Source organism: Solanum verrucosum, unplaced genomic scaffold (genome assembly GCF_900185275.1).
Source record: "Solanum verrucosum unplaced genomic scaffold, falcon-dt-bn FXZP01000060.1, whole genome shotgun sequence".
Classification (NCBI taxonomy): Eukaryota; Viridiplantae; Streptophyta; class Magnoliopsida; order Solanales; family Solanaceae; genus Solanum; species Solanum verrucosum.
The window spans coordinates 770,098-913,388 of NW_026020129.1; the positions used below are offsets into that span (position 1 = coordinate 770,098).

At 33.4% G+C, this 143,291-nt stretch overlaps 13 protein-coding genes and 1 pseudogene across 17 annotated transcripts; 9 read left to right on the top strand and 5 right to left on the bottom strand.

Annotated features, from left to right (window-relative positions):
• Positions 1 to 25,062: 25,062 nt before the first annotated feature.
• On the top strand, positions 25,063 to 29,424 carry LOC125826094 (probable cyclic nucleotide-gated ion channel 14). Of its 4 annotated transcripts, none has more exons than XM_049505394.1 (8): positions 25,063 to 25,215; positions 25,372 to 25,406; positions 25,495 to 26,035; positions 26,606 to 26,818; positions 26,927 to 27,228; positions 27,512 to 27,623; positions 27,880 to 28,116; positions 28,282 to 29,424. In XM_049505394.1, exons 2-8 carry the CDS (start codon positions 25,375 to 25,377, stop codon positions 29,026 to 29,028), a joined length of 2,184 nt encoding a protein of 727 aa, XP_049361351.1. In that variant the 5' UTR covers positions 25,063 to 25,215; positions 25,372 to 25,374; the 3' UTR covers positions 29,029 to 29,424. The 4 variants fall into 4 exon arrangements, with proteins under 4 accessions (XP_049361351.1, XP_049361354.1, XP_049361353.1 ...); XM_049505395.1 differs by lacking the exon at positions 25,063 to 25,215 and adding an exon at positions 25,268 to 25,284; XM_049505397.1 differs by lacking the exon at positions 25,063 to 25,215 and having other exon boundaries at positions 25,248 to 25,406; positions 25,517 to 26,035.
• An 885-nt stretch (positions 29,425 to 30,309) lies between these two features.
• On the top strand, positions 30,310 to 36,857 carry LOC125826116 (trihelix transcription factor ASR3). The gene is made up of 2 exons (XM_049505419.1): positions 30,310 to 30,880; positions 36,177 to 36,857. Exons 1-2 carry the CDS (start codon positions 30,433 to 30,435, stop codon positions 36,677 to 36,679), a joined length of 951 nt encoding a protein of 316 aa, XP_049361376.1. The 5' UTR covers positions 30,310 to 30,432; the 3' UTR covers positions 36,680 to 36,857.
• A 15,825-nt stretch (positions 36,858 to 52,682) lies between these two features.
• LOC125826098 (pollen receptor-like kinase 4) lies at positions 52,683 to 58,038 on the top strand. Its single transcript, XM_049505401.1, has 4 exons — positions 52,683 to 53,352; positions 55,251 to 55,826; positions 56,845 to 57,172; positions 57,684 to 58,038. Exons 1-4 carry the CDS (start codon positions 52,683 to 52,685, stop codon positions 58,036 to 58,038), a joined length of 1,929 nt encoding a protein of 642 aa, XP_049361358.1.
• Positions 58,039 to 59,102: 1,064 nt separating this feature from the next.
• LOC125826091 (U-box domain-containing protein 35-like) lies at positions 59,103 to 64,002 on the bottom strand. Its single transcript, XM_049505391.1, has 9 exons — positions 63,754 to 64,002; positions 62,474 to 62,577; positions 62,203 to 62,324; positions 61,627 to 61,832; positions 61,473 to 61,548; positions 61,049 to 61,340; positions 60,811 to 60,912; positions 60,312 to 60,740; positions 59,103 to 59,934 (listed from the first exon to the last, which is right to left on the bottom strand). Exons 1-9 carry the CDS (start codon positions 63,950 to 63,952, stop codon positions 59,161 to 59,163), a joined length of 2,304 nt encoding a protein of 767 aa, XP_049361348.1. The 5' UTR covers positions 63,953 to 64,002; the 3' UTR covers positions 59,103 to 59,160.
• Positions 64,003 to 78,757: 14,755 nt separating this feature from the next.
• Positions 78,758 to 79,670, top strand: LOC125826132 (mitochondrial import inner membrane translocase subunit PAM16 like 2-like). Its single transcript, XM_049505440.1, has 3 exons — positions 78,758 to 78,860; positions 79,038 to 79,168; positions 79,255 to 79,670. Exons 1-3 carry the CDS (start codon positions 78,803 to 78,805, stop codon positions 79,375 to 79,377), a joined length of 312 nt encoding a protein of 103 aa, XP_049361397.1. The 5' UTR covers positions 78,758 to 78,802; the 3' UTR covers positions 79,378 to 79,670.
• A 1,444-nt stretch (positions 79,671 to 81,114) lies between these two features.
• On the bottom strand, positions 81,115 to 82,741 carry LOC125826114 (uncharacterized). The gene is made up of 2 exons (XM_049505417.1): positions 82,387 to 82,741; positions 81,115 to 82,012 (listed from the first exon to the last, which is right to left on the bottom strand). The coding sequence occupies exons 1-2, from the start codon at positions 82,739 to 82,741 to the stop codon at positions 81,318 to 81,320; spliced, it is 1,050 nt and encodes a 349-aa protein (XP_049361374.1). The 3' UTR covers positions 81,115 to 81,317.
• A 6,622-nt stretch (positions 82,742 to 89,363) lies between these two features.
• Positions 89,364 to 90,060, top strand: LOC125826293 (mitochondrial import inner membrane translocase subunit PAM16 like 2-like). The gene is made up of 3 exons (XM_049505614.1): positions 89,364 to 89,536; positions 89,712 to 89,842; positions 89,929 to 90,060. The coding sequence occupies exons 1-3, from the start codon at positions 89,386 to 89,388 to the stop codon at positions 90,058 to 90,060; spliced, it is 414 nt and encodes a 137-aa protein (XP_049361571.1). The 5' UTR covers positions 89,364 to 89,385.
• A 1,316-nt stretch (positions 90,061 to 91,376) lies between these two features.
• On the bottom strand, positions 91,377 to 94,428 carry LOC125826131 (uncharacterized). Its single transcript, XM_049505438.1, has 3 exons — positions 94,291 to 94,428; positions 91,646 to 91,777; positions 91,377 to 91,524 (listed from the first exon to the last, which is right to left on the bottom strand). Exons 1-3 carry the CDS (start codon positions 94,426 to 94,428, stop codon positions 91,438 to 91,440), a joined length of 357 nt encoding a protein of 118 aa, XP_049361395.1. The 3' UTR covers positions 91,377 to 91,437.
• Positions 94,429 to 96,456: 2,028 nt separating this feature from the next.
• Positions 96,457 to 111,393, top strand: LOC125826087 (L-arabinokinase-like). The gene is made up of 29 exons (XM_049505387.1): positions 96,457 to 96,576; positions 96,651 to 96,761; positions 97,530 to 97,637; positions 97,735 to 97,803; positions 97,933 to 98,016; positions 98,503 to 98,579; positions 98,951 to 99,017; positions 99,233 to 99,290; positions 99,380 to 99,447; positions 99,542 to 99,604; positions 100,558 to 100,611; positions 100,693 to 100,795; positions 100,880 to 100,989; positions 101,089 to 101,265; positions 101,399 to 101,571; positions 101,663 to 101,831; positions 103,105 to 103,188; positions 103,917 to 104,042; positions 104,410 to 104,540; positions 104,611 to 104,692; positions 105,491 to 105,578; positions 106,931 to 106,974; positions 107,075 to 107,170; positions 107,250 to 107,326; positions 108,303 to 108,500; positions 108,975 to 109,140; positions 110,116 to 110,187; positions 110,743 to 110,946; positions 111,257 to 111,393. The coding sequence occupies exons 2-29, from the start codon at positions 96,663 to 96,665 to the stop codon at positions 111,377 to 111,379; spliced, it is 2,970 nt and encodes a 989-aa protein (XP_049361344.1). The 5' UTR covers positions 96,457 to 96,576; positions 96,651 to 96,662; the 3' UTR covers positions 111,380 to 111,393.
• Positions 111,394 to 112,800: 1,407 nt separating this feature from the next.
• Positions 112,801 to 115,349, bottom strand: LOC125826130 (AIG2-like protein D). 2 transcript variants are annotated; one of them, XM_049505436.1, is made up of 5 exons: positions 115,174 to 115,349; positions 114,433 to 114,505; positions 113,805 to 113,897; positions 113,241 to 113,324; positions 112,801 to 113,149 (listed from the first exon to the last, which is right to left on the bottom strand). In XM_049505436.1, the coding sequence occupies exons 1-5, from the start codon at positions 115,299 to 115,301 to the stop codon at positions 113,057 to 113,059; spliced, it is 471 nt and encodes a 156-aa protein (XP_049361393.1). In that variant the 5' UTR covers positions 115,302 to 115,349; the 3' UTR covers positions 112,801 to 113,056. The 2 variants fall into 2 exon arrangements, with proteins under 2 accessions (XP_049361393.1, XP_049361394.1); XM_049505437.1 differs by lacking the exon at positions 113,805 to 113,897 and having other exon boundaries at positions 112,927 to 113,149.
• Positions 115,350 to 120,645: 5,296 nt separating this feature from the next.
• On the top strand, positions 120,646 to 130,946 carry LOC125826128 (probable protein phosphatase 2C 60). Its single transcript, XM_049505434.1, has 10 exons — positions 120,646 to 120,768; positions 121,762 to 121,825; positions 126,155 to 126,263; positions 127,222 to 127,375; positions 127,845 to 127,970; positions 128,218 to 128,341; positions 128,455 to 128,531; positions 129,011 to 129,063; positions 129,211 to 129,265; positions 130,449 to 130,946. Exons 1-10 carry the CDS (start codon positions 120,652 to 120,654, stop codon positions 130,680 to 130,682), a joined length of 1,113 nt encoding a protein of 370 aa, XP_049361391.1. The 5' UTR covers positions 120,646 to 120,651; the 3' UTR covers positions 130,683 to 130,946.
• Positions 130,947 to 132,106: 1,160 nt separating this feature from the next.
• On the top strand, positions 132,107 to 135,188 carry LOC125826119 (40S ribosomal protein S6-like). Its single transcript, XM_049505422.1, has 6 exons — positions 132,107 to 132,234; positions 132,346 to 132,410; positions 134,056 to 134,113; positions 134,200 to 134,308; positions 134,399 to 134,671; positions 134,780 to 135,188. Exons 1-6 carry the CDS (start codon positions 132,229 to 132,231, stop codon positions 135,016 to 135,018), a joined length of 750 nt encoding a protein of 249 aa, XP_049361379.1. The 5' UTR covers positions 132,107 to 132,228; the 3' UTR covers positions 135,019 to 135,188.
• A 1,173-nt stretch (positions 135,189 to 136,361) lies between these two features.
• LOC125826089 (putative late blight resistance protein homolog R1A-10) lies at positions 136,362 to 138,998 on the bottom strand. The gene has a single exon (XM_049505390.1). It carries the CDS (start codon positions 138,996 to 138,998, stop codon positions 136,362 to 136,364), a length of 2,637 nt encoding a protein of 878 aa, XP_049361347.1.
• Positions 138,999 to 139,633: 635 nt separating this feature from the next.
• Positions 139,634 to 142,267, top strand: LOC125826090 (putative late blight resistance protein homolog R1A-10; annotated as a pseudogene).
• Positions 142,268 to 143,291: the final 1,024 nt, after the last annotated feature.

The window sequence follows — 143,291 nt, forward strand, 5'->3', positions numbered from 1 at the left end:
TGCGGTTCTTATGGTTTGAATTTCACTTCACTCGTCGACTATCTTCCATGAAGGTTCTATAAAATGTAGCAATGAAGGTTGTTTAATAATGTATAATTAACTAGAGGTAACTACTGATAACTTAAAAGAAAGCTGAAAAATAATTTTGTGAATAGGACTAGATGTATGTTAGGAATAATATATTTATGTTGCTTGAGCTAGTTTGAGAACTATTTGGATCATAATTTTCATAACTGATTGAGTTGAAATAAACCTTTAAGCCAAGATTATCGTTAGACAATCTTAGATCATATTGTTAAAAATTGGTCTGATATTTATATAGTTTTACCATTTACACCCTTATTTAACGTGTGATCTCTTCTTGTAGGTTGGATAAAAAGATATAAAATAGTAGTATTTATCTTTTTGATTTTTTAAACTGTAGAAGACTTTTCTCGAATACTAATTTTAAGTGAGTTCTCTGCTTTGATATATGATATATGTATACAAAATGAAGATTTAGATTATTCAAGACCTAATGATGTTCGATTTGTTACATGGCCTAATTGTGCAATAATACTATGTTCCTCGAACAGCATCGACTTAGGTGATCAATAAAAGACACCATTAAATTGCATCCACTATCAGTGTACTATGGACCTAGTTGTCCGTAAGCTGCTTAATGTTTATTCATGTGCAACATTGATACCCATTTAAAAAGGAAAAATTATGTTAATTCTTGTTTGCACTTAAATAATAACTACTAGTAGTAGTAGTATTAAATAATGTCAACATGGATTAAAATAATGGATTCTCTTTTGATCTCCTCCCATTTCAAAGCTACTTAATATGTCCATTAGAATTGGTCTTTATATACCATTTCAATTATGCATTTTTTGAATAATTCTCCTACATACATAAGAATAATATCCAATTGTAAGCTTAGTGCATTTCGTACGTGAAAGCAACTCTGATATGGAGTAATTATAATTATTGTCTATTTTTTTTATATATAATTGTAAGAGTTTATGGTAAGATTCTTTACTATTTGCGTTTCTTGAATCATTCTCCATCAACTCTAAATGTGTCTATCTCATCCCTTCGACATCTTTACATGAAAAAGGAGGAGCAGAGGAGGAATATCTTATTCAGCATCATTAAATAAAGAGAAAATACATAAAGTCCCATTAAACTTAGATCTTATTTTAAAGTAGATACTTAAAGTTTGCGAAAGTCCTATTATCCCATTGAACTATTTTCTATCAAACTAAATATGCCATTTTGACCTGCTTCTACACCTGCTGTGTTTTCACATTTCCAAGGCGCGTGAGTATCTTACAAAACAACCCCAAATCAATATAAAGCGGCCATGTGGCATTGTAAATTGAATTCTTTATTTTAGAAGAAGACCCATCTTCCCCAAATTAATTCAAACACCATTGATAGCCATTGAAGCTTGCTACTGTGCCATGACGAGTCAACATTGCAATATCTCTCAAACTTCAATTCACTTTCACAAGATGAGTACTACATTAAGTCAACAACAATCCTCGAATTTCTGACTTTTTTTTATAAAAACCCATTTTCAGAAAGAGGATACCACAGGCCGATGCTAGCTTCTCCTTCGTCCACTGATAATATTATTCAAAAATTGAAGAAAAACTCAGACAAAACACACACAAAGCAAAAAGAAGAGATTGACCTCAAAAATATTTATTGTTCATACTCCACTAGATTCTCTCAGAACAGCCTCATTAACCGATACAAATAAATTAGAACTCATTAATATTAATTTTATGTAAGAATTGAAATAGCCCAAAGAGTGAAAATTGCATCAATCTTACTTCAGATCACTCAATATCACAATTTTGGGAAGAAAAGATAGAAAAAAAAGTTGATTAGGAGGAAAGGTTAAAATGTGAACGGGTCAAGTTAAGAACCCGGCCTTCATAAAAACGGGTAGAAAAATATAAATAATTATATTATTTTATTAGGGGGTGAGAGACATGCGTGGAGAATTGGAGTAGAAATTGCTAAAAAGGGCGTATTTAGTTTGGTTGAAAATGATTCAGTGGGGTAATATGATCCCTGCAAACTTTAAGTGTCTACTTCAAAATAAGGTCTAAATTTAATGAGGACTTTATGTATTTTCTCTTAAATAAATATATTTTTCTTATTTCAAGAGCGAAAAAAGCATGTCATATAATCAAATGATATATATTATTGACTCCTTAAACTAATATTATAATAAAGACACATTCGTAAAAAATATATTTGAAATTGTTGTTTTTGCATCAAATTACTTTTGACTTGTAAAGCATGAAAGCTTTTTAATGGATTTTGTGCAAGCCAAACCAACAACTATAACTCATATAGATGGCCTTTAATGAAAGTTTCTTTTTATCCCAACTTATCTCGAATTGAGGCGTAATTATTATGGTTAACCCAGTGGCGGACAAGCATATATTATGGGTGCTTAAGCACCCATTGACTTTTGTGATAAACACAATATTATTTAGGTACAAAATCTACTAACTCAATAAAATATATTAACTAAGCACCACTCTATGTGGCACTTTTCAAACTAAAAATAGTTGAGCATCCATGATACAATATTTTTGGATCTTAATTTCTTCAACCTTCAGTCTAATGACCTATGCTATTTTGTTGTTGATGTGAAGTTTTGGTAATTTGACAAACTTCGGGGATGATGAAAATAAGGGGACCAATTCAGTTACCTGAAGAGTCATGTCGATAAGAGGAACTAGTGAAAGGGGAAATAAGGTAAATAAGTTTGTTATCCTAAAAAAAGAAGGGGGAAATGTTTTTTTGTAGTTGATGTTAAGTTTTGATGATTTAACAAACTTAGAGATCTAACAAGGAACCAAATCCGTGTTATTGAGACTGACGACAGGGTAAATGAATGAATAAACTCAGTGTGAGGAATATTTGTGTGTCATCATCAAAAAGGGGGAAAATGTTATATTCTAGGTGTTTTGATGATCCACACAAAGACAGGGACCCAATCCCTGACAGAGTGCCTCGTCCAGAATCAAATGGGGTACAACTGTAAAACTTGTCATGTCAGGCGGTAGGTGAAAGTGTAGTGTACTGCACCAATAGGAAAAGCAGACGAGACTGTATGTTTCAGTGGCTCACAAATGCAAGGACCCAGTCCCTGACATAGTTCTCTCGTCCAGATTTATAATGGTGTACAACTGTAAAGTTGTCCTGTCAGTGGGTTGGTGAAGTCGTCAGCGTACTTCACCAATAGAAACGGACGAGGTTGTTTGTCCAATGGACAATAATTCTTTTAGGTCGATAGAATCAAAATGACAAACAACAAGAAGATTCATTCATTCAAAAGAGAAAGAGAGTTAGCAAGTCTTCTCAAGAACTCACAAAGAACATTGCAAGGGACCTGGTCCCTGCAAGACTGCAAATGTGAAAAGGACGATAAAACAACTGTCAGAAAAGCTGCCACCTCTGATGTGGTAGGTGCACGTCCTTTTAGGGAAGCAGGCTCTCAGCCAATGGGAGGTCCCAAGGAGTTTGTGTCCTTTTGATATAATTTCTTCTCCAAAACACAAACTCAAGATTTGGCAAACAAAAACTTGGATTTTCTTTGAAAATTCATAAGCTTGAAAAGAAGGTCATCTTCAAGGAAGAACACTGCTCAACTCAACAAAGGGACCTGATAGAGTGAAGAAGAGTCTTTGTCGTATTTTGAGCTTTGTGTCTTATGTGCTTACATTGTAAATCTACTCCTAAGTTATAAAGGATAGTAGATCGGTCGCTTGTCTAAATATTTAGTTTGAGTCATATTAACTAGAGTTAGTTAGTCGAATAATCTAAGTTTTGGTCAAGTCTTTTTCATCATTGTTTTGATGTTGTCTTGGGTAGAGTTACCTAAGAGTGTCAACTAGAGGTAGTTGATGTGTGGTGCAACAGAGTTGCTACTTGTTTAACTCTTGTCTTGGATATCGGAGTTGGTGGCTAGAGTTAGCCTTGGGGGTTCTTACAGTCTAGATCAACTAAGAGTTAGTTGGTTTAGTGGGCAATATAAGTAATATGAGTATTACTTAGAGTGAGATTAGGGTGTTAATCACACTGTTGTGGTTGTAATCTATGTTTCACTTTTGCTTGAGAAGATTAGTGAAAATATTTGGAAAATCTTGTGTGACAGGTCGTGGTTTTACTCCCTTGAGCAAGGAGGTTTCCACGTAAAACTCTTGTGCCTATTTTACATTGTGCTATTTATTTTCTGCACCTTAATTCTGTTAAGGGACCCGGTCCTGTGATCATTGGTAGACGCATACATTTCAACAATTGGTATTAGAGCTTGGGATCTCTATCTGGTTAACACCAAGAGAGAGATTTCTACAAGGAATGGCGACATCACTGAACCTGCAAAGAAATCAGTCCCCCATAAGACCACCTCTCTTTGATGATCAGTTCTATAAATGGTGGAATATTCGAATGAAAGACCATCTCATGGCTGAGGACATTGAGGTGTGGAACATTATTTGTGAATGTTCTTATGTGCCAACTATGAAGGTTAAAGATGAAGAGGTCACAAGAGTCATTCGCAAAACTCGACAACAATATAATGACTATGACAAAAGATTAGTCGGGAAAAACCACAAAGCTAGGAATCTACTGATGTGTGGCATCAGTATGAATGAATACGATCTGATCTCATCGTGTGAATCAACAAAGGAAATCTGGGATTGGTTGAGAACAACATATAAGGATACTGAGGAAACAAAGAAATCTAAGCTAAATATCTTTACTACTCAGTTTGAAAGTTTCACCATACAAGAAGGTGAATTTATTCATGAAATACGTACCAGATTTTCTACCATCACCAATGAGCTCATGTTCCTTGAAGAACTTGTCCCTGTGTGCAAGCAAGTCTCTAAGATACGGGAAATTCTTCCCAAATCTTGGACAAATTAATTTGTGTTTGTCGATGAGATAAGGGATCCTGAAGTAGCGACCTAAATGCACTATTTGACCATCTTCAAGTTCATGAGATGCATAGAAAAAAGGAGGATCTCATTCTCAAGGGCAAAGACAAAAGGACAAATCTGATTGATGAGGCCGATCAGAAGGAAGAAAATCATGACAAGGCTACCATCTCAAGTGAAGTGTGTTACAAGTGTGATGAACCAGGTCACTGCATTGGAAACTGTCTTATGCACAAAGCTGACCACAGGGAATATGTCAAGACTGAAGAAGGTAAAGAAAAAGAGGGGGACCAGGTCCGTCAAAAGACAAGCAAAAGAGAAGCTTTTTTCCAGGCGGTATAGAAGGATCTGACTGCAAGGGAAAATTCCTCAAGTGATTCAGATGATTCTGAACACTCACAAATAATGCTTCTAGGCCAAGGTAAGATGAGGAAGATGCTGATGGAAAAGTAACCTTATCATATTTCAAGCATAACTTGAATACATTTTGTACTAGTAAATTGAGAAAGCTAGTTGTTGTGCTACATGATTTGATAAGTGAGCTAACAACTAAGAATGATCTCGTGAACAATAGCCTAGACATCTCTCAAGATGGAAAAATTGTTTTAATTGTCCAAATATATGATATTGAAAATCAAGTGGTTGTTCTAGAAGATGAAAATCTAGAACTGAAGGAAAAGATAAAAGGTGCAACTACTATAGTTTTTAAAGGAAAGAACGAGGCCAGCAACTTGCAGCTGGAGCTTGAAAATAAGTTACACACTGCTGAAATGAAGATGAAATTGGCTCTAGAAAGAAATTTTGTGTTGGAGGGGACCTGGTCCGTGTAAAAGAGGAATTGGACAAGTCCCTCAAATGGATCAATTCCTCTAAAATTCATACAAATCTAATTGGTCAAGGCAACAACAATAGAAAAGGGTTGGGTTGTGAGAAGATAGATTCCTTATACAATCCTCATAGCAGAAATGTTTCTGATGCGAATAATCTGCTATGTGTGCATTGTGGTCGAGATGGATGTTTACATCCCTACATTATTCAAAATAGGGCAAAACGTCGTGGTAACTCAAAAAATGATAAATTAATTCAATTTTAAAAGAATTTTAAGAATAAACGAATTTGAAAGGAGTCACCACCTAATTTTAGGAAAACTAGGAAACCAATTAAAAAATGTCTACGAAATCATTAGATTCTAGGTAAGGAGTTCAAGTGATCCCGAAGGGAAGGTGTTAAGCATCCTTCGAAATCCACAAATGTGACTCTCGACGGAATTCATTTTTTCAAATTGAAGAAGAGATAAAATAATATACAAATATAATAAACATGCAATATACACAGGTAATAAAACAAAACAATAATATCTAAAAACGGCCTAAGATTTGTCTAACATCAATAATATACACAATTAAACATATTCGAACTCTATTGGAATAACATACACAATTAAACACTTCACACATATTTGAAGTGTTTGATTTGAGGACATTTTTTCAAAGTGCGCTCACACTCACAAGAATGTTCAATGCATGCAACTGTGATATCATATGTTTGACCCTTATATAAATCTCCACTAATGTGAGAACATTTGGAATGAGATCATGTAGGGCTTGTTATTGGCTTGTAACGTAGGCTTAAGGACGAATAGGATATATATTTGGGATAAGAGTGACTTAATTCCTTTGAGCGTCACATTAAATTTATGCTTTGACGATTGATACGTCTTTGGCGTCTGATCCTTTTCAATGTCCCCCATTTTTCGACTTCTTTTGAATTCTCATTTTTTGGAGCTATTTTTTTTACCCCTTTGTTTCGTCTTCTTTTGAGTCTTTATTTCTTAGAGCTTTTTCATATTTCTCCCCGTTCTTTTGTTTCAAATCTTTTGAGTCCTTATTTGTTGGGATTTTTCCTCATTTTTTCCTTTCTTTTGAAGTTTTCTACTTTTTTTTGAGTATTTTCCTTCTCCTCTTTCATTGACCTTGAGGGAGTGTGTTTGTTTTTCTTTATTTCTTTCAACCTTTTTTCTTTCTTTTTTGTTCTTTCATTTTGCTTCCTTGACTTTGGAGACTTAATATATTTTGTCTTTGATAACCTCAAGCATGGATCTTCTCTTATAATTTGCACATCTTTGGTGCGCTCAAGAAGGTTGGACCAAGAGAGGGATAGTGCATGTAAGCACTCAGAAGGGTAATGGTTAAGATGTGGTTGTCCAAAGAAAAGACTTCAGGCTCTAAGTTGAAAACAAGGGATTAATGTCATTTGGTAGGCTTTGAAAGTCACAATCTGGTCAAAAAAGGCCTACAATCCTTTCCCAAACCAAACATCACTCAGGATTTCACGTCGATAAACATTCAGGTCAAGTTCTAGATCAATAGTGCGATGCGATTGAATTTTAATCTAAAAGTTCACCACACAATGCACAGGAAACCATGGGTTTGTTTTATTCTTATCTTGAATGCATGCAAACGAATTTTCAAGCATCACAAAAGTATAAATGAGAGGTACCAAAAGAGTTTATAGTTTACCACAAAGTCAGTCCCCTCTATCATACCAAATATTTTTCATGCTCCTAACTGTATTGGTCTCAATTAAGCTAAAGACATAACTCTTACAATATATACACCAATGTTTTTTTTTTCATTTTATTCTTTTTTTTCTTAAAGAATGAATAAATACCAAAATCAAGAAAGGTTGTCTACATATCTCATCGAGATGAGAATCAAAATCATGTAGTTCGTGCAGATATGTCTTTGAAAATATACACAAACTATTTGACTTTTTTTTATTACCGAACCCAAGAAGGGCTGCCTATGTATCTCACTGAGATGAGAATCAAGTTCACGTAGTTCGTGCAGATATGTCTTTGAAAATATGTGCAAACTATTTGACTTTTTTTTTTAATTTAAAAGAATGAATACAGAACCCAAAAAGGGCTGCCTACGTATCTCACCGAGATGACAATCAGGTTCGCGTAATTGTTCAGATAAGGTATAAAATTATTCAAAAACTTCGACAAACTTAGAGTTATGACTTGTAAGTATAGTGCCGCTGACGTCTTTAGTCAGAGAGTGTATTCTGACTGTTTACACCAATATGTTTTGCATCCTCTTAACTACCCATCTTTGTACTGTCTGGTTAATATGATCTCTGAATTTCGACGATAACCACTTGTTGTATTTATTTTTTGGATGTCTCTTCAAACTGTGTATACTTCCAATCATTTACAACTATACATTGTTATCACCATCCTCAATTGTTGTCGGGGATGGTTTCCTTGCAAAAATGTGAGAAATGTGTGAAAACAGAGTCAACATACAAAATACATAACAAAAAATAGATGAGTGTGACTTAATTTATAGTCAAAGACTCCCCTGATTTGTCTTTTTGACGGGTTATTATTTTCTTGTGAAATTCAAAGACTCATTTTTCGTAAGTTCTCTTGTCCCTTGCCGTTTCGAACGAGAAATAACCTTCAAACTTTGAAAAAAATTAACTCGAAAGGTAAAAGTGACTTGATAGTGACTTGATATTAATGTCTATGAAACTCTTAAAAAAACCTTAAAATAATGGACTATCATACAATATATTCACGTAAAACAGGTATATCATATAATATACAAACAATAAATGCATATCTTATACAAATGTGTCTTGAGTGTTGACTCATCTCAAGCAAATGAGCTAAATTCAAAGTTTTGACTTTGCTCTACACTAGCTGACTAAGAGTGGTTTAGACAAGATCTGGTTACTCGAGTCGGACAAACTACGGGGTGAAGTATAATAAACGACGTTGGATGACCACAAGTCAACTATTCATTTATCACTTCAAAAGAATTCGAAGGTGTCTTTCTGAAGGACAACCGTTGAAAGCTACGTAACCGTCTTTATCCTAATGCATTCTATTTGCCATTTGTCGAAAAGTATGCCATGAAATGCAATGACAATATACATGCAGTTAAATAAATAATGAATAAACAATAAGTACAATATACCAATAATCAACAAAGTATAGAAGATACAAGATATAATACAATAAAAGAAAAATCTTCTCAATTTGAAAAAAATGAATTCATAATGATTAGAACCTCTATATCTCAAGCGTAATCGTCATTCTGATTACATTCCTACAATATTCAAATTAGGGCAATATGTCGTGGTGACTCAAAAAATGATAGATTAATTCAATTTAAAGAATTTTAAGAATAAACAAATTTGAAAGTAGTTGTCACCTAATTTTAGGAAAACTAGAAACCAATTAAAAAATCTCTACGAAACCAATGGTTACCGACTGAATTCAGTTTTTCAAATTGAAGAGGAGATAAAATAATATATAAGTATAATAAACATGTAATATACACATATAATAAAACAAAACAATAATAATAAAAATGACCTAAGATTTCTCTTAACATCGATAATATACACAATTAAACATATTCGATTTTCATTAGAATAACTTCAATGGAAAACGACTTCAGGATACCTATAAACACACCAAATAAAAATGTTAGTAATAAATAAATAACAATAAAAATGAATAACTCAAATAATGACTCTAAAATAAAAATTTGTCTTATGAACATGGGAGACCTTGGAAATCGACGGTAATTTCTTCACTGGCCAATTTTAACAAATAATGGATATAAATTTAGATTAAAATTTCCGTCTTTTAAAATGGGGAGGCCTCGAAAATCGACGGAGATATTTTTTCATTGGTCAATTTAACAAACAAAAATATATGAACTTAAACTAAATTTTTGTCTTTTAACATTGGGGAGGCCTTGGAAATTGACGGACAAATATTTTCATTGGCCAATTCAATTTCTAAAATAACAACTTAATAAAAACACAAAATAGCTAAAATCATTCCTAAACAAAACGGGCAACATAATCAATAATAATAACCACAAAAATAATAGTCATAAATCTAACAAGTAATATTGAAACATAATAATAAGAAAAGTAATATTAACAAAGAATCAAATAAAAAAAGAAACAAAGCCACAAATAAGCATAACATTAAAATAAATCAATTAAACAATAACGATATAAGAATAATAGTCCATTGTCATCATTACAACATTAACATTAAAATAAATCAATTAAACAATAACGATATAAGAATAATAGTCTATTGTCATCATTACAACATTCAAAACTTAGCAACAATTCAAAAATAGATAGGAAGTAATATTTCATTAACAACATTTATTAGAAGAAACCCAAAACGATAAGAAAATCAACAATAAGAAAAGGAGAGAATAATTGATAAATAATAAGACAAAATCCTCAATACTTAAAGCTAACAATAAAATAAACAAAGTTCAACTTTTAAATATTATGAATGATGACAGTAAGTAAAAACTACCAAAATAACGAGTAAAACAAATAAAAATAAGAAAAATCAACCCAACATAAATTATAAATTGTATTAACAAAACTCTTAAATAAACATGGCCTTAATAAATAAATGGATCAGGTTTACCGGAGAAGTTAGGAATCCGGCCAGATCCGGAGATTTATTGAAGTTGCCGGAGCTTGTGTTCGCCAGCGCTGGAGGTCGAAGCTGATATACCTGCAAAATAACAAAATCGTGAAGGGAAAGTGTCACACCCCGAGCCTACACCCTGGGCGGGACCGGCACCCGGAGACCATTTCTGGCCCCAAGCGAACCCTTGGCCTGACTTTCTTAACTCAGCGGAAACCTAAATCAACAAGATAACTCAATGCAAATGCAAGGTTACAAAACAACTTAACTTATAAAAGTTGGCCACAAAGGCAACTGGAATCTCAAAATAGGATATTTACATATACACTTAGATGAGAGACTCAAACTAACTGACTAACTGTCTATGAAGCCTCTAAAAATACTGAGATGGATGTTGGGACAGACCCCGCAACACCCTAATAAAACAAAACTAAGAACACAAAATGATTGAGTCCTCCGGAATACAAGGAGGCTCACCACTGACTCTGGAGTGCTCAGGTGGATCAACGACGTGCAGGATGCTAATCCGGGGTACCTGTATCTGCATCGTCATAAGATGCAGGCCAACTGCCATCAGTACATTGAATGTACGAGTATGCGAGATGGAAATTTAAACCGCAATTTAAGCTTGAAAAAAGTACAAGGGAACACTTACCTTGGTTCTATTCGACTTATGAATAACTGAACTCAATATATAAAGCAATAAGACACATGCAGTATATAAAGCTTGTAAAATAGTGTAAACAACTTAGCTCGTTAATGACAAAACAATAACAAACTCAACTTTACTTATATAAAAGTAATATAACTTTAGTGGGAGATTCTTTAACCGACAATCACCACTATGAGCCCTAGTGGTGGTACGACGTTTTACCTCACGTTGCCCAAAGACCATCCTATAGCTGGCCGTGGTATAGGAAGCTATCTTTACTAAGTGGATCCACTAGCTTAACTTTCGTGATCATCTAAAAAGTATGACCCGAGAAAATCCCATGTTGGCCGCATGGTTCTTATGGAGAATTGAGTTAATATGAACTCGTGTTCCCAACTTGGTGCTCAAGACTACTCCCAAAAATATACTTTAGCTCATAAGTGTTTTTAAACACATCTTTCTTTAGTTTGAGATAATTGCTCAAAAACTAGCCCAAAGGCTTTCTTGGAATTGATGTTCCTTTCTTACTCAAATGTAAAAACATTTAGAAACTTCTTTGGGAGATACATAGTTCCCTAATAACTTTCGAGAAATGGACTCGATTTTATGCTCTTGACTTAACTTGAAACTTGAGACTCTTCACTTTGCTTGAACTCTATACTCTTTACTCGACTTGAACTTGAACCTTAAACAAAGGTAAAACGTTTAATAACGACTCTTGAAAAGCTTTAGAGACTTGCTTAGACTTACTTCTTAACTTTGCTTGACTTGACTCTAACTTCCCTTAACTTCGATCCTAACTTGCCTTGAATTAAACTATGGATTCAAGGTATATGATCACATGTTTATGGATGAATTTGGGATGTCTAAATGTACATTAGAGTGTTGGAAACAACTATGAAACATAGGTATAATACCTAGGAACATGCATGAGAAAGAATGGGGGAACATGGCGTCCTTGGCGCTCTGCAAGGCGCGGAGCGCCAGCCCTTGAAGCTCAGAAGGGGCCTGTTGGCGCTCTGACAGACGTGCCACGCAAGGGGTAAAACCTCAGAAACCCTGTTGGGGCGCGCTGGCTGGCGCGACACCCCAGCTTTTTCCCCCAAAAATTTGACTCTTCTCCTTTATTTTTCCAACTCTAAACCTCCTTAACTTCAATGGATCCAACCCCAAACACTTAGAATCATAAACCCCTCAACATACAATAGATTTCAACTCATAAACACAACTGGAAACATGCCCAAATCAACAAGGGACTTCAACAACACAATCAACAACACCAACAACACTATCCAACAACATATCAAATCTTTTCTCAATAATAATAAAATGAGTTTGGTGTGTGGGGGAAAGGATCAACCCAATACTAAGAACTCACATACCTAGTGGGGATCACCCCCGACAATATCCACGACGGAAACTTGCTTGATCTCCTCTTCTTCTTTTCTTCACTCTCAAGCCCTAGCTCTCACTCTTTTAAAATGGGACCAAATGATCCAAAAATCATTCCAACAAAACAATATAACCCCAAAAGAAATGGCTAGGGAAAAGATCAAAATGCCCTTAAAATTTCCGGACGGACTCCCTGCCAACTGCCCAACTTTCAAAGGGCATAACTCACTCACACGAACTCGGAAATCGAGCAAACTCAGTGGCGTTAGAAAGATCATTCCACAAGCTTCACAATCATAACTGGAATTACTCCTAACAAATCCTGAGATAGGAGTTATGACTGCTCAAAGTTGGCCAAACCTCACTGATTTCCCACACTTAACCAAATTTCCAGATTTTGAATTTTATTCCAAAAATAACTATTTCCAATTTCAAGCTTCTTCATAGTTATTTCAACTTACCGGATGCTACAGAAAGGGGGGAAAAGACTGACTTGCGAGCTTTTATTTTATGCTCCGGCTCATCGGAGCTTTGAGCTCCTCGAACAGGATCATTCAACAGTAGTTTTTTTCGAACAGAAGCTCCTCGAATAGGATCATCAACATTAGTTTTTCAAACAGAATCTTCTCGAACACGATCATCTGGAGAAGCTGGAGGAGCTGGAACAGGTGAAGAAGCTCTAACAGCAAGAAAAATAGAAGGAGTTTTTTGAACAGGATCATCAACAATAATTTTTCGAACAGAAGCTCCTCGAACAGGATCATCTGGAGAAACTGGAGCTGGAGGAGTTGGAGGAATTAGAGAAGATGAAGCTCGAACAGATGAAGAAGCTTGAACATGAACATTAGAATGAGTTTTTAAAACATGATAATCAACATGAGCTTTTCAAATAGAAGCTTTTCCAACCTGAGATTTTCCAACAGAAGTTTCTCCAACCCGAGTTGTTCGAACAGGAGAAGAAGCTCTATCAACATCTTCTCGAACTGGATCATCTAGAAGTAATTTCGGATCCTGATCCGAATCAAAATCTGAACCCAAATCCAAAAGATTTGTATCTGGATCTGGATTCTCATATAGGGATTGTTATTGGCTTGTAACGTAGGCTTAGGGACGAGTAGGATATATATATGAGATAAGAATGACTTAATTCCTTTCTGAGCATCACACTAAATTTTTGCTTTGACGATTGATACGTCTTTAGCGTCTTATCCTTTTCAATGTCCCCCATTTTTCGACTTATTTTGAATTCTCATTTTTTGGAGCTATTTTTTTTTCACCCCATTGTTTCGTCTATAAAGCTCTTAAAAATATCTTTGAAATAATGAAGTATCATACAATATATTCACGTAAAACAGGTATATCACATAATATACAAACAATGAATGTATGTCTTATACAAATGTGTCTTGAGTGTTGACTCATCTCAAGCAAATGAGCTAAATTCAAAGTTTTGACTTCGCTCTATACTAGTTGACTAAGAATGGTTTAGACAAAATCTGGTTACTCGAGTAGAACAAATTATTGGGTGAAGTATAATAAACGACGTTGAATGACCACAAATCAACTATTCATTTATCACTTTAAAAGAATTTGAAGATGTTTTCTGAAGGACAACCGTGGAAAACCACGTAATCGCCTTTGTCCTAATGCATTTTATTTGTCATTTGTCGAAAAGTATGTCATGAAATGCAATGACAATATACATACAATTAAATAAATAATGAATAAACAATAAGTACAATACCAATAATCTACAAAATATAGAAGATACAAGATATAGTATAATAAAAAAAAATCTCCTCAATTTGAAAAAATGAACTCATAATGGTTAGAACTTCTATATCTCCAGCGGAATCGTCATTCTGCTTACATCCCTACAATATTCAAAATAGGGCAATACGTCGTGGTGACTTAAAAATAATAAATTAATTAAATTTTAAAAGAATTTTAAGAATAAACGAATTTGAAAGGAGTTGCCACCTAATTTTAGAAAAACTAGAAAATCACTTTAAAAATGTCTACGAAATCATTAGATTCTAGGTAAGGTGCTCAAGTGATTACGAAGGGAAGGTGTTAAGCATTCTTCGAAATCCACAAATATAGTTCCCGACTGAATTCATTTTTTTCAAATTGAAGAGTAGATCAAATATTATACAAGTATAATATACATGCAATATATACATATAATAAAGCAAAACAATAATATCAAATACGACCTAAGATTTGTCTAACATCTATAATAGACATAATTAAACATATTAGAACTCCACTGGAATAACTTTAATGGAAAGCGACTCCGGGATACCTGTAAACACACTTAGTAAAAATGTTAGTAATCAATAAAGGCGAAATGATCTAATAAACTCTTGTACTTGTATGTGTTTGTACTGTGAACTCTTCTACCTAACTCTTTATCAATTGAACCCTTAAACTTAATAAAACACAATTTATCAAAACCTCTTTGACCATTGACTTGGCTTATGTGGCATCAACATGGTTGAGTTGTCAAAAATTCGTGAATTTACTCTCGTTAAGGCGAGTGACTATCCTATTTAAGCTAAAAAAATATTTAAAAAATAGAAAAATGAAACATTAAAATAATGAAACTTTCAAATAACTAAAAAAAGTTTTCTTCCTCAGCCCATCGGCTCACCTCTATCTTTAGCCATCTCCATCTCATCACCATCCCTGTCCGATCCATTTTTCTTTCTTCTTCCCAATCTTGACATCTTCTTTAGCAGATCTTGACATTGGCACCTCCTTGAATCAACTGATTCGTCTGGCGGAGGGAGAGAGCAGCGGTGGCAGTGATCGCCTGAGACCACTATTCAAAGCAATGGAGTGTGAGAAAGACGACGCAAGTTAGTGGAAGAAGAACGAGGCGAGTGAGGGTGGGATCTGGCCACGATAACGAAGAGGTTTTTCGGTCAAATCTGTTGGCCACGATGCGACGGAAATGAAAACGGGTGAGGAAGAGAGTACATGTGGTCGCCGCAAGAGCTGCGATGATGACTAAGACGAAGATGGCGGCGAAGGCTTTAGATTTTGACGGTTTCAAGGTGGCAATGGGGAGATAAAGTATGGTGTTTCAAATTTTATTTTTTAAAAATAAATTAAAATTTTATTATTTCATATTTTATTATATAATTTTGATTAATAGTTTTAAAAAATATTTAATAAAGATAATTATGGCATGTCATTAATTTAGATGACGTTGATTTGATATATCATTTATTTAAAGGCAATTGAACTACACACATGATAAAATGGTTTAAAATTCTTCTCTCGACTAAGTATAAGGATTCAGTTGATAAAAGATTAAATAGAAGGGTTCATAATACAAACGTGTATAAGCATAAGGGTCCCGTCGACCATTTCGCCATAAATAAATAAGAATAAAAATGAATAACTCAAATAATGACTCTAAAATAAAAATCTGTCTTATGAACATGGGAGGCCTTGGCGGTAATTTCTTCACCGGCCAATTTTAACAAATAATGAATATAAACTTAAACTAAAATTTTCGTCCTTTAAAATGGGAGGCCTCGAAATTGACGGAGTTATTATTCATTGGCCAATTTAACAAACAAAAATATGTATATTGTTGATCCACACACTTCTCGTTGCAACATTCTCACTTTCCTTGGTGCTCAAAGTAAGAATACTTATCTATGATACTTGAGACTTGGTCACGTGAGTTCTTCTTTCTGAACAAACTTGTGTCAAGGGACCTGGTCCTCGGTCTGCTCAAAATAAAATTTGCAGATGACAAAATTTGTGATGCTTGTGTTAAAAAGAAGTAGATCATACCATCCTTTAAGTGGAATATGCAGGATGTTAATCTTTCAAAGAACTTTCAGGCTTTAATGGTGAATAGTACATGTTCTGTGACCACAATAATGATATTGAGAAGTCTAATCTCAATGGTGATGAAAGAATAGTTGTGGAATATTCTTCCTCTAGCAAGGCTTATCAAGTGCATAAAAACAAGAATTGTGTATTAAAGAAAGTGTTCATGTGACTTTTGATGAGTGTGGAAGAATTGAGAAGCTGCAAAACAAAGAAGTTTCAGATTCAGAGAGATGGTCTAAATAGTGAGCTTGCTAAATAACATCATCTTCATGAATCCAACAATCTCAAGAAAGCTGATGCATTTGATGAACTTGATGAGGGACCTGGTCCGGTAGACAATGTTGAACAAAGATGATGCAGTTTAAACTGATAATGTGAATTTTGAAGGTGAGAATAAAGAAGTTGATTAAGCTCAGTTTGAAAGAACCAAAGTATAACACTCGGTTCCCCAACAAGCTGATAGGGTGTCCAAATTCCTCTTCAACAATGGCTTCAAAAGAGGTAAAATTGAAAAAACCCTCTTTTTGAAATCACAAGGAAAGAAATTGTTGATTATTCAAGTACATATTAATGATGTCATCTTTGAAGCAACCTTTGATGTGTTGTGTGAAGAATTTGTTGCACTCATGAATAGTGAGTTTTTAAAGTGAGCATAATGGAAGAATTAAATTTCTTCTTGGAGCTATAGATCAAGCAAACCTCTAAAGGTACCCTTGGTTGTCAAGAAAATTACATCAATGAGCTGCTCAAAAGGCTTAACATACTTGAAGTCGAGACAATGGTAAAGAGGGTAATGTCATCATGAAGTTTTGTAAAATGGAAGATCAAGTGACTGACATCTTCACCAAAGCCATGAGCAAGGACCAGTTTGTCCAGAACATGGACCTGGTTCCAGCTCAGAGAAACTACTGAAGAAGTTTTCATATTATGGATGTCAAGACAATTGATACTCCCATGGAGACCAACTTGAAGTTGGATGATGATGGATCTGGTCCAGATGTAAATGATGCAAGTGTTAGGATTTATGCAAGATTCTAATATTGTCCAACAAAATCACATTTGAAGGCTGCTAAGAGAATCCTAAGACGTTTAAAGAAGACAAGGACCTGGTTCTATTTTGTCCATCAGCAGACTTTTTGATTTGGAGGAACTTGATAATTCTGATTATGCTGGGTATGAAGTTGATAGAAATAATATCTCAGAAATGGATCGTTTTCTAGGCTGATCTCTAATTCACTGGGAACTAAAATGCAAGATTTAGTTGTTTTTTTAACAACTGAGGTAGAGAATGTAGCAAGTGCAGCTTGGTGTGCTCAACTCTTGTGGACCAAGCAGCATCTTGAAGCTCTTAGAAGACCTGGCTGAGATAATCAAACTGATGGTGGAAATGTTGAAACCTTTTTGAATGGATCCTGCCTGAAGCAATCAACTCTCTCATAACTATGCAAAGGGAGCGGGTATCCTTGCTTTTCAATTATGTATGTTTTAGTAAATTCAGTCCCATACTTTTTGTAGGTATACACACATAGCAAAAGGGTGAAGGAAAAGAGAGGTCAGGACAGATCTAGGCAATCACATTCAAACTACAGAGAGGGACCCGATCCGTTCTCGAAAATTAGCACTCTTAACATTGCAGTTTGAATTATGCATAAGAACCATTGCAATTGCCATATTTTTGTCATTTAGGTATCTGACTGTTGTCCCATCATTTGAGTACCAAAATGACATTTTCTTTCACTTCCTTTATACTCCATATTTCTGTTCAAATCCCTTTCCAAAATAAGAAATTTTCAAAACCTTCTGTTCTCCTTTTTCAAAAACACTTCAAATGTGTAAACCCTTGGTTCCTACTGGAGAATTTCTCGATGATTTTTTTTGTGTGAAAAGGGACCAAGTCCAACAAGCAAAAATAAGAAGGTGGAAAAGATGATGTTCAAAAAGGAAAATATTGATATTTTGAGAGCTCAAAGTATTCTTAATAGGATGGTGTCTGGAAAAAAAAACACAAAAAAAAATGAAAATGAAAAAAACCGAAATGGTTCCTCAGTTATCGATCTATTCATCTCGGAGGCCGTGAGTAAGTTTGATAACACTAATCTTTCTGTCATGAAAAACTCAGGCTAGCGTTGGAAGTTATGACAGTTGCTCTTGCTAACAGGGATACCGAAATGGTTTGCCTAAAGGCTCAGCTTCTGAAACAGCACAATCGGATGGACCAAGTTAAAAAAATAAAATAAAATAAAAAATTGGCAGCCCTGAAGGTTCAACATGAAGCTTGGGCAACAAAAAATGTGAACTTCACGAGAGGCTAAGGCATATGCTCTACTAATTTTATTCTTTTAATCCGCTGCTCCTAAGTCATCCCATCTTTTCCTAAACTCTCGTGTCAGTCTTCCTCATTTTCTATCGAAACTCAGTGGGCATTGTCTGGTTCTCATTCATAATTATATGTGCAATGCTTCGATTGCTGATCTTTTATTTTTGAATGAAAAAATGATTTGTTTCTACTGACTTGTCTCATTACTTTATGCATTTTTACTCATGCTTAGTGTTTTCCAAGTGGCCATGAATTTGCATGACTGCATTTCTGTCAACATGGTTTACTGCTTTAACATTTTTTTATGATGTCAAAAAGGGGAAAATTATTAAGGTATGAGATTAATGATGTTAGCTACTTGAAGAAGACATGGTCATGCCGATAAGGGGAATCATTGCTAGCTACTTGAAGAGGACATGGTCATACAGATAGGGGGAAGAAGTTGAACAAGTTTGTCATCATCAAAAATGGGGGAAATGTTATTTTGTTGATGATGTGAAGTTTTGATAATTTGATAAACTTCGGGGATGATGAAAATAAGGGGACCAATCCAGTTACCTGAAGAGTCATGTCGATAGGGGGAACTTGTGAAAGGGGAAAGAAGGTAAATAAGTTTGTTTTCATCAAAAAAGGGAAAATGTTATTTTGTAGCTGATGTTAAGTTTTGATGATTTAACAAACTTAGAGGTCTAACAAGGAATCAGATCCTTGTTATCGAGACTGACGACAGGGGAAATGAATGAATAAACTCAGTGTGAGGAATATTTGTGTGTCATCATCAAAAAGGGGGAAAATGTTATATTCTAGGTGTTTTGATGATCTTCACAAAGGCAGGGACCCGATCCCTGGCAGAGTGCTCTCGTCCAAATTCAAATGTGGTACAACTGTAAAGATGTCATGTCAGGCGGTAGGTGAAAAGTGCAGTGTACTGCACCAATAGAAAGAGCGGACGAGACTATCTGTTTCAGTGGCTCACAAATGCAGGGGCCGGATCCCTAACAGAGTTCTCTCGTCCAGATTTATAATGGTGTACAAATGTAAAGATGTCCTATCAGTGGGTTGGTGAAGTCGTCAGCGTACTTCACCAATAGAAACGGACGAGGTTGTTTGTCCGATGGACAATAATTCTTTTTGGTCAATATAATTAGAAATGACAAATAACAAGAAAATTCATTCATTCAAAAGAGAAAGAGAGTTAGTAAGTCTTCTCAAGAACTCACAAAGAACATTGCAAGGGACCTGGTCCCTGCAAGACTACAAATATGAAAAGGACGACAAGACAACTGTCAGAAAAGTTGTCACCTCTGATGTGGTAGGTGCACGTCCCTTTAGGGAAGCAGGCTCTCAGCCAATGGGCGGTCCCAAAGAGTTTGTATCATTTTGATATAGTTTCTTCTCCAAAATACAAACTCAAGATTTGGCAAACAAAAACTTGAATTTTCTCTGAAAATTCATAAGCTTGAAAAGAAGGTCACCTTCAAGGAAGAACATTACTCAACTCAATAAAGGGACCTGATAGAGTTAAAAAGAGTCTTTGTTGAATTTTGAGCTTTGTGTCTTAGGTGTTTACATTGTAAATCTACTCCTAAGTTATAAAGGATAGTAGATCGGTTGCTTGTCTAAATATTTAGTTCGAGTCGTATTAACTAGAGTTAGTTAGTCGAATAATCTAAGTTTTGGTCAAGTCTTTTTCATCTTTGTTTTGATGTTGTCTTGAGTAGAGTTAACTAAGAGTGTCTACTAGAGGTAGTTGATGTGTGGTGCAACAGAGTTGCTGCTTGTTTAGCTCTTGTCTTGGAGATTGTAGGTGGTGGCTAGAGTGAGCCTTGAGGATTTTTAAAGTCTAGATCAACTAATAGTTAGTTGGTTTAGTGGGTAATAAGATTATTGCTTTGGCTCGTTTAAGTAATAGGAGTATTACTTAGTGTGGGATTAGGGTGTTAATCTCACTGTTGTGGGTGTAATCTGTGTTTCACTTTTGCTTGAGAAGATTAGTGAAAATATTTGGAAAATTTTGTGTGACAGGTAGTGGTTTTACTCCCTTGAGCAAGGAGGTTTCCACGTAAAACTCTTGTGCCTGTTTTACATTGTGCTATTTATTTTCTGCACCTTAATTCTGTCGAGGGACCTGGTCCTGTGATCATTGGTGGACGCATACATTCCAACAACCTCCCGCATTATATGTTGACAAATCAATTCATTAAGCAACCCAATACCCCTTTCTTCCTAAAATATTTGACAAGTTTCATTTTTCGAGTGTGATTTTTTATCAATATTTTAAGATATTTCTTTTAAAATCATATTCTTATAATACTTTTTCCATCGTATTAAATAGCTAACTCTTAATTTAAAATATTGAATTAATTTAATTCAGTTAGCTTCAATAATTAATCAAATTAATTCTCAAGAATCATATGGTAACAATATACCCTTATAGGCTTATACAAAAAACTCACAACTCCAACTATATTTAATAAGAGTACTTATTAAATTCTTGTGTCTAATATTGTGATATGAAACTATTTGAAGGAGCTGAGTTGCAAGAAAATAAAATATCGGAGATGCGTTTGAATATTAAAAATAAAATAAAAAATGACTATTTTTTCCCCCTTTTTTTGGTTATTTTTTATCTACTCAAATTATTTCCGTTCATTTTTTATGTTTTTCTGATATGTATTTTCTATTATTCCAATCTTTATGAGAGATTAGCGGATATTATGTTTTCCTCGCACGTGCCTACAACATTATCAGGCGGATTTTACGCCCCAATTTTTTATCATATTTCTATGTTTGTGGGACCATAACCTCAACTGGCATGTGTGTTTTAATTCGAACTTTATCGAGCTGTGAAAATCAATCTCCACAGTCCACACCAATGTTTTAAAAGATAGTTTTAGGACTTGTCTTGAGGTTGGGTATTGCAAAATATTTAGAGGTTCACGTGTGGGGTTTAATTATGTGATACTTATGTCGTTAAAGTGTTGATTGTACATCTTAAGTATGTCTAACGTTCAACAAGTTTATGTGTCAAATTCCTTAATTAATATTGTTGACACTCATAATTACTCATAAACGAATAATGCTTCATATTGTTTTTCATCTATAGATATAAAAATAATTGAGAGCGACTCAAATAATAAGTTATAGTATTGTATATTTGCTATTTGATAACATTGTAAAGGTAAAATCACTTAACATTTTAAAAATATATATATAGTCGAATTTTACATCTTTACTTATCATTGATCATCACGTTTTTGTTTAATGTCTCAAAATTATCATGTTTTATTATTTCTCTATTTGAAAATAATTTAACATTATCCCAAAAAAGATTGTTCTAATTATAATATTAACAAAGTTTATTGATTATTTTCTTTAGTGAGTTAAATTGTATTACATGATCGATTGTAATTTGTTAATGAAAAGTGGGATCATCTTAATTAGGACACATTTTCGTCACATCATCAAACACGTGAGAGGTTTTAATCAAAATATGTAAATGTTTTTTTATTATTATTAAAATACAAGTTTATGCAAATCATTTTGAATGTGGTGTTTGTAACAAATTTTAAAGTGACAAAAAATAAATTGCAATCACAAATAAAATATGAAAAAATACAACTTTATTGATAAATAGTAAATAGTGCGGGTACAATTCTGTTTTATCCGTGATTCAAGGGCCGTTTGTGACGTATTTTTCGAACTAAGATGATTTGAATTTGATCTCTTTATGAATATTCAATGAATTTATGAAATATTAGAGATTTTGATATCTTTATGGAATTTTCGAGCCCTTTAGCATGACCTAGGGTTTATGATTGAACCTAATTGAAATTGAACACATCTTGTACAGTCTCCACTCGAATTGTAGATTTCCACAAAATTGCAATGTTTACGTATGTAGCGAGCAATATTATGAGGACATTTGGCAATTCTTGTGCCATTAATATTTTATTATAACATTGTATTATTTTGTCACGCCTCACACAAGCTATTGTCTTTTTATGTTTACACAGAAAAAGGGACTCTACCGACATATGAATATACTCCTTTTGAGTTTTGACAGATGAAAACCACAAAAGTTGATTTTGGGCTTATTCTCAGTGGGACCTGTGATTACTTCATCTATTTTAATATATTTAAAAAAATACCTCAAATGAGCTATTCAAACTGAATTTAGGCAGAATAAAATGAGTTAAACCAACAAATGAATTATTATTTCATCCTATGGCAAAGTTACTTGAATAAAGATTAGTTAAATAATGAGTCACAATTACTGATTTTTTATTTTAACGAAAATGATAGGTTAGTTTGGCTATATAACTTAACTCAAATCAATTCAACTTTTAAATAAATTAAATTTAAACGGATCAAAACAGATTGAATAACTAAATAATCAGGTCATTATATCTGCTCAAACTTAAACAAATGAATTAATCATACTTTCCTGAGCTAATTTTATTATTGTTTATCCTCAAACACAACACATGAGTGAGTAATAACTAATAAAGCACCCACTGGTAGAGGCGGGTAGGGTGAGTGGTAGGTGTGGAGTGTTAGAGTTGAAAAAATTATCATTAATGAAATGTGATAACTATTTTGAAACAGAAAATATTATAGACTCAGAAGATGTATCTAGAATCTCTATCATATAAATAATATAAGTACTACTTCCTCCGTACAAACAATAGTTATTCACTATACTATTTTGAGATGTCTAACAATACTTGATCTTAGTTCCTAATTTAATCTTATCATTAATTATAGTCACTTTTGTATTACATTTTCAAGACATTTTATTTATTATATTCACTTTTACTTGTCACTTATTTTAAAATAGAAAAAATAATTTTTTTTTTATGTTTTACCCTCAACATTAAATACTTATTTTCCAAGATATCATTTAATAGAGGATAGTTTGATTAAAACTTGTATCATTAATTATTTTTTTAATGGGTGTATCAAGTAAATGTGAACAAAAAATAATAAAATAACTTTTTTATATATAATTTCTTAATAAATTTGTAAAGTCAATAATGAACAAATATTATTCGATTAACATTGAGTAGTACTGCATTTCTATTCATGCAGCCCTGTCTCTTCTTAACCTAGCTGATGCCCCATATTAAAAGTTACCAATAGTACTTTCAGAAAGTTGGTTATGCCACCTAGGTGGAGTAGTTGATGCATTTAGTAAATGCATCTCTTGATTTTGGTGTCCATTTCATCTGTCCCAAAAATTCTCTAATATAATAAATTTTATGCAACTCTTGATTTCCTAATTATTTTAATTTTAATTTTGCAGAAGATACTATTCCTTCCGTTTCATAGTAACTAATCATTTTTTATTTTACATGATATTTAAGAAATCATATACAAATAATCAATTTAATTAATTTACTCTTTATCTATATTGATAGAGATCAAAAGAAATTATGGAAACATTAAGCAAGATGATGATATTAATTATAGAGGTAAAGTGGAAAAAAATTTAATTAATTTTATCTTGATTTAGTAAGTGATCAAGTAATTTGGGACAAGATTTTTTAGAAAAGCGATCAATTAATATGGGACAAACGAAGTTTTACTACTACTCTGTCTATCTTTACTTTTCTATTATACTAAAAATAGTTGTCTAACAATACTTATCCATTTTTAAAAATCAAGAGATAATTTACTCTTTTCTATTTATTTTACCTTCGGTGAACATTTTTACTTTTTTAACTGTAATACCTTATAATTAAAAAATGGAAAAAAGATCAATTTATTTTAAAATAAAAAGGATATTATAGACTTTTTAAAATTTCTGGTCAAATTCTCTGGCTATTTAGCATTACCCTATCTAATACATTTTTCAAAACATTTAAATTTAATACTTATATTGTAGATCAAGTTAATAATGAATAACTATTATTGGAAGAAGAAATATATACTCACTCGTCCATACTCCCTCCATTCCATATTAATTGAATTTTTGAGGTGTTTCACACCCTTTAAGAAAAGTAGATTAAAACATAAATTGAACATAGTTTTCCATTTTTACCCTTATTAATTATTGTCAAATTTATTGAAGTCTTCACATTGAAAATCCAAATGAAGGTAAAATTGGAAGAACACTCTAAACGTAGTCTTAAAAACTGAATAATTAAGTTAATTTAAAAAATAAAAAATGCCTCAAAAATTCAATTAATATGAAATGGAGGGAGTATTTAGTTGTCCAATATGATTTGACCGTCTTTTCTGTAAAATAAATTTGACTGTCTTTTCTCTAAAAATAAATTAAAAAGAAAAAACTGTCTTCAATTATGGCCTGCACGACTGTATTCACTTGAACTTCCATATCCAATTTGCAGCATCAATTTTTTTTTAGTATATTCTGAGCTGTTTTTATCTATTTTTCTTTAATATACTCTTTGTCTTTTTGTGATCTTCCAAGTAAAGTCAACCCCTTTAAATTAAATACACACAGAAAACCAGAGTTGTTTCTGCCCACTTCAACTCCTCTTTCTTCATTCATTTTTATGGTTACTTTCAAACCCCATTTGAGAATTTTTTTGAATTTTTCAGCCATGTGAGTATTTTTTAGCAAAGTTTACATTTTTATTTATAGCATTTTCTGAAATGGAACTTCTTGAAAAGGGTAAAAATTCAATCTTTTTACCATTTTGGTATTTTCTTGGCTTCTGCATTGTGTATTGAAGATTTGTAGGTATTTTTGTCTGTAAAGGTTATGATGGAGTTCAAGAAAGCCAAGACGGTAAGGTAAACTTTTCAAGTGTATTTTTTCTGTATTTTTTTATTTCTAGTTTTTTTTTTTTTTTTTTGTTAATATTTTTGAGGATTTTATTAGGTTTTATAATGATGGGAAACAGAATCTTGAAAGTTCATGGGAGAAGAATGAGAACCATGTTCTTGAAAAGCAGCTACCTTTGTATCTTGATGGTAGAAATGTTGACAAAGTTGGAGCTAGTAAAGTTCCTAAATTTGGGAAATTTAAGGTTTTCCCAGAAAATTATGTACCTGGGAAAAAGAAAATTCTTGATCCAGGAAGTGAAATTGTTATACAATGGAATAGGGTATTCTTGTTTTCTTGTTTGATAGCTCTCTTCATGGATCCATTGTTTTTTTACCTTCCATCAGTGGTGAATAGGGGGAAATCTTCATGTATGACAATTGACTTGAATCTTGGGATTAGTGTTACATGTTTTCGAACAGTAGCAGATGTTTTCTATTTGTTACATGTGATATTTAAGTTCAGGACTGCTTATGTTTCAAGAAGTTCAAGGGTGTTTGGAAGGGGTGAACTTGTTAAGGATAAGAAATTGATTGCAAGGAAGTACTTGAAGTCTGAATTCTTCATTGATGCTATTGCTGCTCTGCCTCTTCCTCAGGTACTTCATAATCATGTTTCAAGAATGAAGTCTGCTTTAGTTTGTCTTTGTATAGTCGATTATTTGTTTTAATAAGATTGAAGAACAAATAATCCTGAATTAGGCTAGTATAACATGTCTTGACCAGTGGAAAATTGTGGTTAGTTTGATTGTTGTTGTGCATTTTAAACATTATGTATCGAAAAGCTATCTTTCTAGATGGAGAAATCGTCTTTTCCTAAGAAGTTCATCTGAACCCCCTTTGGCGGAAATACATTGTTTATAAATGGTTAAAACTATCTTTTATGTTGTATGAGTAGATGTTGAATTTCCTTTCGAAGAATAACTTCTTCATATTTTGACCCCCTTAGTGAAGCTCCGCCATTGTTTTCGCCTGAACAAATTCAGCTATGTCACTTTGTGGTTGTTCTTTTGAACTATTAGAATGTATGTTGATGCTAATTATTATAGGAAACAATTACATTACAAGTCATGATAGATCAATTAGCAATTTAGTATTGGAGTATAATCCATCTTCATGTTAAAAAAAGAGAGAAATACTCATGGATTTAGCTGTTTTTCCTTTTGCAGATTGTAATATGGTTCATCATACCGGCGATTAGAAGTTCTCATTCCGATCACACTAACAATGCTCTTGTACTTATAGTCCTGCTGCAATATCTGCCAAGACTCTATCTGATTTTCCCATTGAGTTCTCAAATTATTAAAGCTGCCGGGGTTGTCACAAAAACAGCTTGGGCAGGGGCTGCTTACAATTTGCTACTCTACATGTTGGCAAGCCATGTAAGTTTAGTCCTGTCCTTAATTTAGGTACTTGCTATTTGTATAAATAGAAATATTCTTAAAGTTTTTGTTACTCTTGGATAGTGAATCAGGGTGCTTTTATTGTAGGTCCTTGGTGCTTCCTGGTATTTATTGTCAATTGAGAGATATGCTACATGCTGGAAAATAGCTTGCGAAAAGGAGCTTAGTCCTTTACAATGCTCCAGTCGTTTCCTCGACTGTGGTACTACAGACCATGCAGACAGGATAACATGGGTAAACAGCACCCAAGTTTTCAGCAACTGCTATCCTTCCAACTCGACCATTTTCGACTTTGGAATATTTGCAAATGCAGTTACAAACAATGTTGTCTCCTCTAAGTTCCTTGAGAAGTACTTGTACTGCTTGTGGTGGGGTTTACAAAATTTGAGGTATGGTTTCCAATAGTACCATTTACTTGGCCACTATTATCTACGATTATCAAGCCAATTTCTTTAATATTAAGCATATATCTCAAAGGTCCAAAATGGTTTTTGTTTATGGTGCATAAGGTGTTATCATTAAGTCATTATTCAAAATCAGTAATTAAATAGCCATTTGAATAACTCTTCTTAAGTATATCTTTGGTAATTACGATTATCTGCAAAATTGTGCTATTTGCTGCAGCATCGCGAATCAGGGATATTGAGCACTTTGTTTTCTGATCTTTTGCAGTTCTTACGGCCAGAATTTGACCACAAGCACATATATATGGGAAACTTCATTTGCCATTCTTATTGCTATTTTTGGGCTAGTTCTGTTTGCTCATTTGATTGGAAACATGCAGGTATGAGTGACAAACCTTGTCTTAATATCACATTTGAAATCCTCATAGACTACAACTTTGAATTCTGGCGAAGATTGGACTCTCTTTCTTTTGATTCTTTTTGGTTAATATAGATTTGGACCAGTAGTTTTTCATGTTTTTGCAGCTTCAACAGAGAATGCTTCTTTCTACATCTTCTATACTGTGAACTTGTACATTTCATTTTGAAAAAAGCTCTTCAAACTCGAGTCTAATTTCTCCCTTTTTATTAATGTAGACATACTTACAATCTATCACTGTGAGGCTTGAAGAATGGAGGCTCAAGCGACGAGATACTGAAGAATGGATGAGGCATCGCCAACTTCCTCAGGATCTACAAGAACGTGTTAGACGTTTTGTACAGTACAAGTGGCTTGCCACTCGAGGAGTAGATGAAGAATCTATCCTGCTTGCTTTACCTTCAGACCTTCGCCGTGACATTCAACGCCACCTATGTTTAGACCTTGTTCGGCGTGTAAGTCATTTTCTCTCTGAGTTCTCTCATTACACCCCAAATTTGTAATATCAATAGTTATTAAAATGACGCGAAGTACTTGCATTTTGGTACTGCGATAATCTCAAACAAGTGAAGTGTATTTTTCTTTCTTCTTTGATTTGCTTGAGTTGTTCTATTTTGCAGGTTCCCTTCTTCTCACAAATGGATGATCAACTGCTTGATGCCATATGTGAACGTCTGAGTTCTTCGTTAAGTACTCAAGGAACGTACATTGTACGTGAGGGTGATCCGGTAACTGAAATGCTCTTTGTTATTAGAGGAACATTAGAGAGCTCAACTACAAATGGAGGGAGAACAGGCTTCTTCAACTCAATTACTTTGAGGCCAGGTGACTTTTGTGGCGAGGAACTCCTTGCCTGGGCGTTGTTGCCACGATCCACTCTTAACTTGCCTTCATCAACGAGAACAGTGAGAGCGCTGTCAGAAGTAGAAGCTTTTGCATTACATGCAGAGGATCTCAAGTTTGTAGCCAATCAATTCAGACGTCTTCATAGTAAAAAGCTACAGCACACCTTCCGTTATTACTCTCACCACTGGAGAACTTGGGCTGCTTGTTTCGTTCAAGCTGCTTGGCGTCGTTTCAAGAGGAGAAAGCTGGCCAAAGAGCTTTATAGAGGTGAGTCCTTGTCTTATGCTCCTGAGGATGATCAATCAGCATATGAAAGTGAATGTGAACACGAGGATGATCAACAAACGAAGACTACACCAACAAATTCTTCAAATGTAAAGCAAAACCTTGGAGTTACAATATTGGCATCAAAATTTGCTGCACACACAAGGAGAGGAGTTCAGAAGATGAAGGATATGGACATGCCTACGTTTCAGAAGCCCGAGGAGCCTGACTTTTCAGCTGAGCCAGATGACGACTAGCTCAACATGTCCCCAATTTGAAGACAATCTTCCACAGGTGAAATTATACAGAACCAAAAAAAGCAATATAAAGACATACTACAGTGAATTTAAAGAACTTTATTCAAGTTTACTAAAAGAAAAAGAGGAAAAGGAGACAGGTTGTGCTGCAGTTGATTATCATTATAATCATCAATAGACTGTACTTGTAAGTAAAAATTTGGTGAAGGGAAAATAGGTTCCTATAAAATGTGAGAAGACTTAACAGGAATTGTAGGTTAGTGTTTGTTGAAGAAAAACAAAAGGGTAAATTTTATGTTTCACTCTTTATGTTGGCAAACTTGAGACTTTTAACTTAGTGAACAATGTATGTTAATGTAAAGTTATATGAAAACTAGCTTAACATTTTTGTTTTTTGAAGTCAATTGTGAAGCATGTAATTAATTTTATTAGTTTTGATTGAATAATTTTTAGTAACTTATTAGAAACTATCTTAATAGATAATGCTCTATTACTTTTATCACATATAAAATGTTAAAATTAAGTGGGCATAAAATTGCATAGACCCGCAATTCGTTCGTCCTGCATTAGTTTTTTTTAAAAAAACCACTTCAACCCGCCCACATTCCTCTCCGCTCCGCACAACTTTAAACCCAGCTCACCCTGCATAGCCTTAAACCCGCTCTGTTCCCGCGCGCTCATTGTCATCCCTAGTCAATTGGGATGGTCGTGATAAATGATGGTGTTATGGGTAGTGATCAATGGTTAATAGTAACTAATGGTTAATAATAGTAATTATTATGATAATGATACTAAATAATTATTATTAACAATGATGATGATAATTGATAATGAAGTATAGCGGCTATCGTTGGGTGACTAGTAATGTGGATAGTGATAGTAGCATTGAAGGGATGAAATTAAAAAAAAATTGTTAATCTTTATAAATATCTTTAAATAGACATGTTAATAATAATATCAAATTCTTTTATAAATTTATTTTCAAATTTTTAAAATTAAAATAAAATAAATTGCTTTTAGGTTGATTTACCATTCACTCCCTAGCCCTTATGGAATCGTTTTATGAAAGTATTAATCAAAATATAAAACTTTTTTATGGGAAATCTGCAATTGCTATCTTTTGGATGTGTGCAATAACTTGCAAATTACGTAAATAATAATCCACATTAAGTCAAGTTCGATCCAGAAAGCAAATTCTTGCTTTTGACCAACAAATTTCAAGCTCGAGACCTCCAACAAGGAGACCCCAAAGGTGTAAATACTCCATATTAGTGTAGCAAGCAAACAAATTGAGCACAGGTTCCCATTAGATCATCTAACTTCTTCTTCATACTGCTCTTCTTCCCAATTCCAGCAGCTATGTTGAGCGTCAGGCATTAGATTCAGAAAAATTGGGCGTCAAAAATGGAGAGGAGCGGCGGTTCACTACGGACGCGTTCACAGGCGGCGCCTGACTGGACATTACATGAGTCAGTCACCCTTGTGAACGAAATGAAAGCAACTCAAATTGAATGCGGCAATACCCTTGCCTCTTTCCAGAAATGGCAGTCGACCGTGCACAATTGCAACTCACTGGGTGTGAATCGGAGTTTGAATCAGTGTAAACGGAGGTGGGAATCTATGTTGGAACAGTACAATAAAGTGAAGCCCTGGGAATCGGCCTATTGGGATTCGTTCGATGAGGAGAGGAAGAGGGAATTGGATCTGCCGGAGCAGTTTGATTTCGAGTTGTTTAATGCGATTGCTAGGTATTTGAGTTTAGAGGGTGAGGATGGCGGTGGTGCTGAAACTGACCCGGATACCGACCCGGAAGCACAGCAGGTTCAAGGAAATAATGCTTTCTTGGAAATTGGTACTGCCTCCGTTCTAATCAACTTTTGAAGTAGCATGAATTTGTTGTTTATCAGAAATATGACATGCAATTTTAGCAAGTATTAAAAACATTATGGAATTTATATGGATTTCTTGTGTCTCAAAATGACTCTATTGTATCTTCTCTTTAGAGAAGAATAGTTGTTTGCTTCTATTAGCAAGGCACTTTTAGTTCCTCTGCCTTCCCCATTTCCTCAGGTACAATCTTGTCGGAAAAATTATGAAGGGTGTGCTTTTGTTTAGAAGAGTCCTCTGGTTAAGTCTTAGTATAGATCATTAAAGAGAACTTTGTGCCGATAATTGTTGACCCTGTTTGGAAATTTAAGATTGGATTCAATTTGATTCAATCTTATTTGATGATTTAGTCGGGATTTGAGTTCATACTGCAGTGTGAATAATTTGTTCAATAAATGTGTGATATTAATCAGGATTTCACTAGCTCTTGTTTTGTAAATTTATAGACAAACTAGATTAAGAACTTGAATTTCCATATGTTCGGTGTCTAGGATATTGTACTAGGACAAATCAGTTTATAACAAACACTTATCATATATGCACGCCTCAGTAAAGTAGTAATTTATTAAGTACGTTGGGAGAAATATTTTCAAGAGCAAACAGAATTTGGATTGAGTTTGCTCTTAGCACCCCTTGGAGCATACTCCGTCTAGATTAAGAGACTATTAGATCAAAGGATATTGAAAAGCAGTTTTTTTTTTTACCAAACAAAGATGGTAATAAAACTGGATAAAGTTTCTCTCACTAAAAATCCATTAAACTTTTTGATCTGTTTGACGATTTCTCACTCTGAATAACCTTTTTGACGGCACTAAATGGTGTAAAATGTGGTCAAAGACAAACTTAAGCCTAGAATTTGATTATCTTACACTTGATCAATGATATGATAACTGAAATACAAAGGAATTGAGAGCTTAAAGTGGAGGGATAAGAACTCTCCATTTATGATGCTTGTGAACTTTTCAGACGGAATGTGGAAATTTGTGGCAAATTTGTCTGTAAGGATTTTTCCAACACTATATGATCAATATAGAGGTAAAATCGTCATCTAAGAATGAGGGGAGATGCCAGAGTCAACGATACTAGGCTCTGTTATTGATAAATTTTTGTTGGTGAAAGGATTGAAGTTAAGAAAATAATGAGGCACTTGGCTAAAGTAAGGCTGAAAAGAAGTTAGACCAGCTACTGAAATATGAATGGGAACAAAAACCTCTCATCGGTTAGACTAGCTGACCAGCAACATAACAGAGGATGACAGGGATTATTGGAATAGTACACTTGAGTCTTGACATACCTGATACTCTGTGATTTTTACTACCCAAGGGAGAGATTTATTTAATCATCTTTTTATTTTTATTTTTTATATATGTTGAATAATGTTAGGAAAAACTTTTGTTTGATTCAACCTGCCACCATTGGTCTAGCATATGGTTCTTTTTAAGAGTTCTTACACAGTTCCACTATGTGAGTATGTGTTGATCAGCACTCAGGATTTGTATAGCAAACCTCATAGAGTTTGGGATTGAGTCACAATTGATTGATTGATGTGTGTGGAAATTTTTTAATTATAACTTAAAAGGTTTATAGAGTCAAAAAGCAAAAAGTTGATTCAATTCTAAGCCAAATCAAATTCTAAAGAAATGTGAGATTTGGTAATTTAGAAGTGTGAAAGGAAACTGACAGGGTGGAAGGCTCAATACTTATCTTGAGGGGCAGGGTCACTCTCATTAGTTCAGTGCTTGATGCTCTGTCAATATATATGCTGTCTTTATTCCCCAGTCCAGATAGGGTTATACAGAGGATTGATAAGATTAGGAGGGATTTTCTGCGGAATGGAAAGGAGGAGGATAAGGGGTTCCATTTAGTTAAATGGTGCAAGGTGATGCATGGGAAGAAACAAGGTGGGTTAGGCATCAGGAATTTGAAATGGCAGAGTTAAGCACTCAAATTGAAGTTGCTGTGGAGATATTCTCAGTAACCTCAAGCTTATTGGGTAGGCATAATAAGAGCTAGATATGATGGGGGATAACAAAGGAAGTAAACTCCCTTTGTTGAGATCCATAAGAACACTTTAGCTTCTGATGAAGGCTCACACCTCCACTAGGGTAGTTTTTTTTTTTTTTTTTTGATAACCGAGAAATCCGTCTGTGACCCGCCCTTTGGACCAATCACAGCCTTCTAGGGTAGTTAATGGTTGCAGAACATCTTTCTGGGAGGACTAATGGCTTGCTAATTCTTGTCTGGAAAATCTCTCTCCAAACATTTATGGCCTGGTTCTACGTAAAGAGAAAACAGTAGAAGGAGCATGGTCAACACAAGTATGGAACTTCCCGTTCAAAAGAAACCTAAATGATTGGGAAGTGGATACATTAGTTGTGCTCCAAAGGTTTGAGCATATTGCAAGACTCACCTAGCCCCTTGTAGGAGAGGAGCGTACCTTGCTGAACCCTTGCAATTACAAAATCCACATCTAAATTAGACCTTTTGGAAGAGAAGGAGAAAAATCCATAAAAGGAATTGCTCAAGTAAACATTATAAATGACCCAGTTTAGAAAGAAAATAGTAATGAAATACAACCTATTCTTCACACCTATATTTCGTTTACGAGCAACTAGATTAGGTTATTTTTTTCCTTCAAAATATACAACCTTATCTAGTTGCTTGTAAAAGAATTTAGGTGTGAAGAACGTGACTGATTGGAGTAGTGATCGCAAAAGTGTGCTGTAGGTGAGACGACTGGAATGACTGGTGGTAACAGCGGCTTCAAGAGCCAATGGACAGAGAGAAACCAAATGTAGAAGCAGCGACCTTGAGATTGAAGTGAAGAGATTTTACAAAGAAACGAGAAAAAAACATTTTGGTCTTAACTTAACCAACTCTAATGGGCTATTCGTTGGTGTTTGGGAAAAACAACTAATTGGCTCTTAAGAGATGAAGAAACTAATTAATGGAGGCTCATCTTTATTGTACAAATTTTTCATAAGATTTTCTTTTCACTTAAAAACTAATGTCGGACATTCAACTTTTGTACAAATAATACGTGAAAATGTTTGACAAAAAATCAGTATTTTGATGAAGAATGATTTTATACTATTGCAGTTATTTTGCCTTGACAAGAAAATGGTTATAATTTCATCTTATAATAGGAAATTTATATTATATTTCCTTATACGTTCTAATTTTTTTTGGAATTTTCTAAAACATTTATGTAATTTAAACTTTCTTTTGTAATTTTTGTTTACAAGCAACAACAAAAAAAACAATATCAACATTACCTTATCAAAAGTATATTAATATGTTAAATATTCATTGGGCTTATGTCCCACATCTTGGGAACTTAATTTTGTATAAATGAAGCACAAAGATTGTGCCAAAAATTACATACAGAGCAGCTCCTTTACAATTACTGTAGGGAGCTGAGAAAATCTATCATCCTATCTATTGTATTGACATCTTCTAGTTTACACCAAATACCTAAAAGGGAAATACATCTGTATTACAGTGTAAATATTCTCATATTTAATCTCAAAACATCTTTGGTTTCTCTCCTTCCAATCAGCCACCAAACACATGCAGGAAAGGTCTGCCATATCTTCCGCTTCCCCTTCCCTATGCCCTTTCCAGTCCAGCAGTGTGGCAGTTGTTTAATGGTTCTCAGCATAACCCAACTGACTTTGAAGAGATTAAAGAATAGGTTCTATATCTTAGTCACAAAGCTATAGTGCAGAAATAAGTGATTAGTTTCATGTTTGTTCTTTCTGCACAACAGGCATCTGCTACAGTGTAAAGTAAAATGATTGGGAACTACGCCTCATACAATGTAAAGTAAAGTGGTTGACCTTGCGCCTCTTGCTATGTTGCTCGACTCTTCAAAAAATTCCATGGGTGCGTGTGCGATTCTCCAAAAGCAGTGTATTATTGGAGAATCGGTCACGGGTGCATCATCGAAAGTGAAGAGTCTGCACAACTTAGGCCTCTTGCACCTCCACTTTTTAAAACATTGATTAGGTCACAAGGATAAAATGTATCTTATTTCGGGTAAGTGTTTTAAGTATGCCACCAAGCTCTCCTCCATTAATAAGTGGAAGGGGTTGATTCCTTGGAGTGCAAATGTCAGCATTCAGTTTTTTTTTAATCGGCATTCAGTTAACTAGCCATGAATATGGTTCTTTGCTCTCTTTTTCCCTTCTTCATTTAAGTGAGCATATGAACTTGTAATTTTATCTTCTGGGATCTGCTGCCTGATTTAGTGCAAAATGACTTGGTGAATCTTGTCATTTGCCGAAGTTAATGACTGCAGATCTTCATCATTATTATACTCCCTCTGTTTCAAAAATAATGACCTAGTTTCATTTCTAGTCTATTTAAAAAAGAATGACCCCTTTCCTTTTTTGGTAACACTTTAACTTCAACTTTCCACGTGGCATGTTTAAGGTCACAAGATTAAATGACATTTTGGTACATTTGACATAACTTTCATTTAGAACCACAAGTTTAAAAAGTCTTTTGTCTTTTCTTAAACTCCGTTCCAAGTCAAACTAGGCCATTCTTTTTTTAAATGGAGGGAGTAGCATTCTAGAATTAATTAGCACAACTGTCCATCCTGCACTCTATAAAACAAACTTTGTAGTGTAGTCATGGTTTGTTATATAGTGCAAGTATATACCAAAGAAAAAGAAGAATTTAGAAAGAAAAACAATCTCTTGAAAAGAAAATTGACTTTCGCTATCTTCAGGGGCGGACCCACCCTATGTCAAGGGGGTGTCAACCGACGCTGCTTTGTTGACTTATAATTTTTTCTATTATATATATATAAATAATCTGAAAAGAACCGAATATAACTAGAAATAACATAAATGACACTGCTTGAAAAATGAGCTTCCTTTGTTTGGCTCATGGCTAGTGCAGTGGTGCTCCCAAGTTCAAGCCTCAGCAAGTGCAGCTTTGTGTTTGATTTTTGGGCCTTTTCAGTAACTTTTGCCTGTGATAACGTAAATGTTGTTAAGGAGTTTCGAATCTCCAACCTCCAACCTCCAATTCCTAGTCAAATTAGGATAAAATAGACTAGTTGAACTAGAATTCAATTTGTGTAGTAATTTACTTGATTTATGTTTTATTATTACACTTTAAATAGTTTTTATTAATTTAATGTTGTTATATCAATTTTCATTTGTTTATTTTTCAAATACCGCTACTGCCTACAAAATATCTTGTGTACGACATTGGCCATATCTAAATGTGTTAACATTCTTGTACCATAGGTCCTAAAAGGCAACGGCGAAGGACGAAGACAAAAAGGTACAAAATGGAGGAAAGATTGAATCCATGGAGACGCATCTTAAATGAAAACAGGAAGTATGAGCAATCCAAGATGGGGATAAAGCATGAAGCTAGCATAGATGCAAATTTGGAAGCCCCAAGGCATGAGAATTCAAGTTTAGAAATAAAGCGCGAGACATCCAGTCCGGAGGAAATGACTGAACTTCCAAACCTTAGCATAGTTAGTAAGGTAAAGACTGAGCAGTATAATGTAGATAATCCAGAAGAAATGATGGCTGCAACTCTTAGAGAAAATGCAGAAATGATCACTGCAATAGCTGAAGGAAATACAATGGATGATAGAGATTGCATGCTTGCTGATTTGAACAATTTTGATGCTGGTCGGGTTCATTTGATCAGAAGTCAAGGCAGCCAACTTATCGATTGCCTCGGAAAAATTTCCGACACCCTTATTCAGCTTTGTGATGCAATTCACAAAAAATAACTAACCTTAATAGTTTAGATTTTCAATTATGGCATGCTTTGTAATGTGACGACTAATCATCACATGCTTTTACTTAGATCTTTGTCAATGTAATGATGAGGTAACCAGGATTGTCAAGGATCACAGGAAGTTTTGAAATGGTTAAATTTTCTCTATGATGCAAGAAATGCAAGGTGTTCTTTTATTGCATTAGAGACACGACAGGGTGCTGCCCCCCCCCCCCCTCCCCCCCAGTTTGACTTCATCAATTTCTGTGTTCATCGATTGTTAAACATAGCTGTATCACCCTCTCACCATGTCCTCTCAATTTCAGTGGTCTTCTGTTGCAGTTGAAGGTAAAAGGAGTATCACCAAAAAGAAACTAGAATATGGTCTCTGCACTTTAATTCCTTGTCGTAGTTTATCTGACAGGTCCAATTTAAAGTTGTCAAACTGATACAAAGCTCTCAAATATGAAGAAGCTGCAATGTTAGAAGATGAAGATTGCTGGGATAGACTTTGAAGGACAGAGAGGCTTGTACTTGTCAAATACCCTCCCTTTCATTTTATATGTTGTTTGACTGGACTGAAGTTAAGAAAGAAAAATATAGATCTTTACACAGAGCAATTGGTACTTGTGATCTTAAATGTGCAAATAACATTTGTATAACTATTAAGAGCAGGTTATTAAGGGTCAAAAGAGAAGTTAAAATTTAATGAATTTCCAAATATAGAAATGTGTTACTATATTCTTTTTGGAACAAACTAAAAAGAAGAAAAGTGCTAATATAAAATGAAACAGAGTAGCTAGTTTCCACGGTATGTACCGGACATGCTTTCTAAAGTATATAGTACTCCCTTTGTATCAATTTATGTGTCTTACTTTCTTTTTTTTGAAGTTTATTTAAGAAAAATGACTCTTTCTATAGTAGTAAGTTCTTAACTCCCAACATTCTCATTTTATCCTTGACACTCTGTTGTAGAAATGACATGGCATGTTTAAGACCACAGATTGAAACAACTATTTTGGTATGTTAAACATACATTTAGCTCAAGACTTCAAGAGTCAAAAGTTTTCTTTATGCTCTTAAATTTTGTATTCATTTAAGACAAATAAATTGAAACGACGGGAGTAAATACTTACTACATAAAACAAACAATTATGTTGTTTAGTCATCTGTTTCAACAACAACCACATACCCCGTGTGATCCCACAATATTAAGAACCCTATATTTTCTCTTGAAGCCAAAATTGCATAGTTTTCTATAAATTTTGGATGAACGTCTAAGTGAGTATTGATCATGTAATATGCAAAAGTAAAATTGATTGGTATTCATTTAAGTCTTTCAAATAATCACTTCGCCCAATAATAGTTGGCCACTATACTAATCATTTCTCTATTACATTTTTCAGGACATTGCTTTTATTATATTCAAAGGGGCATATAGTAAAATTACCCTTCTATTTATAGTTTCTTAAAAAGTGTGCAAAGTCAATAATGGACAATTATTGTTGGACAGAGGGAGTAATATGTTTCACACCTATAATGTTAGTGTGAACATGAAAAATTTACCTACCATTTGTTTCTTCCGTTAGTGTTACTAAATTTGACCTTGGACTTGCTCTATGGACTGCTGACTGGAGAATGCATTGCCCTGAGTAGAGAAGCTGTGGAGCAGGTTTCTTGTTACAATAGCTCTATTGCAACAGTTCTTTGCCGTACAATACCTTTCAAATTCAAATTTTGTATTCATCTTTTCTAGCAGACAATCTCTGAAACCCAAGGGGGTTTGAATTGAATTTTTTCTTGTGATCACTGTTGACTTGGCTGCAGGTTAGTAATAGTAAAGCAATAATAGATAATTGATAAAACCAAAGTATAGAGCTAGAGAATTTTATCCCGGTTCGGATCACCAATGTTGTGCCTTGTCCAGTCCCCTTGGGTTGCAATGGTTTCCTTTAGAGCTTTGAGTAGTCTTGTGTTAAAGTTTTGTTGAAAACTTCTGATCTGGACATAACCAAATTTGCTTTCTTGGCTATAACCTCTACTTGTATAACTCATGCTGATCTCTCTTTTACTTGTATGCTCACTGACAATTTCTTAACGAATACAATGTTTAGTGCAAGACAAAAGAGTGACTAGTATTACAGTTCAAGTGAAGTTGTACCAGTCGATCTTGTGAACTTCTCCTTCTTATGATGTTCCTGAATGCGTGTCTCCTTTATATGTGCTCCTTGATTTTTTATTTTTTATTTTTTTGAGAAGGTAACAACTTGTATTCTATTTCCACAAAAACAGAAACCTGCCACAAGAAGTTACAGGTTTCCTAATTACAATTGAGGAGGAGTATCTAGAAGATCTTCAACCCTTTTAACAAAAAATTACAATGATCCTAAGACATCCATACTTGATTCTAGATCTTCCCTATACTCCTGTTTACACCAAAAATGAAACAAAACTAAGCACTTCATCTTCATCTTCTGGATATTGTTGCTCTTGTTTTGATGGCACCTGAGGTTTCTTTCAGTCCAAGCAGCCCACCAGATGCAAGCTGGTATAATTTTCCACCTATCCTTATGGTCTGACAGGTTAGCATAACTGCTCCAGATCTTCAAAGTCTGATCTATTTTCCTTGGCATTACCCAGTTCAGACCCTTCTTACTTAGAAACATTTCCCATAGTTGAAGGGTAATCCTGCAGTGTATAAAAAGGTGGGTTACAGTCTCAACCTTTTCTTCACAGAAAAAACACCTAGGACTTAGATGTATCCCCCTTTTCATGAGGTTTTCTTGGGTTAAAACAGCTTGTTTGGCCACAAGCCAAGTGAAGCAAGAAACTTTATAAGGAATTTTGACTTTCCATATAAGCTTCCAAGGCCAGTCCTCAATCTGATTATCATAAGGGTTAAATTTTTTATAGGCCCCTTTCACACTGAAACTACCTTGACTGTGGCCTTTCCACTCCAATCTATCTTGGTCAGTTGAAGTTCCTTTGAATTGCTCCAATTTGATGTAGAACTCAACTAACCTCAAAATCTCCCAGTCATTAAAAGGTCTTCTAAAGCTCAAATTTCATCCCTGATTTGACCAGACTTCGGTCACGGTGGCCCTTTGTTGTTGGTTTAGGGTGTAAATATCATTGAAGGTGTCCCTTAGGGGGCCTTGATCTAACCATTTGTCTTCCCAGAAAAGTACTTTCTTGCTATCTTCTGTTCTTATGCTGGAATTTTCTCTAAGCTTTGGCCACAGGTTTCTAATGGACCTCCAAAGGTTGATCCCATAAGAATCAGTGACCATTCTGGTGGTCCAATAATCTGCCATTTCATACTTCAACTGGATTACTTCTTTCCAGAGAGCTAACTCACTAGAAGCAAATCTCCAGAGCCACTTCATCATAAGACATTGGTTCTGAGTTTTTAAGTTCCTGACCCCCATACCCCCTTTTTGTTTACTCCCAATCAGTGCATCCCATTTTACCAAGTGGAATTTCTTGGTTTTACTGTTCCCTTCCCAGAGAAAATTTCTTCTTAGAACATCCAATCTCACAATGACCTCATCAGGGATAGGGAAAAAGGACATCATATAGGTAGGCATAGAGTCCAAAACACTATTGATTAGTGTTAATCTTCCTCCTAAGGAGAGATATTGATTTTTCCAGTTCACCAACCTCTTCTCGCACTTCTCTACCACCCCATTCCATATATCTATAGACCTATTCTGATCACCCAGAGGCATGCCCAGATATACAGTTGGTAGCTCCCCAATACTTCCACCAAGGACCCCAGCCATTAAGGTTAGGTTAGGAACCTCATTAACTGGATATAAGAAGCTCTTATTCCAGTTGATGTGTAATCCTGAGATTGCTTCAAAAAGAACAAAAATGACCCTGAGAATAATGAGCTGGTTCTTACTAACCTCACAAAAGATCAATGTATCATCAGCGTACTACAAATGGGTAATCTCCAAGTTTGAGCTTCCTTGTGTGAAGCCTTGAATCCCTTCAACCAGCTATTTTCTTGAGCAATTTTCAACATATCATTAAGACTTTCTATGGCAATGATGAAGAGGAAAGGAGATAATGGGTCTCCTTGCCTTAGGCCTCTCTGTGAGGAGAAGAAACCGGTAGGGGAACCATTGATAAGAACAGAGAAATTGACTGTGCTTATGCAGAACTTCATCCATCTTATACATCTGCCTCCAAATCCTCTTTTGGAGATGGCCTCCAGCAAAAAATTCCAATTGAGGTGGTCATAAGCCTTTTGTATATCTAGCTTGCATAGAATGCCCGGTATATTGCTTCTGACTCTAGAGTCCACTAGTTCATTTGCCATGAGGATGGCATCCATTAATTTCTCTTGATTTGATTGATTGACAGTAGAAGACTGAGTGATCTTCTTTCCTTAGGTAATTACATCATTTCTATTTTGGCTCTAGTAAGGATAACCCAAAGAATTTTGTCTTCAATCAAGGGTGTAGATAGGATCCTTGATTGGAAGTATATGTATGTATCAGATACGTCCATATATATCAATTTCTTTTGTTGATGTTGCGCATATATGATTTTCTTGATTGTTGGTTGTTGCCTTCCATTGATTGGGCTATCTTTGACAATCTTCTAGGATTGTGTCTTTTTCTTTATGTCCGTCTTGTCCCATCGTCTGGGGATGATTTCCTTTTCTGAGCAGCGTGCTTCTTTTTTCTTTGATCCTACGTTGTTTAGTTATTAGACGTTATCACCATTAAAATGGAATATAGCTAACAATCAAAAGAAGATTTAGAGACAACTCCCCCTTTTGATGATGACAATCAAAAGAGGATTTAGAGACAATTCCACTTCCCTGTATGGTGTGCTCCCCCTCTGGGTGTGCTGGAGTCGGAGTTGAGTTGCTCCCCCCAATGTGTGTTGGAGTTGAGTTGCCTCTGATCTGATACTTCTCCCCCTATTGACATTATCAAAAAGAAAAAGAGGGTAAGAGTAGACCAGGTATAGTGCAAAAGAACCATCCATCTAGACATAACAATAGAGGGTATGCAAAACATTCATGCAAACAATAGAAATAAAACATTCATGCAAAATAAAAGTAGGGGGTTGGACATCCCCATTACAGAGCATATTCAAGAAGGGGCAAAGCGGCCCCGGAGAACATGAAGTTTCAAAAATAGCAAAACAGAGGAGTTTAACGACAGGCAAGATAGTAACAGAGAGTGTTGATGATCCGCTCAGAAAAAAAGAGTAGTAGGTGCGTTCAGTGTCACGAGCAACGTTGGAGTAGGAGGTCTAGACGAAAACTGCAAAAGTGGTCTGGGAAGAGTCGGCTTTCTTCTGAAGTGAGTCAACTCAATTGATCAATTTGTTAACAGTCTTCACTTCAGTTGTCTTGAGGCTCTCCAGGGCCAGTCACAACTTTCCGACATCAGTTCCTGTGTCCTTGGTATGCTTGCTATGCTGAAGTATCTAGTCCACTAACTCCTTTATCTCCCGCACCCTGTCTTCTACCACCAAGAGTCAACTCCTGATATCAATTGTCTCGTTAAACAAGTCACTGACTGACTTTGTTGAGTTCTTTGCTGGTTTGGGTTAGTCCACCTTAGCCTTAATGAACCCCTTCTTTGACCACTTGTCATCAGTGAGCACATACCCCATGTTACCAACTGCACATGTATTGTAGGTGGAGGACACCTCAACATGAGTGTAGTCTGAGAGATCGACTAGAGAGGCTTCCAAAATTCTGGAAATGATAAGTCCATAGGGAAGACTAGCATGAGACTCTATTTTAGCAGCACTTTCGATCATGTATTCATGAAATCATTTAGTCCAAATTGATCTTGTACCTTTTCAATAAGCAGTAGAGAACAATAACATCTCTGGAGGAGAGACTATTGAGAGCTACTTTGCGAGGAATCAGAGTGGTAGCAATAATGTGGGCCAAAATTCTGCTCTCGAAGTACAGTGTGGAGGGACCAAAATCAGACAGATTTGAATTGGTATCAGAGCAGGTCTCACCTATCTGAAGTGTTTAACCAAATTGAGAAAAGATCAATGGCAAACTACCAAATTCTTGGTGCAATCATGAAAGACAGCCACTCCTCTAATCGACCTCCTTACTTCAATTGTCAACACTACTCTCACTGGAAAAACAAATTTAGTATCTTTGTTCAATTAAATGATTTTCAGGCATGGGTTGTGATCAAGAAAGGACCAAAATCCATTCTAGGAATCATTAGAAAGGAATCTAATAGCAAGATCAATTTGGAGTCTTTTAAGGTAACGAAAGAACAACAAGAGATAATCCAAACTAACGCTAGAGCTATCAGTTTGTTGTATTGTGCAGTTAACGGAGCAGAATACGACAAAAAATTTCTGTGTGAAACTGCAAAGGAAATGTGGGAGGATGTAGATAGGATCCTTGATTGGAAGTATATGTTTGTATCAGATATGTCCATATGTATCAATTGTTGATTACTGATTTCTCTCCTTCTGCTGATGCTGTGCATTTCTGATTTCCTTGCTTGTTGGTTGCTGACTTTCACATTTCTGCTTCCCTTGATTGTTGGTTGCTAACTACAACTGCTTTGACTATCTTCTAGGATTGTGCCTTTTTCTTTATGCTTGCACTGTCCAGTCGTCTGGGGATGATTTCCTTTTCTGGGCAGTGTGCTTCCTTATTCTTTGATCCTATATTATTTAGTTATTAGATGTTATCATCATTAAATGAATATAAGCTAACAATCTCAACTACTAGTTATCGACCTCCCAAACTACCGAAAGTACTTTTTCTTTATCAGCAACTTTAGTCTGAGCCCAGCTGTTGCTGCACCATTCATTAAACAAGAAAGAAATAGCCGTTCGTCACATGATTATATTTTTGTTTTCTCTTCGTGTCATTAACAAGTTGTCGAGATTAACAAAGAATTTTTTCACTGTGTTGGTCACAATGCAGCTAATGTCTAATGGTCTGCACTTTTCAATTTTTCTCAATATGGATGTTTTGACTTTGCATTCTAACAAAGTAATGCGTAGTGCAAACCGTTAACTTGTTAAGTTAATAATTGTGTTTGTTATCAGAAAACCAAAGATAAAAAAACATATACGAAATGCCCAATGCACCTTGTTTTTGTGGCTCTTCCATTTGGGATTCATCTTAACAAGGGAAAGCTGAAAGGGGTAAATGAATTTAGGCAAAACCTTTTGGAAACTCTTAATTGAGGGTAAGTAAATTATTAGGAGTTAAACTGTATATAGGAGTCTCTGTGTATGTATTATTTTCTTTTATTACAATATATTATATATGGACACATAATTAGATCTGTAGAGGAAGATACTACATATATTTTCTTCTCCAATTCTTGTTTTTATATAGAATCAGAGCCAATCTATCCTTGTTAGTAATTGTTATATATTGTGTTCCCCAATGTTGGGCTTTGATTACATTGTTCACTCTCCAGTTGACAGGCCTGAATGATGTGTTTGTTTTGTCCTTGTGTCTATTGAACATTTTTTTGTCTATAAGTTAGTTTTCGGGGTTGAGTTAACTCTATTTTCTCCGCTTGGATGATGCCAAATTGTATGAATAAGATCAAACTGGCAAGCAAGCAATTATATTGTCTCTCTCTTTATATACTCATTTTTCATCTTCGAACACCATCATATTCTCTCTCTCTCTCTCTTATTTAACCACATCTAATGTGATTCAACAACGATGGCTTCTTCAGCGAGAAACCATCTGTTAGCGATCACTCTCCTCATATTAACTTGTCTGACAACTTCATCTTCCAGCCAAGAACCTGAAGCCATTCTCCTCCTCAAGTTCAAGTCTTCACTCACAAACACCACCTCACTTAGCAGCTGGGATCCCTTGGTGCAGCTTTGCAATGGCAACGTTTCGAATTGGAACGGATTGCTTTGCTTCAACGGAGAATTCTTCGGTCTCCGTCTTAATTGAATCCATGGGATTATCAGGGAATCTCGATATCCACACACTTTCCCAATTAACTTCTTTAAGTGTTATGAACAATAACTTTGAAGGGTCATTTCCGAACGTGAGGAAACTTACAGGACTGAGAAGTTTGTTATTTTCAAATAACCATTTCTCCGGTGAGTTGCCAGATGATATTTTCACTGGAATGAAGTTCATGAGGAGAATTTTAATGGCGAATAATGAGTTTACAGGCTCGTTATTGGGAATTCCAAAACTTGTTGAGCTGCAGGTACAAGATAAATCAGTTTGATGGTAGAATACCGGCATTTGCTCAACAGGATTTACGATTAAACGTTGCAAATAATAGACTTGAAGGTCCAATACCACCTCAACTTATAAGCAGTCAAAGTGCAAAGCTCATTTGAAGGTTAGTTTTCCTTGAAGAAAAATGTTCTTGGTTATATTTTATAGGTTTCTTTGAAAAAAGAAGCATATAATCAATTGGTTTAACTGAATCCACCGTTTTTACACGCAATATATATAATAATTGTGAAAAAATCATTACAATTTTGTTTTCGTTCCATTTTATGTGAGGTGGTACTATTTGTGGGGATTTTGAATCATTAGCTATGTTAACTTGTACTTTTTGAATAGTTTTCAAATACATAAATTTTACTTTAAAATTTTTGAAGGATGTATACTAGAATTCATAGTCAAAATTAAGGGGTAGAGTGTATAAGAATAATGCAAAATATAGTGAATTAGTAATGCTTGCATTAGTAACGCTTGTATTAGTTATGCTTGCATTAGTTATGATAAGATTTTTTTTATGCAATGTTTGATTTGGTGTACTAAAAATATTATGCATTACATAGTTTTTTTAGAAAAAATATTTGTTTACAAAAATACCCTCAACAAATATAATGGAAAGGATGTAAAAAAAGTTTTTGAGGGCAATTGTGTCTTTAATAATGTTAATGCATGCATTAGAACCCATTGCATTACCAATGCATAGAAATAGATGGTATTAGTAATACACTCTTCAATACACAATAGAGTGTATTACTAATACAAGCATTAGTTATGCATAGGTTAGAAAAGTATACCAAACAAGGTACTAATAATACATCAAGTTAATGCAAGCATTATTTTCTTCAATACACTCTACCAAACGACCCCTAAGTGTTTTAATCCTTGTATTCTGAATTCTTTCGCATAAATTCCAATGAAGGGAGTAACAAGCAGTAACTTTGGATCATATACTTTTAAAAGTGTAATGGTTTTTATTAGTGATAAGAACTTAAATGTAACGTTGAATTCATTTATTTAAATTCCTATATCGCCTTAGAACAAAGTATTTGCAGAATGCATAGAAATCATGATCATGCATATGCTCCAAATACTTTTTATTTTTTGTTAAAATAAACATACATATAATTTTTTTTATTGTGTTCACTTTTGTGTGGATGAAACAGGAAATTTGGGCCACCATGTCCACCTTCAAAGTAGAAGAAAGGAAATAATGAAATTGAATCAGTCGAGGCGTGCGAAAGCTGGTTTAGACACCACAATTATCTAAAAAAAAATAAGTTGTTGAAATGTAGTTGAGTGATGAAAAAATACAAAGTATATGTTATTTTGTTTTCCTAGTCATTGAATAATAGAATTACGAAGGTAAAATATATGTGTCCGTCTGATATTAATTTTTACTTAGTAAAATTATATTACTTAGTTTAATGTAAACATGCGATTGAGAAATATTTACCATGTTATAATCAAATCTATTTCACTCTGAATTGTAATCACGTTTAGAACCAACAAGTTTTCACCAATTAACAATTACTTGGCAAATTTAATTGTAGAAAAATTCAAGACATTATTTTATTTTTCACAGAATTAAAATGAGAAGTTACACTCCATTTTTTTTAATAAAAAACGCTTTATCTTTTTAACATTGGACTATAGTACTCCTTCCTACTTTTACTTATTTTTATACTAAAATAAATGTTTATTTTTATTTATTTAATTTAGAAAATCAAAAGATAATTTATCACTTAAATTCTAATTTACCCTTTATTAATAATTATAGTCACATTAAAAAAAATTAAATTTATTATATTTAAATAAATATAGTAAAATTGTCATTTTATTTATTATTTCTTCAAATCAATATTGTCCAACTAAAAATTATAGACTTTGCAACATTTGTCATTTGGTGTTTGGCCTTCCATAACAAGAAAAAGTTGAAAGAGAACAAGCAGAAACGTGTAAATGAATAATTTGCCGAAAGCTTTTGGAGATCTCTATGATATGTTTGGTACGGAGAAAAACATTTTATTGAAAAATGCTTTTCACTTTTGGTTGGTCATAGGATTTCTCTTAGAAAAAAGAGATATTTTCAAGTTCATTGTTGCATTTCACTCATCCAATTAGTGGCGGACGCAGGATTCTCATGAATGAATATCAATAATGGTTGTAATAAGAAAATAAAAAAATAATTATAAAGCCAATAGAGCTTCATCCAAATTCAATTCCCCAACTCTCACTCATTGACCATCCCACGGCCAAATTAGCCACCACCCTATCTCACCCACTATAGTTCTTGAAAGAATAATCACACAAAGAAAGAACGAAAAAGAAAAAAGTAATTCGAGCTCAAATTTAAAAAAACGCGTGACACAGAATTTAAAATATATAAAATATTTAACTTCTATACATTGATAACACAATCTTTTTTCTTAGGCTATTGTATCACCTAAAAAGTAATTAATGATATATATGCATGAGAAGTAATATTAGAAACTCGTAATAAAACACAAGTTACCTTTTATGCATATTAAATTTCATTGATTGTGCAAAAATTGTTTATACTTTTTCGATATGGAGTAAGTCATACCCAAATAAGAAAGGTAAAAATCAATAAATCCTGCTCGTTAAATTCTTTCTTCTATTTCAATTTGTTTGATTTGATTACAAGTGCAAATGTCAAATTAACTAATGTTTGATGTGAATTTAGATACAAAATCTTTAATAATCAGCATATCTGGAAAATATTTGAAAAAAACATGATAAAATTAAAAAAAGTGACGGTCCAAAAGTACTTCCTCCATTTCAATTTATTTGTTTTACTTTCCTTTTAAATTCGTTTTAAAACATACTGTTTCTTATTGTTTTTTAGCAACTCCTTAATTTGAACTTTCCACCTGATATGTGACATTTTAATACATTTGATATTTCTTTACTTAATGACTACAAGATTCAAAAGTCTTTTAGTCTTAAACTCTATATCAAGTTAAAATATGACAAACAAATTAAAACGAAAGGAATAAAAAAAAAACACCAAGTACTATTGTTTTTGCAAGAAGGTGAAAGATCTCAAGTTTCTTTAATAACAAAGCATGCATGAAGGAAATTCCTCTCCCTCCAATCCCCATTAGTCAACCTCTCACCCCACCACCACAACCCAACCAGTACAAACTATATGAACAATATACCTGGAAACTGGCAACAAGTTATACTAAAATAGCCGGCTAATACAGCTAATCATTTACTAGACCTTGTCAATCTCACCACTACTCAATTTGTTTTATTGTATCCCTCTGCCCTATCTATCTCAATTCAACAACAAAATCATAGCAATTCTCTCCGAATAAATTATCAAAAATATACATAAAACTTGTCTTGAAAACACTACTACCAATATCCTTCCTTATTTTTTTTTTCATCGAATCGAAAAAAAAATAAAAAATCCGATTCAATTTATTCATATATCATACAAATATAGTCGCGAAAAAAGGAAAGAAAAATCACCTGCAACGTAACCACCTTCAAACGATGGCTTCTTCAGCAAGAAACCATCGGTGCTTGTTGTTTTGTCTCGTGATGACGATCATGATAACTTCATCTTATGGTCAAGAGTCTGTACCAACTCTCCTCCTTAAATTCAAATCTTCGCTCGAAAACGCCACGTCATCATCATCACTCGGAAACTGGAATTTATTGGTGCCGCTTTGCACCGGCAACAATTCAAATTGGAACGGATTGCTTTGCTTCAACGGAAAATTCTACGGTCTCCGTCTCGAATCGATGGGATTATCGGGGAATCTCGATGTCAATACGCTTTCTCAGTTGACTAATTTGCTTACTATAAGTATTATGAATAATAATTTTGAAGGTCCGTTTCCGAACGTGAAGAAAATCGGAGGTCGATTGAGAGGTATGTTTTTGTCGAATAATCGATTTTCCGGTGAGTTGCCGGACGATGCTTTCGCCGGGATGAAGTCGATAAGGAGAATTTTAATGGCGAATAATGAGTTTACGGGGAAGATTCCGACGTCGTTATTGGGAATTCCGAAGCTTGTTGAGCTGCAGATACAAAATAACAAATTCAATGGAACAATACCGGCGTTTAGTCAGGAGGATTTTCAAATAAATGTTGCAAATAATAGACTTGAAGGTCCAATACCATCTCAGCTTAGCAGCCAAAGTGCAACCTCGTTTGCAGGTTAGAGTTTATCTTAAGGAAAGTTATACTCGTTTTAATTTGGTGGTTTCGTTTTGATTTGATATAGAGTTTAAGAAAGTAAAGAAAATTTTGAATCTAGAATTTTTTTGAATTGTGATTTAAATTAGTACTCCCTCTGTGTCACGATTATGTGACACTTTTCATTTATCAAGAGTTAAACACGACGTCACCTGCAAGATAAGGCCAAAAACAGTTTAAACTTGGTCGGAAATTTGCGCATGAAATCTTCAAATTTTTTAATTGAAATTTACGTAAATATTATTATAAGTCACAATAATTAACAGTTTAATATTTAAAAAATATATACAAAATTTACGATCAAAGATAGACTTGTTTGAATCTCGAAATTCAAAAAGTGCCACATAAATTGAGAGAATAATATATCAAGTGTACCAAAATATCGTATTATCTTATAATTTAAATAATAAAAAGTTGAAATTAAAAGATTTTCAAAAAGGTAAATGTACCAAAATATCATATAATATTATGGTTTAATAAAGAGCGTTAAATATTGAAAGACTTGATCAATTCGAATGGGAATGGTAGAAAGTGATGAAGCAAAATTTTACTATCATGTTAAACTTTATTATTATTACAAGAAAGAAGTTTACTAGAAATTGCGTTCAAAATAATTATTGAAAAACTTACGCCTATTAATATGTATATTGAAATTTATATGTTTGAATATGAATATACATATGAATATTAAAATTTAATATTAAATAACTAAGACTATTTTTAAAAAAATAAAAATTGAGTGCATAGATTTTGTTTTAAAATTTAAAATTACTAAATATAAAACTTTTAAAAATACTGTATATTAATTAATCAAATACATATTAAAATAATTTTTTAAAATTATATGAAGTACCGTTGGTGGGATGATGGCTAACAATGATAATTGTAAATGTTGATCGGAAATTTTGAAGGACGTATACTCGAATTCATAGTCAAAATTAAGTGTTTTAATCCTGGTATTTTGAATTCCTTCACATAAATTCCAACGAAGGGAGTAACAAACAGTAAATTTGGATCATATACTTTTAAAAGTGTAGTGGTTTTTATTAGTGATAAGAACTTAAATATAACGTTGAATTCATTTATTTAAATTCCTAAATCGCCTTAGAACCAAGTATTTGCAAAATGCATAGAAATCATGAGCATGCATATGCTCCAAATACTTTTTAATTTTAGTTAAAATAAACATACATATAAAATTTTTTATTGTGTTCACTTTTTGTGTGGATGAAACAGGAAATTTGGGCCTATGTGGGAAGCCGATGTCACCATGTCCACCTTCGATGTAGAAGAAAGGAAATAATGAAATATATCCGTTGAATCAGTCGAGGCGTGCAAAAGCTGGTTCAGACATCAGAGTTATCTAAAAAAAAATAAGTTGCTGAAATGTAATTGAGTTATTGAAAATACAAAGTATATGTTATTTTGTTTTCCTAGTCATTGAATAATGGAATTACAAAGGTAAGATATATGTGTTCGTTTGATATTAATTTTTAATTAGTAAAATTATATTACTTGGTTTAATGTAAACATGCAATTGAGAAATATTCACCATGTTATAATCAAACCTAATTCTCTCTGAATTGTAATCAAGTTTAGAACCAACAAGTTTTCACCAATTAACAATTACTTGCCAAATTTAATCGTAGAAAAATTCAAGACATTATTTTATTTATCACAGAATTAAAATGAGAAGTTACACACTCCATTTTTTTTAAAAACACGCTTTATCTTTTTTACATTGAACTATAGTACTCCATTACTACTTCTACTTATTTCTATACTAAAAATAAATGTTTATTTTTGCTTATTCAATTTAAAAGGTTAAAGAGATAATTTATCACTTAAATTCTAATTTATCCTTATTATTAATTGTAGATACATTTTAAAAAATTAAATTTATTATATTTAAAAAAAGATATAGTAAAATTATCATTTTATTTATTATTTCTTAAGAAGTGTATCAAATCAATATTGCTCAAATAAAAATTATAGACTTTGCAACATTTGTCATTTGGTGTTTGGCCTTCCTAAATAACAAGAAAAAGTTGAAAGAGAACAAGCAGAAACGTGTAAATGAATAATTTGCCGAAAGGTTTTGGAGATCTCTAGGATATGTTTGGTACGGAGAAAAACATTTTATTGAGAAATGCTTTTCAATTTTGATTGGTCATAGGATTTCTCTTAGAAAAAAGAGATATTTTCAAGTTCATTGTCTGCATTTCACTCATCCAATCAGTGACGGACGCACGCATGATTCTCATGAATAGATATATCAATGGTTGTAATAAGAAAATAAAAAAATAATTATAAAGTCAATAGAGCTACCCCAACTCTCACTCATTGATCATCCCACGGCCGAATTAGCCACCACCCTATCTCACCCACTATAGTTCTTGAAAGAATAATCACACAAAGAAAGAACGAAAAAGAAAAAAGTAATACGAGCTCAAATCTTAAAAAAATGCGTGACACAAAATTTAAAATATATAAAATATTTAACTTCTATACATTGATAACACAATCTTTTTTCTTAGACTATTGTATCACCTAAAACGTAATTAATTATATATATGCATGAGAAGTAATATTAGAAACTCATAAAATAACACAAGTTACCTTTTATGCATATTAAATTTCATTGATTGTGCAAAAATTGTTTATACTTTTTCGATATGGAGTAAGTCATATCCAAATAAGAAAGGTAAAAATCAATAAATTCATTTTTGCTCATTAAATACTTCTTCTGTTTCAATTTATTTTATTTGATTCTAAGTACAAATATCAAATTAACTAATGTTTTATGTAAATTCAAATATAAAATCTTTAATAATCAACATATCTAGAAAATATTTGAAAAAACTTATGATAAAAATAAAAAGTGATGGTCCAAAAGTACTTCCTCCATTTCAATTTATTTGTTTTGCTTTCCTTTTAAATTCGTTTTAAAACAAACTGTTTCTTACTGTTACTCCTTAATTCTATCTTTCAACCTGATATGTGACATTTCTTTAGTTTATAACTATAACATTCGAAAGTGTTTTAGTCTTAAAACTTTATATCAAGTCAAAATATGACAAACAAAGTAGAATCGAAAAAATAATTAAAACAAAGCAAGTATTGTTTTTGCAAGAGTATGAAGGAAATTCCCCTCCCTCCAATCCCCATTAGTCAACCTCTCACCCCACCCCACAACCCAACCAGTACAAACTATATGAACAATATACCTGGAAACTGGCAAACAAGTTATACTAAAATTGCCGGCCAATACAGCTAATCATTTACTAGACCTTGTCAATCTCACCACTACTCAATTTGTTTTGTATCCCTATGGCCTATCTATGTCAATTCAACAACAAAATCTTAGCAATTTTCTCCTAATAAATTATCAAAAATATACATAAAACTTGCGTTGAAATCACCATTACCGATATCCTTCTTCTTCTTTTTTCCCATCGAATCGGAAAAAAAAAAATCCGATTCAATTTATTCATATATCATACAAATTTAATCACGAAAGAAAGAAAGAAAAATCACCTGCAACGTAACCACCTTCAAACGATGGCTTCTTCAACAAGAAACCATCGGTGCTTGTTGTTTTGTCTCCTGACGACGATCATGATAACTTCATCTTACGGTCAAGAGTCTGAACCAACTCTCCTCCTTAAATTCAGATCTTCGCTCAAAAACGCCACGTCATCATCATCACTCGGTAACTGGAATTCATTGGTGCCACTTTGCACCGGCAACAATTCAAATTGGAACGGATTGCTTTGCTCCAACGGAAAATTCTACGGTCTCCGTCTCGAATCGATGGGATTATCGGGGAATCTCGATGTCGATACGCTTTCTCAGTTGACTAATTTGCTTACTATAAGTATTATGAATAATAATTTTGAAGGTCCGTTTCCGAACGTGAAGAAAATCGGAGGACGATTGAGAGGTTTGTTTTTGTCGAATAATCGATTTTCCGGTGAGTTGCCGGACGATACTTTCGCCGGAATGAAGTCGATAAGGAGAATTTTAATGGCGAATAATGAGTTTACGGGGGAGATTCCGACGTCGTTATTGGGAATTCCGAAGCTTGTTGAGCTGCAGATACAAAATAACAAATTCAATGGAACAATACCGGCGTTTAGTCAGGAGGATTTTAAAATAAATGCTGCAAATAATAGACTTGAAGGTCCAATACCATCTCAGCTTAGCAGCCAAAGTGCAAGCTCGTTTGCAGGTTAGAGTTTATCTCAAGGAAAGTTATACTCGTTTTAATTTGATGGTTTCGTTTTGATTTGACATAGAGTTTAAGAAAGTAAAAAATAAATAAATTTGAACCTAGAATTTTTTTAAATTAATACTCTCTCTATCACGATTTATGTGATACTTTTCGTTTATAGAGAGTCAAACTGTTTAAGTTTGACTGGGAATTTGCTCATCAAGTTTTCAAATTTTTTAAAATGAAATTTTATATATTTATAAACTACATAAAAATTACTATAAGTCACAATAATTGACAATTCAAAATATTTAAAAAATATATGAAAAATTTACAATCAAGATAGACTTGTTTAAATCTCAAAATTTGAAAAATGCCAATAAATTGAGATAAAGGAAGTAATATGTCAAGTATACCGATATATCGTATAATCTTATGATTTAATTAACGAAAAGTTGAAATTAAAAAGTTTTAAAAAATAAAAATATATAGTACATGTTTTTAAACAACTAAAAACAAAACGGAAATATGTACATTATCAGATCACTTATTAGTAGCAATACGGGTAAATCTCTTAATAAATATTAATAATTAATAATCCGGTAAATATGGTAATAGTACTATTTTAAAAAAATGATATTAGCATTTATTTTTTGAGTTTAAGTTATGCACACTCTCAATATAAAATTGATATAATTTTGTTTTAATAACTCTTTGTTAAGAAGTCAATTAATAAAGATAGCGTTAAATATTGAAAGACTTGATCAATTCGAATTGGAATGGTAGAAAGTGATGAAGCAAAATTTTACTATCATGTTAAACTTTATTAATATTACAAAAAGAAGTTTACTAGAAATCGCTTTCAAAATAATTACTGAATAACTTACGCCTATTAATATGTATACTAAAATTTATATGTTTGAATATATGAATATACATATGAATATTAAAATTTGATTATTACATAACTAAGACTTAAAAATAAAAATAAAAATCGAGTGCATAGATTTTGTTTCAAAATTTAAAATTACTAAATATAAAACTTTTAAAAATATTGTATATTAATTAATTAAATACATATTAAAATATTTTTTTAAAATTATATGAAGTGCCGTTGATGGGATGATGGCTAACAATGATAATAGTAAATGTTGATCAGAAATGGTGTTGGCTAATTGTAGTGATTAATGGTGGTAAGTTCATAGATGAGGCTGATAGCTGTGATGAATGATAGTGATAGCTAATAATGATAGTTGACAATATATAGTGGTAACTGATGATAATAATTATTGATAGTGATTGATGATACATGTGTCTTGATTATCAATGGGGAGAATCGAGAGACCTAACTCGTCCGAACTATTAAAAATACGTATCGTGCAATTAGACATTATAGAAATGAAGATAGCATGTCAATTAGAGTGATCTATATAAGATCCCAAGAGATTGATATTATCACTACATGGGAGCACGTCCTAATTAGATTAAGTCAATTATTGATACCCTCTTGATCCCTTTAGCCATATCAAATATAATTATTATTAGAATAATCATCATTATACTGCAATCTATTATATTATATAATCTTTTAAATAGACGTACGTGGCAATTTTGTTTATCCCCTGCACTTCTGCACTTTTGTCTTTCCAAATTCAGGAAAAAAATGTTAAAAAGTTTTATATATCATAAATCATAGTACTAATATATAGTAAGTGTTAAAGAAACTTATTGAAAATACTGTATACGTCATTGATTTTTGAGCATATAATTTTGTGTACATTATATATATATATATAGTCAATGAATTAGAAACTTATTAAAAATTCTATGTACGCCACTGATCTTTGAGCATATAATTCTTTATACGCTACTGATCTTGAACATATAATAATTTTAATATTTTGTGAATGAAACAGGAAATTTGGAGATATGTGGTAAGCCAATGCCAGCATGTGCAACATCAAAGAAGAAAAAGAAAATCCCAATAGTGGCCATAATCCTTGCATCTATTGGAGGATTAATCATATTAGCCATTATATTATTTGCTCTCTTCCTTGTCCATAAACAAAGGAAAAAACCAACTCAATATGAAAAATCATCAGTAAAAAATCTCAACGAAAAACCCTCAGTACTGAGAGAAGAAAAGTACACAAAAAGTCATCATGACAAGGCTAGTAAATTATACTTTGTAAGAAGGGATAGAGAAAAGTTTGATTTAGAAGATCTTCTTAGAGCACCAGCTGAAGTATTGGGAAGTGGAAGTTTTGGTTCTTCTTATAAAGCTGATCTTCCTATTGGAAAACCAATTGTTGTGAGGAGATTTAGGCAAATGAGTAATATGGGCAAAGAAGATTTTCATGAACATATGAGAAGCCTTGGCAAGTTGTCACATCCTAATGTTCTTCCTCTTGTGGCTTTCTATTATAGGAGGGAAGAAAAGCTTTTGGTTACTGATTTTATTGATAATGGAAGCTTGGCAAGTCATTTACATGGTAAGTACTTTCACAACATTTTAAAACTGATATTTACGTGAAGCTATGCAATGTAAATTTTAATCAGCTACTTTTTTCATGTCAAAAAAAGTGTCGTTTTAGAAATTCAAGACAATATATAGTAGTAATTGTTTATTACTATACATTTATATAAAAAAACTGCTTCTTTTTAATAGTGCTCAATTCTCAAGAAACATCTAATAAATAAGTATAATTTAGTAACATATGTCTTGTAGTATTTGTTATTTTTCATAATAGGTCTGAAATGAGCTAAATCAACACTTATTAGGAACAGTGAGGGTAAAACTTAAAGTGACATTAATACATGTCACTTAATTATAGTTAGATGATAGATATGTGTATAAAAATACATGGTATATATTTATTAATTTAACATAAACATCGAGTGCAAATAAATTTTAACCACTCAAGTCAAGCATGATATCTGTCTCAATTTGTATGAAGCAATGAGATCATTTAAAGTATTAAATTATAAAAAAGTTTAAACTTTTTATACAGATTAAAGATCCTTTACAATAATTATAGATAGTTGTACATAAAAATTGAAGTTAGCTAGTTATCTCAAAATGAAGTCAATAGTGTAAAATTGTTTGTATTGCCAATGTATTAAAATTAATTCCTATTGAATTTAACTTATATATATTGATCATATAAAGAAATGTTACACTATTTTTATATTTTAACATATATAGTAATTTTTTTAGAAGATTTATTAGTGTAAAAACATTGAAGAAGTTCCACCTTGGTCAATTATGAGATGAATGGTCTCTTTATATATAGATTGAGTAATTATTATGTACTTAAATTAGTTTTTGAGGTCGTATTAAACTTAAGATCCATAACATGACATCAGAGCAGGACTCATCTCAATTCTCATTCACGATGTTGGGCCTCACCCATGCTCCAGATATATATCCAGCCCGCCTCTTGCACTAATTTTTGAGGTTGACTTTGCAATTCTCGTTCATATGAACTAATTTTGGTATTTGTTGATCAGGCAAAAGAAGTCCTAACCAACCAAGTCTTGATTGGCCAAGTCGTTTGAAAATCATAAAAGGAGTTACAAGGGGATTGGCTTATCTTTACAAGGAACTTCCAACACTAACACTCCCACATGGACATCTTAAATCTTCAAATGTTCTTCTCGACCACAAATTTGAGCCACTTGTAGCAGACTATGCTCTTGTGCCAGTAATCAACAAAGACCATGCCAAACAGTTCATGGTGGCTTACAAATCACCAGAGTACATGCAAAATGAACGTCTCACAAGAAAAACTGATGTATGGAGCCTTGGCATCCTCATCCTTGAGCTACTAACCGGCAGGTAATAATACTTCATCCCCATCTTTGAAAGACAGTCTGGTGCATAAAGTATCTGACATTCACATAGAGACAGTCATGCTTTCTCCATCACAAATTATTTGTTGCTTTTTTACTTTACAAGTCCTTTAAAAGGTAGTATTAATTACAAATTTTTTAGTACTTTAACCTTATATGTCAAAGTTATACATCTTAGTATGCAATTATCAAGATCATTTTGTGCATATACCAACACAAATGACTTCATTTTGAGTTTCATATAGTGACAAGGAACCAAATATTTACATTTTAGGTTCACAAATTTTGATCCACTAACTTGTGAAATAAAAAGGAACCTCATATCACTAATGTTAGTTGTGCACGACTTTTTTGATCGCCTCATTCGGGTTAAGATGTGAGGGTAGAAATGTTTGACTGGATAATTTAAGAAAAAGGAAGACTTTTAAGTACTATACATGACATTTATATTATTACTATAAAAGCATGTTATTAAATATTAAGCTTAATTAACACAGGTTTCCAGCTAATTATCTAAAGCAAGGCAAAGGTGCAAATGCAGACTTAGCAATGTGGGTGAATTCAGTAGTAAGAGAAGAATGGACAGGTGAGGTTTTTGATAAAGACATGAACACAACAAAACATAATTGTGAAGGTGAAATGCTTAAGCTATTGAAAATTGGAATGTCTTGTTGTGAAATGGATGTTGGAAAGAGATGGGATTTAATGGAAGCTTTACACAAAATTGAAGAATTGAAAGAAAATGATGAAGAAGATTATTCTTCTAATTATTATTATACAAGTGATCAAGGAGAAATGTATTCTTCTAAAGCCATCACTGATGATGATTTCTCCTTTTCTAAGAATGCTTAGTAAGAATATTATACATAAAAAAAAATGTGAAATTTCGACGAATATATATATTCCTTCATGTCGAAAATCTTATATTTCTGATGACGTTACAAAGGTAAGGGAACGTTGGTTGGAGTTTTTTTTTTAATTCCAAGGGGTTGTGAAAAGGTAGAATTTTGTGTAAAATGGAATTTTTTGTGTTTTTATTTTTATTAAAGGGTAGATATATGTGATCAAAGTTAGAAAAATTAAAGGAAGCTCACATCTCATGTATTCGTGTATACTTTTTTTTTCTTTCTTTCTATTATTGGATTTTAAATGTATGATTTGTTACGAGTTTGTTGATTAATAAAAGATGTTTGTTCTTTCCTAATTGGGTTACAAAATGTCCTACTTTGCTTTTGGAATACAAGTCTTTATTTGTTTCTACTTTTTATTAGTGATGGCGGAACTAAAAGTTTCACTGAAAAGTCAAAATATGAAAAAGCAAATACACAAAACGTCTAGAAGATTCAACATATAATATGTAATTATATATGTATAAAAAGAGATTGACCTATTAATTACATAGTATTTCGTTTTCATATAATTTTAAAGATGAACTCATGCAAAGAAGAAATAAGGATAATTTAGTCAAACGCGACTCATAAAAATGTCCTGAGAGATAGATGATTTAGACTAGAGAGGGACCAAAGTTGCACATTTGGATTTATTAACAACCAAATGTGTACAATTGAACAATACCGGAATCAAAATCGAAATAGAATAATAAATTCAGGACTAAAAATGCTATTTTCACTATTATATAAGGATGGAAAATGTACAATCCTTTGTTATACTATAAAAACAATCACTTCAAATTTTTTTCTTTACTTCTCTTTTGGCTCTTCCCTCTTGAGAACTTTAGAACTATTCTCTACTAATCTATGAGGAAGACTGTGCTTCACGATCAATGCGATCGTCGAGCTCTCAGAGCCATATTACATCTTGTTTTGGTAGCTAAAGTTTTGTCCTGCACGAATTATGGTGAAAATTGTGTCAAGAATGACACATTGTATCAAAAGAACAGAATATGTGAATATAGTATATAGTCATACCACTACTAACAAGTTAAGTATTCGTCGAAGATCTAATGTTGTTAATCTATTCGTGTTGACTTGCTTGGGAGACGGAAGCTTGACTCGGATTTGTTGAGTGGTTTGAACTATAGAATCCTGTTTGGCATGGAGTTTCTTCACCAAGTGTTCTCAATCTCTCTAATTCCGGCATAATAACCTTGCTTAGATCTGGTCTATCTTTCCTTCTTAGCTCAGAACATTTGAGTGATAACTTAGCAAGGCTTAAAGCATCATCACGGGGCCAATCAGGAACGGATGAATCAAGCATATCGTTGAATGTACCTTTATCGATTGCCCTCTCAACATGGTGAGTTAAACCCATAGGTGGCTTGGCTGTTAGTATCTGCAAGAATATGATACCTAAAGAGTAGACATCAGATTTTATACCAAGCATCCCCGTTTGCTGATATTCGGGGTCTATATAGCAGAAAGTTCCAGCAGTTGATGTCATTCGATACTGAGTTACAGTATCTGCCACTGATGGAGGGACAAGCCGAGCCAAACCAACATCACTAATCTTACTCACAAAGTTTCGATCTAGTAGAATATTTGCTGGTTTTAGATCACGGTGCACTATTGGTTCTGGTTTGCTTTGGTGTAAGAAAAGAAGACCAGCACCTATTTCAGCAGCAATTCTAAATCTATGCTGCCAAGAGAGTGCTGGTGAATTTCCTCTCTGGAATAGACGGTCTTCTAAGCTTCCGTTGGACATAAACTCATATATTAAGCACCCATACTCGGGACATGCTCCTAGAAGAAGCACCATATTAGGATGTCGTATGCAGCTCAATACTTCAACCTGCAATGAAAGAAGAGGGTGAGTGAGATTAGGGGATACAATGCTACATATGATGTTCATTTATGAACAGAAAGACAGAACTCTTATGTCCTAATTACCCGCTTATAAGTTGAATTACATGAAGATGCATCTTTTTTTTTAGTTCTATCTTTACGATGCATCTTTTTTTCGTTTGCAGACTATATAGCAATTATTGACTGGAAATGGATGCTAATTATATTGTTGTCCTGTTCTGGTGCCATCAACATACCAATAAAGCCATTCATCTTGTTTTAATTAAACTATTTTCGATGTACTTCAGTGGACTGTTGCATTATTTATCTACTGACGATTAAGTACATCTCGAAGAATTTATAAGAGTATTATTGGCTTTATACCTCTTGTTGAAATTGTTGTCTTCCATGAGCTGCATCAGGGCGAAGGACCTTAACTGCAACATGTGTGTGGTCCATGTAACACTTGTACACTGGTCCATAACCTCCTTCTCCAATTTTATTAGATTGAGCAAAGTAGTTCGTTGCAGATTCGATCTCCTCTATCGAATACCTTCTATACCTGAAATCTGAATTTGAAAGTTTATTTAGTACCTTATTCCTCTCTTCTGCTTCTTTTAGAGCTTTCATTTCTGCATTAATTCTCTTCTGAGATTCTAGTTCTGCAAGCCTCTGAGCTGCCTCCGCATGCTCAAGGGCTGCTCTAGATTTTGCCTTTTCCTTCTCTGCAAGTGCTAATGCAGCTTCTTCTGCAAATCTAGCCTCTTCTATTCTTCTTTGTTCTTCCGCTTTCCAGCGCTGGAGTTCTGTTGCCTACAGTTGACAACATGTTAAGTCATTGATGCAAATCACAAAGGTGCACAACAAGTTGGAAATTTTCTACCTTTTGTTGTGCTGTGAGTGCTTCCTTGCAAGCTGTACTATACATTTCCATTGTTTGCTTGAGCTCCAGTTTCAGCCTTCTCATTTCTGCTGCTACGTCATCCTTCAAAATGAAACGAAAAGCCCTTTAGAAACTCAAGTGCTTGGAGTAATAATTATGCTTAAAGATAATGTGTAGCAATTTTGATCTTAGTATCTATAGTTTCCAAAAGCTCAAAATGATATCTTTGATTGCCTACCGGTGTCGAGGAGAATGATGGTCTATCACCCTCCATTGAGAGAAATGACATCTCTGATGGCATGATGTCCAACGATCTGCGCCCCATGGGCATGGGTTCAAAACTTTGCCCCTCATAATCAGAGAAACCTGATAGCCGGGGTGGGGTTGCTCCGCTATCAAAGGTGTCAGCAAATGAAGGAAACATATTGTCAATACTTGGCCTACCAGAACTGACAAAGGATATGTCAGTATCTGGCTGAGAAATCTCATATGGTTTGCCATTTGGGCCTTTCCTATGAGTGAAAGGGGACCTGTTTACAACAGTGATAAACAACTTAGGCCTCGGAATGAGAAAATATGCAACATTGTCCTTACTAAGAAGTTGATTTTTGTAATAAAAACACGATACATTTTGAGTAGGAAGTGAAGATAATTTGACTTACTTCATGTTGAATGTATCACTATGAAGGTTGGACATGGGTATATCAGATACAGGCTTTGGAATCCCAGATATAGAACCTATTCGAAACATATCATGATTAACGTTTCACTACGAAATGAGCTCAATTGAAAATTTTGCTTCTAGTGTTTGCATACCTCTGGGAGGGACATTAGAATCTTCAATTGAATTAGATTTGACGTTGGCATTCTGCGTGAACTGGTGACGTAGTGGGTGGATAAATGGTGCGAGACGAGCAGCAGATCGTGTAGATGAAATCTTTCCAGATTTGGAGATGACATACACAGTGCAGAAATCAGGAACACCTTTTAACACATTTCCAGGAATATCTTTGATTTTAAATCTGATGTGCAGAAAGGCGACTGTAATTAGTCCTTCTGAAGATGCTATTTTCTTCCAAATATAAAACACATAACTAAAACACGGTCCATGTTAGAATAGTGCAATAAAATGCAGATGCAAATCTTCGCTTTTCTTCTTCACAAACTTCTGATTTAACTTCGGAATCAAATTTGCTAGTGTGTTTTATGCATTACTTAACAAATATAGCTTCAAATTAACTGAAACTGTGACTATACATATAATGCAAGTTGCTCATCTAGGTAATTCCTTCTTTCAAGAGATACATCATTCAAGTTGCTCCCTCTGTCCCAAATGTTTTTGGCGCCTTTCCAACAAGTACAAATATCAATGCATAGAGAGAGTCATCATACCTGAGAAGGCCGCCTTTTGCTGCTGCACCAAGAATTAGTACTTCTATAGCTGTTCGATTAATATATTCAATGATTGCTTTGACCACATCGGCATCCTCTAGCACAACATCATGACATTGAATCTGTTATTTATTGATGCGAAGAATCTATGTTAGAAAGGATAAGGAAATGACTATGAAAATAAACAATTCTAAATGCCAAAGATTGATTCTTGATCTATGTTTGCAGGTTCATTATGAATTCGTTTGAAGTTTCGAGATTGAATACTAACATCTTTACGTGTACAAAATACTCGGAAAGGAAGAAAGAGTTCCTTCAACTGTGGATCCAATTCACTCATTCCTGGTCCATCATTGCTACCATCCTGGTTTATTCCTGATATGGAAAAGTACATCAGTTAGTCCTTGTTACTGTCTCATAGAATAAACTCCAAGAGAAATTTTACCCTTTCTGAACAGAACTTGCAGCGAGATGCCAGCTGGAACACTGGCAAATAACTAACTAATTTGAAGAATATAGTTATTTGAATATTAGGAACATACAAACACTAAGCCTAAACTACATGTTGACTCTTCCTTTTTTAACGGTCCAACAGCATCAGCCATATTTAAAAGTGTTTAAGCTCTAACCAAGATACAACAAGAAGGGTGTTCAATTGAAACACGCCCTATAAACAGTGGTGGATCCAAGAATTCAAGTAAGGGGATTCAAACAAAAAAAAAATCTTATGCCAAGGAGATACAACAACTTACATACATGCAAAAAAAAACATTTTTTCCTATCTATGTAGTGTAATTTTTCAACGAAGGGGCTTCAATTGACCCCCCTTGCACCTCTCTGGCTCCACCCTTACTTTCCCTTCCGCGCATGTACTCCCACACCTCTATCTCACTTGGTAGAAGAAAAGAAACTACTCGACAATATAAATGTAATCACAAACCACTCAAGTATAAGGGAGTGCAACATTTAGAGGATTCCAGGCTGATAAAAGTATGAAGGCGAAAAACTTCATCAGAATATCACATAAAACTAACAACTTTCAATTGTTCATTCTTATTTTCGCTTATGCTTAAGTTCAATTGAATATAGTAAGCCCAAATAATGCTTTAACAACCAACCAAGCAAACCAAACCAAACCACATTTTCCGATAAGATTTCATACAATTTAAAAAAAAAAAGGAATATGGTGATTAAGAACAATCTTCTCTTCCCAAAATAATCTCTAAGAGTCAATATTTGTACAAATTTCCACAAAATCAACAAAAACATAACCACCATCAACAACATTGTCAATCCACCCCAATAGTTGGTTCCCAGTTCCTACAACATTTATTCAAGACATCATGATCCCAAGAATAAGTTTATTTCTCATATTATCTCAGAAAATGACTTTCTCAGATAATAACTATTAGTTGAGTAAACATCTGAGAAATCTCACCCTCAAGAATCCATCCACATTGCAACTTCACATATAGAATTTTGCAAAACAATTTGATTGATCCACAAAATCATAAAGATATGTAAACGCGGATGAGAGGAAGAGAGACTTACTATTCCCTGATTGAGAAAAAGGCGTGCCGGATGCTTTAACTTTGACATGGATCAAAATAATAGTCTGTCCCCTCGCTAAAAGATTATCAACAGCCCATTTTAGAGCAATTTGGCTTCCTCTATCTTTGTCTATGGCCACAGCTATCAATTTATTCAATGGAGGTGCCCCATGATTCATGGCTGTTGGTGGAGCCCACATTCTATACTATTTCTCAAATAATTTTACCATCTGTTTCAATAAACACATTCCAAATTTTGATATTCTTGGAAAATTCAATAATGAAAAATTACTCTTATTTACTCATTTGCTTCTACCTTTTTCCAGATTGTGGAAAATTATGAGCAAAAAAAAAGAGAAGAAAATATTGAAAAGAAAAAGAAGTTTAGCTCTGTTTGCTAAAATGGCCAAAAAAGAATGAAGATTGATTTTGAGTGTAGTTAAAATTTGAAGGGAGGCCCATGTTTGGCGGGTATTTTGGTTGTTACACCATAACTAGGGGTACTATGTCACTCATTAAATATTAGGGAAAATAAAATTTTAATAAAATAAAATTAATATTTGATAAAAAAATTAAATATTTATGTTCGTTAACGATGGTAGTGGTGGTGGAGGCAGTTGGTGCTAGTGGCTAGTAATAGTGGAGGTAGTGATAGTTGGTGCTAGTTGCTAGTAATGACGATGATAATATTTGTGATGGTGGAGATAGTTGGTAGTAGATTGACCATATTGGTAGTAGTTGTGGTGGCGGCAAATGTATATAATTATAATGGTGAATGTGGTAGTGACTAATAGTAGCGGTTGACATCAGTAGTGATTGTGATGATAGAGGTGGTTGGTGGTTGACGATTAAGGTGATGATAGAGGTGGTTGGTGGTTGACGATTAAGGTGATGATAGAAGTGATTAATGATAGTGATTAATGGTTGGGGAATGGTAACAAAATAGGTTTTGTTATTAAGAAAAAATATATCTACCAACACAAATTATTAAAATAAATAAATGGTGAAGGGCCTAAAATATCCTTCAATTATTGAAATTGGTACAAAAATACCCTTCGTTGACCTATTGGCCACAAAATGCCCACCTTTGTTGCCCTTTATTACCCTTATTCACAAACAGCCCATTAATTGAATTAATTAATTTTGTCATTTAATACGTGTCACATTTTGATTCGCTAGAAAAATAATTCATCAAAACTAATTTAATTTAGCCCAAACCCAGATCTACCCATTAAATCACCCACCCATGACCCAACCAAAACTCCACTACATGGAACGGTGTCATTTTATCTGCAAATGCGGAGATGAGGATACCAAAAAATATAGTGAAGGAGATTAAGGCAATGGGAAGGGAGTAAATGGCAGGGATTGAACCAGAGGAAGCAGACGACGGCAACAAAAGAGGAGGATAGAGAACCATATCTGATCAGTTCATCGAAAATCAATTGATTGAAGGGTGTAAGCGGCTATTGACTATCAGTTATCGAAAACCGAACGATTAAAGAGTATTTGGAAAGGTAATGGCGTCGGGTTTGAATCATCATGGTTTTAGGCTGAGGAAGAAAATTGAAAATCTTGTTGATCAATAAAATATATCTTCTCTATCAAAACTATTGTTAGTGCCGGAGTTATGCCGGAAATATTTTAGGTTAATGGGTTTTCACATTTAGAATAATTGAGTTTTTTGTTGGGTTAGGTTGGGTGGATCCACGTTGGGTTAAATTAATTTTAGTTAATTAATTTTTCCAACGAATCAGATCATGCCGCATATTGAATGAGAAGATCAATTAATTCAATTAATGGGCAGCTTGTGAATAAGGGTGATAAAGAGTCACAAAGGTGTACCCCAAGGGCATTTTGTGGTCAATAGGTTAACAAAGGTATTTTTATACCAAATCTAATCGTTTAAGGTTATTTTATATGTGAGTATATGTGTTGGTTTCTCAATTCATTACGAAGGTCCTCGTAAAGTTTTTTGAGAAAATTTTTTTGAGAGCTAGGGGGCGCCAGATCTATGGGCTATATTAACACATGAAAAATAAAGAAATTTGGGTACTTCCTAAAAAAAGGCCTATAATTGCGGAAATAGACGTGAAAAAATGGTGCGAGTATACGTTGTGGTTCCCCAACTCATCATGGAGGTCCTCATAAAGTTTTTTGAGAAAAAAAAGTTTAGTGCTCCGAGGCGCCAGATCCATGGCTATAACACACGAGAAATCGAGGAATTAGAGTAGTAACTAAAAAAGGGCATGTCAATGCGAAAATGGTCTTGAAAAAATGGTGTGATTAACGTGGTGGTTCTCCAAATCATTACGGAATTCCTAATAAAGTTTTTTGAGAAAGAAGTTTCGGGTGCTCCAGGGGACCCAATCAACGGATTATTACACACGAAAAATTGAGAAATTTGAGTAATTCTTTAAAAAAGGCATGTGAATGCGAAAATGGGCGTGAAAAAAATAGTGTGAGTATATGAGTTGGTTTCCCAACTCTACGGAGGTCCTCATAAAGTTTTTTGAGAAAAAAATTTAGGTGCTCTAGACGCCAGATCCTTGGGCTATAACGTACAAAAAATCAAGTAATTTGGATAGTTCCTAAAAAGGGCACTGTGAATGCGGAAATGGGCATGATAAAATGGTGTGAATATACGTGGTGGTTCCTAAACTCATTAGGAGGTCCTCGTAAATTAGTTTTTTGAGAAAACACATTTGGGAGCTCTGAGGTGCCAGATCCATAGGCAACTCACGAAAAATTGAAGGATGTTAGTAATTCCTAAAAAAGGGCCTGTAAATGCGTAAATGGGCATGAAAAAAAATTGTGTGAATATATGTGGTGGTTCCCTAACTCATTACAGAGGTCCTAATAAAGTTTTTTGAGAAAAAAAATGTTGGGTGCTCCGAGGCTCTAGATCCATGGGATATAACAAATGTAAAATTGATGAATTTGGGCAATTCCTGAAAAAGGGCCTATAAATGCGAAAATGAGCATGAAAAAAATAGTCTGAGTATACGCGGTGGTTCCCCAACTCATTTTGAGTGCTCCAGGGCGCCAGATCTATGGGATATAACACAAGAAAAATCAAGAAATTTGGGTAACTTTTAAAAAATGGCCTGTATATGCGTAAACGGACGTGAAAAAAATGGTGTGAGTATACGTGGTGGTTCCCCAACTCTTTACGGAGGTACTCATAAAGTTTTTTGAGAAAATTCTTTTGGGTGCTCCACACCGCCAGATCCATGGGCGACAACACACGAAAAATTGAGGAATTTGGATAACTCCTAAAAAAAGGCTTGTAAATAAGGAAATGAGCGTGAAAAAATAATGTGAGTATACGTGATGGTTACCCAACTCATTGCGAAGATCCTCATAAAATTTTTTCAGAAAAGAAATTTGGGTGCTTCGAGGCACCATATCTATAGGTTAATATAGACACGAAAAATTGAGAAATTTGCGTAATTCTTTTTAAAAGGATCTGTAAATGCAGAAATAGGTATTAAAAATGGTGTGAATATACATGGTGGTTCCCCAGCTCATTACAGAGGCCTCATAAAGTTTTTTCAGAAAAATACCGATGTGATATATATAGAGAGAGAGAGAGAGAGGAATTTTGTTATTTCTTTAATTTAATTTTAAAAAATTAACATAAAGAAATAAAAATTAGAGGGGTTTGGTTGTAGTTCATCGTCTCACCTCTCTTCCTGACCAAATTTTTTTCTCCAATGTAACAACATAATCCTTTGATTTCCATGGAAACCAAAGGGTTTTAAGCTTGAAAACGCTGATTAAATTGGTAAGGATCTTCTTTTCTTTATTTTCTAATTAAGGTTTTGTTCGCGTTTTTCTTACTGGTTAAATTTCTTGTTCTGTTATCATCCGATCATGAAATTCTTAACATTGTTGGAGATCCACATCGACCAAAAATAGTCATGAATAGAGGAGAGAATATTAAATCCTATGAAATTAAACAACTAAAAAGAGTGGAAAATATTTGTGAAAAGGGTCAAAAATACCCCTCAACTTTAGTTTATTGTTTGACTTTACCCTCGCCGTTAAAATGAAGTTAATTTTACCCCTCCCGTTATTAATTTCACCAAATTTACCCCTCATTAGACGGAATTTCCAAAATTGACCCGAATTTTTTAAAAAAAAACCTATTCCCTATTTTAACCCAATGACCCGACCCCATTTAGAATAACCCGGTTAGAAATGCAGACATTGATGGAGTTCATTCTTTACAAAGTGCTACTGTAGTACATATTATTACTGAAGTTTTAACATATTTGAAAAAAAAAAAAACAAATCAGCAAATCAAAGCAAAAAAGCTACCCGGAAAATTTCTAATCCCGCTGCCCAAAAAGCAATAATATCAATTCAAAAAATAAAATAATCTACAACAAAGTTTAATAGCATATAATCAATGACAAACTTGAACAAGGAATATGAAAAAAAAGAAAAATTATTGGAGCTTGAACTCCCTAACCAAATCTGAAACACAGAGAAAAGAGTGAAAAATGTAAAAGAAAAATAAATCATAATAAAATATTAGAATGGAAAGAAAATAGAGGGTCACCGGAAAATGGGATGAAGCTCGCTCGTGGAGCTATGTTGGTGTTGTTAACTGGTTCGAGAAATGGGTTTGCTGATTTTGGCGTTGGGAGAGAGGTTGTGGTGGTTGCTGATTTGCAGAGCCTCGCCGGAGTTCATGGTCGCTGTTCATCGGAGTTGGAGCCAAAAACACCTATACAATAGAAGAAAACGTAAAAGGGAAAAAGGGAGGGGAATGGCGGCGGTCGCTCTTCGCTGGAGTTCGTGGATGGAGCTGGTGGATTTTGGTAATTGTTTGATGGGTGTTTTCAAATCGATTGTTTACAGGTTGTTTTTGAAAAGGAACCCAAGTTTAAAGATGAAGATGAAAAAGATAGAACAAAAACGGGTTATATTATTATGTGGGTCAGGTCGGATTAAAATTGGGTAATTTAAGTAAAATTCGGGTCAATTTTGGGGATTCCATCTAATGAGGGGTAAATTTAGTGAAATTAGTAACGGGAGGGGTAAAATTAACTTCATTTTAACGGCGAGGATAAAGTCAAACAATAAAACAAAATTGAGGGGCATTTTTGACCCTTTTCCCAAAATATTTTGGGTCTTGTTTTGATGTCAGTTTTAATGGAGAAGTTAAATAGGAAGAAGAAGAATATTATTGAGGTTGGAAACTAAAAATTGAAGGAATTTCTTTTATAAAAACAAAAAGAAAGAAAAAAGCCTGATGTGACGTTTTTCTAACCTTTCACGCACTAAAAAGAAATTATAACATTAAACTCACTTCCATTTTGAAAAACCAATACTCTCTCCATTTTATTTTATATGTCATTTTTTTTTATAAATATATTGGTTATTCCCTCTTCTTATTGGAACTAGTGAAACTATCCGCGCTTCGCGCGGCTATATGAAATATTTATAAGATAATAATATGAAATATGTAATATTTAGGTTAGTATCAAATATATAGATAATATTAATATTTCTCTTCATCTGCGATATCATAGGCTCTTTTTTTTTTTTTTAAACATTTAAATATAATTTTTTTTGTATATGTATATAGTAGAACAAAATATTCACCGTGGTAAAGTAAATGGAATAAGAGATAATATGTTGAAATAACAATATATTGTATTACGTTGAAAATATTTTATATGTTTTAATTTTCTTTATCTTTTGTAGGAGTACTAATTTTCTATTCAAACTCTGATTTTGTCAAAACAAAATTGATTTTTTTATTATGTCCTTATTATTATATTTGCTTATTATAATTTTTTAAACACTAATTAAATATTTATAAGATTTATGAAAAATGAAACATACAAAAGTTATGAATAATATTTAATATTAAAAGTTACAAGTAAGATGAAGAGACATGAGTTATAAATAATTCAAATGTATAATTTTATTAGACATTAAATATATTACTAATTATGCATTGATTTTATTTGTAAAATAAATAAATAAAAATAAGGGGTGAAAATACAAAAAATGAACAGAGAAAATATAAAAATTGGTGACTACATAAAAAATATAAATACATTTCAAAGCAAAAAGAACGGTGACGAAAACAGATTGTTACATACGCAAAAAATGGCATCATGAAAATAATATTTTGTTTTTCTATTACTTTTTTATAATTATAATAAAAATGAAACTCCTAATCATCATAATTTTTTATGTTGTTGTTAAAATGAGATAATTATATTAATTTTGCTTCATAACAAAGAAGAAGTAGAATAATAAAGGATCAAATGATTAGCATTGACAATATAATACATTTAGCTAAATTATTTATACAAATCAAAATTTAAAAAATTCTAGCAAAAGTAACTAAGTTGCTAATACAATTCAAGGTAAAAAAATAATCTCTAATTATGCTTCATTTTTTTTTCCTTTTATCATCTTCCTTTGCAAGTAGATCCGCCATCATGTTTTGATCCATGTGTCATACTCTTCATTATATGCAACCAACTGAATAAAAAAAATATCATATACCAATTAAAAATAATTATGTCAAAAGAAAGAACGAAATTTAAGCTATATGTAATATATTTGTATATTATATTTTCAATAGTACTAACAATACTAAATAATAATTATTTCTTGAAATCTAAAAAATATTATAATCAAACTATATTATATTTGAAAAACTAACTATTAGAAAGAGCAATTGCATACAGACAAAACATTGTTAAAAATTACAAAGATTTTTTTAATCATACTTGCTTGATGAATGATAATACAAACCTTAAAAAATATTAAGAAAACATGTCTAAGTACATAAAAATTAAAAGAAAGACTTGTGAATGACTTTGTATGTGAATCTTCATGAAAATAAATATGAATATATAGACAAAATAGAGGAAATGAAAAAATAAGGACTTGAGAATGATATATTTATTAACTTCATGTACTTTTTATTTTGTTACATGTTAGTTTCATTCACAAACCAAATACGAATTTATATAGACAAAAATAGAGGAAATAAAAAATAAAAATTTGCAATGAAATATTTCTTACCTTTATGTACTTCTTTTTTGTTACAAACCAAACCAATATGATGAAAAGAGAAAGGATAATTGTGAATGTGAATCTTCATGAAACTAATATGAATTTATAGGCAAAATAGAGAAATAACATAAGACAACATAAACTTACAAATTTAAGTTTGGAGGTTATGGTCAAAAAAATTAGGAGAGTTATGAATATTATTAAAAGTAAAAATTAAAGAGGGGCAAGTCATGGGTAATAACTCCTTGTGAATAAATTAAAAAATAAAGATAAAAATACTTAAAATGTAAAAACAATTATTATCATTTCATGATTAATGATTCATGATTTGAAGTGAGAAAAAAAGAATAGAAAAAAGAATGCGGAGAGTTTTTTGTTGTAAATGTTCCTACATTAATAAAATATTTATTTGTATAAATTAAGTAATATATTTTTACAATACAATAATTAATTTGAATTAAAAAAAAGTAAAAAAAAGATAAATTATGTTTCTCCTTTTATTATAAGTGAGACAAATAAATAAAAAAAGAATATGAAGAGTTTTTGTTATAAATGTTCCTCCATCAATAAAATATTTTTGTAATAAATTTAAGTAATTTATTTTTATAATATAATAATTTTCTTTTTTTAAAAAAAGCCAAAAAAAAGAAGAAAAAAGCTAAATGCAAAGGAGCCCGTGCTAGCACGGGCCCAATATGTATCATTTTTTGTTTCAATTTATGTGACAAAGACAAAATTAAAGAGTTAATGAAACTTTAATATTAATTTAAAATAGTTTAAATTTTTAATTATTGTTAACTATTGTAAATTTTTTTTTATGTCTTTTAACATTCTAAATTGCTAATTATTGTTGTATGATTTGTAATATCTTTTACGCAATTTTGAAATAATAAAGGTTATTTCTTCTTTCTCAATTTATGTGGTACTAATAAAATTTTCAGATTCAATCAATTTTTTTTGTCTTTAAAATATTCTATTGTTAATTACTGTAAATTATTGTACTTTCTAAGTAATTTTCAAATAATATATATTATTTCATTTGTCCAATTTATGTGTCACCGATAAAATTTGAAGAGTTAATCAAATCTTTTACATATTTTTATATCTTTTGAATTTTTAAGTAAATAATTACTGTGATTTATAATATTTTATACAATTATTTTTAAAAAAAATTAAACAACAAACAAAACGAATTCATCATAGGAAAATTACCAAAGCATCCTTGAATCCATCAATAATGGGTCCCACTCTTTGTTTAAAAAAATATGCATATTGGGAGGATATTTTTGTCCAAAGTGGAAATAAAATAAGTATAAAGCATTAAAGTCTTTTAAAATTTTAAATTGTTAATTCTTATTGTATGATTTGTAATACTTTTACGCCATTTTCAAATAATAGAGGTAATTTTTTCTTTCTCAATTTATGTAGTACTAAAATTGTTTTGAGATTCAATCAATTTTTTTTGTCTTTGAAATATTTCTAACTGTTAATTACTGTAATTTATAGTACTTTATAAGAAATTTTCAAATAATATATATTATTTCATTTGTCCCAATTTATGTGTCACCGGTAAAATTTGAAGAGTCAATAAGATGTTTTATATATTTTTATATCTTTTAAATATTTAAGTATTTAATTATCGTGATTCATAATATTTTATACAACTATTTAGTATAGTAAAATAAATTTAAAAGAAACAAACAAAACGAATTCATCATAGGAAATTACCAAAGCATCCTTCAATACATCAATAATGGGTCCGACTTTTTGTTTTTAAGAAATTGCACATTCGAAGGATATATTTGTCCAAAGTGGAAATATTGTGTAAAAAATATGTATTATTGTGTTTTGAATGTTTTGTGGGGTAATAGGACGCACTCAAAGTTAAGGTGTCTTTTTGAAAATCTAGGACAACTTCAAGTATCACTTAATGTTTTTTCTCAAAATTTAATTTACTTTCGTAAACTATGTGTCAGATCAAAATCAGATTAACAAATTCAAAAGGAATGAGTAATAAATAGCTCATACAATGACATATTTATTATTTAACTTAATAATAAATATGTACTAAAAATCTTGTTAGCTTTTGGTTGAAAGCTAACAAGATAGTTAGAATGATAGTTGCATTGTGGCTTATTATATATAGATACATGTTTGACTTGTGGAGAATATTTATTCTCTCTTCTTATATAGTAATTCTTATATAGTAATATAAAAGGAGAAGAAAAAGTGACATGTGTCAGCATCACAAAATTTGTAGATATATTAAATAATAAATAACAATTTAAATAACAAAACATTTTTAAAAAAAAACAGAAATTAAAAACAGTTTTCAAAAAATTGTTTACGTTAAAAACTGTTTTAACGTAATTTCTTTTTTTTTTTTGTTTAAATAAAATGAATATTTTTGTTCCTAATAAAATGCTAACTACCTTTTTTAAAAATAAATTTTAAAAATATAAAAGTTAAAATTGATACTAAAATTAAAATTATACATGATATATAGATAATGATGCCAAATTTTAGGTGCAAGTAACAACAAAATACTTAAAAATTAAATTCCTTTAAAAAATGAGCAGTTTTTTAAAGATTATTATTTATTTATTTATATAAATAAATTTATTTATTTTTACAAATTTCAACCTTAGCACAAGATACATGAGGAATCGTCATAGCAAAAATTATTAAAATGATAGTCTTTATCACTATCATAAACATAGAAGGTATTAAGTTATGTTTTCATAATATTACTTTTAAAGGACAATCAAATTTCAAAATTGGAAAATAATTTTATGAGAATTAAAATTTAAACTTTTGAATTTAAGATACATAATATTTATGATCTAGCTAGCGTTAAATTCTATCTTGAACAATATCACTATTATAAGTCATTTAGCAAATTTAAGACTATTCCCAATATTATATAACAACATTACATTAAGTTGAAAATTGCGATTTTAAAATATACGATAAGCTTTTATTTTTCAATTTTTTACCTTTTTAAATTTGAATTCAAAGATAACTATAATTACATATAATAAGCTTTATCAGATAAAATTCAAATAAACATCCTCTCATTCATATCCATACGTTTTATGATATAATTCAAATTAAAATTTAATATATCATCTACATATCTTGATTAAATCTAATATAGCGATTGTACTAATTAAGATTATTTTTATTTTATACTATATTTTACACAAATTAGTACAATAAATAATATTTTGAATCTTTTAATTTTGAATAAACATATATAAAATGTTTCAACATGTTATTTAGTCTTATGATATCAAATATTTCATATGGAAGATTAGAATTGATAAATTATTAACATAATTTTTTTATTCAAACAACATAAAAAGAATATATATATATATATATATATATATATATATATATATATATATATATATATATATAATATTTTAATATAATAAATTAAATTGTGTACTAATGATATTAATTTAATATTGTTCAAATACACAAGTTAATGATTTGTATTATTAGTTATTTTTAATTATAAAATTATTACATTTTAAATTATCCGCGCAATGCGCGGGCACGTATACTAGTTTGGGATAGAAATAAATAATTTATGCCAAATTTAAGATATTTTTGATACTTTTCTCTTTTTAAAACATAATGATATTTTTGTGATAATGTAACCAATTATATTTATTCATCAAGTTGTTGTTACTATAAAAATTTATATCTATATCTTAAAAAGTATCATTGGATGCACCTTTGACTTTAAATGATAACAATTCAGAAGTAGACAAGTACATAAATTGATAAGTTAGGATGTGAAACTTTAAAAAAAAAAAAAAAAAAACGAGAGCCTTGGTCCCATTAGCCCTTTGTGTGTAATTTCTAGGAGAATCAAGAAACCTCTCCCACCAAAAATAAATAAAAAGATCATTTGAATGGACATATAAAATCAGCCATATTTCTTTCCCAGAGAATTATTACTATCTGATTTCACTCATATTTCGCCTTCCCTCTCAAAAGGTACGCTTTCCAATTTTCATTTCTCTTTAAAGTTTTCAACTTCACAAAAAAATAAAAATAAAGATCATTTCGGGGAGGTCATCGATATGCTTTGATTATGTTTTTTTAAAAAAAATTGGTAACTTTATATGCTTTGATTATTGTTTGAATAGGACTCATGCGCTTTAGCTGATACTAATCACAATTTGGGTATATCAAATAAATTGTACAGTTACCCGTTAATCTATTTCAATTTGTTTCATAATTGGTTGAGTACAGCTATAATGATTGATTCAAGTATTTTAGTTGACTACAAAGTGTGATGATAATGGTGAGACTTTATTCTATTAGGAGGCCACTAAGCTATTTCAGGACTCGTTTGGTGTAGGGTATAAGGTATAATAATCCCAATATGAAATGTAGGATTATTTTATTCCATATACATGGTGTAATAACTTATTCCAAGATCGCGGTAAAAAACCAAACTTTGCAATCTTGTGCTTTATCTTAGAACACAATATCCCAAACTCTTGGTTACAAGGGTGGTTCTACTAAAGCTGTGGCTTTTGACCCTGTAAATATTTGAGGTCTAAAAGCAACTTAAAACATGTATATTTGTAAAATTTTGAAGCCAGATGGTGTTCCGCAGTCTATTTTGTTGTAAGTAATTCTTTTCTTTCTCTTGAAGAAAATCAAATCGATTATAAGAATTAACTACTTTGTATTTTAAGTAGCTAACTATATAAAGAAAGTTGAGGCGGAGGCCACCTATTTTATTGAGCCCCTGGTTATGGTTAGCTATAATGAGTGTGTTTTGAGTAGTGGTGTTACATTTACAAGCTAAAATGAACCAAGGCTGGATAATAATTGGTCAAGAGGCATGTTTCTGCAGAAGCCAGTTACAATTTTATTACCAACATTATTTGGGACATACTGGCACAGAAGTTGCCAAGTTTCAGTAGATGAGATTAGGATTAAAGGTATTATCTCAACGCCTCTTTTCTCTGGCTTGCTCTTTCAAATCCAATTTTGGCCTGCAGTAATTATTTGGGACATACTGGCACAGAAGTTGCCAAGCCTCGAGAAGATGAATTCTGAAATTCGACTTACCCGTCCTATTAGCAATGAGAAGGAATGATAGAGATGGGTGTTGGCTTGACATGTTAGCCAAAGAAGCACAGACAACTGCCAGTCTCGCTCCGTACTAGGTGGAGTGACTAATTTACTTTTGCATTATTACATCAAAATTTATATCTCCATTCATGGCAATGTTGCTGCTTCTTCAGTGTAATAAAGGGACTGCTCCTAGATATCCATCATTCCCATCGAATTACTTAATACGGAGGAACACTTGCTCAAAGTCATATACCTAGAAAAAGATAAGCTATTCTGCATCAGAAAATCTATGCAGGGAGTAGAAAGGTTTTTCTTGGTAGTATTATGTAACACAGATGATCTATTTTCCACATTTGAGCTTTGCTTTGTCTTTTCTGTTTTTGTTTGGTTTAAAATCTAATAAATGTGACAATGCTTCACCAAGAAAGTGATTTTGCTTTTCAGTACATCAAAAGTCTAAACAAAAGACTCCCTCCGTTTCAATCTGTTTGTATAATTTTGACTTGGCATGGATTTTAAGAACATAAACAAGTCTTTTGAATCTTGTGGTCTTAAACTAAAGAGATGTCGAATGTACCAAAATTTCTTTTAATCTTGTGCTCTTAAACATGTCATGTGGAAAGTTGATATTAAAGAATTGTCAAAAAAGGAAAGAAATATTATTTTTTAAACGGGCGAAAAGGAAAGCAAGGCAAACAAATTGTAATGGAGGGAGTAACATTTTTTGATGAGGAAAGTGATTTTGACTTGGATATAATTTAAAGAAGAAGTCACTGATATTCGATATGTAACAGTGATTAGTTTTATCAGAGATGTAGAAGAATTTGGACTAGAAGGGACTAGGGAGAGGGGGTAAATGAGTGGAATAAAATGCATAGCATGGAAGACTCATGAAGGAATTATTTCTTTGTTGTGATACTTTTAGTCTGAAATGTTGTCAGTAAGATATTTTTTCAATCCGGATATTTATGTTGTTGCTTTCTCCAAACTCGTTGATGCTTAACTGCGTGCATGTTTAACCCTTGACTGGCCTTATTCAAAAAGAAAGGGAAACATGTTTAACATTTGTTGCTCGGATTCTAGCTTCTTCTGTTTTCACTGTTAATAGTTATTGATCTTACTGGGGACTAGTCATAAATGTATTCAAGTAGATTTTGATTGTTTTATCTGATTGATCTGCTCTGCTGTTTGGTCGTTTCTTAGGTTACACATTTCCACTTTCCTGGTTAGGGCTACCTCAGAATTTCAGCAATGGTATGTTTTTTTTTTTTTTTTTTTTTGAGAAGGTAACATTTTTCGGCAATGGTATGTTGTACTGTTATCTTTTTTATTATTGGTGCAATGTTTTCCAGGATATGCTTGCCAATCCATTCTTCCTTGAATTTGAGTATCATTGTTTGGCTGGTTTGTTGGGGGTTTTTTTCATTGTTTTGCTGGTTTATAAAAGTCTTTAAAATTATATTTGATAATGTTTGGATCTTCGATTTTAATTCTTCAACCTATATCAAATTGATACACTGTTTCAATATGGAGGGAGGAGGGAAACATTGATGTATGTTTTGGGACTCAAAATGTTAGGCACCACCTTTGTGCTTAATGAAATGACTCTCTTTATTCTGTGATAAGTTTGTAGACATGATTCCTTATCTGGATGATATTCAACTCAAGCTTTTCGTAGTGGTAAGAGCGCAATGCTTGATGTGTGGGTTTCTCTCTACTCTTTTGGTATACTCTACTTGTATAGAATCTCCCAACATTAATCAAATCATTTAAATTATTAAAAAAAGGGTAAAGAGAATATTACATTAATAGCCTGAGAAATTAGCAAATGGGGCAATAAGGAAGGGATAACATTTGTGGTAAAGACCTTCCATCTTCAACTATGAGGTTAGGATTCGAGTTATCAAGGGAGCAAAATGAGAAAAAAAAGAGATTGTAGGTCTTTCAAAACAACTTCTTTCCATTTGACTTTAGGTTTACCTCTTTCTCTCAACACCTTCACTGATTATAGTTTCACATTTATAGATTAGTGCATCAGAGGTCAACATAGGACATGATTAAACTTTCTCAAATGACCTTCTCTCATTTTATCCTTTATGTGTGTTACTTGTCCCGTCTGCTGAACATGAACATTCTGAATAAGTGTGAAATCACCTAATACTTGCATGTTGAATGACTTCCACTCAGTGCCGTAAGATGCTGCATTTTGTGGCATTTCTTTGATAAAATAATTAAGTAGGCAATAATTTACAGTTATGTCTAATTTAGTCCTTGGTTTTGCATCGTACCAGTCAATCTTTTAAGGGTAATCTCTTTTTAGTTCTAATGTGGCCAATGTGATTGAGGTCAATGAAAAATGAATTATTTAGTTAGAGATCTAGTTTTTACCTTTAAGCTCTATAAAATTTTCAAAGTATTTGTCTCCAATATGCTTATGTTCCTTCTGCCATTGTCAATTATGCTTCCATTACTTAGCTAGGTTGCACTGGCAACCATATTTGATGGCTAAGTAAAAAGAGTTTAACGACTAATCATGTGACCTCCCCTCTGTCCCCTAGACAAAGTATTGTTGAGGATTCATATTAATGGGCTAGTTTTACATTGGCTATTGCATCCCTCCTCTTTTACCCGAGCTCACCCAGGCAGAGTAATCCCCCCCCCCTTAAACAAAGTAAAATCATTAAGTTTGAAACTCTTTTACCAACATGGTTCTTATCATAGAAAAAGTGGATATTTCAGGCCATAGCTCACATTATGTCAATGTTTGTTGATATTGTTTTATTTCTTCAAGTTCATGAGCCCTGTACTTACTTGAAATGGTATCTTATTTCGGCAACTATGCAATCATGTTGTTCTTGAGGCAGGCTGCAAAAATTCTTGCTAATTTAATTGTAATGGGCTCTTCTATATTGGCAAGGGCATTTGTTCAAGCATATCGTCAGGCATTGTCCAGTAAGTATCTTCTGAATTCATGTTCCTTCTTTTTTGAGAATAACTTTGTACTCAATTAATATGAGTCATTCTGTTTTGCATCATAAGCATTTCGGGGCTGTTGGGGTGTTTGGTTTGTTTTTCCTTGCTTCCATGCACATCTTGCTCACACTGTACTTAACTGCATCCTGATGGCAGATGCCTCGAAGAATGGTGTTGCTCAAGAAGCAGTGCAGAATATTAAAAGATCTAGCAAAACCATGACGGAAGCAGAGGCAAGACAGATTCTTGGTGTCACAGAGGATTCATCATGGGAAGAAATTGTGCAGGTTCGTTTAAATGTTTGCCGTTATCTTGTGACACTGCTTTTGTCTTTAATATGACATTAATACGTCGCTTCTCATTTTTCTTGCAGAAGTATGACAACTTGTTTGAGCGAAATGCTAAAAACGGGAGTTTTTACCTTCAATCAAAGGTACATAGAGCTAAAGAGTGTTTGGAAGAAGTTCACAAACCAAAAGAACCAGAAACAAAATAAGAAATTTTGTGCTGATGTTTAGTGTATATTCTTGCTGCTAATGATTTACCTGGCTAGTTCCTTGGATCTTTGTCGAAAATTTTATATTTTGGTGACAGCAGTTGAGGTTTCTGTTCAAGAACTTCAATGTAGTGAGTGTGTTAAGACACATCACAACACAACACAACACAACACACTCACACCATTGTAGTATACATGTGTATAAAGGGATCAATTTCTTGAGTAGCTAACAAAAAAAGAAGTTGAAAAAACTTGATGACATTTTCGCCCATTATTTTAAGTTGTATTCATTATTCAAGCTTCTTATATGGTGATGTTTAAGTCACAGCAAAAATGCTGTTTATCTTGCATTATTTTGTTATGTTAAAACATCGTGATGCACAAAATCGTTATAATATAAAAAGCAAGGCAAAAAAAATCTAGCATTTTGCCTTCTTGTTATAACATAATTTAATTTAAATTGTATTATCCTGTTTCTTTTTTTCTTTCTCTATATAGCATTTTGCCTTCTTGTTATAACATGTTTGCAAAAAAAAAAAAAAAAAAAAAATCTAGAGCTTCGTTTAACATGATTCTCAAGGTCTCACGAGAATGTATGAGAGGAACAAGAGGATTTGCACATTGTCAGGTCTAACAAGATTTATTTTTTTCATTCTCAAGGCTTGAATTCGAGATCTTTGATTAAAGGTGGAAGGATCTCAACCATCTCGCCACATGTTCTTACTTTTTAGATACAGAATGATATATAATACTGATAGGGGAGTATTAGCCAATTTAAATTCCTTTTTCATCCCAACTTGTCAAACTCGTACAAGTTGGAACCTTTATCAAAAATAATTATGCAATGATCTGTAAGACTGCCTGAAATCTCAAAGAATTGCAGTTCTGAACTGTTTAATTTTCTGGTAATGATTACAAAAATACGAGGAAAAATTACATATTCACAGATGGTGATGAGCTTGCAAGTGAGTAAAATTAAATGTATGATAATTAGTGAAGATGAATATTACAAGGTCAAAAACTGAGAACTTCACCATCTTCATCATTTGGGAAGGTAACACATTTGAAAACTTTGCATTTTGAGCACAATAAGTATCCCGTCTGCGCGGTAAGATGAAGAAAAAACTTATTGGAATTATATTCCATGGAAAAATAATGGAATGTGAGATGATAACAATTCCTAGAAGAATACAGTAAAAAGAAAACACTTACAGCTCTACATGATGGACACCGACGATAAATTTTGTTAGTCTCAGATTTCACATTGGTCTTCTGACCTTTACAAAAATCACAGAGCAGCCATCCAGTGCTCTAAATCTGCAAAAACAATTCTCATTTTTTGAGATCAAATCTGAAATCAATGATTGTTAGGTAATAATGTTACGTATTCTTTCTTTATTTTGTGGATCAACAACTTCAATCTTATTAGAATGTAATAACTTCACTAGACTTTTTTCTTTTATGTGGCAGTGCATGCTTATATTTGGTAATTCACTGAGTTTTTCATTTGTGCATTTTTCTGGCATTTGTAAATTGACTTGATCTTCTCTTTTTGCAGATTATTCTTCACATAAGAATGATTGAGATTGTGCTCATGGCATATAACCAGATGAAAAGTGAGGGTACCTTATGAATGGTATAAATATTGCAAACTTGAACTTTCCAAATTATGTATAAGATAGGTTGTAATAGGCAACACTCAATTGTGCAAGGGCCATGTCCCTCTAGTATATGTAGAAGGCAATAAAGACTACAACTTTAGAACATTCAGAGCAAAATTTGAAAGAAAAATAAGCTCTAAGTTGTACAAAAAGAACTGAACAGGCAATAAAAAGAGAAACAAGAAGCAATTTTGCCAAATGAGAGAACATGCTGTCACTGTAGAAACTAACAACTAAGACTGCTCTACCAGCTCGAAAAAGGGGCAAGCTTGTTGCATATCAAACGATCATCCAAGTCAAATGTTGATAACCAGCCCATTTTGCAGCAAGTCGGACACCAATGGCCAATGCAGCACATATCAGAGGAACTGGGACCTTCCTAACAGCACCGGTAGTTTCCCCTTCACTTTTATTCAAATGCATTTTAGAGTGTTGCAGAATGGCCAAAGCATTGTAAGAAACCATTACTACCAGTCTAACCCAAGGCTCTCCCACAGCAGCTAATGCAGCAGCAGCAGGCATTGCGGAAGACACATAATCTCTTCTCCTGATAAATCGAGCAAAGAAAAACAAGCCTAGGAGTATAAACCAAAAGAACAACTCAGAAATATAACCTCTTACAGCAGCAAATCCCATTATTCCAGCTGCTGTAAGAAGGTATGGTTGGCTGTTCACAGAATCTGGAACTGCCGCTTCACCAATAGCAAGAACACAAGATGCCAAAATGATGATTGTTGTTAGCTCTTGTACTGGTGCATATGCAACTATACTGGAGTAGAAAGCTCGAATGGAGTAAATTGTTGATTCAATAAACCTAATTATAGCTGTGATCTGATCCCCTATGAAGTAGTATACAACATCCAATGCAAGTTTCGAGATGTAACCGAGAAATCGGAAGACAACACCCACAGCCTTTTTCCAATTATCCAGTTCCCACAAGATAGTCCTCCAGGCATATAGAATAAAGGCCAAAGCTGCATATTGACAACAACTACAGAGTTAATGAAGTACTCTATGTTTATAGCTGGAACATAAATAGAGAGCTACACATGAAAAGTGCAGAACACGAATGTGAGTTACTACTTAAATGAAAATCGTAAGGAAATCAAACGATCAACAACTACATGATATTCTAACAGCAGATACATGGGAACATCTTGGGCTTTCTTTCTACTTGTATCAAAAAAAAAAATTATCACCCAACAACTCAACAGCAGCTATACTCAACTACATAACCTAGAATGCACATTCAGCTAAATCAGTGCCCACAAATAGAAAATTGACAAATTAGCTTATAACTAAATCAGTGCCCACAAAAAGAACATATGATAGAGCTTTTTTGATATACCTATGAACCAAGGCCATCTAACAGGCTTATCAGGAGCTTCTTTAGTCAAGTATCTGAATATATCAGGCATTGTGCTCTCTCCACGAACCTCATTTCCAGCTTTGTCGACACTATTCCCATTATCTATTCCACTACTCTCAGCTTTCGCAATAAACCCATTTTTCCTACGTGATTGAAATCCACAATTACTTGTGAAAATCTCGGAACATTTGTGTTCCAATTCGAGTTTAATTCTGACAACAGGTGAGGGAAAATGAAAAATTTGATTATGAGAGAAAGTACTATAGGGAAAAATCTTATGGGTTTTCTTGAGAGTGGGAATTGAAGATGAGAGAAATGAGAAAGTAATCGACATTGTTGTCAAGGGTTTAGGGTTGGTTTGATTTGAATACAAGTTATGATGGGATTAGTTATGCTTAGATTGTTTTTTATTGACTGTTTGGTTTGTTGTATTAAAACTAATATGCATTACATACTTTTTAAGAATAAATTATTTATTTACAAAAATATCCTTTGTCTTATTTAGACTTTTTATATGTATTTTTTATAGAGCTTTATTTATTCACTTTTAAAAATAAATTACGTGAGTATGTTTAAATTTGTATCTCATATGAATTGAAATAAGCCCGTGGGAAGCCTCTCCTCTTCACTATCATAAGTAAAATATTAATTAAAAACAAATCAATCATAATTTGAAGTAGAAACTGTATCAAAATAACCAAAAATATTGGATCAAAACTCCAAAAATGCTTCAAGAAAACAGCAATAAAGTGACCAAAATACACCAAACCAGCTGCAAAAACTGCACTAAAACAGCTAAAACTGGACAAAATTTGCATAAAAATAACCACAAAAATTGAACCAAATCTGAATTCAAACAGCAGCAAAAAATCCACCAAATCAGTAACAAAAACCGCATTAAAACGTCTATTAAGACTTGAAAAAAAAAATAACTGCAAAAACTCCAAAAAATTGACCAAAATTGCACTAAAACACCTGCCAAAACTAGAGCAAGCAGCTATAAATTTGTGTTAAGATTATTTCTTATTGAGTGTTTGATTTGTTGTATTAAAACAATATATATTGCATAAATTTTAGGAACAAGTTGTTTGTTTACAAAATTACCCTTCGTTTTATTTAGTTAATATTTTCTTTGCAAACTTTAATTATTTATTTTTAAAAATAAAACATTTATTTTATTTAGCTTAAATATTTTTGTTTATGCATTCTCATGGTTAGTACCATACTAGGTAATGTTGCCCGTGCTATGCACGGACACGGGCCCAATAATATAAATGGTATGTTTTGGGGCTAATAACGGAGATTTTGAAGCGATTGTTTGCGTGGATAAAGGAATAAGTTTTTTTATCACAAACGTGTACTTTATTTGACGCTATTCAAGGCACAATAAGACTATCCACATACAACATTTTTGAAATATTTTATGTTGTCAATTATCATGATTTATAGTATTTTTACGATAGATTCACTTAAAGAATGAGTGGAATTTTTTCTATTTTTTTTTCAAAACATATTTTATGTTGTCAATTATCATGATTTATAATATTTTTACGCATTTTTAAAATATAAAAATCCCAAAAAAAATAAGACAAATAAATTAAAATGGACCCAATATATGTTATTTTTGTTGTCTCAATTTATGTCACACAAATAAAATTTGGAGAGTCATCCAAATTTTAATTTTTTTTAAAAAAATGTTTTAAGTTATTAATTATTGTGATTTATAATATTTTGATGTAACTTTCAAATAACCAACATTACTGGTCACTTTGTCTTAATTTATGTGATATGGATAAAAATACAAAATTAACCCTTTTAAAATGTCTTTCAGATATTTTAAGTTGTTAATTATTATTATTTATAATACTTTTTTTGTAATTTTAAAATGATATGTGTTATTTTTTCTGTCCTAATATATGTGAGCCTGAAAGAATTCTGAGAGTGAACCTATTTTATTATATAGCTTTTAAATATTTTAAATTGGTAATTATTCTAATTTTTAATGCTTTTTAAGTCATTTGTAAATGATATATGTTGCTTCCTTTGTCCCATTTTATATAGTATAAATAAAATTCCCGAAACCAACTAAATTTTTAATATATTTTTTAAAATATTTTAAATTATTAATTATTGCGATTTATAATATTAAAAAAAAAGTACAAAACTTGTATCAGCCTAAAAAATGACCACGATAATTCGAAGCCTACAGAAAGCAATATGGTTGTACGTAATTTTAAATACTTAAAATATATTACTCCACTTGTCTCAATGTATGTAGCATTGATAAAATTTCAAGATTCAATCAAATGTTGTTAATTGTTAACATTTATAATACATTTTACGTAGTTTTCAATAATTTCACATTAAACAATACATATTACTACTTTTGTCTCATTTTATGTGACATTGATAGATTAATTTTAAGAATCAGTCAATTTATTTTTTCTGTTTTTTTAATAAATATTTTAAGTGGTCAAAATCACGATTTGTTGTATTTTATACATAATTTTTAACGATAGATTAATTTCAAGAATTAATCGAATTTTTTTATATGTATTTATTTTTGAAATATTTTATGTTGTCAATTATCATAATTTATAGTATTTTTACACAATTTTTAAATATAAAAAAAATTAAGACAAATAAATTAAAATGGGCGCAATATATGTTATTTTTGTTGTCTCAATTTATGTGACACAAATGAAATTTGAAGAGTCATCCAAATTTGCATTTTAAAAAAAAAATGTTCTAAGTTATTAATTATTGTTATTTATAATATTTTTATGTAACTTTCAAATAACTTACATTGCTGGTCACTTTGTCCTAATTTATGTGATATGGATAAACTTACAAAATTAACTCTTTTAAAATGTCTTTCAGATATTTTAAGTTGTTAATTATTATTATTTATAATACTTTTTTGGTAATTTTGAAATGATATATGTTATTTTTTTTGTCCCAATATATGTGACCCGGATAGAATTTTGAGAGTCAACCTATTTTATTATATATCTTTTAAATATTAAATATTTTAAGTCATTTGTAAATGATTTATTATATTATATTATTATATATTATATTATATATATATATATATATATATATATATATATATATATATTATATTTATTTCTACTATATAATAAAAGGGGTTTTATTATGATATTATATAATAGTAGAATATATATTATATAAACTCCCTTTTATTATATAGTAGAAATTACAATTACAAAATTAACCCTTTTAAAATGTCTTTAAGATATTGTAAGTTGTTAATTATTATTATTTATAATACTTTTTTGGTAATTTTAAAATGATATATGTTATTTTTTCTGTCCCAATATATGTGACCCGGATAGAATTTTGAGAATGAACCTATTTTATTATATATCCTTTAAATATGAAATATTTTAAGTCATTTGTAAATGATTTATTATATTATATTATTATATATTATATAAACTCCCTTATAGTAGGAAAATAAATATATATTATATAGTAGAAAAAATGATTTATTATATTATATATTATATATTATATAGGGAGTTTATGATTGGACATCACAATGTCCCATCATAAACTCCCTCTTATATAATAAGAGAATGTATTTAAAAATATAACTTTTTTTCTTATTTAGCTTAAAAATAGAACTTCCCTCTTTAAGTTTTATTAAAGTGAAAGAAGATTTATGGGAAATAAAAATATAAATAAACATAAGAATTAGTCAAATAAATTCATAAATAAAAATTATATTTATATAGTGTAATTTTTTAATAGAAAAATATAAATAATTATCCTAAAAATAAGAAGTAATGAATATTAGTATACATGATATTAAAAATAATGTAAATATACATAAATGTGAAAAATGATATATACAAAGGGTTTAAAGGGATATAGTTGTCATTTTCCTATTCTATCTCGGGATAAATTATCCCGGGATTACTATACCACCAAATGGGAGGGATAACTTATCCCAGTACTAATTCTTAATCCTGGGATAAGTTATCCCAAGCTTTCCAACCAAACAAGGAAATAGAAGGGTACTTAAAAGTTATCCCGGGATTAACTCTCCCTATCCATCACACCAAACGACCCCTTAGAGTTTATAATTTGGCAAATATCCCAACTTTCCAAATACTAGTTTTTCCTAGTATTTAGGCCAAATCTTATTATTTGAAATCTTTTAAAAATTGAAATTTTACACCAAATTATTATTTTTTTACAAAAACACCCTCTATAGTAGTTGTTTGTGTTGTAGTACATAATTTTTTGCATGAACACCAACGTAATGGTGAAATATTCAGTGAATATGAAAGTGATGATATGGTTGTTGATGAAAATGATGAACAATCGATTTAGGATAACAAAGTCATGTGTTTTGTCTACTTCAAGATGTATGGAATGATGCTTGTTGCACTCACTCCAAACTACCACATTGCTCGCTAGTGTCATGGACACTACTTGTTATTTGTTGTAACGAAGATCCAGTTGACTTGTAATACAAATTTATGGTTAGTTTTGATAGTTTTTAAAACTTATGAATATAAATCATATTTTTCTAAAAAAATGAAATATGTTTCCCAAATACTTTGACCAAATACATGGTGAATTTTCACCCAAATAATATTTGCCAAGAATATTTCAAACTCTATGGTCAAACGCTAGCTAAATAAATCCAATACAAATTAATACAATAGTTGAAATGTGAGTTGTTTAACATTAACTAATTGTTTGTTCTAAACTTCTAATTATTTGTGTTTTGAACAATTTATAAAATTGCATACATATTAAAACTATAACTTGCAATTTTTATGTGTAAATGTAGATGATTTATTCAATTTTATTATTGTTTACCGTCTTTTATAGTTTATCTTTTATAAATTAAAAATTGGCATTTTGTAAGTGATCAATTTACTAAGATACAATTATTCATCCTCAAATAATTTAAGTGAAAAAAAAAAAAGTAAACATGGCAATAAAATTGTTTTTCTCATAGCTAGTTAGAGGGCCATAATAAAAAATATTTGTCCGACAAGCTTTTACCTTAACCCAATTACATAATAACAGTGATTAGTTTTATCAAAGATGTAGAAGAATTTGGAGTAGAAGGGACTAGGGGGAGGGGGTAAGTGAGTGGTAGAAAATGCATAGCATGGAAGACTCATGAAGAAAAAATTGTTTGTGTTGTCAGTAAGATATTTGTGTTGTTGCTTTCTCCAAACTCGTTCGTGCATGTTTAACCCTTGACTGGCATTAAGGGAAACATGTTCGGATTCTAGCTTCTTCTGTTTTCACTATTAATCTTACTGGGGACGGACTAGTCATATATGTATTCAAGTAGATTTTGATTGTTGAATCTGATTGATCTGCTCTGCTGTTTGGTCGTTTCGTAGGTTACACATTTTCGATTTCCTGGTTAGGGCCACCTCAGAATTTCAGCATCGATGTATGTTTTGGGACTCAAAATGTTAGGTACCACCTGAAATTTGTGCTTTAATGAAATGACTCTCTTTATTCTGTGATAAGTTTCCTATAACTGTCCTTCCAAAAGATACAAATCTGGATGATATTCAACTCAAGCTTTTGGTAGTGGTAATTAAGAACGCAATGCAATGCTTGATGTGTGAGTTTCTCTACTCTTTTGGTATACTCTACTTATATAGAGCATTAATCAAATCATTTACATTATAAAAGAACGGTAAAGAGAATATCCCATTAATAGCCTGAGAAATTAGCAAATGGAGCAATAAGGAAGGTATAACATTGATCTTCAACTATAAGGTTAGGATTCGAGTAGCAAAATGAGAAAAAAAATATCATGGGTGGAGATTAGCTTACAAAAACACAATAAAGCCTTAATCCCAGGCTTGTTGGATCTGAATCCTTAACTATCTGTTTTGCTCAATTTGGAAGTTCTCTATCACTAGATTTCCACATTTTCTATTAACATGCAAATCTTTAACAAGCTCTAAGCAACCATTAGACCTAATGGAAACTTCCCAACCTGACTGTACTGTAATTTCAACTTCTATTTCTTTTTGCTAAATATGAATAAATTCCAAGAGATTGTAGGTCTTTCAAAACAACTTCTTTCCGTTTGACTTTAGGTTTACCTCTTTCTCTTAACACCTTCACTGATTATAGCTTCACATTTATAGATTAGTGCATCAGAGGTCAACATAGGACATGATTAAACTTTCTCAAACGACCTTCTCTCATTTTATCCTTTATGTGTGTTACTTGTCCCTTCTGCTGAACATGAACATTTCTAATCTTGTCTGATTTTGTATTTCCACAAAGTTCTGAATAAGTGGGAAATCTCCTAATACTTGCATGTTGAATGACTTCCACTCAGTGCCGTAAGATGCTGCATTTTGTTGCATTTCTTTGATAAAATAATTAAGTAGGCAATAATTTACAGTTATGTCTAATTTAGTCCTTGGTTTTGCGTCGTATCAGTCAATCTTTTAAGGATAGTCACTTTTTAGTTCTAATGTGGCCAATGTGATTGAGGTCAATGAAAAATGAATTATTTAGTTAGAGATCAAGTTTTTACCTTTAGGCTCTATAAAATTTCAAAGTATTCGTCTCCAGTATGCTTTTGTTCCTTCTGCCATTGTCAATTATGCTTCTGTTACTTAGCTAGGTTGCATTGACAACCATATTTGATGGCTAAGTAAAAATAGTTTAATGACTAATCATGTGACCTCCCCTTTGTCCCCTAGACAAAGTATTGTTGAGGATTCATATAAATTGGCTAGTTTTACATTGGCTTCCATCTTATTGCATCCTTCCTCTTTTACCCGAGCTCACCCAGGCAGAGTAATCCCCCCCGTAAACAAAGTAAAATCATAAAGTTTGAAACTCTTTCACCAACACGGTTCTTATCATAGAAAAAGTGGACCTTTCAGGCCATAGCTCACATTATGTCAATGTTTGTTGATATTGTTTCCTATTTCTTCAAGTTCATGAGCCATGTGCTTACTTGAAATGGTATCTTATTTCGGCAACTATACAATCATGTTGTTCTTGAGGCAGGCTGCAAAAATTCTTGCTAATTTAATTGTAATGGGCTCTTCTATATTGGCAAGGGCTTTTGTTCAAGCATATAGTCAGGCATTGTCCAGTAAGTATCTTCTGAATTCATGTTCCTTCTTTTTTGAAAATAACTTTGTACTCAATTAATCTGAGTTGTTCTGTTCTGCATCATAAGCATTTTGGGGCTGTTGGGGTGTTTGGTTTGTTATTTCTTGCCGCTTGCACATCTTGCACACTGTGTACTTACTCCATCCTGATGGCAGATGCCTCGAAGAATGGTGTTGCTCAAGAAGCAGTGCAGAATATAAAAAGATCTAGCAAAACCATGACGGAAGCAGAGGCAAGACAGATTCTTGGCGTCACAGAGGATTCATCATGGGAAGAAATTGTGCAGGTTCGTTTAAATGTTTGCTGTTATCGTTTGACACTGCTTTTGTCTTTAATATGACATTAATACGTCGCTTCTCATTTTTCTTGCAGAAGTATGACAGCTTGTTTGAGCGAAATGCTAAAAAGGGGAGTTTTTACCTTCAATCAAAGGTACATAGAGCTAAAGAGTGTTTGGAAGAAGTTTACAAACCTAAAGAACCAGAAACAAAATATGAAAATTAGTGCTGATGTTTAGTGTACATTCTTGCTGGTAATGATTTACCTAGTTAGTTCCTTGGATCTTTTTGTCGAAAACAGCAGTTGAGGTTTCTGTTCAAGAACATCAATGTGGTGAGTGTGTTAGACACATCACTACACAACACACTCACACCATTGTAGTATACATGTGTATAAAGGGATCAATATCTTGAGTAGCTGACAAGAAAAGAAGTTGAAAAAACTCGATAACATTTTTCGCCCATTATTTTAAGTTGTATTCATTATTCAAGCTTCTCATATGGTGATGTTTAAGTCACAGCAAAAATGTTAGTTATCTTGCATTATTTTCAGTTCATAACACAAAGGAGCAAAACGAACTCGGTCCATTTTCTCCCTTTCTTTTTTCAAGCCCTGTAACCTAAAATTGGAGATGTAGAAAAGAAGGAAAATGAGAGGATAAAAGATTCAAAATTACTAGCTTAATTTTTGGAGGAAACTATATGTATTGTCACAAGGGAGCAAATAGTTTGAAAATACATGTAGAAAATGGCAAACTCATATTCACTCCAATTGTTTACATCAAACCAATAAATACATGACATGTGTTTGTACATAAGGTCTTTTCACTTATTTACTTAACTGTATACATCAAACCAATAAATGCATGACATGTGTTTATACATAAGGCCTTTCGCTTATCAAATTACTTAATCATGGTAAATTATCAGGTGCGAGTAAGTTTTTGGCAATTAAAGCTTAAAGTACCAATGGCATAACCAACCAAAAATTATACCACATGCATATTAGAGATCCCAACAACTCAATATTTACATCATCCCTGTACTCCATTTTTTTTTATCTTTCTTTCTTTGCCTTTTTCTTTTTTCCATAAACTAAGTGTATTATCCCGTTTCTTTTTTTTTTTCTTTCTCTATAACATATTTGCAAGAAAAAAGTAAAAAATTTAGAGCTCCATCTAACATGATTCTCAGGGTCTCACGAGAATGTATGAGAGGAACAAGAGGATTCGCACATTGTTAGGCCTAACAAGATTTTTTTCATTCTCAAGGCTTGAATTCAAGATCTCTAATTAAAGGTGGAAGGATCTCAACCATCTCGCCACAACCCATGTTTGTACTTTTTAGATACATAATGATATATGATACTGATAGGAGAGTATTAGCCAATTTAAATTCCTTTTTCATCAAAAATAATTATGCAATGATCTGTAAAACTAATAATGCCTGAAATTTCAAAGAATTGCAATTCTGAACTGTTTTATTTCACTTTCTTTTCTGGTCATTGATTACAAAATGTCAGGAAAAATTACATATTCACACATGAACTTGCAAGTCAGTAAAATTAAATGTATGATAATTAGTCAAGATGAATATTACAAATTCAAAAACTGAGAACTTCACCATCTTCATCATTTGGGAAGGTAACACATTTGAAAACTTTGCATTTTGAGCACAATAAGTATCCCGTCTGCGCAGTAACATCAAGAAAAAACTTATTGGAATTATATTCCATCGAAAAATAATGGAATGTGCGATGATTACAATTCCTAGAAATTAATATAGGAATACAGTAAAAAGAAAACACTTACAGCTCTACATGATGGACACCGACGATAAATTTTGTTAGTCTCAGATTTCACATTGGTCTTCTGACCTTTACAAAAATCACAGAGCAGCCATCCAGTGCCACCACAAGGCTCACATAAGATTCCTGCCTCAACCTTTCAATTGAAAACAGACGGATAAAGAGTTTGAAAGCAGCACACCATCTCAGTAAGCAAGAAACGCAGATGGCAAGAGGTAAAGATTCAGTATCTTAAAATGGAGAGCAGATGATATTATTAGAAAATGAAGTATCTAACCAATGCAGATCTAAACTATCTACCAAGGGTCATTGTAAAACGGAAAGGAAATACACGAGAAGACAAACTGATCAGGAGAGTAATGACATTTCAGAAATTTTAGACTATAATGAACCAGTTGATCTCATCATGTTAGTCGAGACACCAGCAACACTCATGTTAGCATGGTCCAAATAAAAACACATCGCATAATTGTATCAAGATTAAGGAATGAAAGGAGCTGCGTGGAGTATTTTGGTGACGTCCTCCTATCACAGGTTATTAAGAAGAGAGACCAGAGATTTCTATCATCTATCAGTATGGGTTCCCAACCTCCAAGAAATGCATGTTCTTTTCACCTAGTTCACAGCAAAGGGACCATCCTTACAGTTGAAGATTTGAAGAAAAGGAAGATAGCATATATGCATTGCCAGGCTGCAACACGATTGTGGTGGACAGTGTTGTATCTGTTTGGGGAACACTGAACAATGCTAGCTATAGGTTGGGATATGGTGTTTAGCTGGACTTAAGAAGAAGGAAAAGAAGACGTAGAGCATAAAATGTGGTTCCTATGTGGGTACTTTAGAAGGAAAAAAACATGAAAGTTTTTGTATAGAGTAGGAGATGATTTTGTAGGTGGGGGGGCTTGTCGTTGTTCTTATCTAACTTTTGGTGCAACCATAAGCTTTCTAACAATATAGCTGACTGTCTGTTCATTTTCAGAGAGTAATATTTTGTATAGATGTTCTATTTCTTTACAACACTTGTATATCAGGATTTTCCTGAAGTATCAACAAATTATTTTACTTCATAAAAGATATGGTCCAATAGAAGCCTACTTCCTAACTAGACCGAGGCATATGTGCCCTAGAAATTTAGAGGAACCTTATGAAGTATTCATGTCATACCCACACCAAAGTTAGAACATCAGGGTAAACTAATTGTGCAGTAAAAGGTAATCTGAATCAAAATTCAATGCGGAATGCAGAAGTTTCCCTCAGTTTCTTCTGTCTCAGTATCTCCGCGGTACAACTTAGAAATAGATAGTAGCCTCAGGATTCAGGAATAGCTGAGAAATATTCAACTTAAAGAATATCTAGGGTAAAGTGAAAACATGATCCAGTAAGATATGACAGATGGGAATTACACATTCACCAATTACTTTGTACACAAGGCGAGGCAAGCAATGCACAAGGGGAGCTAGAGCTGAGTCAGCTACTGCTAATGAGAATGAAAGAATGCAACTTTGTGATGTAATCTTCAAGCAGTACATGAAAAGTCCATTGAATTAGATAAAGTACTTTCTACAATTTTGTAGAGAACTGCAATTATTTAGTAAGCATAACATAACTGGAGTGTAAAAAAGATTCTTCATGTATTTACTAGCAATAAAATCACATTTAGGATTAAATGGTGTCCCTACTTTAATACATTCGTGTCAAAATTGTTAGAAACCACTTATCAAGAGCAGGTGGAGTCGTCCACGAGAGACCTCTCTATGTCTCATTCCCAAGACCATTGCTTGAAGATCAATGGACATAAAGCCCTAAACTACTCGCGAAAATCTTGGCAGTGGGACGAACCTAACCAGGCTGATCCTAAACTGTTTATGAATGAGCATTCTCTGTTGAATCAGGACAGATAGAGAAGCTGATAACAAAAGTGCAGGATTGGAAAAGTGAGTGAAGGAAGAAGACAAGGGTGGGGGAGAGGAAATATGATCAGATCTATCTCCACCAATAGAGTAGATTTTGTAACAGCAAAACATGATAATGTGGATGCTTGTTCATGATACCAGAGACCTCAACATGTAGGAGGCACAATCATTCAGAGGTGGATAATAACTCTATCACAAAGTAAACTAAAAAATAAGTACAGGTTTGGTTAGAGATGTAGCAGTTACACGAACGAAGTAAAAGAGAAAGATGTCTGTGGCATTACATTGCAAGTGATAGCTGCAGGCACATCAGAGTAGGATGGAGTAAATTGTCTACGGAAATCCCATATCGAGAAGGACCGAATTCTTTATGAATCAACAATTACAGCAGTTCATCTCCCTGGTGTTAAATATGTGTGTTCTTAAGTCATGTGTGTATTGTGTTTGACATGTCTCTTTTTGCTATGATGCAAATCTTCAAATACTGATTTTTAGAGGTAATATCAATAACATTAATTAAATTCCAAATATCATCATTAAATCAGCCCGCTACCCAAAGCATCCCACATTACCAATACAAACACTAGTGGCTGCTTCCACAGCTCGAACCCAGTCACGTGAAGACAATTCTACTGTTGCTCCAATGCTCCGTAATTGAGCAAGAAAAATTACACATACTTACACCAGATATGAATATCAATCACAAATTACATTACATATACAGAATTCTGAATACCTGCTGTTCTACCGGAAAACAACGCACAGGCTTGTAGAAACCACGGAAGGATTCAATAGGCACCTTATCCACCTTCTTTACAATTGGAAAGTTCAACTTCACAGTGCTGTTAACAGCTATGAACATAGAAACCGCCATTGTAGCTAGCTGAGCTAAAGCTTTTTTTTCACTTTCACTGTCAAAAAATCCCGCCTAAAAAAACAACCATAACCACACATTCCTAAAGAAATCCATTCCAAACCAAAAACACCTTTTGAAATGGGAAAAATAAACAAAATGTTAACCCTCAATTTTGAAAATACTACAATATTGCCACTTATTAGAGTTATTAACTCAAATGGTCCCTCAAGTTTTTAGTTTATAGTCTTTCTGTCCTTACTATTATAAATTGTCAAAATAATAAAGTAAAAAAAGGATACAATTCAAAATAATTAAGTTCTACCAGGAAATACGCAGCTGCTACATTTTGGGTGCGCACAAGTTCTTTACTTTTCTATCGCACTTACTTCTTTCATCCATTTTTAGTTGTCATGTTGCGTTTTTCGAAAGTCAATTTGACTAGTTTTCAAAGTTAAATTATATTACATTAATTCGATATCTTAAACAAAAAAATTAGACATTCTAAAACTATACGAAAAGTACTATAAATTGCATTTTTTTGCATATCAATATGATGAAAAAATACATCATAAAATGTTAATCTAAGTTCTTATCGTTTGACTCTAAAAAAGAAAACCAGGACAAGTTAAAATTGACGAAGAGAGTATTATTTATAATAAAAATTATAAAATTAAGTTTTTTTCCCCTTTTAGGGGACTAGGAAAGTCTTATTCTTTTTTAATTACCATGAAGTTTCAAACAGGTAACTAGTATTAATAGGTTAATCAATAAAGGAAATGGAATCAAAATTTAATACTATTTCCTAACGTCCAACTACTTATGGTTGATTAATAGAACGATTTAATTGCTATAAATATATATAACCAAATCAAGCAAAATAAACAAAATGAACCTAAATCACTTTGGCACGTCTTTTCAATTCGGAAATGTGAACAAAAATCACAATACGTACCATATTATATTATATTGTATTGTATTATTTGATGATTGTAATCATTATATAATGTTACACATCAGTAAATTTGAAAAATAAACCTATAAAAAAGTAGAGTACGAGCTAGAACTATCGTAAAAAGATAAAATAAAAGTTAAAATAAGATTATAAATAATAAACAAATAGAAAATAAAAAATAAAATAAGAGAACGATACAACACTAAATTAATGTTATATAAAATAAGATTTTTTATCAGTATATAACGCTATAATTTAATTGTATATACAATAAAATTTAAATCATAATCAAAATAAATATTATATTTTTCTAACAACATAATTTAATATAATAATAACCAACCATACAAGTTAAGTAATCCTCCATAATTTAAAAGGTAAGGGTTAAAAATGCTCCATTACTATGGGATTTATGTTACGAAAAAATAAAAGTACAAGATAAAAGGAGATATAGTAAAAAAAAAAAAAAAAAAAGCTTAGTAGAAAGAGATATATTTTTATTTTTTTGAAACTGATGTGCATATGAAGAAGTCATAAGCCATTATTTATAGAGTAGTTTTTGACCTATCCGCGTAACATAATTTTTTTTTACGAAGAGTGTTTAATTAATCATTTTTTTAATTACTGAAGTAACGTGACATGGCTGCCAAGTGTCCTATTAAATACCAATATGTTTCCACTAAATATTACTCACACACTATAACAAGATATCTATTTAAACTAGTCGTAAGCTATTAACTTGATTGCAAAGCCTAAAATATTATTATGAGACTTTTCAAAAATCAAATGTCAATATTGTATGTTTGTTCACTAGACAACATGATTATATTAAAAAAATATTTTTAGTTAAGCAAATTTTTATTTAAAAATAAAATAATGGAATCCGAGCGGTATCATTATATGATTCTCTCCCAAATTAAATGTGCTGAACTTTTCCCTTTTTATCATATTATTGATCACTTCTCCATTTTACGCTATATTTAAGAAATTATAAATAAAAAAATAATTTTATTATTAACTACAAAAATTTAATTAATATTTTTTCTTGAACTTCTAATTATAGTGTTAACTAATATGAGACGGAAGGAATATACAAACAAATCCCATAAAATTTGCAATTCATTTAACAGATTTGATGAGTCATAATAACAGACACGATAAGGCTGAGATCGTCAGCTGATGTCAATTTTCACCAATTACACATACCCCAACAAGTAAATCTTTCTTTCTTTATTTCTTTCTTGGGTTTAAGAATTTGAAAGAGTAAAAGATAACAATTTTTTTGCAGAGAAATCAAGAAATGGGAACTGCAAGTGTTGAGGAGTCTAAGAAACGCCCTCTTGTATTTGCTTATTATGTAACTGGGCATGGCTTTGGACATGCCACTCGAGTTGTTGAGGTACCTTTGTCTTTCTTTTTTTTCTTATTATCTATCTTTTTAGTGTAAAAATGTGATCTTGATAATACCCTTTTCTTTGTTTTTTTCTGAAATGGTTTTTTAATTGGTGAATTGGGTTGTTCTTGATCTTGTTGCTTTCTCTGATAATGAATTTTGGTTAAAGTTCCATTTTTTTTTGTGATCAAGGGGCATAATTGGAGTTCTTTATGATATTGGGACCCCAAGATAGAATCATTTTGCACATGATTTCATTACTTCGATTATGACTCAGTTGATGAGATAGGAAGGTGAACCAGAAAAGTGGAGGTGGAAGAAAATAACTGGTCTTGATTGGTGACTCTCATTTGACTGTTTCTTGGAAGTGTTAGCAAAAAACCTTAAAAAATATGTATATTTCAGGGTATTTAAACTTCAATGGGCTTGTTAGAGAAGTTATCAGAATATGGGAAATGAGTAATGGTGGAATTGTTTAATTAAGAGAAGCAATTTTTATACAATTAAGGGCACTGTTAAAGTGCAGAAACCTACTTATCCTAACTTATAATTGTAAATTGATGTAGTAGACTGCTGTCCTTATGGTTGTGATGTTCTATATACATCATGGTCCTTCAAGTCTGATCATTGCATAGTGTCGTTCTGCAAACTGTTGGTGCATCAGAAGATCATACAATTGTCCTGCTTGTCAGCTTGTGGTTTAAATCTTGATTTATTGTCTTGCATTATGGAAATTATTTCTGCCCCAATGAATGTGATTTTTCTGCTGCATAGGTCGCTAGAAATCTCATCCTAGCTGGGCATGATGTTCATGTCGTCACTGGTGCACCTGCCTTTGTCTTTACATCCGAGATACAATCTCCTCGACTTTTTCTTCGCAAGGTCTGTTGATTTTCATGCTCCCTCGCTGAAGAATTCCTAATTTGTTTCATTAATGGGCTCTTTTTACTATTTTTTAACATTATGTAACACCTTGCAGGTATTGTTAGATTGTGGAGCAGTTCAAGCTGATGCGTTGACAGTGGATCGTCTTGCCTCACTAGAGAAGGTATTCCCACTACCTTAGGCCCTTTTTGTGAAGATTATAATTCCATTGTAGTTTTTCTTTGTTCTATTGCTAGATGGGATATTATGCTTGACTGGTTTAATCGTTATATGTGCAACTTTGTTGCTTCAGTATTCTGAGACTGCTGTTGTACCACGTGCATCTATTTTGGCAACAGAAGTGGAGTGGCTAAAATCCATCAAGGCAGATTTTGTGGTAAAAGAATTGCTTCTCTTTTTTCAGCAATGACAAATTAAAAGTACTTTGCTGGCCTTCTTTTAACTCAATAAGTTTAATTAGTCACTGGTGTTAAATAGATATGGGAGAGTAAAACTGAATAGAATAAGAATTTTGAAAGGTATTGTTTTCTTTCGGAAGCTTAGCTTAGGTCATAATGACTTTGTCTTAGCACTACTTTTGTGACGTAATCGCTCTTTGTGGAATAAGTATGTCGGAAGTTATCATTTCTTTCTTTCAGAAGCTTGGCTTAGGAAATATATGACCGTGTCTTAGCAGTGTAATTTTGTCCACTGCTCTCCGTATTACCAATATAAATCTGTTTGTTCATAGTTAAACCAGCAATTAAGAAAGGGAATTTTTTTCTCTGATTTCCAAAAATGTGATTTTTGGCTTTTCTCGTTATGCCTCTCCAAGGGATTGGAGGAACTATATGATGTTTATGTCTATGTATTCTGGAAACAGGTATCAGATGTTGTTCCAGTTGCTTGCAGGGCGGCAGCTGATGCTGGAATTCCATCTGTTTGTATCACCAACTTCAGGTTTTCACGTCTAACTCCCTTTTTACTTCATATCTTCTTTGTCCTCTATTTTTTGGGTGAAATGAGAGTGTGTATAATGATACAAAAATGTTTAGGTAAATAAAGCTCAAGTGAAATACGCCACATGCTTCTTTGATTTGAGGTTTAGAACGGGACACACAGATTATACTTCTGATCCTTTTTAAGTCCTAAAAACTATTTTATATATTTTGGATTAATCTTTGTACACTGTTGCACAACATGATGCTATTATTTGTGATGATTCCTGGCGATGAATGGACTATGTCCTTTTGTTGGTTGTCATTATATTCGTCAGTAGATCAAGGTTACACAAATTTCCCTTATATACCTGCCATTATTTTTCCCTGTAGCTGGGACTTCATCTATGCAGAGTATGTAATGGCAGCTGGAAATCATCATAGATCAATAGTGTGGCAGGTGAGATCTGAGAACTTAACCATATCCTGCTAATGTTCAATTTTTAGCTTGACAATGCATTATGATAACTTTCCCACCGTTAACTTTGTCATGCTTGCTGATTAATTGTGAGATGTGAACCTTGTCCAAGTTTTACCTACAGTTTGTTTCAGTTTAATTATAGTTTTCCAAAATTGTGATCTCTGTTCTTTTTGGTGGCTTTATGTATAATGCAGATTGCAGAGGACTATTCTCATTGTGAATTTCTTATTCGACTGCCAGGATACTGTCCAAGTATGTTGGTGTGCTGCGTACCAAAAAGTTGTTATATACGTTTTTTCTTGTTCTTCATCAACAATAGGTCAATTGCTTAATTACTGCAGTGCCTGCTTTTCGTGATATAATTGATGTGCCATTGGTTGTAAGGAGATTGCACAAGTCTCGTAAAGAGGTCAGATAACATAATGTTCAGTCTTTATTTGGAAGAGCTAGAATAATTGGAAGAATATGTATCTAAAGACATTGGTTTATTGTCACTATTGTAGGTGCGGAAAGAACTTGGAATTGGGGAGGATGTGAAGGTTGTTATCCTGAATTTTGGTGGACAGGTGAGTCTACGGATCTCTTTGACTAGGTCATCTAGTAAATATGTCAAAAGCATTAAAAATTTGTCTAGAAACTTTGGCTGCAGACTGAATTTAGTTGCTAGCTTTGTTTCCCTTTTCTCCTTGACAATTTTCCAAGTTATCTTATCATCATGTTCTTGTTTGTTTTTCCTTAATCAGTTGGACTCTCATATTTAATTTAAATTTTAATATTGAAGAGTGGTTCAACCATGATTGGTTCAGCCCGTGGTCTTGGTGCTTTATAGTAATCGATATTGATTTGCTAATTTCAAAATTTAGTAATATAGTTTGATTGATAGGAGGTAAACAAAGAGTAGTTTATCAATATTTCCATTATACCCGTTCCACAAAAAAAAAAGCACATACAACAAGTAGAGTTGTCAATAACAGGATGATCCTAAAACATTTTCAGGTTGACGGAAAACTTAATAATAACTTGTGAATGAAACATTCTTCCTCTTTCCCATTTGATGTTTGACTAGTTTCAGACATTAGTTTGACTAGAGTATTAGAAGCAGTAGTGGAAGAAAATGTTACAACAATAGTTAAAAAGTTAATAACATTAATTATTAATCTGGTTAGTTAATTGTACTTGAGTTGTTGTGGAAGTTGTATAAAAATGATATAATTAAAGCAATGGTATGAAATAACTTGCGATATATCCCAAAACAGGAAGAGTGTTGTATAAATTGGGAAAGTTTGTCTTGTCCATTCTTTTTCAGTTCATTACCATTAACGATAAAATGGGTAGTTTTGGAGTAAACAAGATCTTATTTTCGGCATCTCAAAAGTGTGAGCGAAAGAAAAAACATCTAGGACAGAGGGTATATCAATTTTGTCATTCGATATTGTCTTACACATCTTCTTCTCACTAATAGAAATATCCTATAATTAACATATCAGTACTAGAAGAATGCTCCTATTTTCATTTGCAGCCTGCAGGTTGGAAGTTGAAGGAGGAATACTTGCCAACTGGTTGGTTGTGTCTGGTATATGATCTCTTGAAATTTTAAGCACACGTATTATTTCCTTACACGATTTAATTTGACGTCTTTCCTGTCTGTATTCAGGTTTGTGGTGCCTCTGAGAGCGAGAAGCTACCTCCAAATTTTTTAAAGCTTGCAAAAGATGCATATACCCCGGATCTAATGGCAGCATCAGACTGCATGCTAGGTTAGTTGCATGTTGCATCACTGAAATGCCCAGTAGAAAATTAAGCTGTTCCAATAAAGCCTTCTGAATATTCTTCTGTTCCAGGAAAAATTGGATATGGTACCGTCAGTGAGGCCCTGGCGTACAAGTTACCATTTGTATTTGTCCGTAGAGACTATTTTAATGAAGAACCGTTTCTCAGAAATATGCTTGAGGTAGAGTATATTAGCACAAGCTTCTTTCTTTGGTTATTTTTCTTTATTACCTCAAGGTTTGGTAAACATACTGTAATTAAAGCCTATAATTTTAATTAGTACTATCAAGGTGGTGTTGAGATGATCAGAAGGGATTTGCTTACTGGACATTGGAGACCTTACCTGGAACGTGCAATGACTCTGAATCCATGCTATGAAGGAGGAATTAATGGTGGTGAAGTTGCAGCTCGCATTTTACAGGATACAGCTTATGGTAAAAATTACACGCTAGACAAGGTAGAGTTGTATTCACTAAAAAAATTATTCCTCATCTTGTCTATTTTGATTAAGAATTATCCATGAGCTAAACTAATAAATTTGTAAATTGTACCCAGTTATATACTAAGATTTGCTATTATATAACTTTTAGCTGAGTGGGCCAAGGAGACTGCGTGATGCCATAGTTCTTGGATATCAGTTGCAAAGAGTTCCCGGAAGAGATCTCTGTATTCCAGATTGGTATGCAAATGCAGAAAGTGAACTTGGTCTTCGTACAGGATCACCTACTGCTGTAACAGCTGAAAACAACTCTCTAGCAGACTCGTAATTCTTCTTTCATCCCATTAGTTCAGCATTTAACAGAATAACTTCTGAGTGTTAATAGGGGTTAATGTTTTTGATTTTCTTCTCTTAGATTTTCTCAAGACTTTGAGATTCTCCATGGAGACTTTCTTGGTCTGTCAGATACCTTTAGTTTCTTGAAGAGCTTGGCAGGATTGGATGCATTGGTTGATTCCCCAACAAAAACAGGAAAGCACACCATTAGGGAGCAGAAAGCTGCCGCTGGTCTCTTCAATTGGGAGGTCTTCTTCATTTCATGCCAAACTCTCTTATGTAATTTTATTTGTCACCCCAGCTTCTCTACCTTCATAAGGTAGGGGCAAGGTCTGCTCACACACCACCCTCCCCCCCCACTTGTGGGATTACACTGAGTTTGTTGTTGTTTGACTAACCCTGCAACTTGTCACCCCAGCTCCTCATCCTCACTTCCATTAAATCTACTGCACCTATCAATACCTTAAAGAGTTTAAGTTATATACCGTCAATATAATGAATTTTACACCAACTAGTGATCTGTACTTGTTGTAGCAGGTAAGCTGTCTTGCTTTCAGGATTTCAAATCCCACATTCTAAGAGGCTTACCTGTAGATAATTTTTTACACTCAACAGTGTGTATACCTAAACTCACCTCAAAATGGAAATACTAACACCAAAGAGGGAAGTAAAGGAGAAGAAATGAGAAAGGGGATAAACAACAGAATAGAGGGAGAGAGAGAGAGAGATGATCCACGTAGCATCATATAATGGTCTATTCACACCCATTGAATAAGGACCTTTTCAGACTACCAACTGCAGAGGCAGACAATATTGGGCAACCAGTGGCAAGAACAGTCAATGGGAGGTACTAAAGAATAAAACAGCGTCATGATTTAAAACTTGGGTTCTAATACCAAGGTTGATGTAGCAACAAAAGGGAGAAGACTAAGAGTCAAGGGGGGAAATTTAATAAATAGAGAATTCAAACTCAGAACTCATGGAAGTAGTATAACTTTCCCCCTTAGCTAAAAAGATAGTACTAATAGTTCTTATCTCTAACTAAAAGATAAGATGGTCTCTTTTTGATTGAAAAATCTCTATGTAACAGAAAGATAATGATAGTACAGTCCTTTTTAGCTACATCAGGAAGTTGAAAATGATTTTAATTTAGGTATCATGTTTCATTCCCCTTTTTTTGGAGAATGAATAAGCTAATGTAATCATTTTACTGTCATTAGCATATTCCTTTTATCTCGATGCATCCTTGGTCCACTAAAAGTTGCTTCATCTCTGGAATCTCGAAATTTGTCTTAAAATCTATTTTATGGGGAAGAGAGGATCTTCTTGTGTGCACTAAGCATGTCCGTGATATAGTGTGTTTCCTTCTGGAAATACTTCAGTCACTGTTCCCTTAGTTTCTTCTTAATATTTAAAGGTGACTTCCCTTAGTTTCTTTTTAATCTTTAAAGGTGACTTTTCCTAATCTTGTTGAAGGTTTCTGTCATACCTGGCTTACTCGCCTAAACTTTCTATATATAGGAAGACATTTTTGTTGCAAGAGCACCTGGAAGGCTAGATGTCATGGGTGGAATTGCTGACTATTCTGGAAGTCTTGTTTTACAGGTATCCTATTCACTTCTTTTAATTCTTTGTGTGATGCCTATTCTTGTTTGTTAGACCGAGTGTCGTCTCAATACATCCAAACTTGTCTGATGGATAGGTTCTAGTTCTTAGCTTCTCTATCTAAAGCATGGTCTCGGAAATGGGCCAAGCATGTAGCTTGAGCTAAGATTTCTCTATGGCTGTCTAATTCAGCTTTGAATTTGTATATGGTTGCTAATTCATTGACCACTTAGTTGCTCTCTGAACACCCTTTTTGCATTTTGAATATAATTTAAAACCAACCTTTTAAATGTTAGTCACTTTGTTGCTCCATTTGAAGTAGTAGGACATTTTATTTCAGTATCATTACTTTCTCCTTTTCGGTGTTATATAGCATTTAACAATTTCCTTGCATAAACACATGCCAGAATAGTCCACAGCTGTCTATGCACTATGCATGTGGCTGTTGTGGTTATACAAACATGTTAATTGTACATATTAATGCTCAATTTCTTGACTTCTTCGACCTTGTTACTCCACAACTGAGACATTCCAATTTTCTTTGTTTGCCTACCTGTTGTCTATTTAATGTTATCTCGTTATTTTTTTTCATATGCATACTTATTGAAGGGTCATTATTTGCTTTTACTTGGCATGTGTGCTTGCTGAAAAGGCTTGAATTGTTAAGGGAGGTTCGGTGAAGTTTAAAGACTAATGTTTTTGTTGTTCACTTAATGTTGTTGCTGCAGATGCCAATTAGAGAAGCCTGTCATGTTGCTGTTCAAAAGATTCACCCCAGCAAACAGAGGCTTTGGAAGCATGCTCTGGCTCGGCAGCAGGACAAAGGACAAGGACCCACCCCTGTGCTTCAAATTGTATGAATTTCTCACTGTAGTTACTTCTTTGAAGTATATGATTAGTGTTGAAGCTGGTTTCTCGAAACAGTTGGCTGTTCTCGTCTATTTTAACTTCAATTAAAGGGACCGAGTCGTGTGTGCAATTTTGGGGTGTACTAGAATCTCTCACACTTACAGACACGCGAAGAAATTGCATCTCTCTTTTTGAAATGTAGTACAGATTCTTCAGAAGTGATTGTTTTGGTCTGTTTCGATGTCGAACTGAGTAGCAAACTAGCTGTTTCAAGTTCTCAGTATCAGAAATCTGAACAATTGCAATACTCTAGCTGTTTTGACTGCAATCATTACCATTCTCTTGAAGCTTTACCAATTTGCGCCACAATAGGTGTCATATGGTTCAGAACTGAGCAACCGTGGTCCAACATTTGACATGGACTTATCCGACTTCCTGGAAGGGGATGAACCCATAACTTATGAGAAAGCAAGGCAGTATTTTGCCCGAGATCCTTCCCAAAGGTTTATCATTCTCCCCTTCTACATTTTCCCTACTTGAATGTCTGTTATACTAACTTCAATCCAATTTTAGATGGGCTGCATATGTTGCTGGCACAGTTCTAGTTTTGATGAAGGAGCTTGGCATACGCTTTGAGAATAGTATCAGTTTGCTGGTCAGTCCAACTCCATTACTCATGGCCTTGTTTTCTTTTATTCTGTCTATATATCTATTACTTGAATAACTGAAATTACAGGCGACGGTTCTACGTTTCTCTTCTATGCACTGCCATTCAATGGTGATACAATCTATTGCCTTGGTTTACTCCATGTATTCCTTTTAATGTAGCATACTGTTAGTTTGATTTTTGCTAAAACCTCATTACAATAGGTAACATCTCCCTTAACATCCTGATAGCATGAGCTGCTTACATACACTAGTCTCCATTTCATGTGAACATAAATTTCATCCTAATGATTATACCACACCATAATATCCACCCATATGACATAGATCTCACAGTTACCCACAATATTTCCTTCTGATCTGTCAAACCCTCTGATGGTGGTTGCCTCAATGGGCATTGCATCGGCAAAGTAGCTTTGGCAGTGTAGAGGTTGGTAGACTACCTAGCTACTAATATAGGTATTTTGTTCTGTTTCATTCACTTTTACGCGGATAATGGTGACTACCCTTTTTTAATGACGTAATATATGGTTTTCCAACGAATGTCACCTATACCTTTACAGAAAAATCCAAATAAGGGAGATGAGTGTAATATCATTAACCACAAGAGAGGTTATTATTATGATGTGATCACATGAAAGCCAAGGGGAGGTCTTTGAAATTATCTCTTACATTTATGATTTAATAATTGGTGTCTTTCTATTATCAGATTTGAAGTTCTCAAATTGCACAATTGAACAAGCAAAGTTTAAATAATCTATGATGACGCTCCTTTATGAACTTGCAGGTCTCTTCTGCTGTCCCAGAAGGAAAGGGTGTGTCATCCTCTGCATCTGTGGAGGTTGCTAGCATGTCTGCCATTGCTGCTTCTCATGGTAGTTACTCTTTCCATTTAATTTGTATAACTATGCACATGTTATAATGAAATATGTACTTATTTGTCAAGAAGAATCATGTAAAGTAGACCATAGCAATGCTAACTTGTACTGGGTAAGAGTGTGTGCACACACATGGACGGTCTACTCCCCCCTTGGTTTAGGTGCACAATATGAAATGATAGTAAAATAGGAAGGAACTGACGACAGGGAGGGGGGAGTTTGTAAACATCTCAGGCATGAACAAAGGTTACTTCATCTCAACAGGAGTTCACCAAGTCCAAGGAATGGCCCAACTAAGACTAGAAAGTGTCCATTCGTGTCAATGAAACACTACTCATGGTCGTCTATGTTAGTAATAGCCATAACGACTTCGAGTGCAGCTAAAGTTGTATCTCCAAGAACTGGAGTATAAAAATGATAGGATTAATTGTCACGTGATACACATTGTTGCTGACAGCCTGCTAATAACTTTTTGTGTGAAGCATGAAAGCATTCATGAAGCCTGGTTGACATCCTCAGGGGCAAAAATCTAGTTCATATAAAATGCTTCTGAAAGTTTAGAGCAATCAATGCACTTAACATAGTGTACATTAAGATGTCTCATTTCTTTTTACCCCTTTTTTCCCTCACAGCTCTAGTCGCATGCTGATGATGTTACTCCAAACTATCTTTTCTTATGCTTGATTCTGAGTAACTAATTCCCTTAATTCCGTGTTTCTTTCATTTGCCTTAAAGGCATTCTGTAGACATAGCCTTTTAGATTTTTCTTGGAACTTTATGAGGTTCTCTCTTAAATCTTCATCAGTTTACAACTTCATCAAAAGAAAAATCATCAGCTTACAATTTTATATTGGCCAAGGGTGTGGTTGTCAATATAAGTTAACGTGAAAGAGAAACAAAGAGAGAAGAAAGTTGCAGTAATTACAAATACAATAATGGCCCTAATGACTAGTGACTAGGCAATTGTTGAGCAAAACATACAAAATCATGAACTTGGTCATGAAAATCTGAACAACCTGGAAAAGAAAATTTTAATTAATTCTTGTCTGTCCCTGAAAGATTAATGTGATACTGCCTTCCTATTTTCATGACAAAATATCATGAGTTTGGTAAAGGACATCTACCTGGACCACCCCTACCAAAATAACCAGGGAACTACTCTCATTAGGAAAAGGTGTGACTGGTCCCGTATTAACTCTTCTTTTTGCATGCCTTTGTTTAGGCTTCCTAAAAGAAGATATTAAAGTTTTCTTTGGTCCAACGATGTATAAGCTCCCTGTTTAATTGATCCATAGTAATTTGAACACTTTCTTGATATTACCCCATAATCTTGCGTTCTTGCTTTCCAGGGTTGAATATTATCCCAAGGGAGCTTGCATTATTGTGCCAAAAGGTATTATTTCTCTAGGGCTTCCAATTGATAATTTTTATCTTCCAATGGTTTGATGTTCGCTAGTAGTGCAGTACCTGATTAGTCAGTCTGTTGATGATAGGTAGAAAATCATGTAGTTGGAGCGCCATGTGGTGTAATGGATCAGATGACTTCTGCATGTGGTGAAGCCAACAAACTTCTAGCAATGATTTGTCAGGTACTGACCCAATAAATTGACAAAATTTTACTGAATTGGTGTTTAACGAATGACTTAGATTAGTTCCCTATTATTGCAGCCTGCAGAGGTGTTAGGTCTAGTGGATATCCCTGGTCATATAAGAGTATGGGGGATTGATTCAGGAATAAGGCACAGGTATCAGTTTTAATATTTTCTGTACCTTTTTTACCCTCTTTAGAAGAAAAACAACCTTGCTTGTCTAGCTTCAGGGATCTGATTAATGGATGCCAAGCTAACATGCTTTGCACTTTTTGCCGAAGCTGATTTAATTTGAGCTCATGCAGTATTTTCTTGCACTAAAGATGCATGCTCCATTGAACTTCATTGTCGAAATTTCGAATTCCCCAAAATCAGTTTCTTTGTATCTGATTTGGTTAAAGCCCTTCATGTCTTCCATGATTGAGTGATAATCATCTTTAAGTTCCAGAACGAAAACCCAATCAGTTGGAAAGTAAAAGGCCGGTTAGTCCAATTTTGTCATCGAAACATTAGGAAAATACTGCATCTGTGAAACATTAATAGGGAAAAGATGATCAAAACACTGGATTGAAACTGATATGAGAATTATAGTAGAAAGTATACAAAAATAAAATAAGCAATACAAGATATTTGACCTGGTCTGCGTGTGCTGACACCTCCAAAAAGAGTGGATGAATATTCCCATTCCTTCGAAGGATACCAACCCTCTCAATCTCACAGTACATTGTTTTCTGGTAATCTCTTTTAATATTTGATAAAATTGAACCATCAAACTGCCACAGCTCCAGGAAAGCTTGTAAATCTTTAGGATTGCCTTTGAAATATTGAATTTCAGTGCAAATGCAAGTCACATTAACGTAATATAAAATTCCTAAGAAAGAAACCAAATCTTCACTGTGGCTGCATGCGATGGTGAAGATTGAGGAAACTTTGTACTGCTTCAAGAATAGCTACAGGAAAAAGCATTGATACTAAATGCATTGACTAGTTACTAGCTCTTTCTTAAGCTTCATTGATTTGACATATTTAGCATAAACCAGTTACTCACTTTATGTTTTGTTGATGTGCAAAACATAAATATGCACTTTCTCCTTCTCCATCCATGTTTTAAGATTTACCCACCACTGTGCAGTGTTGGAGGTGCAGATTATGGATCTGTGAGGATTGGTGCCTTTATGGGCCGAGAGATTGTCAAGTCTATTGCGTCAACACTATTGTCACAGTCCTTGTCAACCAATGGCAGATACCCTGATGATTCAGAGGAAGGTGGTGTCGAATTACTAGAAGCTGAAGCTTCATTAGATTACTTATGCAACCTTTCACCGCACAGGTAAAATCATGACACTGGTAGTGCTAGAAGAAGAAGGGAGCATTTTTCATTTCCATTCTGATTGTTATTAGTTCTTTCTCAATGCATGTGATCTCTCCTCTTTTTCCTGTTTTCCTCTGCACTATTGGCTGTTTTCACTTCTTTTTGCTTAAATGTTATTCATCTGTAACAGTCAGCAAGCTTTTAGATTGTGCTATCATGCCCCACACACCCTGGGCCAATTTTTACCATACATGACTCCCTTTCTCCTCCCATTCAAATTCCTTTCTTGGTCAAAAAGAAAAACATGTTCTCCTTGTCCTCCACAATGAATTCATCCATACTTTAACTATGGTGAAAAAAAATAAAAGATAGATTGTTGACACAAATAACAATAAGAGCATCATGTCTTGGGGATGCTTGGCTTGTTTGTGGCTGTTCCAATCAGATCGATCTCTTGGTTTGTATAATTCATAAATGGTATTGCTATTGTAGATACGAGGCTATGTATGCCAAGATGCTTCCTGATTCTTTAATTGGTGAGTCATTTGTTGGAAAGTACTCTGACCACTGTGATCCGGTAACGACAATTGACAAAACACGTAATTATGGGGTCAGAGCAGCTGCCAGACACCCTATTTACGAGAACTTCCGTGTGAAGGTTAGTTTTCTTGAAGTGGCCAATTTGTGATTGACATATTTGAAGCAATTTTTTTTTCTTCATATCCTATCTACAGTTTTACTACTATTTATTTCTTGTATAATTGAATGTCTTTAGATTATGGTGTCCTGGTTTCTGGACGTTCATAGGATTTTACGGATTATGGAAATGATGACCAATTTATATTGTCTCCATAGTTGATGGAGGAGGACATTGTCCCGAGTCTAGGCGATTCATATCTTTAGGGGAATGAAGTAATTGAGTGGTTTGAACTTTTGTCTCATTACAATTTGCAAGTGTTACTGCACCTCTGAAACATAATAGGAAATGCAAAGCCTTGATCGCCCATTATTTCTTAAAGAAAAAGATAGAAGCTACAACAAACAAGCAACCAAAACACAATATAAACAAACTTAAGCTAGACATCAACGTTACAAGATGGAGAGCTGATTACATTATGGCCAAGAAATTGAAGACTGAAAAAATAAAGCAAAACATTGCAGAAGAACGAAGAATAAAAAAGATAGAACGACTTTCGAAACTGGATTTTATTAGAGAAGTATGAGCCAGGAAATCTGTTAGAAGAACATTCAAGGAAGAAGACAATTATACAGGGAGAACTGGCTCCCTAGACAAGATATACTTGGATACAGAGGTGCAAATGCTTATTGCTTCAACGTGAGGACAAGAACACAAGGAAATACTCGTCATCAGCACTTGTGGGTTTGCTAAGTTTAATGATACCCTCCCCCCCCCCCCCCCCCCCCAAAAAAAAAGAAGAAGAGAAAAGCTAGGAATCACTGTTTGGACCTGAAAAGATCAAGGAAATTGCCAGTTTGTGTGGACTTCTGTTAGACTTGGCATATGCAATGGGATGAGAGAGATATTTTAATGTTAAACAAGATTTAAACTACTTATCAACTTAATGTGCAGAATATATGTGATATGAGTGATGCTTTGAAATATTGATGACAGGCCTTTAAAGCGCTGCTAACATCTGCGACTTCAGATGATCAACTGACTGCTCTTGGAGAACTATTGTATCAGGTATCTGGATATATAACCCATCTTGTATTTCCCTTTTTTAGTTTCAGTATTCCAGTCTCTGCCCTGTCAATGCTCTGGGATAACATGTTGAGCTGGGGTTCAAAGGCAAGAGCAATCATAATTAGCTTTTCTTTATTACTGCTTTTCTCCTTGTATTTTCGAAAAGAAGCAATTCTGAAGGAAGAATTATAGTAAGGTTACAATTAAAATTGGTATTTTCTTGTTGTAAGAAAGATTAATCTCCTAATCAATAAGTCTCATTGAAGGATTGCTTGAAGGTCATTCTTGGCAACAATCTTATAGCGTTGATATGTAGAGAACCTCAGATCCGCAATTAAGCCAGAGGGACAACAAATTGAATCAAATACAGAAAGCTTGTTCTGAAACTAATACTTATATTTTTTTGGTTTACTTATAATACAGAAACTCCTGATTTTCTGTTTAATGATTCTCCCAATTTACAAAGGATCAAAGATATTCTCAAAAGCTCATATTTTTATACGAATCTGACATATCACTGTAAATTTATGTCTTTCTATTGCACTTTATTTGCAGTGCCACTACAGTTACAGTGATTGTGGACTAGGTTCGGATGGAACAAATAGGCTCGTCCAACTAGTTCAAGAAATGCAGCACAGTAAAGCATCAAAATCTGGAGAAGGGACATTGTATGGTGCAAAAATTACAGGCGGAGGATCTGGTGGAACTGTGTGTGTAATTGGCAGGAATTCGCTTAAGAGCAGTGAACAAATTCTCGAGGTAATTTCCCTCCCTTTTAATGGCATGTCCATTCAAAGTTACTCCATATTTTGGATAACCATTACTATTCCACCCAATTCAAGAAAAGGATCACCTTCTATACGTACTGAACACTTGTAGAAACAGTAAGTTGGAAAGGTAGTTTTGTAACACAAAAGATGTATTCTTTGAAACACGACGGATTGAAAATGTGTTTTTTCTTCAGCTGAATGAACCTTCACTGTGTAAATTTTTGGAACTCTCCTATTGATGATATAGATTTAGCATAACATCAAGGCTTTTTTTTTTGCCAACTATTTTGGATGTGCAGATACAACGCAGATATAAAGCTGCAACAGGATATTTGCCTATTCTTTTTGAAGGCTCATCTCCTGGCGCTGGAAGGTTCGGCTATCTAAAAATTCGTCGTCGCAACCCTCCCAAGCAGAATTAAATTCTGCAAATTAGATTTCAAGACTTGAAAAAAAAAGAGTAACATCATTAGTAGAATTCCACTGTGTTAAACTTTCTATTCTGAACTTTCACATATATAATCTGAATTTCCACTATATCTTCAATAAAATGCATTATGGTGAAAAGTCTGTTGAACTTTTGTGTGATGTTTTTTAATTATAAGTGTTTGTTTTGAAGATGTGATGCTAAGTATTCTCTCTAGTTGATCTTTTAAATGCTAGCTAGAGAGGAGACTATCAATGTGGAAACATGTTTCTCTTCATTTTCCTCATTCTCAAGGAACTTGAATTTTCTCGAGAAAATATTTTTCAAAAATTGTGATTGAAACATGAAAAAGTTGAAACTGACGACAAGGGGGTAAATTTGACCCCAACTATTACTCCCTCCGTCTCATATTATAAGTCACCTTTTCCATTTGCACTTGCATTAAGAAATAAGGTAATTTTACCCTTATGCCCTTATTTAATGTTTGCTTATGACAATTTTGTAATAAATGATGAAATGTTAGATTTCAAAAATATAAATGCATTTGGATGACTATTTAAATTTTACTTTTTGGAGCCAAATTTTTTCACCAATTGATTCAAAAAAAATAAAAAATCAAGTTTTTTCCACCTCAATTTTCTTATATATTTTGTGTAAAATGTTTTTTTATATTTCTATATATAAATTCTTAAAGCAAACATGACAACATCACAAAATATTCAAATTCCATTACTTCTAATTGATCTAAATTTTCCTGTTGAATCTGATGTTATTGATAATGAAATTAGACGACAAATGAATAGTTCGTCAAATCATTTGTTTTTTAATTTAAATGGTGCATTACTCCTTTATTTGAATCTTGATTTTTCTCAATTTGGCCTTCACATATTTTGGTTGAGTCTTCTATTTTTACATCCTTTGAACTTTTTGAAATGTCATCTTCTTTGATAAAATTTATTGAAGCTTCAACTTTCAAGATTATTTTTGAATTTTTTTCCATCTTTTATTTTTAATTTGCTTGTTGATATTTTTTTTCAAAATCAGATTTTATAGAATAAGTAATGAATAAAGAAAGTAGTTAATTAATGAATGAAGTACTCTCCCAATGAAATTAATTACTTGTAGATTTCCTAGGTTAGTCAAAGTAAATACATTTTCAAGATTAATTAATTAATCAATCAAGGGTATAATGGGCAAAACATGGTAATTTATGCATAAATTTTATAAAATGACATATATTGTGGTCCAAATATTTTTAGAAAAGGATGACTTATAATATGGGATGGAGGGAGTAACAGATTGCAAATTTAGACTGTTTCCCTTTTTTCAAAGCTAAAAAGGAGAAATGTATATCATAAAGATGTGGTACATATAACATTAACCAAGGGGAGGGAAAAAACGAAAATGACAAATTTGAAAAGCCAAGAATTTAGAAGAAAAGAAATGGTAAATGTGATCAGTCACATCAGGCACAAATAACACCATTTTTGTTTGAAATTTGTGTGTATGCTGACTGAAATTTTCACAAGATTAATTGCTGTCACTTCCTGTCCCAGAAGGAAAAGGCAAGGGAAACCACTGCTTATAATACAACAGAAGTAATAGAGTAACAGTACTTATGCAGCTCAAACTGAATTACATGTTGAAGCAACTCCATCGCCTATAGTAGGATTTATATGCTGCCACTTTGGTTAGGTTGCTCCAGTTCTTCCAGAAACTCCATTGTCATTTTCATGAAGCTTTGCTTGTGCAATCGTTCCCATTCCTTTCAAGGCATTTTTCATATAAGTACGAGAACTAGCTTTTACAGGATCATAGTTAAGAAGAGAAGCAACTGATACAAGATCTCATATTACCTCAAAGTCCCATTCCCCAAACAAATTTGGGTCACTCTGGTCAGCCCAAATATATGCTTCAACCATTAATGTATCGGAACTGTCCTGCAAAAAGCCAATGACATCTCTTGTGAACCAGATAAATACATTACAAATAGGCAACTGATTTCAACAGGCCTCACATAATGTTGCTCCAAAGACAAACTAGATATTGGAATCAAACTGATGAGTAAATACCCAGAAGTGCCAAAACTATCTGAAATAGGTGGGAGAACTAAATGAATCAAACCTAGCTATTCCGGTCCATTTATGCCAACCATGATGTTCTTAAACGAACTAAAAAGCAATAGGCAAGGATATCACTATGACTAGCTGGTTGTACCTATGAAGTTGTAATCATCTATAGTCGATAATAAAGACCTAAAAACCTCCACCTCCCAAGCACACTAGACTTCTGCCTCCTAGTCAACGAAGAAACATTTAAACAATAAGATAAACATGGATAAGGTACAACTACTCAAAGAGCACTCAAGCATTCTGAGATTTGCCACTGCTATAACAAGAACAATTTCAGTGTATCAATACCATCAGGGAAACATCAACAGTTTTCCTTTCATACTCAACGTCCTCAAATTTATCCAAGATATCCAATTCCGGAACAGTGATACCTGAAAGAACCTGCATTTTGTCAAAACAAACATCAGAGATCAGTAAGAGGGTCAGATCTTACATTTCCCGTTAAGATCTCAATGAGAAGGGATTGCAAGCAGCAGTTGTTCTTACTCCTACTTTTTAATTGCATAGTACATGGATTGATCTGAAGTTCCTGGACCTCAATATTGGAGGTCACTCACATTTATGCACCAAATCTTCAATTTTATGTGAATGGACTAGTATGTAAGCTATGCTCTGAGTGACCTTCAGCAGCCACTCACTGGATGCAAGTAATGCATATATGTAATGTTATTGGGAGAACTAAATCAATAGTATGGCAATTATTCCACTTTTAACAACAGAATTGTGATGAAAGTTATGTACTTTTAAGTAAACTTAAGTTCCCCAATGCCAATCAATCAATTCACTTTTCATTAATCTCACTTTTAGATGATAATTAAGTGATTCATCGATTTAGCATATCTGGAACAGCTATGACATAGTACTTTTGAGACATTGTAAATTCTCTATGACAACAAGTGAAATATGTCAAACAAACCTTGCCATTAACTTTCTTGTTTTCTACAGGTAGAATGGCCGGATAAACACACCCTTTGATGCTAAACCTATGGCTGAAGCAAAGCAAAGCAACATAGTCAATGCGTAGAAAATCTATCACTCTATTACTTAAAGAAACAACAAAATCAACAGACATTAACGTAAACACTCAAAAATAAAAAATAAAAAATCTCATTAACTAGAATTAGGAACTCCTAGTAAAGAACAAACAAACAGAATCCAGGGATATCTCAATGCAAAGTAAGATGTACTTATAAATGTTACAATTGTTAACATCTACAACATGATATTTTCAAGAACCACAACTAAGAACATGTTGAAACTTCGATACATTAAAATCACAATTTTCTATCTGATTCATCTCAAAATGAAGAATATCCATACACATTTTGAAGAAACTTTAACATATAGTGTTTTCACTATCAGGTTTCTAATTTCAAGATAAAACAATTCCAGATATCAACTGAAAATCAAATTTCAACATCATTTTACACCCATAAGCTAAAAGGGTACACTAAAAATGTCACATTTATTGAACACTAATCAAGATTCATTCACTAGAACTCTGCAGATTCCAGAATTTCACTCTTTTAAGTATTTTTATCCCCCAAAAAAATAAAATCTTTTACTGTATTTGATAAATTTAAATAATACCCACAAAAAGATAAGAACACATTTATATATACAAGAAGAATGGAAAACAAGGAATAAAGAAACGGACAAGTTGTGGAGAATCGCAGGTGAAGAAGGTGGGACCCGTTTGAGGAGAGCACGAACGACGTCGTCAGCTAAAAGACTGCCGTAGACGAAAACATTGAACAAGGATTGTGGATTACTGGCAGACGCCATTTTTTGGGATTCCAGGCAAAACGATGTTTTTGATTTCACAATTCTGACTTTTGTTTGAATCTACAACGTCACTTCATGTTTAGCTAATAATTGTACTAATTATGCTACAGTATTGTATCGTATTTTGTTTTGCACTCTGTTTGGATCATTGTTACTCATTGTTTTATAATGTACTATATTGTACTCTATTGTATTGTATTATAAGATAAATATAATGTTTGACTAGACTGTGTTGTTTGTTGTTATTTAATAACATTTTTATTGTTTAGTTTGACTGTATTATACTATATTGTAATTTATAAATTTACTAAAATATCCTTAATTATTTTTTGGTAGGAGGTTTGATTAGAATTAAATAATATAGGGTAAAGGGTAAAATAGTATTATGAAATATTATGTAAGGACATGATTGGAAAAAAGAAATTAAGTAACAATGGGAACACACCGAATCAGTTGTTCCATAAAATGAGGATTTCATTGTTACGTAACAACAAAATTTAACAATACAATACATTTTAAGTAACAATCAAACAAACATTATAGGTATGAGAACGATACAATACAATATAATGGACAACAATGATCCAAACAAAGTGTTAGGGAATGTATATGACTTTTGGAGTAGATTGTATTGTTGTATTTAGTCTCGGATAGAATTTGGGTTGCATTCTCAAATAATGTGACTCGTAGATAACGCCTCATGGTGCTTCGAGCACAATATGTGATTCTCACCCTTTTTGGTACCCTTGATATCGGATTTGGTTTAGAATGTCAAAGTTTGGAGGTGCGTCGCGAAATTGGGATTTTGGAGAGAATTTCAAAGTTCTTTGTCATTACATAATATCATATATCTATAATTTAAATAGCTAATCTACAATAGATACATGTATCTTTGTGAAAAATATGTTTAGCAACATACCTTTTTCTTCTTGATTGCTAGGAAAGTAAGGTTTTCTTTATTATTATTTGTGGATATTTGTGAGTTCAAGTGCTCACAAAATTATGTTGTGAGATTTTAATATGTTATGTGTCAAAAATTTGATTTTAAATATCCAGTTGTGAACAGTTCCATTCAGATGTCATCTACTGCTTAGTTGATAATTGCATTAATTCTTTGTAACTGCATACTATAACCATAACAATAATTATGGTTCAATTCCAAATAAGCTGGGGTTGGTGATATGAAACTTAAGCAACAGTAATGACTACTCTGAGACAAAGAGGAAATACATTCATGATACTAACAATTTTAGGGTTCATTTTAGACATATACATGATACGTCATACTATAATAAAAACAGATTAACGGAGGTTCATAAGAAAAGAGTTGAAAGTCTTCCATTTGAGTTTAGTTAATTATGTTCTTCCATTGGAGTGTTGTTGTTCGAGACTTTTTGGTATCTTCTTTAATGTCTGATGTTGTTCTTTATAACTTTTTGAAATTTAGCAAATTTAATTACTTCTGACCAACTATTTCTATAGATATTTTCTTATACTTCTTTCTTATACTTAAAATCTTCCATCACTCGTAATTTTTCTATACCAAAAACAACAATTAAAAAATATAGCACTTTGACTTAAGATAAAAATATTCTTTACAATATAATTCATGTATATAAAATCTGAATATTATCGAATGATCATATGTAAGATTAATAAAATAGTTCAATCTCGTGCGAAGCAGAAGCAGGAACAATTTACCTAGTATTAATATATTTCATAGAAGTCGAAGGATAAAAAGTGTAAGAAAGCAATGATAAAAAATGAAAAAGGTGATCTCTGATCATAGTATTATGAAATATCTATTCTATTAATTTCAGGCATGATTATATAACAAATTATTTTTCAAATTATTTTTATCAGGGTCATTTTCTGATGAAAGTTCGTTATTTATTTATGTATATATTTTTTAAAAAATCACTACAACATAAAAACATAATAGCATAAAGTATAACTATGATTATGCCAATAATAAAACACATAACTTATATAAAAAAATATTTCAAAAGAATAAAAATCAAATTTAATGCACAAGTCGTACACCTTTACGTTCGGAGTTTACATTTACACATTCAAAATTTATGCTGAAGCGCCTCATAAATCTACACTTTTCATTTACGGTCCGAAGCATTTTAGGTAAACTCCATCCCACAAACGAATTTAAAAATACTAATTAAATGTCAAATCAAATAATATCACATAAATTAAAATAAATCCTCATCTTGTCAAAAATGGAAATACTATTTTATTTTATTTTTTCATCTCAATTTATTTATCTAAACCTTTTCTATATTTTTTTAAAAATAAATTTAATTTTTAATTTCCACATTAGCTTAAATCACAAAATTCAAAAGTCTTCGGGAAAGTAATTTTTTTTTATGGGATTGTCCAAAGGAACAAATTGAGATTGATTGTGTTTTGCAATGAAGAAGGAAGAGGTGAAAGATTAAATCTTAATTATCTACTGTTTGCATAGTTGTTAATTCAGTATTTAATTTAATTAGTTAGATGTGAAGGACAAGGAGAAGAGCCGTCTCGCACTTTGCCGGATTTACAAATCTTCCCTCAACTCCGCCCAAATCTACTCGTTAGTTCCCTTCTCTCTAATCTGTATTTTGATTTCTCAATTTTGTGTTCAATTCTTATGTGTTTTCCTGCTTTTGATTTCTGAATTTTCAGTATTTAGTAGTCTATTTATGAATATTGTGTATTTAGAGGAAGATGAAAGGTTTATCATGGTCATTTGTATTTGTAGTGGTTTCAATCGAACTGATTTCAACTTGGAGTTAAGATGGGCATTTTGAATTTCGGAGTTTTAAGATCTCTAATTATTACTATATTGTTTTGTCCAAGTGTGTTTGAAATGAATCAGAAAGTAAGGTTGATATGATCAGGGATTTGAGTTTGTTTATTTGCTTTTGTGTATTAGGTGCAATGGATTTTTATTTTTTGCTTATGGATTTGAAATACATGGGTTGAAATCTATCTATCAATTCACTTGTTGCACGAGGTTTAGTGTATAGGTGGAGGAGGGTAGAGGGGTGTGCACATTATCCGTGAGTGTCGAGCTGAGATAAGATATTTTGGTCATAAAGTAGTTCCCTTTAGGGCAGTTGGGGCAGTTATATTGTGCTGAATTTTCTGAAAACCAACATTATGAAACGTTATGCTGTTTTTGGTGAACCAGCTGACGGATTTAACCCGATATATGACTGATATGACTCCTGCTCTTTTGGGATCATATGTTATTTTTCTAACCATCTACCAGAGGAAATGTGCATTTCTTCAGTAGGCTTAGCACTTGTTGATGAGATGGTATTTAAATTCATCATTAACCAACCTACTTGAAGATAGATCCTCTTGATCTTGTCAAGTTGTTTCACAGTTGAAGCTGGAACAGTGAAAGGGTGACGTTGTCTTCCCCCTTGTGGACAAATGTAGTTTCTTTGACTTTTACTGATATTGCATGTCAAACTGATATAGGCTTTAAAGATGCTCTAGAGCAAGAACCGGAAAGGTATATGGGGCTGAGCATCGAAGTAGACTGGCTAAGCAATCCAGATCCATCCAGTAGGATTTCAGTTTTGCTGTTAGCTAGATGATATTTAACCCTGATAGCTTCAGAACACACCAGAGGACTCTAACACACCTAAATCGAGTTAGTCAAATCTGTCACTTTATTAAAAAAAAACACAAACACACAGACACAAATCGAGACTTATCATTTTGAAAACGGAAAAGAAAGAAGCACATCTAATTGAGAATCTGAGGCTTCCCAAAAGGTATTAGTATCATTAGAAAATAAGAGTTTCAAGAATGAAAAAGATGAGCTGTACTAGAGACCTATTCTTTAACAATTTTAGCCAGTTCACATAACAACATTGTTCAGAAGGCTGGCATCCTTTCGTCGTCATCAGTGAAAAGTAGAAGTGGACATAAGTGCTCACCTCGCAAGAGTCCTCTTGCAGCTCTTATTTGAAGCGATTGATTTATCCATAAAAGTATTAAGTATCGTGGAGTAACATTTGAAAATTATAAATACCCAATTTGCAGGATCATAGGTGTCTTTTTCGTTTTCGGATTTTGAGTTTGCAACTTGAAATATCTATATAATTTCCGACCTCAATTTGGATATCGATTCATTATTTAAAGTATCTTAAAAATTACAAAATATACTACAAAGCACAAGTTTAATGATTATAGGTTTAGAACTTTTGAAAGATCATAGTCAAAGCAAGATCTGTTTTACGGTCTAATAGTAATGGTGTCGTATAATGCGGCAGAGGGAGTCGTTTTTGCTGACTCTTTTGTGTCACAAAATTCTACTTTCTTTTCCCCAAGAATGTCTTCGGACAAGGTAAAACTGATTTTCCCAATTTCCGCTCCTTTTGGGCACCCATGTTCCTCCCGGAGATCCAGCTCTTCCATCTTTTTAAAGCTACTTTTTTCAGAACCTCAACTTGATAGAATTCCACTATGGAGACCATCAGCCCAAGGAAGTTCCTTCACTTGATAGAATTTCACCATAGAGTCAAGGTATTTTCTCCACAGCTTCTACCACAATCAATATACTGCAACCCTCTTCCTTGAATCACATAGTTTCAAATCTAAACTGGATTTTGCCTATAAGTGTCTTCAGATTCCAACAAAACATGTGCATGCTTGTGTGCAAATTTATTTAGGCAAAGATAGACACTTTTGGACATTCATCTCAGCCAGTAAACGTGATGCTTGAACCTGTAAAGTGTGGACAGTGAGCTGCCGTTAAGACACTTTTGGACATTCATCCCAGCCAGTAAACGTGATACTCACCTGTAAAGTGTAGACAGTGAGCTGCCATTCTCTTCTCCAGGTGAAATTATCTCCCTTAAGATGGAAATTAATGAACTTCTGTCTGGAGGTAAGATCCAAAAATAGTTAATGTTCTCTATAATATTCTTGCACGAGGAAATCTGGAACCATTGGTTCCTCTTCTGTGCATGAAAGTTTATACGAAACCTTCTGCATCAGAAAGTTCTTCACATGAAGTAGTTGGAGAATGATCTTTAGGCATTCTTAGCGTAATTTTCTTTTCAAGATGAGTTCTTTTCCTTTTTCATCTTTTGCTTTCGTGATTCTTCAGTTGTATCTTTTCGCTAGATTGTTACTTGTTTGTATACGTCATTACTAAGATTTATATATGCTTTTACCAAATTAGATGTTTGGCCAGAAGATTCTGATTTTCTCCTTCTTAGTTCTAAGTGGTTTTGGTGATAAAAGTTCACTGCCTATGATTTTCCCATTATAAGTTCCACTTGGCTGTGTTTGTCTTAATGCTATGTCATGCTTCTCTCTGTTTCAGCTAAAAGTGATGGGTATATACCTCAGTTCCCCCAAAACAGAGAAATTCTCAGAAGATGGTGGGAATGATAGGGTAAAATATGGTTTATCATCAATGCAAGGATGGCGTGCAACAATGGAAGATGCTGTGAGTATCCCTGCCACTTACTTTAGTTGTATGCTTTGTGATGTAATTTGTGGAATGGAAATAACTTGCTTGCTTTTATTTAATTTGATGACACAATATAAAAGAGTAAATGTCCAAGAGGAAAAACACATACTATATTTTCACAGCTTTCTATCTGGGAAAAAGTAAGGATTTTGGCTTGTCTAAACGGTTCATAGGGCATGTGTTGAAGTTTATAGTTGCTTGTTCACTTTCAGACTTGAGCGATGTGACTTGTTTAAACTTTGTTTGACTTTTGTTTCTCTAGTCATTTCATCATGCTGAGCTGTAGAATTGGTTTATCTTCAGTGCTGACTGGTCTCCTCACGTGTGATATGAAGTTAAACTGATATATACTACCATGGTCATCTAGGAGTCTTGACAAACTTGCCTTTATTTTTGCCTACAACTTCAGTATAAGACTAATAAAACGTTTACATAGTGGAAAGCTTTGGTAGTGGAACTACACAATGTTCATTATGCTTGTTAATGTTTCATCCTCTTAATGATCTATCTGCAGTCCATCTCACGTGTCGGTTTAGACTCCTCCTCAAAAATATAAAAAATAGAAAAGAATAAATAAGTCAAAGAAAGCTGGCAGAATCTTCCAGTGAAAGAGAATAGGCTCAAGTTATTTGATTAATTCTAGTCAAGGTAAAATTATCTTCAGTATTCTAAAATCGCACTACAGATAAGAGTTGGAACTGTTATAGACTCAGATTATGGTATTTGCTTTGTATCAGTTTAAATATTACATCATATGGTTCATGTTATTGTGGCCTTCTGTATATAATACATGCTTATAATGGCCTTCAGTAGCTAATACATGCTTATTGTGGCCTTCAGTATCTAATATATTCTTTTCATTGACATAGATATCTGATACATGTTCTTAGTCTTTGTCTTATCATAGTGTTTTAGTTATCAATAATCCAACGTGTATGAGTTAACATTTTGTCCTTTTCCTTTGTTTAGCATGCAGCAATACCTGATTTGGATACTTCAACATCCTTTTTTGGTGTCTACGATGGTCACGGAGGTATGTATGTTGTCAGTACATGGGTTATTATTGGGATGTTATACATTGTTGCTTGGGAAAACTTGTCTTTAGCTAACAGAGGAATATAATAAATTAAAAAAATGATTTGGTGCAGCTAAGGAAATTTTACCTGGAGCACAGGCTTGTATTTTCATAATTTGTATTGTGTTCCTTGTATTTACCTCGTGTAGGAACCTGTTTTCTTTTTCGAGCAGTAAGGAACTCTTAGGTATTGAGACTTGACAATAGCTCATATCTGGACAGTTGAGCCATGAAATCATGGTTCGTATGCATCAAGCATTATATAGTGGGATGTGGTGACATTTTGCAATAGATATCTTTTACGTTCTTTCAGGTCTATTTTTGTCAGTAAGGCCATACGTTTGAACTTGGCAGAAATACATTATCGTTTTAGTGTTTTTGTTATTAATTTTAAGAAAATTGCACTGTGGAATATTTGTGATAATGGTACCTTGCAACTTTTGAGTGATTATGTAGATCCCAAGTGACCGGTGGTGGATTTCCGTTTAGAAGAAGTTGGTAATTTGCCAACTTCTTGTGTAGATCTGTGATGATTCAACTTATGAAAGTAATAAACGGTTTTTTTTCAGGACAACTTCGAGCAATCTGGGATCCTTGCTTGAAATAATGGTGTTTCGCTCAATACCAGGTTGATTAGTACAACAGAAGGGTTTTAGTCTATTGTTGGGCAATGAAACTTTTTCTCCCCGTTGTGCAGTCTCTGACTGAGCTTTGGTCTTCTGCTGTCCAGCTCTCTCTCTCTCTCTCTCTCTCTCTCGTACTCACTCTCGTGAGCTTCTCTCTCCTCTTCTCTTCAATGTCTTGTTATATAGTTTCTTTACGAAGAATTTCTCTATGATTTCAGTTCCTTCGGCGTTTGTCTTTTCCTGTTGAGCTTCAGCAAGATCTCTCTCTTTTTAATTTCATAAGCTTCTGTTGGCTAAAGCATGACATGCATATGCTTCCTCAGAAAACTGTAACTCAAATGCGTTTACAACAGTAAGTAGCCAATCAAATAGTGGATTGGTTTAATTCCAGTGTAGGCAGAAACACTAGATGATTTCTTCCCATTTGTCCAAACCTTGGTGGACAAAGTTACCCCATACTTGTGCTAGTGGTAGGTAGCAGAGGCCACATAGAATTAGTTGAGGTGCACACAAGCTAGCCTGGACACTACGGTTATTAAAAAAATCAGTAAGTAGCAAATCGAAATTTTGTGAGAAAAATCAATCTAGGGTCATTTAAACACAACATGACAAAAGAAATATGGTTATTGGCTTATTGCTACATCTTAAACAGAACTTCACATGAAATAACTGCAAATAAGCTAAAAACAAACCTGAACAAATTGTACCATGTGTCTCATGCTTAGCCAACAGAAGTTTTAGAATGAAAAAATGGTTCTTGTTGGAGCTCGAAGGGAAAAAGGCAGATGCTGTGAAAAGAACTGAAATCGGAGAGAAACTCTTTGTGAAGAAGCTAACCAACAAACATAACAGAAAAGAATTATTAAATTGTGTATTCTACATTATTGCATTGAGCCTATTTATATAATATACACTACAATCCTTTTCCATGTAGGACACTGTATAAAATCCTAATATTATTCTAACACTCCCCTTCAAGCTGGTGCATATAAGTCATGTGTACCGACCTTGTTACAGATGTAACTAATATGAAGACCAGTGAAGGATTTGGTGAAAATATCTAAAAGTTGATCACTTGACTTCACAAATTTTGTAACAGTATCTCCTGGGAGTATCTTTTGTCTTTAAAGTGACAGTCAATCTCAATGTGCTTAGTCCTATCATGAGATACTGAATTTGTTGCAATATAAAGTGGCACTTGATTATTACACAAGTTTCATCTGACTGATTTCTCCAAAATTTTAATTCTCTGAGCAACTGTTTGATCCAACTGCTCACAAGTTGCTACAACCATTGTTCAATATTTTGCTTTTGAACTAGATCAAGCAATCACATTCTGTTTCTTACTCTTCAAGGATGCCAAATTACTTCCTACTAAAACACAATATCCAAATGTAGAACGTCTATCAGATGGTGTTCCTGCCCCATCCGCATCTGTATATCCAACGATCTGTTCATGGGCTTGATCCTCGAAGAGTAGTCCATTGCCTGGAGCTGACTTATCCTTTTACATATAGGATACCTTTTACAATCATAATCCTATTCTAACAATTTTGAAGAGAAAGGGAGAGAGAAAACTGACGAGCAAGTGAAAGAGATAGAAGGAAGAAGACCAAAGCGCAAACCACATAGCTGCAGAGCCAAAGGAAAAGGGTTCACAGCTTTATTAGTAGGATTAGCCAAACTGAGTATCTAACCATTGGGCAACGGAAATACACATGTGACTGCTTTTATTACTCTGTTGCTGAACTATGGGGTTTCAAAAGGTTTGAAGCTGACAATATGGACTGAGGATATTTTAGCAAACAATTGAGAGGAGTTTTTCCCAAAAATAATTCCTTCTTTATTAATTCTTAGAATAACATTAAATTCTACCACATATGCTGCCATGCACAACAGAAATGACAAGTTGATCTTTTTCCTTTCTTTCCCATTTCACTAACACCAATCAAATTCATCAAAACCATTGCTCCCTAGGCTTTGTTCAGTGGTAAGAGCACCACATGTGATGTGTGGCTTTGGCGCATGTCACGAGTTCAAACCTTGCTATTACCAAAGCCTTGTAATTCAGTGGGAACGGGTATAGGGGTGGGCCCATTATCTTCTGAGTTTCCAGTCATCCCTCAGTGAATTTCTTGGTTATAAAAAAAATCATCAATTCTTCTGCAAAAATGAACATTGAATAGCAATTTGTGCTTTCATTTTTGCTTTTTTCACTGTCCTCTTTTGCTGACACATTTCCCAAATGTTTTTTCACAATACATCAAAAGACACTTTACATTTTGAAGCTATTGCAATTCTTCAGGGTGGGTGGAAAGAGGATACTTCAAGGTCAATTAAGGGGAAAAAGGAAAAGTAAGATAGGACCTTCCGATATCATCAGGTTGGGTATTCAATGAGGCAACTGAAGTGTTCTGTGGTAGATATTTAGGTAATAGTTCAAAACTGGAAGTTATAGTTAGGAGAATGTTTATTCAGAAATAAACTCAAGGTGACGTGTTATGACTGTATCAGGATCTTCTCTTATTTGAGCAGTGAACTTGAATCTTTGGTAACCTGTTTATGGGTTTTGTTAAAGAATGACAAAAGTCCCACATTGGTGGTTAATGAGATGGGTGGACTCTTTATAAGGTTTTGGGCAATCCTCCTCCTTTTGAGCTAGCTTTTGGGGTGTGAGTTAGGCCTAAGGCCTAATTTAACGAGCATCTCACCCAATGTTGGGACCCCCAAAAATCAAAATTGCCCATGCACCAGATGCTAAGCACTAGGCGTGAGGTGGGGCGTTAAAGAATGACAAAACTCCCAGATTGGTGGTTAATGAGATGAGTGGATTCCTTATAAGGCTTGGACAATCCTCCTCCCTTTGAGCCAACTTTTGGGGTGTGAGTTAGGCCTAAGACCTAATTTAACAGGTTTCAAGTAGGAGTTCGGGAAATGTTAGTTTGGACGAGTTGATGCCGTTTGTCCTATGACTTGATCATATAGATAATATTTATGTCTGCTTGAACAAGCAATATCCCTTCAATGGGGATATCGACTCTTGATGCATGACTGATGACACTAACATCTATCCTTTTCATTCCTTCAATAACTGATGATTTGTCCCCTCTGAAGCTACATTCTTTAGAATTGAAATCTGGTCATGGGTCTACTATATTCCTACGTTCTATTCTTTCATTTAGTTTATACTGTTTTATGTGATTCTTCATGTTTGTGGGTGATTCCACTGCTAGATTATGATTGTTCGCATAATGTTCCTTTGTGAAGGTGAGCCTGAGAGTTGTAAATTTGGAGGTCTTAGAATGATATTCTTGCTTGGCATAAGTTGTATTATCTGTGACCCTTGCCTGCATGTACTCCCTATTCTTTGTTTTATATGGTGGTGTTAGGGATGTAACTGCAATAGATTTGATCTGGCAGGCTTGAAATTAATTCATGCAATAGAGGTTACTAAAGAAGCTTCGATATCCCCAAAAGTACCAATTCAAATCCAAGTTCTTATTCATGCTTATTAAACAGTAGACACTTTAGTCTTTGATACTTTTCCTGCTCTAGAAAGATAAGGTTGCTACTATAATCAAGCTTCTTGAAGAACATTTTAAGCAACTACTTCTGTGACTTCCTGATCTAACCATATAATTGAACATTTCATAAATTACAGGTAAAGTTGTTGCTAAATTCTGTGCCAAGTATCTACATCAACAAGTGCTCAAGCATGAAGCATATTTACATGGTGATATAGGAACTTCGGTCCAGAAAGCCTTTTTCAGGTTAATTGCTTGAGGCTTTGGGTTCTAGAATTGACTATATAACATCCTGATAACTCTATGGGTGTCTTTTAGTGTTGAATTATTTACTTTCTTTTAATGTTTAATTATTTAAACAGAGACTGATTCTGCATGTATGTTTTCATGGGCCATTTTCAAGTAGCATCTTTTTTTGGTACGGGATAAGAAGGCTACTAGGAGGGATTCATGAAAACATACACTACTTTCCTTGTAGCTACATAGTAGTTAATGTTAGTGGTGTTCATTGTTGTAGTAATTTTCAACTTTGATCTATATACTCTTAAGTTTGCTCTGTGCATTTGATATTTCTGGTTTAAAATTGGAATAGATTGAGAATGACTCACTCCTGTTTGGGTTAGATTACTTGAATTGTTTGCTGACTCACTGGATATACTAATAATTTAATATTTTGTATTTGATAGATGATATGTTTAAGTCCTGTTTCATGGAAATTGCATTTTATTCCTTATATTTCTTTTCCCACAAGTTGAAAGCTTGTACGGGTACTATGATGGTGCTCATCACTTAACATATTAAATCCTTGACATTTCCAAACAAATGGAAAACTGATGTGGCATTGTATTGTCATATTTTCGAATTTGGTAAGAAGTACTCATTCCATCCATTTTTTGTGGCACACATTTTTTTAGTATGTCTCAAAATGATTATAACACTTTTGGAAACCATTTGATCTTATGATCCCCATTTAACCTTAAATCTTAATGACATGACTTGTTGTGATCCACTTTGCATAAAAGTAAAACATACATGTCCAAATAATCCCAACTGATTGGTATCATCGCCTATACACATATTTTCCTTTCGTTATGCCCTACCTTGCGCTACATCTGCATGGATGTCGTTTGCACTATGAAATCATTAATTGCTTTTATGCTTCCAAAGTATGTTATGAGACGTTATTTTTCTGTTCCTGATGCAGAATGGACGAGATGATGCGCGGTCAGAGAGGATGGAGAGAGCTGGCTGCACTGGGGGATAAATTAAACAAGTTCACGGGTATGATAGAGGGCCTTATTTGGTCTCCAAAAAATGGTGATGGAAACAACCATGTTGATGATTGGGCATTTGAGGAGGTACCTGCTGTGCTCGAGGATATTGAGTTTCAATGAAATAAAATAACGTGCCTGTCTCTCCTTTTTATCTTTTCAGTTGATAAAACCATTTTGAAATGGAGATTGGGGTATTTAATTGAGAATATTTAAAGCTTTCCAAGTGTTAGTTTCACAATTTTCATGGACTACTGTACTCTTACTAATGCTTCCTTTTAGAGGTAAGGGAAGGAAGTTTAAAAATGGATACTTACTCTAAACTAAGAGGTTGGAACCATGCATCAAAGTTGATCCTGTTCAATAAGTGATTGATTGAATTGAACACTTGCTACTTTTAGAAATGGGGCAAAGCTGTAGTAATGAGATCATTCCCCTGAAATTGTACATACTTATATAGTACTTCAGCATGTCACCTCGCCCCATCTGCACATCACTATTGTTGTAGACATTGTTTAATTGGTTTGTGGCTAAGTGTTTGTGATATTGATACCAGGGGCCTCACTCTGATTTTTCTGGACCTACTTCTGGATGCACAGCTTGTGTTGCAATCCTTAGAGAGAACCAACTCATTGTTTCAAATGCTGGTGACTCTCGCTGTGTCATTTCAAGGAAGGGCCAGGTAATGTGCCATCTTTTAGATATTTAATAGAATGTTTCTTCTCCTCTGAAAGTGGATTTTTTTGTGTCTAAAGTTATTTTTGTACTAGCCCAGCATGCCACGTCTTTGCACTAGCTATCTCTGGGTCAAGTCTTGTGGCCCCAATTTGGATGCGTATATTTTCAATAGGATGTAATGTTAAAGTTTTCTTGTTTAAACCTTAACGTGAATATAAAGGACGGATATCAAATATGTCCCCTTTTTGCAGGCATACAATTTATCGAGGGATCATAAACCTGATCTTGAGGTTGAGAGAGAGAGAATCTTAAAAGCTGGTGGTTTTATTCATGCAGGACGTGTGAATGGAAGTCTAAATCTTGCAAGAGCTATAGGTATTATTCCTGTTTGTTGTGGACCTTTAATATTCTATTAAAAAGCTAGCTGCCATGAAAAAGCAGTTTGAAACTTTACTAATGTTATTTGGCTCGTTTTATATTAATTGCAGGTGACATGGAATTCAAGCAGAACAAGTTTTTGCCAGCTGAGAAGCAAGTTGTAACTGCTAATCCAGATATAAACACTGTACGTTCCTTCAGTTCTTCATATATCACACAATTTGTTCTAATGATAACTTCGAGACATGACTGTTTCTCAAGAAAGTCAGATCCAATTTTTCTTGTTTGTTTGGCAACATATCTTACTCTTTCTGGGGCCAAGAAGCAACAAGGCACTAAATAACAGCTTTTTCTTTACATGTGCCTCTAGGCTATCTTCTGTTATCCCTTAAAGTGTGTTTCTAACTTCTGCATGAAAATCATAATATAAAGCTGATATTGAGATAAAAGAGGAGAATATATATAGTCTACAATGATTCATACGGCTGATCCCAACTCTTTTGGGGTTGAGGATTGATTGATTGATTGATTGATTCTTTCTTACTTGCCTTCAACTCCCAGCCACCCACCCTCTGCGCTCTTTCCTATGTTCCTTTGATAACATGTAATGTTGCTAATTTTACCTTTCTCAAAAACATGTTCTAATATGCTCTGTTCTCTGATTAGGTTGAGTTGTGCGATGATGATGATTTTATTGTGCTAGCTTGTGATGGTATATGGTATGCATTCTAGACTCTTCTTTTATATTTGGGACTCAAAACAAAAATATTAGATGTTCTTCATAGTTTACTTGGTTGATTTTCAGATTTCATATTAACAATTTTTTTGTTTACATATCTGATTTTTGTGCGTCTGTTTCTTCTCAGGGACTGCATGTCCAGCCAGCAATTGGTGGATTTTATACACGAGCAGCTGAAGTCGGTCAGTCTGAGAGCACACTTTTCTTCATTTGAATTGGTGTGAACTTTTGATGAAAGTCCTGTTTGGGAAGTCAGCTATTAAATAATGGGATAATTGAGTCATCTAAAGTTAATTATATTTATGGTTTCTGGAAGGTATCAATGGCCTAAGACTAACAATTAGAAATTACAACAACTACACCTCAGTCAGCTATATAAATCCTCATTGACCATATTTTTTTTTAATTACTTTTTAACGACCGTGGTGTCCGGGCCAGCTAAATCCTCATTCACCGTATTTCTCCATTTAAACTCATCTTATGCCATAATCATACCAAATAGAAGCAGAAGTAAAAAATAAGGTGAATATATATATATATAGAAGTAGAAAAAGCAATGCTGAAAAATGTCAGAAGGTACGTATTTCAGGAAGGTTGTATGTACATAACAATGACATTGCAACTAGTGAAGCCTGATATAGGAATAGTTCACAGAAAAAAAGGTTTGCATTTTACATGATACCATTTTGCTATTAAAAGTGGCAAAAGCCTGAGAGACAAATCGAATTATGTTTCCACTAATTTTTCTGTGGCAATCTGTAAACATTTGCATAGTAAATTAGTAAAGCAATAATGAAGGACCTGTACTATCTGACATTTTATTTGCATATTAATAGAGTATTAAAGGCTTCTGTTTTAGCTAGTATTATGTGCTTATATACAGATTATTATGTTCATGTGTGGTCCCATGTCTACCTCCACGAGGTAGTGGTAAGGTCTGCGTACACTCTATCCTCCCCAGACCCCACCTAGTGGGATTTCACTGGGTATGTTGTTGTTGTTGTTGTTGTATGTGTGGTCCCATGTAGCTGAACGTTTTGGCTGTTGATTTTTTATAATGTTTGAGAAATGGGTGAATAAATAGAACAAAATCAAAACATGCATTCACTTTTTGAAATAGTATTATTTTCTATAAGGCAAAAAGAGTTCGCCCAACTAATGAAGCTCAATGTGTTTCAATTGCTTTCAAGTGATTACTTACATGAATCAGTAAAACTGAATCATCAATATCCTTGGAATGTATAGGAATAACTCATTTGCTTTCTCATATCATTGGCTAGGGCTTCCGTTAAAGTGAAGACCAGAGATAAAATATTCTTGTGTACACTCTAAAATACAAACTGACGGAGAAAGTTTGATTTGTAGGAAAGCAAGCTTTCTGCAGTATGTGAAAGAGTTCTGGACAGGTGTTTGGCACCTTCTACTGCTGGAGGTGAAGGATGTGACAACATGACAATGATTTTGGTGCAATTCAAGAAACCTTTTCAGTCTGGGGCTTCTTTAGTTGAAGAACTCCCAGCTTCTAACGAGAAACTCCCTGCTCCCAGTGAGGCTACTAACACTGAAACAATACCAGCAGAGAGTGGATCTAGTTCATAGCCCTTGCTCACCGTTGTGGATCTGATGCTTCCAAGTCTGCAATTGTACATGATTGTTTTAATCTGTATGGACATATATTTTGCTTTTTTTGCTGCTGGTTGTCATTGCATTTGTATTATAATTACTGGGATGGATTGTATAGATTACTTGACCACATGTTGATCATTTCATGTACCCAATTGTTTACTCAAGTGACTTCTAGGTTGTGTCTGGGGTGATCTAAACACTTCTACAGAAGAAATTGATCTTACCATGAATTTCAATTTTATATGTAACAAAGTCAATTACATAGAGTTTTGCAAGTTTAGTCGCTTCAAACAAACCTTGGCCTCACCTTTGTCAAAACCGACTACAAGTTAAATATTTTGGTAAAGTTGAATAACTAATTCTTATGCCAATTTTCTGTAATTTGTGATATCATATGATACAGTCGTACAACAAATAACAATAGCATATCCAATGAAATCCCCTCAAGTGAGATCTGGGGAGGGTAGTATGTATGCAAACATTACCACTACCCCGTGGAGGTAGATAAAGTGTTTCTTAAAGATCTTAGGCTTAATATGCATTGAATATTTAATAATTTTCAATAGAATAAATAAGATTTTTCGTGGTAACTTTACAGGCTGAAAAAGTCATTTGGACAATCATATTCCTAGATTAAAACAGGAAACAATTTAAAATACAGAAACATAATAAAATGTTCCTGGAGTTAGAACTAACATATATAATTCAACATTTCAGAAAATATTTTTGGATTTTAAACCTTTAAAAATTTGAACTCCATATATCGTCATAGGAGTTTGAACTAATTATGTGGTTTAGCTAGGGAACTTTTTATCTAGAATATTTTTTATAGTAATAAGTAATTATTTTTCAATTACATTTGATATCCTAATTTTGACGCTGTCATTTAATTTATCTTCATTTTAAAAACTTTTTGGCACATGTCCCACTTGACCTACATTGAGATCTAAAATTAGGCATAACAAACTTTGACCTCAGACGTTGTGTCTGAAGTTTCAAATAGATAAAGTTCATGTCCATATGGTGAAGTTCAATATTCACATATGGCGGAAGTTTAATCATTTTTGCTTGATTTAAGCTAAATTGTTGTTCAATCATTTTTGTCTAACATTCAGCCAAATTGTATGATTCAGTCATTTTTGTTTGGCTTCAGTAAAAGTGATTAAACCTCAATCATACATAAATTCAGATATCGTATTTGAAGTTTGATTAATTATTTTTTCCAAAAAAAGACAGATGTAAATTGACGGTGTCAAAATAGGCTGCCCCGCGAAATTTATTTTTTCCGAAAAAGAACCTAGCTGCAGAAAGGCCGTAAAGTAGACTTGAGGCCCTACAAATAGCCCAAAAGCTAAAAAGCCCATTATGAAAACAAATTGTTGATGAGAATAGGCCCAAAGCCCAAAAAAGTAGCAGTAGAGTATATGAGATGAAAGTTTGTTCACTGTCAAAACCCTAAGAGAGAAGAAGAGAAAGGCACCTACTTGTTCTTCATTTTCATCTTCGCCGCCTTCCGAAGATGAAGGTATACCGCAGCTTTTTTCTCTTTTGTTGATTGGATTAGATAAGCTATGTATGTATATGTTTGGTTTTCAATATATGCATTTTGATTTTTTTGTGTGTTTTTGTTTTGCAGTTCAACATTGCAAATCCGACCACTGGTTGCCAGAAGAAGCTCGAGATTGACGATGACCAGAAACTGTAATTAGCTCATCTTATCTCCATTTTTATTTGAGTTTGTATCCTTCTTCATTTTCTGTTTGTTTGTATAATCGTTGTTATAGCAATTATTAATAATGCCACTACTACTACTATTACTATAGTGTTTATCTTCTAATATGAAGTTTTTCGATTTCGCTTTGTTTTAGAAAAGGAATTATATAGATTTGTTTTGTTGAGATAGTAATTGTATTATGTTCGTTAAGCCTTTCATGATCCATTTGAAAGGCTTAAAGTACCAAACGTTATGAATTCCGCTTGATAGTAACAGTTGGCCTTGCGTGCTTAATGCTTAAAATAGTTTCTGCTTCTTTGATTTATATGTATCGTGTGGATAGTCCGCTTGTTCTATCTAATCGTATGTGTTCGGTTTGGGTGTTTGTTACCATTTACCAATGTTATGTTATATTTCTTTCATAATGCTATGTTTTTCTATTACGCTATTTTTTCAATTCAGCTCCATTCTTTTCCCTATTAGACATATCCACCTCAAATTTCTGCATTGTTTGCTGTTACCTTCTTGTATCCCTTGTATCATTCTCCATCTACATTATTTATGCTGATTTTGGGTTTTCCATTTTGTTTTTGGTTAATGTCATTATTTATTGCTTGAATTTAACAACTTGAAATATTTACAAGTAATAAGTAGCTATAAATCTGGTAAATGATGTTTTGTAGTTTATTTTTATAATAAGCATTGATAAACCTAATATTCACAAGGTTCATAAATTTATTACCTACTATCTAAGTTGCCCAAACTCTTCATAAAATCCTCCAAAAGTAGTGCATTTTTGGAGGATCCGACATGGGTGCGGCGACAATTTTGGAGAGTCCGAGCAACTTAGCTTATGATACAATCAAACCAAACAATAAAACCACATCAAATGAATCAAGCTATTCAAATGTTGTCTCTACAAAACAATACAATATGTTATGAATATTGAGTAACAACCATCCAACAAGTTATTGATTAAAAAAATAGCCACCCAAACAAGCCATTATTGACTGAAGTCTGGCCTAAAAATTTTGGTCCATGGTGGTATACTTTTTTGAAGAATGATAGCTATTGTTCCACTGTTGGTAATTGCTTGGAAACCTTGATTTGCTTTCACAAGATGATGTACCTTGAGGATATTTGTTTATGTTGTTGGAGCTGGACACGAATAGTTATGGAATCTATATGTATGTGCTCATGGGCTTTATCTTTTGAAAGCATCACTAGACTATAAATACAAATGACAGTTATATTAAATTTGAAAAACTATGAATGTATCACTGAGTACAATTTAGAAATCAATACTTTAGTATAAGAATAAGCAATTTACATCGGTTGAACTTGGTTGACATGTTCTTTTACTTTATTCATTACACTTAAAATATTTCAATTATTCTGTCTGTTAGTACATGTATCTACAGTTTATTTCCTTGCATTACAAATTGAATTGTGTATTTTTTTGTCATTGACAGCACAGTGATTACTTGTAACTGTTTTAGCTTGGTATGTAGCTGTTAATAGATTTTGTTGCAGTTTGTATGTTGCATTTTTCAGTATGCTCATTATTTTGCATTTGCACACCACTTAGGTAGTTTATATTCGTGTTATCTAACCTAATATCTGGAAATGCAGTCGAGCCTTTTTTGACAAAAGGATCTCCCAAGAGGTCAGCGGAGATGCCCTGGGTGAGGTAAGTTTCTGGTGCATATATTCTATAACTTTCTTGGTGGTACTTTATATGAGTTTATTCGAAAAATGTTGCTCTTATGACGGCAGGAGTTCAAGGGTTATGTGTTCAAGATCATGGGAGGATGTGACAAGCAAGGTTTCCCCATGAAGCAGGGAGTTCTAACTCCAGGCCGTGTTCGCCTTTTGCTGTACCGAGGTACTTGTGCTTGATATTCTCTTAAAGTTGGTGCCTATTTGCTGTGAATAACTTTTTGGTTTAACTATCTAATTCGTTTATATAAAATAGGTACTCCTTGTTTCCGGGGACATGGTAGGAGAAATGGTGAGCGCAGAAGGAAATCTGTCCGTGGATGCATTGTTAGCCCTGACCTTTCTGTTCTGAATCTTGTTATCGTGAAAAAGGGTGAGAATGATCTGCCTGGACTGACTGACACTGAGAAACCAAGGATGAGAGGACCCAAGAGAGCTTCAAAGATCAGAAAGCTCTTTAACCTTTCCAAGGAAGATGATGTCAGGAAGTATGTCAACACCTACCGCAGAAATTTCACTACCAAATCTGGTGAGTTTTCTCCTTTATAGCTACTCATCAGGTCCCTAGTCTATTCTGTATTCAAATTATAGCAGTTTGGACATGTTCTCAATGCTATTATGATGCGTTGTGCAACAGGGAAAAATGCGAGCAAGGCTCCTAAGATTCAGAGGCTCGTGACACCATTGACTCTGCAAAGAAAGAGGGCAAGAATTGCTGACAAGAAGAAGAGAATTGCCAAGGCCAAGTCAGAGGCAGCTGATTATCAGAAGCTTCTTGCTTCAAGGTTGAAGGAACAAAGAGAAAGGCGTAGCGAGAGTTTGGCTAAGAAGAGGTCTAGACTCTCTGCAGCTTCTAAGCCATCCATTGCCGCTTAGTACTCTGGAATGTAATTCCTGCTATTTTTGGGTCTGGTTTTAGTTATTGTTGGATGTAGTACTACATGGTTTTGGTAAATTTTGAGCATTTCTGATATTGAGTCTGATAGTACTTTAAGATTGAAGTTTCTTTTGTTACTTGACAATCTTCTGTTTTTATGTTTTTCTTGTTCTGGCTACTTTGAAAAATTTACCATGTTTTCAGTCTATTGGATATGCACCAGATGATTAAAGAGAGGTACTACATGACACAATGCTTTCACCCTTTTGATTCCTGTGACTTAACAATTCAGGATTACATTGCCTTACCTTCATGGTATATTTATGACTGACCTAAATTTCTTAGCAAACATTTTTCTAAGAGAAGAATCGATAATTCTATCGTACCAGTTCTCCAAGATATTATGGGAATTTGTACAGTAATGAAAATAGAGTTCAAATTTTATGTAAAGACAATGTAAAAAGTAGTTGGACAATCTGTTCATCTTTACTTAATAAGGATTCATTGGTAACCTAGAATACATGTTAAATTATGAGGCCTGGGATAGGTTGGTATTATGTTTCGAGACTTGTTGGCATGATTGGGACCTGAGGGACTCGGGTGAGTTTAGGAAACACAGCTGAGTGCAGATCTGAAACCTGGTGCAGTGCAAATGCAATCACCAGATTTAAACATGTATATAGAGTTTGAGCCAAAGCTACTAGGTTCTGTAGAACTCGTAACCACTCTACTCCCGATTCTTACCTAACTAGTGTAGTAATTCTTTCCTATGGACTAATTGGAAAAAGAGTAGAAAGATCTCTCTACTCTTTCCTATGCTACCATATATCATATGATTCTACACAAAAACCTACTTTCTTGTAGAGTCGGAACTACAATCATCACCCTTTGCTAAAAAGTTATATTGTATATATATATAGATCAAATATTACTTTACATACATATATGTCAAATCTTGCGCAACAATTAGTTGAAGAGATTTCACAAATTGGCAAGACATGCTTGTTCCTAAAACAAAATCTAACAAAGGATAATAACATAAAAGAAAATGTTGTATTTTTTGAAGACAACTTAAGCCCGGAGGAGAATACTTGTTGTCAGCTTCTATCCTCTATTCCTATCCGAGTCTATCTTTCAGAGAGAACCTACCTTCAAACAAACTTATACTGTCAGATTGTCCCTCAAAATAAGCATCAGTCCCCTGCATATATTCAAGATAAAAGCAGAATTCATAACTGTAAGTTCAAGTAAGTAAAATGTTGCAAAGATGGACTAATTATTAGTATGATTAATGAAACCTTTTTTTTTTTTTTTTTGGAGAAATGTAAACTTACATTGAGTGCTATATATTGATGTAGACCTTAAGGCAATTGTTTCCCATGTCCTCTTGTTCTTGTTCTATCTTTCTTGCAGATTCCTCAGCAAGAGTGCTGCAATTATGTAACTCGATTGACTCCAAACTACAAATTTCTCCAAAATCTATTGGAATTTCCTTAAGCTTTTTGCATTCCTTCAGAACAAGGCGTTTTAGATTTGGGAAGTTATCACTGCTAGCTTCCCAATGCTCAAGATTTACGTTGCAAAATAACAAAAACTCTAGGCTTTGGAATTTGTCTTCATCATTCAATCTCCATACATTACGAATGGCTGTATGATTTTTAACTTTGAGCTCTTCAAGATTTGGCAACATAACAAGAGTTGATATATCTTTCCAAGTAAAATTATGACAGCCAGCTAAAGTCAACCTCTTAAGTGATGTTGGGAAAGACAGTGTCCGCACACACCAAGATAAATTGATGACACACTTCAATGCTTCGAGTTTTGTTAAGCTGGACATATCAATGAGGCGATTGGCCCTATCCCCGGTTCTGAATGAAGTTTTATATTGGATGATCAATCTCTTTACATTGGGAATGTTAGAAAAGACTTCATTTGTACAACTGGTTAAAGAGAGATTATAAAGTTCCTCTACATTTGGCATCCCTATCACAAGATGCTTATTTAGGATACTTTTTCTTCCAGGACTAGGTAAATAGCATGCTTCCCTTATATGTATACACCTCAAATTCTTCATCATCCATATCTTCTCTGGTAAAGTTGTATAACCATATTCTCTCTCATATATTAGAGTTTGCAAATTATGAAGCTCTGCGATTGATGCAGGAGGATTGTCATAACATCGAATTTGGAGAAATCTCAGATGAAATAATCTTGTAATTACAAGTGGAAATGAACGAAAATATTCATATTCATGGAATACGGCCAATACCCTGAGAAGCTTGAAATGGGAGAAAGCTTCAATGTATACTCTCAACAAAAAATTAGGAAATATGTAGATAGATCTGGCAACTGATGGTAATAGATCGCAACGATAAATAGCTTTATAACCGTAATTTTTTTGAAAACTGAAATGCCTCTGTGAAGAAACAGTAGGGACTATTTTAGCTGTCTCAACATACATAAACTTTGTCAGTTCAACTTCAGTCAAACAGAATTCACGCAGTAGATCATGCATTCCACATGCTTTTATCTCACCATTGAATCTCTTTTTTCTAACCATTATCAAATTCCTGCTGATAAGATCCTCCAGATAATCTTCTGCCACTTCACTCAAACTTTTATCACTTCCAGGCCTCCTTATAAAACCTTCTGCGATCCATAATTGAATCAATCTCCAAGTTTCAACTTGATAATCCTCTGGGAAACCACCCATAGAAAGAAAGCAAGGTTTGAGGTGATTAGGCAAGTGGTGATAACTCAAACCGAGCACTCCTAAGCATTTATCTGGATGACTAGAAATGATTTCACCTAAGGTTCGGGCAACATCCATCCAACTTCCTAATGTCCTGGACACTTTAGAAAGATGTCCTGCAATCACTGAAATTGTTAAGGGTAGTCCTTGGCATTTTCCCGCTATTTTCTTTCCAATTTCTTCCAACTCAGGAGGATGACAATCATTTGGTCCAAACAATTTATCACAAAGTAACTTCCAACTTTTTTCTAAATTCAAGAGGTTCATCTCATGAGGGCTAATAGGATTTGCATACATTGCTACCTTTGTTTCCCTAGTAGTCAATAAGATTCGACTCCTATTGTTGTAATCAGGAAATATACCTCTTAAGCTATCCCAAACATCCGTACTCCAAATATCATCAACAACAACAAGGTATCTTGGACCCTTTAGGCTTTTCTGCACCAGGTCGGCTAACTCATTGTCATCCTTTACATCATAATCTTTTTTTATGTCAATATTTGTATGCTTCGAAATGCAATGTAAAGCCTGTAACAACACATTTCTTCTTCCAAATTCTTGAGATATTGTAATCCAAACACGAATGTCAAAATGATACCTGAGTTTTAGATGATCATAAGCTTTTCTAGCGAGTGTTGTTTTGCCAATGCCACCCATGCCTGATATTGTGACAATGTCTAGATCCGACAACTGTTCTGTCAGTCTTTCAACTATTATCTCCAGGTCATCATCAAGTCCGTGCACGATATCATCTTCCAAATGTTGCAGCTTTGGGTTGCTTCTAGAAGAAGTGCTAATCAAGGAATCCCCATCAGATTCAAGAATTTGATCATCATAAGTGTTTGTGGTAAACTCAGAAACAATCTCCATCACTTCATTCTTTTGTGTATCGAGTTTTTCAACAACGGATAGCAAATTCTTGTGTAGTAAACTTGTAGGCGTAATTCCAAATGTCCAGCTTAAGTCTTCCATGATTTGATAAATCGTCAGCTCAACAACATCTTCTGTATAACTAGCAGAAGCTTTTATTTTTTCCTCCAAAGATTTAATTTTTTCTGGATCAAATCTACTCTTTCTAGTTTCCTCAACAACATTTTGAAAATATTCAGCAGTAACAAGAAGGGATTTGAGCGTTTTAACCATTTTACCTTGAATGAGATCTGGATGGCTCTGCTGTAGTTGCTCAAGAGTTTGAAGAAGAGAAATTACAGCTGTATAAGCTTCCATCAAATTAATACTCAAAATAAGAAAGTATAAAACAAAGATTTTCACTTGAAATACTCTTCACAAGATCAAAAGGACACAGATTTGAACTTAGTATCACAATATAAAACTACTCAGCTATTTCAACTATGTTTCTCTCAATATTTAATCCCACAACTTGCTGTATACACCATTTAATTAATTTCCAACACCACCTTAGCTTAGTGTTTATCCCTAAATTATCAGACTTAACTATTAAAATAAAACAAAGTCAGAGGAGTAGGTGTAATATAATAATTCTCCCATCCACTTTCATTTGATTATTTCGATATCTTTATATCAACTTATCAAACACTAATAAAATGAAAATGGATGGGAGAATTATTATATTAAACCTACTCCTCTGACTTTGTTTTTCTTTTAATAGTTAAGTCAGCTAATTTGGGGATAAACACTATGATAAGGTGGTGTTGGAAATAAATTAATTGGTATTATACAACAAGTTGTGGGATTAAAGATTGAGAGAAAGACAGTTGAGAAAGCTGAGAATTTTTTATATTGTGATACTAAGTTTTCAAGTCTCTCTATCCTTTTGATCTTGTGAAGGGTATTTCAAGTGAAAATCTTTGTGTTACTTTCTTATTTTGAGTACTAATTTGATGGCAGCTTATACAGCTGTAATTTCTCTTCTTCAAACTCTTGAGCAACTTCACCAGAGCCATCCAGAACTCATTCAAGGTCAAATGGTTAAAACGCTCGAATCCCTTGTTACTGCTGAATATTTTCAAAATGTTGTTGAAGAAGCTAGCAAGAGTAGATTTGATCCAGAAAAAATCAAATCTTTGGAGGAAAAAATAAGAGCTTCTGCTAGTTATACAGAAGATGTTGTTGGGCTGACGATTTATCAAATCATGAAAGACTTGGGCTGGATATTTGGAATTACACCTACAAGTTTACTACCCAAGAATTTTCTTTCAGTTGTTGAAAAAATCGATACACAAAAGAACGAAGTGATGGAGATTTTTTCTGAGTTTACCTCAAGCACTCATGATGATCAAATTCTTGAATCTGATGGGGATTCCTTGATTAGCAACCCAACGCTGCAACATTTGGAAGATGATATCGTGCACGGACTTGATGATGACCTGGAGATAATAGTTGAAAGACTGACAGGACAGTTGTCGGATCTGGACATTGTCACAATATCAGGCATGGGTGGCATTGGCAAAACAACACTCGCTAGAAAAGCTTATGATCATCTAAAACTCAGGTATCATTTTGACATTCATGTTTGGATTACAATATCTCAAGAATTTGGAAGAAGAAATGTGTTGTTAGAGGCTTTACATTGCATTTCAAAGCATACAAATATTGACATAAAAAAAGATTATGGTGTAAAGGATGACAATGAGTTAGCCGACCTGGTGCAGAAAAGCCTAAAGGGTCCAAGATACCTTGTTGTTGTTGATGATATTTGGAGTACGGATGTTTGGGATAGCATAAGAGGTATATTTCCTGATTAGAACAATAGGAGTCGAATCTTATTGACTACTAGGGAAAAATAGGTAGCAATGTATGCAAATCCTATTAGCCCTCATGAGATGAAACTCTTGAATTTAGAAAAAAGTTGGAAGTTACTTTGTGATAAGGTGTTTGGACCAAATGATTGTCATCCTCCTGAGTTGGAAGAAATTGGAAAGAAAATAGCGGAAAAATGCCAAGGACTACCCTTAGCAATTTCAGTGATTGCAGGACATCTTTCTAAAGTGTCCAGGACATTAGGAAGTTGGATGGATGTTGCCCGAACCTTAGGTGAAATCATTTCTAGTCATCCAGATAAATGTTTAGGAGTGCTCGGTTTGAGTTATCACCACTTGCCTAATTACCTCAAACCTTGCTTTCTTTCTATGGGTGGTTTTCCATAGGATTATCAAGTTGAAACTTGGAGATTGATTCAATTATGGATCGCAGAAGGTTTTATAAGGAGGCCTGAATGTGATAAAAGCTTGGCTGAAGTGGCAGAAGATTATCTGGAGGATCTTATCAGCAGGAATTTGATAATGGTTAGAAAAAAGAGATTCAATGGTGAGATAAAAGCATATGGAATGCACGATCTACTGCGTGAATTCTGTTTGACTGAAGTTGAACTGACAAAGTTTATGTATGTTGAGACAACTAACATAGTCTCAACTGTTTCTGCACAGAAGCATTTCAGTTTTAAAAAAAAACGCGGCTACTCAGCTATTGATCATTGCAATCTATTACCATCAAATGCCAGATCTATCTACTTATTTCCTGACTTTATGTTCAGAGTAAACATTGAAGCTTTCTCCCATTTCAAGCTTCTCAGGGTATTGGCCGTATTCCATGGATATGAATGTTTTCGTTCATTTCCACTTGTAATTACAAAATTATTTCATCTGAGATATCTCCAAATTCGATGTATTGGCAATCTTCCTGCATCAATTGCAGAGCTTCAGAATTTGCAAACTCTAATATATGAGAGAGAATATGGTTATACAACTTTACCAGAGAAGATATGGATGATGAAGAACTTGAGGTGTATACATATGGGGGAAGCCAGCTATTTACCTAGTCCTGGAAGAAAAAGTATCCTAAATAAGCATCTTGTGATAGGGATGCCAAATGTAGAGGAACTTTCTAATCTCTCTTTCTCCAGTTGTACAAATGAAATCTTTTCTAACATTCCCAATGTAAAGAGATTGATCATCCAAAATACACCTTTATTGACAACCTTGGATAGGGCCAATCGCCTCATTGATATGTCCAGTTTAACAAAACTCGAAGCATTGAAGTGTGTCACCTACTGTTTTTGGTCTGGGCGGAAACTGATCTCCATCAAACAGTCTTTCCCAATATCACTTAAGAAGCTGACTTTAGCTGGCTGGTTTTCATTTCCTTGGAAAGATATGTCAACTCTTGTGATGTTGCCAAATCTTGAAGAGCTCAAACTTAAAGATCATGCAGCCGATGGTGATGTATGGAGATTGAGTGATGAAGACAAATTCCAAAGCCTAAAGTTTTTGTTATTTCGCGACATAAATCTTGAGCATTGGGAAGCTAGCAGTGATAACTTCCCAATTCTAAATCGCCTTGTTCTGAAGGAATGCAAACACCTTAAGGAAATTCCAAAAGATTTTGGAGAAATTTGTAGTTTGGAGTCAATTGAATTACATAATTGCAGCACTCTTGCTGAGAAATCTGCAAGAAAGATAGAACAAGAACAAGAGGACATGGGAAACAATTGCCTTAAGGTCTACATCAATATATAGCACTCAATGTAAGTTTTACATTTCTCAAAAAAAAAAAAAAAGGAAGGCACAATACATAAACGTGTTCTTTAACTTGGCCTCAACTAACATCTATGCCCTCTAACATTTGATTTACACAAGTAGGTACTTAAACTTGTATAAAACTGAATAAATAGACACATTCAATCTATGTGGCGTCCTACATGGCAATTTTGTGTATTATGCATGTAGGACGCGTGTGTCTTCTTGTTCAGTATTATACAAGTTTAAGTGTCTATTTGTGTACAACCAAAGTTGGAGGGCATAAATATTGTAAGTTAAATGGCATATTTACGTATTAAGTACCATTGTTCACATTACTAATTAGTTTATCTTTGCTATATTGTAAATATGCAGGGGATTGAAGCTTTATTTGAGGGACAATCTGATGTTATCTTCCAAATACAGAACCTTTTCTTTTTATGTTCTTATCCTTTGTTATATTTTTGTTTTAGGAATAAACATGTTGAATGCATGTCTTGCCAATTTGTGAATTCTCTTCAATTAGTTGTCGTGCAAGATTTGATATATATACGTATGAAATGTAATATTTGATCTCTCTCTTTATATAATATAAAATATAATTTTTTGACGAAGGGTGAGCAGAATTGACTACAAAAAATAGGCTTTTGTGTAGAATCACATGATATATAATAGTAGCACAGGAAAGAGTAGAGACCTTTGTTTCTTAGAAAATGGCATAATGGTTTTCACCTTTTCCAATTAGTCCATAGAAAAGAGTTTCTACACTAGCTAGTTAGGTAAGAATTAGGGGTGGAGCCAGTATTGTGATTACGAATTTGACCGAACCTAGTAACTTTAAGCTCAAATAACTTAATTTTCTTCGACCATTAAGTTCTTCTAAGAATTTTAATATAAAAATTATATATTTAAAAACTATATGAAAAAAACTATGAATCGATATAACTAATAGTAACACGAAATGGGATAGAGTTGAGAAATCATCATTTTCCACTGTGTTGCCAGCTACATTTTTTTCGAACGA

Coding starts and splice junctions, on each gene's coding strand:
- LOC125826089 (XM_049505390.1), bottom strand. CDS start 138,998: ATGGAAGCTTATACAGCTGTAATTTCTCTTCTTCAAACTCTTGAGCAA.
- LOC125826094 (XM_049505394.1), top strand. CDS start 25,375: ATGATGGAGTTCAAGAAAGCCAAGACGGTAAG. Junction 25,407..25,494: donor AAGAAAGCCAAGACGGTAAG/GTAAACTTTTCA, acceptor GGATTTTATTAG/GTTTTATAATGATGGGAAAC. Junction 27,229..27,511: donor TGGGGTTTACAAAATTTGAG/GTATGGTTTCCA, acceptor GATCTTTTGCAG/TTCTTACGGCCAGAATTTGA.
- LOC125826293 (XM_049505614.1), top strand. CDS start 89,386: ATGTGCTTACTTGAAATGGTATCTTATTTCGGCAACTATACAATCATG. Junction 89,537..89,711: donor ATATAGTCAGGCATTGTCCA/GTAAGTATCTTC, acceptor TCCTGATGGCAG/ATGCCTCGAAGAATGGTGTT. Junction 89,843..89,928: donor CATGGGAAGAAATTGTGCAG/GTTCGTTTAAAT, acceptor TTTTTCTTGCAG/AAGTATGACAGCTTGTTTGA.
- LOC125826131 (XM_049505438.1), bottom strand. CDS start 94,428: ATGGCGGTTTCTATGTTCATAGCTGTTAACAGCACTGTGAAGTTGAAC. Junction 91,778..94,290: donor GTTTTCCGGTAGAACAGCAG/GTATTCAGAATT, acceptor TTCAATTGAAAG/GTTGAGGCAGGAATCTTATG. Junction 91,525..91,645: donor GGTGTCCATCATGTAGAGCT/GTAAGTGTTTTC, acceptor GTTACTGCGCAG/ACGGGATACTTATTGTGCTC.
- LOC125826098 (XM_049505401.1), top strand. CDS start 52,683: ATGGCTTCTTCAACAAGAAACCATCGGTGCTTGTTGTTTTGTCTCCTG. Junction 53,353..55,250: donor AAGTGCAAGCTCGTTTGCAG/GTTAGAGTTTAT, acceptor TGAATGAAACAG/GAAATTTGGAGATATGTGGT. Junction 55,827..56,844: donor CTTGGCAAGTCATTTACATG/GTAAGTACTTTC, acceptor TTTGTTGATCAG/GCAAAAGAAGTCCTAACCAA.
- LOC125826114 (XM_049505417.1), bottom strand. CDS start 82,741: ATGTCGATTACTTTCTCATTTCTCTCATCTTCAATTCCCACTCTCAAG. Junction 82,013..82,386: donor TAGATGGCCTTGGTTCATAG/GTATATCAAAAA, acceptor GTCAATATGCAG/CTTTGGCCTTTATTCTATAT.
- LOC125826132 (XM_049505440.1), top strand. CDS start 78,803: ATGGGCTCTTCTATATTGGCAAGGGCATTTGTTCAAGCATATCGTCAG. Junction 78,861..79,037: donor ATATCGTCAGGCATTGTCCA/GTAAGTATCTTC, acceptor TCCTGATGGCAG/ATGCCTCGAAGAATGGTGTT. Junction 79,169..79,254: donor CATGGGAAGAAATTGTGCAG/GTTCGTTTAAAT, acceptor TTTTTCTTGCAG/AAGTATGACAACTTGTTTGA.
- LOC125826087 (XM_049505387.1), top strand. CDS start 96,663: ATGGGAACTGCAAGTGTTGAGGAGTCTAAGAAACGCCCTCTTGTATTT. Junction 96,762..97,529: donor ATGCCACTCGAGTTGTTGAG/GTACCTTTGTCT, acceptor TCTGCTGCATAG/GTCGCTAGAAATCTCATCCT. Junction 110,188..110,742: donor TTGGAGAACTATTGTATCAG/GTATCTGGATAT, acceptor CTTTATTTGCAG/TGCCACTACAGTTACAGTGA.
- LOC125826130 (XM_049505436.1), bottom strand. CDS start 115,301: ATGGCGTCTGCCAGTAATCCACAATCCTTGTTCAATGTTTTCGTCTAC. Junction 114,506..115,173: donor CCTGCGATTCTCCACAACTT/GTCCGTTTCTTT, acceptor GCTTTGCTTCAG/CCATAGGTTTAGCATCAAAG. Junction 113,150..113,240: donor TTGGGGAATGGGACTTTGAG/GTAATATGAGAT, acceptor ATGCCTTGAAAG/GAATGGGAACGATTGCACAA.
- LOC125826091 (XM_049505391.1), bottom strand. CDS start 63,952: ATGTGGGCTCCACCAACAGCCATGAATCATGGGGCACCTCCATTGAAT. Junction 62,578..63,753: donor TTTTTCTCAATCAGGGAATA/GTAAGTCTCTCT, acceptor TTTCCATATCAG/GAATAAACCAGGATGGTAGC. Junction 62,325..62,473: donor TATTTTGTACACGTAAAGAT/GTTAGTATTCAA, acceptor AATAAATAACAG/ATTCAATGTCATGATGTTGT.
- LOC125826116 (XM_049505419.1), top strand. CDS start 30,433: ATGGAGAGGAGCGGCGGTTCACTACGGACGCGTTCACAGGCGGCGCCT. Junction 30,881..36,176: donor TAATGCTTTCTTGGAAATTG/GTACTGCCTCCG, acceptor CTTGTACCATAG/GTCCTAAAAGGCAACGGCGA.
- LOC125826128 (XM_049505434.1), top strand. CDS start 120,652: ATGGGTATATACCTCAGTTCCCCCAAAACAGAGAAATTCTCAGAAGAT. Junction 128,342..128,454: donor AAATCTTGCAAGAGCTATAG/GTATTATTCCTG, acceptor TATTAATTGCAG/GTGACATGGAATTCAAGCAG. Junction 129,266..130,448: donor TACACGAGCAGCTGAAGTCG/GTCAGTCTGAGA, acceptor TTTGATTTGTAG/GAAAGCAAGCTTTCTGCAGT.
- LOC125826119 (XM_049505422.1), top strand. Junction 132,411..134,055: donor ATTGACGATGACCAGAAACT/GTAATTAGCTCA, acceptor CTGGAAATGCAG/TCGAGCCTTTTTTGACAAAA. Junction 134,672..134,779: donor AAATTTCACTACCAAATCTG/GTGAGTTTTCTC, acceptor GTTGTGCAACAG/GGAAAAATGCGAGCAAGGCT.